Consider the following 144,179-nt stretch of genomic DNA (forward strand, 5'->3'; position numbering starts at 1 on the left):
ATACAGAGCCAGAATGACCATCTATTGCAGCATTTCCTGAACTCTATCCACAGATCTCTCTCTCATTCTACAGGACATTGTTTGGTGTGATTCCCTCAGTAAGGGAACTTTAGTAAGGAAGTTTGGAGTTAGTGGATTCAATCAAGCTGAAGTCCAGAATAAACTAGGCTTGATTTTAGTGATCTCTTTGGGAGAATAACTCGTCTTTTCTGCTGTCTTTTTACTTGCAATATAATTAGCAACTTCGGCAATATGATTAGCCTCAATTATGACGCTAAAAAGTAGCATAATGGAGTCCACAATATAGATAAGTGTCCTAATTCCAAGTCCAGGGCTATTGACAATACATCTTGCTAATTTAATGGTATTACAGAGTTTATCTATAAAAACATAGAAAACACCAGGAAAAAGTTAACACAAAGATTATTACTTTTCCCTACCCCTTATTCTCTCTCCCAAAGACCAAACCAACCACCCCCCTTCCAAAAAAAAAACCTTAGAAATGCAGCTCATAAAGTAGAAAACATCCTTGTTTTATCAAAAATAAAGATTTTAGAGTTAACTCTTCAGCATAAAACACTTACTAAAAACAGGTAACAGCTGGTCCAATATTTCCCCTTCCACATCATATACAAAATAATCTGCTTGTTTTCTAAAAAAGAATGGTTGCCAAAAAATCACACTTCAGCAATGTCTCCAACAAAGATATGAACAGGTCACTCTAAAAATAATTGTCAATATCAAGCTGGCAGAGATGATTCCCAAAGGGTCCAAAGGAAAAAAAAAACAAACCAGTAAGAGCAAGAAAAGGAAATATCTAATAGTATAAAGGAGAGTAATTATTTTAAAAGCCTCTCTAATCCATATATTCTAATTACAAAATGAATAGCATTTCCCAAATTATTTTTTATCAATAAGTGACATTTTCATAATCTTCATTTTAACTTGGTAAGTAAATACTGGCAAAAAGATTATTCTCTCAAATATATCACTAAACTGAACTCTACTTTCTTCTAGTCTTCTTTTTAATCTCTGAAAGTTGCCTTCCAATGCTTGCTCAATGCCCCCTAAGATGAAAGGTAAAAAACACAATCTCTTTTCCCAGGTGTGTGTCTTTTGGGTAGAAATAAGTAGAATGTGAGTCGAATGAATTCAGATTTATTCTGATGCTAAAAACCATGTAGTTGCAGCCACCATCATTTGATCAAAAATGGATGCTGAAAATATAGGGAAAGAAATATAGATATTTCCTTGATTGTTATTTTCTTAAAAAATAATGTTCAAATTCACATTGAGTTCTGTGATATAGTCCTCCAGGTAACTGACTAAAATTTGATTTTTGCTTAATTAAGGCTTCTGTTCTGGTCTTTGAATGACAAAGCAGAGTGTGGCTTCAATCAAATTGCTAGTTGACTCTTCCACGGGCCTAAATCATACCCGGTAATGTAATCAAACCAGTTTGGCTAAATTACACACCATATATCAGTAAATGGCTTTTCTGGGTCACTGGCCTACACACAATCTGGCATTAAATTATAGCAGATAAAAAGAAATGTTTTAATGTTTCCAAGAAACTCACATGCATTACTTAAGGTTTTAACTAATAAGAAACTATTAGAAGAAAAAAAGAGAGACATGAAAGCCTAACGATGTTGTGTCCATCCCAAATGTCATTAGCTGCAATCTTTAATCAGGCACTCATTCCAGTTACTGGGCGGCATCGCCAGCCTCCCAGAGGGAAGTCAGCCACAGACCAAGAATGAGAAAACCAATGTGAAAAAAAAAAAAATGAACCTGAATGATAACTGAGCCCAGATGGGGAAAAGAAAGGTTAATTGTGGAACTGGTCTTACTTAAAGGCCACGGATAAATGTAAGCCACAGAGAAACTTGCCCAAATAGGGAAAATGCTATGTTTCCCCCTACAGTAAAAGGGGAAATGAACACACTCAATTGGCCCCACCAGCAGAGAAATTTCCCAAATTTTATTATGGAACATAAGGTCCATAAGCAGGAGTTATAGGCTAAATGCTGCACTGAGGCAGTATAGGAAAGCAGCAGCTGGTTCTTATTATTTGAGTATATTTTTGTTATGGGTAAAAACGTGAGCAGAGTGCTTTGGTCTATTGATGTGCAGACCTCCACAAACAACAAGGGCAGAGTACTGGCTTTCCTCTGCCACCATCAGCGATGTGGTCAACAGAAGGGTATCCATGCAAGTAACTCCAGCAAAAAGAGGTTCTGCCATGTGGTCACTGGCAAGCAGCTGTGTAGAAGTAAAAATGAATGAAGGATGGATTTTTAAAGGTGCATTTAAACATCTGATTAGATGCTACCAAGAGGGCCTGTATCTAAATATAAGCAAATATTAAATATCATTACGTCTTTGAAAACTTACATTAATTGCTTAGAATTTTAAATGGCATGAGGTATGGCTAAAAGTATAGACAATACCAGAAGCACAAATTGGAAGGAAGGCCAGCAGAGGAGATAGGTATCCAAACCTCTGTCTCTCTCTCATTTACCTCAAATCTCCCGTAACTGTCTTCCACTGCACATACCCGGGCAAGGCAGCTACAGGGATGCCACCATAGGAGTCAGAGTGGGGCAGGGAAGGGAAGAGAATGGATCTGGGACGGCAACTGAAGAATGACCGACACACTCCCACAGAGTCTCTTCTCAACACAGTGGTGATAGTGAGTCTTGTTCAACCTGCGTTAAAGGTGCCAACCTCTCTTTTCCTGCAGATCTCCAGCTGCTTCCCATTATATCAAGAGGCACATAGAATCTTCAGAAAGGTCTACAAGGTCCCACGTGGCATGTTTCATTTTCTTCTCTTAGCTTCTCCCCTCTACCACCTCTCCTACAGCCACCGCAAGTTACCTGTTTCTCAAGCGTGCCAGGCTCACCACTTGCCCTTGCTGTTGTCCGGGTAAGCTCTGCCTGCAGATCCAGAATAACTCAGTCCCTCACCTTTAGCAAGTCTTTGCTCAAACATCCCTTCATTGTGACATACCATGACTGCCTCATTTAATATTTCAACTTTGCCTTTCTCTTGAACATCCTATTCATTTTTCATGACTTTTTTTTTACCACATTTATCCCCATCAGCCCAATTACACATTTAGCTTTTTCGTTTATTGTCTCTTCCCCATCTAGAAGATAAGCCCTGCAAGTACATGCTGTGTGTTTTGTTCTCAGATCTAACTCCTGAACACCTAGAATGATGCCAGGCACATAGTAGGCTCTTAATGTTTGTTGACTGAATACATGAATGAAATAATGTATCAATGAACATTTTAAGATATTTAATCTTAACATGCTTTTTTGTTGTTAAATGTTACGCATTTATGGATAATGATTGATTTATATATCCTATCACACGACTTGGCAAATAAGTCCTTTCAAAGTTTTATTAAATGCAGGCTAAGGGACAAAAAACATCCCCTACCACTACTCATTCTTCACATTATCAAACAGTATTAAAACTGAACAAATTGCTTTAGACAAGGGGAAATGAACTCTTTGATATTAGGAACAAAACAAACATTCCACTGTCTTAATATGGAGTTGCCATGTCGTAATGAATGACCTTCTTATTACCAAATCCCACAAACACTCCTCAGTACTCACTGTTCTTGAATTTTCTGGGCTGACACTCTTGAGCATCCCTTTCTTTAAAAAGTTACTTAGTGATCTGAATTACTATAGCTTAATAAATAAGGAAGATTTTGCTAAATAAATTCATTAGTATTGACGTAACAAAACTTGCAATTCTAAATAAAATGTACAATGTTATTGTTTCACTATATAGGGAATTTACGCTCATTGTTAGAAATAAATCACAAAAATGAAGAAAATCCAAATTCTGTCTTTGGAGATAGGCAATTTAAAAGCTTGATGTATATTTCACATACACTCACACAAGTTTTTTTAAATAGAAATGGGATTGTGTTACAACATACATACATTTTTTGGCTGGGGCCAGGTATGAACCCCCCCATCTCCAGTATATGGGGCCGGTGCCCTACTCCTTTGAGCTACAGGCACCATCTGTATTACAATATTTTCTAAACTTTTTTTCACCTTAAAGCGTGTTACTTACAGTTATTCTACTTAAACTACATGTACACACACTTACATCATATTATAATGACTGTAGACTATCTCATTGTAGGAATGCATCAAATTTATTTGACCAATGCATTATTTAGATATTGAGGTTGTTTTCAATTTTTCTAGTTTAATATATCTTGATTAACTTCAGTTAACCCATTATATCCTCAAGAATAACTCTTAGAAGTAGAATTGTTGGGATACAACATATGTAAAAGCTAATACTTTTATTTTCCAATATTTATTGGTCTTTTTAGTATATTTATGCTTTTATTGATTTATTGGCTAGAATATGCAGAAAAATAGTGGAGTAAGGAGACATGCTTGTCTTCTTTCTAACTCTTAGAAAAATAATTCCTTATATCTGCTATTTTTAACCAGCTATACCAAAAATAAGAACTGTTAGTAAATATGCTGGCACATAACTACTGCATTGAATAGTTTTCAAAACATAAATTGCAAACTATTGACCTCTCCAATGAATTTAGTATACCATCTGAATTTGCTGGCTGCAAGCTTTTTAATTGAGCTAATAGTTAAGTTTAGGATTTTTCAAATTTGAAATCAAATTCAATTTTTATCTTTTGAAACACCAAGACATCAGGCAAGTCCACATCCTTAAGAAATAACAATAGCTGGAAGTGAATAGCTGCTCACCCCTTTAGCTAAGACATAAACGTTCTACAAATCACACTGTATGCATATGTGTTTACACTCAAATTATCCCACTCACATATATTTCCTGCTTGATACACAGTCATTGGGTTTTTGGTCCTTATATAAAAACACAAATTCTAAAGATTCCATCAAATTCTTGTTTGTTCATTTTAGAGATGAGCTCTCTCTGCGTCGCCCAGGCTGGGAGTCAGTAGCTATTCACAGATGCAATCTTAGCACAATACAGCCTCACACTCCTGGGTTCTAACAAACCTCCTGCCTACCCTCCCAAGTAGCTGGAACTACAGGCACACACCTACTATTCCCAGAGTTCATAGAACTCTATTGTATCAATGTGCCATCATTTCTTTAACCAATTAATTATTTCTAAAAATGTAAGTTATTCTCTATTCTTTCAAAAGGTAATCTGTGTATAACTCTGATTATGTACATAGGAGAAAAATCTTTGTAGAATTATTTGGTGTGTCTATTTTGAAAGTTGTACATAAACATGGCTAAATATTCTTCTACAAATGTTGGTTTTACATTAGCACAAGCAGAGCCTATGTCCCATCAGTTACTAAAAGTTTAATATCATTTAAAACAACTTTTTAAAAATATTTTTATGTTTTGGGCCAGGCACGGTGGCTCACATCTATAATCCTAGCAGTCTTGGAGGCTGAGGTGGGTGGAATACCTGAGCTCACGGGTTCAAGAACACCCTGAGCAAGAGCAAGACCCCCATCTCTAAAAATAACCGGGAGTTGTGGCAGGTGCCTGTAGTCCCAGCTACTCGGGAGGTTGAGGCAAGAGAATCACTTGAGCCCAAAAGCTGGAGGTTGCTGTGAGCTGTGATGCCACAGCATTCTACCATGACAAAGAGACTTTTTATCAAAAAATAATAATAATAATTTTTATGTTTTTATTTTAATTTATTTTAGTCATTTATTTAGTTTTATTTATTTATTTTGTGAGTTAAAATGCATTACTTCGCACCCTTTTACTGTGGATAATAGAAAACCACTGTAGCTTGCTGGAGCCTAAAAGGAGACAACTGTGTCTCCCAGAACTAAGGGCATAAACATAGCAGAGGGTCCGGAAAGACTGAAACCAAACCTGGGCAGGAAGGCGACAGTAACCCTGAATGTGTTATTTGCAGCCTGTCAGCTCTGGAAGTGTCTATGAATCTCCTTGTTCTTCTCTTTTCCTCACTATCTAGATTTTTTTTACATCCCAATCTACTTGGCAACCCATGGTCACTTAAGTTTTCTGAATTTTTGTAACAAGACCATACGTGTGATTATACTGACTCTCAACTTGTGCACATGGAATTTTGGTGGGTTTGGCCTGAGTTAGATGCCCACTCATCACTGGGCCAATTGATTATACGTTGTTTAAAGATTGCTGCATGAGCGTGGTTTGGCCCTTTTAGGGGAGTGCAATGAGAGGTATGAAGACAACCAAGACAATTTCCACCATGGGAGGCTGAGCTTGTTTCTGTGCAATCATCTGTCATAAAAATTCTGCTTTTTAAAATTGTCATTCTATATTCTTTGCCCATTTTACTAGTGGTGGGTTCATCAATTTCTTTTTTTTTTTTTTTTTTGTAGAGACAGAGTCTCACTTCATTGCCCTCGGGAGAGTGCCATGGCATCACACAGCTCACAGCAACCTCCAACTCCCGGGCTTAAGCTATTCTCTTGCCTCAGCCTCCCGTGTAGCTGGGACTACAGGCGCCCGCCACAACACTCAGCTATTTTTTTTGGTTGCAGTTCAGCTGGGGCCGGGTTTGAACCCGTCACCCTCAGTATATGGGGCTGGCGCCTTACCGACTGAGCCACAGGCGCCGCCCGGGTTCATCAATTTCTTAATAGCGTAAAAGTACTATATATTTTTATAGATATTACAACCTTTCCACATATTCTGCAAATTATCTATCAGCCATCCTATAATTTTTCATTTTGTATATTGTGCTTTTCAGTCTCATGGTCTCAGAGGTATGTAAATATATCAACCTCAGGATAAGATCTCTTTAGTTCTCCTAATGGTTCTGTCACCACTGGCTGAATGTCCACAAACAAGTTTAATTTTTCTATATTTTGGTTCTTTTTCTGAAAAAAGAATCTAATCCACTACTAATCTCTATTTTCTTATGAGCATTGACTAGAATTTTACATATAAACAACTTGAAAGAAAATTGCTCAATGAAAAATAGCTGTTTTCTTTGTTTTTATATTCAACAGGTTCATCTAACTTCAATATTTAATTTTTTTTTTACTTGGACTGTCTCTTTATCCTTTTATTGCTTTCTACTTTATATTAAACTCTAAATTCATGTTCAATTATATTGGTGCATGGTATGAGATTATTTCTGTTCCAATAATTTGGAACACCATCCTTTTAACATCATAACTTATTAAATATATCTGAATCTGTTTTGGAGAGCATTTTACTATAGTCCTTTTTTGGGGGCGGGGGCAAGTACTACCCTATTTTAAAGCAACAAATAAAAGGATTCCCTAAGTATTCTTTGTCAACTTATCCAACAAATTTGTCTCATTTCATGTTTTTTCTAATGTTTTACTGGCTACTCTTACCAATACATTTTTCCACTTTATCAAATTATCTTTTTTCCAACCTCAAATATGCCTAATAAATTTTATTGCATAAATTCTGCTCTGAAGATTTTATGTCCTTATGATACTGTCTTTTTATCTTAAAACAGTTCATTTGTTGACATTTTCTCTTTTCCTATGCCTATGACTCTAATTTCCTCTGAGGAAAAGAGTCTCTTCTTCCTTTCCACCATCTAAATCTCATTTGAGAGCTTCTTATTTGTAGACTTCAAACCAGACCCATGTGGGGAAGAGGATTCTAGAATGTATAGCTCCTGACTTCTCTTTGGTACTATGAAAAGGAGACAGATCTCAGAACATGGTGGAGATCACTGACATGTTATTGTCAGATAATTCAGCACATGAGGTTCTCAATTTAAGGAAATAACTCAAGTACTTCCTTGAGTATGAAAATGTTTATTGTAGATTTGCTATAATCTTTACTAGAGAGAAGCCTCCACCTACTCTTTTCTTCCATGATGCCAAGAAATTTTTTACTGGGCATGAATGTGGAATTATAAAAGATTTCACTGTTCTTTACATTCTCTCCTGGTTACTATGACCCCAACTATAACCCTATTCTCTCCTATTTCTTTCTTAGTTCTTAATCACCTTTTTCTTATTTCTCATTTTCCATTTTTCTTTTCAATGTCGATGTTTTCAAAGATTTCATCTTTGGTTTGGCTTTCACTTTATTTGCTCACAATTTTTACAGTTTCTGTATCTCCAGCCCAGATTTACTGAATTCTAAACATACGTTTCTAATATTAGGTGAAGTGGTTTGTTTCTCTCTTTCTCACACTTCCAACTGTCTACTGAAGTTCTTGGTACAAGTGAACACAGGTATATAAAACTCTGTGACAAAAATCAAGCCTTGTTTTCCCCTACAAACCAATTACTTCTTTCATATTTCCTGACTCTGCTAACACAATCAATTCATCCCTTTCTATAGCTCTGTTAAGGACGAAACCATTTACCTAGTGGCTCGAAATATAATAATCTTCAACATCTTCTATATCCAATAAATCACAATTTTGCCTTAGATATATAGTCCGCACATGCTTTTTCCCTAATAGCTTTATGTTTAAAATCTCATCTTCTCTACCTAAGGTGGTACTTCAGCAATCTCCTTAAAGTTCTCTCCTTGTACCTTGTATTTTCTGTGCATCAATCTCATCTACCCAACATTTACTTCATACCAGAGTTATTTTATACCTATGCAAAATGAATTCTTTCTTTTCCTTATTCAAAAACTTTGTTGGCTTGTTCTTAGTATCAGGACAAGGCCCTGAAGAATTTGAATCCTTTCTTATTTGAAAATAGTAGAAATCACCTATTTCTCATCAAGCCAATATTCAAAAATCAACTCCTGAGTCCTGCATAAGACCCACTTGGAAACATCATGACTGCTATTGCTTTCCACAGGTGGCTTTGAGTCCAAGCCTCCTTGAAGCATGAACTTTATCATGCATTAATATTATATTTTAAGATAAAAATATTTGGACAAGGAGATGGCTGATCAGATACACCAGCTGTCAGATCATATCCAAAAGAATGAAAAGTTTTAGATGAGAAGGAACAAATAATCACAGATCGGTTGTAATTTCAACAAAAAAGTGTTAGAACCTACAAGAGATTTCATGGGAAGAAACTGCAGAGAAGAATAAAAAGGAACAAGATATTGGCAGAGGTCAACCTTGAGAGGTTTGGAGTCCAGTGAAAAGTGTAGGTGAAGTGATTTATTTCTCTTTCTCTCTCACACACACACATCTCTGGCAGTCAGTAGGCTCCTGTGTTGCCACTGCTAGTGAACTGGGAGCTCACTGAGGGCAAAGTACCATGCTATCAGCCCCAAGAGGGGCTTCCCATCATCACAGATCTAAGCCAATAGGGCAAGACGTCTTGCTAGATTAACCAGAAATACAAAAAAAGGACCCCAATGAGCTCAATTAACAATTAAGAAGGAGATATTATAACTGATACCGCAAAAGAACAAAATATCATCCATGAATACTATGAAAATCTCTGTGTACATAAAACTCAAAAATGTAGAGGAAAAGGACAAATTTCTGGAAACACACAAACTCCTGAGACTCACTAAGGAAGAAATAGAACTTCTAAGCAGACTTGTAACGAGCAAGAAGATTGAAGCAATAATAAAAAAAACTTCCATTAAAAAAAGCCCTAGACTAGGCGGCGCCTGTGGCTCAGTGAGTAGGGTGCCAGCCCCATAGGCCGAGGGTGGCGGGTTGGGACCCAGCTCGGCCAAACTGCAACAGAAAAATTGCCGGGCATTGTGGCGCACACCTGTAGTCCCAGCTGCTCGGGAGGCTGAGGCAAGAGAATGGAGTAAGCCCAAGAGTTAGAGGTTGCTGTGAGCCGTGTGACGCCACGGCACTCTACCTGAGGGCTGTACAGTGAGACTCTGTATCTACAAAAAAAAAAAAAAAAAAAAAAAAAAGCCCTAGAGATGAAAATTCAAGCCCTAGAGATAAAATTCATGACTGAATTTTAATCAGACCTACAAAGATGAAATGGTACCCATACTACAGAAATTATTCTAGTATTGAGGAAGGAATTTTCTTCAACTCACCGAAGGTGCCATTATCACCTTGATACCAAAGCCAGGAAAGGACACAACAAAAAAGAATCCTACAGATCAATATCCCTTATGAATATAGATACAAAAATCATTAATAAAATACTAGCAAATTGAATTCAATAGCACATCAAAAAATATCCACCGTTACCATGTGGGCTTCATCCCAGGGATGCAAGGATGGTACAACATGCTTAAGTCAAGAAATGAAATTCACCGCATAAGCAGAACCAAAAGCAAAAACCATATGATCATCTAAATAGATGTAGAAAAAACATTTAACAAAATTCAGCACACTCTACTAAAAAAAAAATAAGTTAACAAACTAAGCATATAAGGAACACATATCAAAATTATAAGAGCCATAAATTACAGCGCCACAGCCAACATCCCATTCAGAACTGGAACAAGGCAAAGATGTCACTGTCACTACTTCTACTCAATATTATGCTGGAAGTCCTAGCCAGAGCAATTAGCTAGGAGAAAGAAAGCATATTCAAATGGGGAAAGAGGAGGTCAAACTATCACTCTTTGCTGATGATATGATCTTATACCAAGAGAATCCTGGAACTATTGAATTCAGCAAAGTCTCTGGTTTCAAAGTCAATGTACATGTATCAGTAACATTCCTATAAACCAACAATAGTCTAAAGCTGAGAATTAAAGAAAACACTCAATACCTTTCACAATAGTGGAAAGAAAATAAAATACCTAGAAAATATTTAACCAAAGAGGTGAAATATCTCTGCAAAAAGAATTATGAATCACTGAGGAAGGAAATTGAAGATGATGGAAACAAGTGGAAAAACATATCATGCTCATTGAATTAAAAAACTTCTGCACAGCCAAAGAAACATAAATAGATTGAATAGACAACCTAAAGAAAGGGAGAAAATATTTGCATCAAATATTTGAAAATACATCAAATAAACAGCTAACAACCAGATTCTATAAAGAACTCAGGTAAATCAGGAAGAAAAAAAAAACAACCTCATTAAAAAAATGAGCAAAAGACATAAAACAGAAGCTTTTCAAAAGAAAACAGACTAATGGCCAATAAACATATGAAAAGTGCTCTACATCTCTAATCATCAGGAATAGGCAAATCAAAACCACAATGAGATATCACCTAATTCCCGTGAGAATGGCTTTTATCAAACAGTCACAAATTAACAGTTACTAGCATGAAAGCAGAGAGAAAGGAACACTTAAACATTGTTGGTGAGACTGCCAACTAGCACCACCTCTATGGAAATTAGTGTGGAGATACCACAAAGAAATAAAAGTATACCTACCATTTGATCCCACAATATAACTATTGGGTCTTTACGCAAAGAACAAAAAATTATTTTACCAATAAAACCCAACTTGGACTTTAATGTTTATTACAGCAAAATTGACAATTGCAAAGATGTGCAGTCAACTTAAGTGCTCATCAATACATAAGTGGATCAATAAAATGTGCTGTATATACATGATGGAGTACTACTTGGCCATAAAAAATGGTGAACTAATCTCTTTTGTAGCAACCCAGATGGAATTAGAGACCATTCTTCTAAGTGAAGTATTACAAGATAGAAAAACAGATGCCACATGTACTCACTCTTAAATTGGAACTAATTGATCAACACCCATGTGCCATATGGCAGTAAAACTCAAATCTAGTAGGTAGGAAGAGGAAGGGTAACTGAGCAAGTTCACACCTAATGGGTACAATGCCCACTATCCAGATGATGAGCACACTTATGAATTTGTCTCAAACTGTACAAAAGGAATTGATGTAACCAAAATGTTTGTACCCCTTAATATTCTGAAATTTAAAAATATATTGTTCTGGGATATACTGCCAATTCAATAACCCACTAGTCACAAAGGACTTGAAAATATTTTTAAAAATATATTTATCACTATCTGAAACTGATAAATTTGTATTCCTAAAAAAACCAAGAAAATCAGATCAAAATCAATTACGATTAATAAAAGAATTCAACTAAGAGCTAGGTATACACCTTGAAAATGAATACAGCAAAATAAATGTCAGCTATGCAATACATAATATATGGGAAAAGACTTATTTTATACTTTATACCAAAGTTATAAAATACTTAGAAATATACATAATTAGAAATAAGTGAGAACTGGCTTGGCGCCTGTGGCTCAAGAGGCTAAGGCACCAGCCACATACACCTGAGCTGGAGGGTTCGAATCCAGCCCAGGCCCGCCAAACAGCAATGATGGCTGCAACCAAAAAAATAGCTGGGCTTGTGGCAGGCGCCTGTAGTCCCAGCTACGTGGGAGGCCGAGGCAAGAGAATCACTTAAGCCCAAGAGTTGGAGGTTGCTCTGAGCTGTGATGCCACAGCACTCTACCCAGGGTGACAGCTTGAGGCTCTGTCTCAAAAAAAAAAAAAAAAAAAGAAAGAAAGAAGTGACAACTATAAAACTTTTAGATAGAGAAATATACCATGTTATTAGATGGGGCATTGAATAAAAGAGGTGCTGTTTTTCTACTTCAAAATATTAAAGGAGTAAAGATTTTTTTTTTTACAGAGATATCTTTCATAATGCTTAAGTCAGAGCTTTTAGTGTGCACTATCATCCAAATAATGTTCATTACAACAGATAGGTAGGTTTTTACTCCTCATCCCACCCCATGTTCCCTTCTTGATTTTGAATGCACTTTGTAACTCTTTGTGCCCATGTGGGCCCATCAATCAGCTTCTACTTATTGATGTACAGAGTACATGTATTGTGTTTCCATACCTGAAATATTTTACTTAGGATAATGGTCTCCTGTTTGATCTAAGTTGTTGCAAAGGACATTATTTCATTTCTTTTATGGCTGTACTCCATGGGGTGTGTGGATAGATGGATGGATAGATAGATAGATAGATAGATAGATAGATAGATAGATAGATAGATAGATAGATAGATAGAAAGAAAGATAGATAGATAGATACAAGATCATATAGGCAGCAAAAAGTGACAGTTTGATCACCTCTTTCCCAATTTGAGTTTCCTTTCCCTTTATTTCTTTCTCTTGCCTGATTGCTATGGCTAGGACTTCAGTACTTTGTTGAATAGAAGTGGTGATGTTGGACACCCTTGTCTTATTCCAGTTGTTAGGGGGAATGCATAACCTTTTCCCCATATAGTACGATGCTGGCTATGGGTTTGTCACATATGGATTTTATAATTTTGACATACAACCCATTCCAAATCAAACCTCAGTGGAAGTTTTTTGAGAAGTGAGAGAAGCAAAATTTGGTAAAATGATTCTAAAACTCTGAATGAATAATAAACAAGGCTCAGTATGATTCTTTTATTTTAAAAACAAATGTGATGAAATAAATTTGCCTTACATGGTAAACACAGTAAACTATATTATAAAGAAAGCTACAGTTAATAAAGGAGAATGGTACTGGAATAAGAATAGGCTGATCTTAGTTGAGAACAGTGGAGGGAAAATGTCACATAGATAATTGCCTAAATAACCTCTTCTCTATGAAACTTTTGTCAATGTCCACAACAAATTTTTCTTATCGTATTCTGTGTTTTTCCATCACCTTGTATTTAGCTGTATAAAATTATCAATATTCCATAATGTAACCACAAAAAATGATAATTTTATTTTTCTATTATAGCCTTTACACTGGATATTGCAAATAGGATTTTATATGTCCATCCCAGACTGTAATTTCCTCAAAATGAGAATACTAATTATTTATTCATATATCTCTAGCACCTATGCAATATCTAGCCCCTAATATGTGCATAAAAATTTGGTTAAGTATATATAGATTATATGTACTTACAAATATTAAAATATTTAATGTATATTGTTTTAGCATGTGAGTATACCATTTCTCTATACGTGCAATCATATCTAAGATATCAAGATTGACACTGACCCAAATTTGTTTTGAGTATATTTATTTAAAACAACAATGGTGAAAAATCAGATAATCAAACCAATAAAAAAAAAGGGGGGGGTTAAAATCTAAGCTTTTCATCTCTTAAAGGTTTAGCAATAGCAGTATATCTGGAAACTAAAGCCTTTTTCATGTGACAAATATTTTATATGTAAACTTCATATTTTCAACTAAAATATAGGTTTACCATTAAAGATATTTGGGTTTTTAATAAAATCTATAGTGAATTTTGATATTTTAAAAGGTGTATCATCACCAAAGCTATATATTTTATTTGGAAAAAATAAACACCATAGAGTTTCTATTAAAGAAAGGAATTTAAACCTCAAAACCTAATTGCTTTTAAGCAACATTAAGGAAAGGAATTTTGACTTAACAAACATGAAGATAATAAAATCTAATTTTATAGAGCTATGTTTGACCTTGAATCTTAATATGTCAAAGAAAATGAAAAACTAACATGCCATTGCAATAAAGTCTACATGGTTATAGACGAACATTTTGGCAAAAACAATCACGTATGTTTGCTTAGATAAACCAACATAATAACACAATTACATTCCTATGACCACCATTACCAATTAAATATTTCATTATATTAATGGATATTCTCCTGACCAAAATTTTCATTTGGCTTTGTATATACACCCAAAGCAGTTAGCCAAAAGGTATTTCAAAACTGCCAAAAGGTATTTCAATAACCTAAGGGAAAGATTTAAGGGAATTTTCAATAATCCTACAAATAAGATTAACTGTCATACACATTGGTTACTTTGGCTTTTGATAATAGAAACCTAAGAAATAATTTCCTATGGATGTAACACTGGCGGTAATACTAACACAGAAAATTGCAAATTATATTAAATGAATTAGGTAAAGGCACATCCATTAAGGAAGTTTAATTTTTTTTTCTTATTATTTATTGTTGGGGATTCATTGAGGGTACAAGAAACCAGGTTACACTGATTGCATTTGCTAGGTAAAGACCCTCTTACAATTGTGTCTTGCCCCCAAAAGGTGTGGCACACACCAAGACCCCGCCCCCTTGCTCCTTCCTTCTCTCTGCTCTTTTTAAAGCCTAAACTTCCATCACAGACTCCTGCAAATGTACTTGGATACATCACACAACAAAATATGCATGATTTTTTATCCTTAATCTTAGGTTTAAGAAAAATAAAGAGAGGATCTCAACTAAAATAAATGGTGTCTGTGAAAGTACCAGTCTGTTGATAATAGGAACTGCCTCATGCAGAGAAGACAGCATGGTGCTTAAAGCACCGTCTTTCTGGCCACTCCCTCTGTTCTACAAAGATCTAATGTTAGACTTGGTAAACGGTCTGTGAAGCTAGTGAATGATGCCCTATGATCATATCAATGTACACAGCTATGATTTAATAAAAAAAAAAAAAAAGATCTAATGTTAGTTACAGGCTCTGATAAAAAGAGAAAAGACTCCCTGGGATGATGAGTCACAGAGCTTGCCGAGATCCCTATCTACAAAACCAAAGTCTTTTGTTAGAAACCAACTGTACTGCTTCAGCTTTCTTTATACTGTGCCTTATCCAATGCAGTGGACATGCATGAAAATTATGACTTTTCATGAGGTTCATAGTGTTTTCCAAGGTGACAATGAGTAAAATTAAGTTGTAAAATGTTCCCTATCTTCTTTAGGTCAATTTCTGTGAACAATTTTCAAAAGGAATTTTTAAACATTACAAATGTTGTGTCTCCACTTATTTTTTGCTGTACACAGTAAATATATGATGATCTTTTGTAGTAAAAATGACACGTTCTATAATAAGTGCCGTGTTTGCATGTAAAAGGTTTATATTCATTCTGTGAGCCTTTGGAGGCCTTGAATGAGGCAGATTCTAGCTCCAGACTTACTCCCAATTGTGTTGATATTAAAAGCTCTTTTCAGAGTCCAAAAGTCAACCTTATAACCCCAAACTCTTAGGTCTTCCTCCCTATTGTAACTAATATTTTAGATTCTCACAGTACCTCTGTCTTCTAGAAGGTGAAATAAAATTGTTGGAGAGGAAATTCTTAAATTTAACAACCTCCAAACTCTAGACCTTGAGCCTACGACTATGAAAGAATGTGGTTGCCAAATTGACACCAATCACAAAAGACTTTGAAAATTAATTCAAAAAGAGTTTGCACATGTTGTCAAATCCCTGAATAATATTACCCTGGTCCAAATGAGCTGTTAGGGAGGAGTTCCCAATCTCCTAGAACAAGCAAATAATTATGAGTGGAATGAGCTGAACTGATTAGAGCAGACATTTGACATCTGGGCATATTTCCCCAGTACCTTGAGTAAAAAGAAGGTTTATGTTTTCAGAAAATTCAACTACTATTTCCAGCAAAAACTTTCCTCCAGCAGACTTACTATAGAACCTGCATAGCCCAAGCTATCTTGAGTGGGAAAGATACATGATAAAAGTCAAACTGTGGATAGTCCACATCAACATTTTTTAAAATATACATAGAGTAATATACAATGATAATCTGAAGATTAGAGAATAATTATATTCCTGCTTCTTCATTGTCTAAAGATAATAGCAGTAGCTGACACACTTAAATACCTATCCGCAAAACTCAGATCTCTTCTTAGCATCTGCTGGTCTATCCAACTCTATTTCCTTCCCAACTACTCCCAGAACATAGAAACTCAAGTGAATTTTGTCAGAGGCCATACCCTAGGTTTATTTCTTCAAACAAATATACAATGTTACAGAGAACTATCTGCATCACTGTTGAAAAATGGAACAAAAGAATAGATAAAACCTGGGCGGCGCCTGTGGCTCAAAGGGGTAGGGTGCCGGCCCCATATGGTGGAGGAGGTGGGTTCAAACCCAGCCCCGGCCAAAAACTGAAAAAAAAAAAAAAAGAAAGAAAGAAAGAAAACAAAGAATAGATAAAACCTTCCTAAAATATTTGGCAAGCCCACAGCGGACACCTTGCAGGCCTCACCTATGATCCTTGCATGGAAGTGAAGCCTACTGCAGTCAATAAGGCCAAGTAGGGGGAGGGAAGAAAAGCAGGTCCCAGTTTTGAAATTTCGATAAGGTGGTTTCATGGTTTAAATTACATTGTAATAAGTACAAAGCAGTAAACATACTCTCCCTGTTTTAAGTTAGGTGAACATCTGTCATAAATAACTCCCATGTTCTTGGTTTTGTAAACTAATTACACAATAGACCCTATAAATTCATGGAGTGTTAGAATGCTGAATTTAATTATATAATTCACTTAACCAAAGTTTTGCTCTTCAGTGTAGTTCACAGTTCTCTATTTTCACAAGACATGTAGTAGGAATGTTACACAATGCTGCACATGAACTTCAACTCAAAGAAGAAGATAAAGAAAGGCTTCCTGACTGTACCTCTCTTTACTTCCTTTTTTTTCATTAGGGTGAATGAATGCCATTTATTTTGAAGAGAAGCTTAAGTAATTGCTCTTAATTTTAAAATACAGGGACACTCTTTTAAAGTCACTTAACTTGTAACTGATGTGCTTTTCCGAGTTCTGTGAGAAGGAAAGTGAAAATTCATTTATTTTCTTGTCCATCATTCATAAATTAGTACTCAGTCATCACCTACTAAATGCCTGACAATGGATTAAGTGCTGGAATTATAAAGAAAGATAAAAACTGTCATGGTGTTGCAGCATTTAATATAGATTACTGGAATATGTTCTGTAAAAGATTTATATACAAAATATTCTGGGATCCTAAAAAATCTGTTCATGGGTGGAGTAAGGAAAGACTTCTGATAGGTAACTTGTGAGGCAAATCTTCAAGTTAATTTCAAGGAGAAGAAGCTCAATATGTGCTGGCCCTGAGAGGTTATATTTGTTTGTACAGATGTACATTTACTGGAATTAGAGCTAGGAAATTACCTGAAACCAAAAATGCCCCCAGGTACTACCCACCTTCTCTGCCTTTTTTCAAGGGACACCTGGTCTCTCTTGTCATGAAGATTGGCTTTGCTTTAGATTTCTGCTCCATGGCCACTCCATGGCACTTCCCTTACTGTATTTTGAACATTTGCTTCTAGTGGTCAATCCTATCCATATTTTCTCATCCAGGTCCCAGAGAGGACCTCAGTATTGGACAGAACATTTTATACAAATTCACTTCATGGCCACCAGCCAATCTAAAGAGGGACTGTTTGGGAGTTTAGTCTACTCCTGATCTAGTCACTGGTATCCTCTATATGAGGGACAACCCATACTGGATTACTCAGCAGGGGGCTAAGGAGCAAAGCAGTTTCTCCCAAAAGGGCAAGTTGAAGGTGTTAAGTATTGTGACTTGTGTAGTTCTGAAGTGTGACCATAAATTTTCTGTGTAGCAAAGGTCAGAAATGTCATTCCTAAGCAACACTGCTTGTATATATATATAAAGATATAACAATAATGATGAGAATAATAACTACCATTTATGAAAACTCAACTCTACTCATTACCATGATAAGTGATTTATGTGTACCAAGCCTAACAGGTAAAATAATCACGTGAATCATGGCTGTTATTCTCACTGAACAGAGGAAGAAATAGATGTCAGAAAGTTTAAGTAACTTGCTCCAAGTCAAAGGGTTCGTAATTGTCAAATCTAGGATTTGAGTCTGAGTATACTTGATTCTAAATCATTGCCTTTCTACTCTTCCATGATGTTTCTTCGAGGCCATGAGAGAATTGGGTGCATTTATGTGAATATACACCGGACTTTTATGAGACTAACAGGAATTAGACTAAAATAATAAAAGTTGGCTACTTCATTAACATCATTGACTACTATACTAAGTAGCTTTCATGTGTCCTGTGCAAAAAGCACAGTGGCTAAAAAAGTACAGACAATCAAAGAAGAGGACCCAAGAAGGCAAGTGAATTGTGGTTCCAGCAAGCAACTTGAATGTCCGAGGTGAGGCAGTCACCCTAAACAACTGAGAAGGAAAACGATTTGAAAGAAATTTTGGAAGAAAAGGGAAGCAAAAGCAATCAGGTGAAATGCCAACATTGATGAGGCAGGAAGAGGAAGAGAAGCAAATGGAAAAAAAAAAAAAAAAAAAAAAAAAAACTTGAGGAGTAGCCAGCCAAAGAGAAAAGAGTATTATCCTGGAAGCCAGAAGGAGATAATATTCCAAGACAGTGTGAGTGGTCAACAGTGATAAACTACACAGAATTCTTAACATACATAGAGTGGACCAGGAATAAGGATCTAAATATACAGCTGGTAAAACAAACAAAATAACCCACTTCCCATTAGAAAACATCAAGTGAAGAAACTTCTGTACTGGAAATATCTAGGTATATATGTTTATATTTATGAATATAAGAAAATACAATACAGTAGGTATTGTTAAATTTTTAATAAATTTACAATATATAAATAAATGTTAATTCTATTAAATAAATATTTAATTGTAATATTTAAGCATGATAGATTACAATAACCAAAAACAATGCTTGGTATGTGGTGACACTCAATAAATACTTGTTGAATATGTAGCTGACTGAGTAAGTTAAGAAACTTCAAATCCATGAATTAATTCGTATCTATGAAAAAGTAAGCCTTCATTTCAAGTATACATTTGAAGGTGCTTAAAAGATAAACCTTTTGTTGTCTATGAGGCATCGTTAAAACAGTAGGGAAGGGCAACATTTATGCTATAGCAAGCGAGGAATTTTCCTTTTAATTTTAAAGAACTTATAGTTACAGTCAGACATTCAAAATAAAGATCTTTTTTTTAAAAAAAAAAAAAAGCTATGTGATTTGAATAGATTTTAAGTACCTGAACTTGACCTAACATCAACTTAAATATATATATTATGAATAATTAAATTAATGAATCAGAAATGCCAATAAACTATTATATCCAATTCTGAGTAGTTGAGTATATTTAAAATAACTCAGATCAATTCAAAGTTTTACTCTTATCACTGTTGTTGTTGCAGAATACCCTATGCTGCTACTTAATTTCATCACCAGATCAGCTTTTGGATTTTCTTCTGAAAGCAGCACTGAGCTAACAGAGACCATAGCAAATGCTCTTGGACTGTGTTCTGAAAAATCCCTTTAATTATAAAATCATCAGTTGTGCATGAGAAATGACATGATGGATGTGCTTTTGCCCTGCTTCTAGAAAAGTGCGTTTTCTATTATTAACACAGAGTAGAGGCCATCAATGAGGATGCTTTGTAATTATGTTTCATTTTTTAATTAACTTCATAGTAAAGGCAAACAACTTTCAGCTTTGCTGAACATATTTTCAAACAACAATAATTGCGCAGAATATTAGAAATGAAATAGCTTTTGCAATTATCTAGTTTTGCCAAATTCAAATATTGGTACTGTTATAACAAGGTAATGAATAATATGAAGTAAAAAGAAAATAGAGAAATATTTCGAGGATAAAGTAATTGGATATATTATCTAAAAACAAATTTCAAAAGCGTTCTTAATATAGCAGTCTCTTGATCTGATAAATTAATAAATTTCTTCATAGTGTAAGACATACTTAAGAAATCAAACTGGTTTTAAATAAGATGACATATCATGCAGCAAATAAACGTTATTCCACTCAAAAACCTGAAAGTGATTCATTATTCCTTACTTTCTTTTTTATTATTATTATTAAATCATAGCTATGTGCAATAATGCATTTATGAGGTACAGTGTGATGGTTTTATATACAATTTGAAATACTTACAACAAATTGGTTAACATAGCCTTCACCACACTTTCTTAATTATTGTGTTAAGACATTTATATTCTACACTTAGTAGATTTGACATGTACCTTATAAAATGTACCATAGGTGTGGCCCAACCAATTATCCTCCCTCCACACATCCTCCCTCCCACCTCCTCTTTCCCCTTCATCTTGGTCTGTACTTGGGTTATAGCTTTCATATGGAAGTGTGGATGATTATATATTGGTGTCATAGTAGAACAGAGTACATTGGATACTTTTTCCTCCATTCTTGAGATACTTTACTGAGAAGAATATGTTCCAGCTCCATCCATGTAAACATAAAAGAGGGAAAGTCTCGCATCTTTTTTAAGGCTGCTAATATTCCATGGTGTACATATTTATACATACACAATTTATTTATCCATTCATGGGTTGATGGGCACTTGGGCTTCTTTCATGACTTAGCAATTATGAATTGGGTTTCTTACTTTCTTACCCCAAACATCACTAAGAGCCAATTACTTTATCCTCTAAATATTTCTCTATTTTCATCACCAGTGACTAAATACACCTTCTCTGACACCTCCCATCCCTGCTTTCCGAACTAGGCAACCTAGTGGTTTAACTATATTTACTCTTGCCCACCAGAGTGATCTATAAAATTTGACAATTACATTGTCATTCACCCATGCATGACTCTACCTACCCTTGCTTAAATTATTTTAATGGCTCTCCATTGCATTTATAATAAGAATAAACATTCTTATCGTGTCCTATGAGGATGATGATATCTAAAGCTTCATTTTTTCTTCTTTTCTCTATTCCAGCTGCACTGGAATAGTATATTTAAGTCTCATTTGTGTGTTGTATGGACTTTCACACTAAGGGCCTTGCACACATAGTATCCCTGATGAAATTCCATTTCTACCTCTATTCATCTAACTAACTCCTAACTAAGTGGTCATTTGTTGGCTCAGTCATCACCCCTTTGTTCTCCTCAGCTCCCTAACTAGGTCAAATCCTTCTATCATGCACTCAAAGCATCATCGTATATGTATTTGGCATTCACGGCACTCCTCACAGTTGTAATTGTGTGATTGTTTTGTTAATATCTCTTTCACTATTAGAATAAATTCCAGTAGAGGAAGAAACATGTTTGGTTTCTTCATCATTTTCATCTGTGACTTATTACACACTAAATATTCAATTACTGTTTGTTGAAGAAATAAAAAAAAAAAGAATGAAAAATCTCCATTTGGACACAGATTCTAGTGATGCTTCAGTTGTTTAAACATTTTTAATACTCTTCCTTTGGAATTATCTACAGAATAAGCACAACCACATGATTTTTCGAGGTTATTTACCTATTCTAACTCAAGAAGAGAGCAAATTATGCTGTTATTAAAACAAAAATACATATATACACACATATATATTAATTGCATCTATCAAAATTAAGATTTAAATACTAATGTTTTAATGTGAAAAAATCTAATGTTTTAAAAGAAGGTTTATCTCATGAGTAGATTTTTGTTTTGCTTAAATAAAAGAAGAGAAAAGATGAACTTTATTGAATCCTTACTAAGTGCCAGATACTGTGCCAGATTCTACATATTTTCTGATACTTAATTATGCCAAGTAGATAGAATTTTCCCACTTTTGTTGATAAGGAATTTAGGTATCTTGTTCAAAGTTACATTTGCTTACAGAATTTAGGTATCTTGTTCAAAGTTACATGAACAATAATTTAAACTGCTGATTATGAGAGGAACAGTAGGTCTACTTTTAGTTCTTTGAAAAATCTTGATACTGTTTTTCATACAAGTTGTACAAGTTTACATTCCCACCAACAGTGCATAAGATTCTCTTCTTACAGTGTATGTGCCAACATCTATTGGTTTTCTACTTTTTAATAATGGCCATTCTGACAGGGAGGAGGTGATTGGTATCTCATGATGGTTTTATTTTGTATTTCCCCGATGATTAATGATGTTAAGCAATTTTTCATATGTTTGTTTGCCATTTGTATATATTCTTTTGAAAGTAATCTGTTCATATCTTTTGCCCACCTTTTGAGGGGGTTATTTGTTTTCTTCTTGGTAATTTGTTTGAGTTCTTTGTAGATTCTGCATATTACTCCTGAATAGGAATATAATTTTTGAATATTTTCTCTCATTCTGTAGATTGTGTATTTGTTGATTATTTCCTTTACTTTGCATGAACTTTTTAGTTTAATTAAGTCACATTTATTGATTTTTGTAGTTGCTAAATTTGCTTTGGGGGTCTTAGTCATAAATTCTTGTGTAAGCCAATGTCTGGAAGAGTTTTTCCTATATTTTCTTCTAGAATTTTTATAGTTTCATTCATGTTATACCTTAAAGTATTTAATCCATCTTGAGTTAGTTTTTATATATGGAGAGAGATAGGGACCTAGTTTCATTCTTTTGGATATGGGTCTTTAATTTTCACAACACTATGTATTGAGCAGGGTGTCTTTTCCCCAGTGTGTTTTTGTCTACTTTATTGAAAATCTGTTGGTTGTAACTATACAATTCTTTTAATTTTTTATTTTTTATTTATTTATTATTATTATTTTGGTTATTTTTTCTCTTTTTTTTATTGTTGGGGATTCATTGAGGGTACAATAAGCCAGGTTACACTGATTGCATTTGTTAGGTAAAGTCCCTCTTGCAATCGTGTCTTGCCCCCAGAAGGTGTGGCACACACCAAGGCCCCACCTCTCTCCCTCCTTCCCTCTCTCTGCTTTTCCTCCCCCCCCATGATCTTAACTTGTCATTAATTGTCCGCATATCAAAATTGAATACATAAGATTCATGCTTCTCCATTCTTGTGATGCTTTACTAAGAATATTTCTGGGTTTTCTTTCTTTTTCCATTGATCTATGTGTCTATATTTATCATGCTGTTTGGGGTAGTATAGCCTTATAATATAATTTGAAATCACATAATGTGTTTCCTTCACATTTGTTCTTTTTGCTTATGAATGCTTTGGCTATTTAAGCTCCTTTTTGATATCATATGAAATTTAGAATTCTTTTTTTCTAGTTCTGTGAAAAATAATATTGGCATTTTGATAGGAATTGCCCTGAATCTGTAAATCACTTGGAGCAGTATACACATGTTAAAAATATTGATTTTTCCAACCCAGTAGCATGGGACATTTTTCCATTTGTGTTACATGTGACTTCTTTCATCAGTATTTTGTGGTTCTCCTTGTAGAGTTATTTTACCTCTTGGTTATCTACATTCCTAGATATTCTATTTGTTTTTTGCAGCTATTTTAAATGGTACTGAGTCCTGGATTTGACTCTTAACTTACTATTATCGGTACATAGAAATGCTACTGATTTGTGTACATTAACTTTGTTTTTTTTTTTTTTTTTTTTTTTTTTTTATTGTTGGGGATTCATTGAGGGTACAATAAGCCAGGTTACACTGATTGCAATTGTTAGGTAAAGTCCCTCTTGCGATCATGTCTTGCCCCCATAAAGTATGACACACACCAAGGCCCCACCCACCTCCCTCCTTCCCTCTTTCTGTTTCCCCCCCCATAACCATAATTGTCATTAACTGTCCTCATATCAAAATTGAGTACATAGGATTCATGCTTCTCCATTCTTGTGATGCTTTACTAAGAATAATATCTTCCACGTCCATCCAGGTTAATACGAAGGATGTAAAGTCTCCATTTTTTTTAATGGCTGAATAGTATTCCATGGTATACATATACCACAGCTTGTTAATCCATTCCTGGGTTGGTGGGCATTTAGGCTGTTTCCACATTTTGGCGACTGTAAATTGAGCTGCAATAAACAGTCTAGTACAAGTGTCCTTATGATAAAAGGATTTCTTTCCTTCTGTGTAGATGCCCAGTAATGGGATTGCAGGATCAAATGGGAGGTCTAGCTTGAGTGCTTTGAGGATTCTCCATACTTCCTTCCAGAAAGGTTGTACTAGTTTGCAGTCCCACCAGCAGTGTAAAAGTGTTCCCTTCTCTCCACATCCACGCCAGCATCTGCAGTTTTGAGATTTTGTGATGTGGGCCATTCTCACTGGGGTTAGATGATATCTCAGGGTTGTTTTGATTTGCATTTCTCTAAAATATAGAGATGATGAACATTTTTTCATGTGTTTGTTAGCCATTCGTCTGTCGTCTTTAGAGAAAGTTCTATTCATGTCTCTTGCCCATTGATATATGGGATTGTTGGCTTTTTTCATGTGGATTAATTTGAGTTCTCTATAGATCCTAGTTATCAAGCTTTTGTCTGATTGAAAATATGCAAATATCCTTTCCCATTGTGTAGGTTGTCTCTTTGCTTTGGTTATTGTCTCCTTAGCTGTACAGAAGCTTTTCAGTTTAATGAAGTCCCATTTGTTTATTTTTGTTGTTGTTGCAATTGCCATGGCAGTCTTCTTCATGAAGTCTTTCCCCAGGCCAATATCTTCCAGTGTTTTTCCTATGCTTTCTTGGAGGATTTTTATTGTTTCATGCCTTAAGTTTAAGTCCTTTATCCATCTTGAATCAATTTTTGTGAGTGGGGAAAGGTGTGGGTCCAGTTTCAGTCTTTTACATGTAGACATCCAGTTCTCCCAACACCATTTATTGAATAGGGAGTCTTTCCCCCAAGGTATGTTCTTGTTTGGTTTATCAAAGATTAGGTGGTTGTAAAATGTTAGTTTCATTTCTTGGTTTTCCATTCGATTCCAAGTGTCTATGTCTCTGTTTTTGTGCCAGTACCATGCTGTCTTGACCACTATGGCTTTGTAGTACAGACTAAAATCTGGTATGCTCATGCCCCCAGCTTTATTTTTATTACAGAGAACTGCCTTAGCTATACGGGGTTTTTTCCGGTTCCATACAAAACGCAGAATCATTTTTTCCAAATCTTGAAAGTACGATGTTGGTATTTTGATAGGAATGGCATTGAATAGGTAGATTGCTTTGGGAAGTATGGACATTTTAACAATGTTGATTCTTCCCATCCATGAGCATGGTATGTTCTTCCATTTGTTAATATCCTCTGCTATTTCCTTTCTGAGGATTTCATAGTTTTCTTTATAGAGGTCCTTCACCTCCTTCGTTAGGTATATTCCTAGGTATTTCATTTTCTTTGAGACTATGGTGAAGGGAGTTGTGTCCTTAATTAGCTTCTCATCTTGACTGTTATTGGTGTACACAAAGGCTACTGACTTGTGGACATTGATTTTATATCCTGAAACATTACTGTATTTTTTGATGACTTCTAGGAGTCTTGTGGTTGAGTCTTTGGGGTTCTCTAAGTATAAGATCATGTCGTCAGCAAAGAGGGAGAGTTTGACCTCCTCTGCTCCCATTTGGATTCCCCTTATTTCCTTGTCTTGCCTAATTGTATTAGCTAGAACTTCCAGCACTATGTTGAATAGTAAAGGTGACAGAGGACAACCTTGTCTGGTTCCAGTTCTAAGAGGAAAAGCTTTCAGTTTTACTCCATTCAGTAAAATCTTGGCTGTGGGTTTGTCATAGATAGCTTCAATCAGTTTTAGAAATGTGCCACCTATGCCTATACTCTTCAGTGTTCTAATTAGAAAAGGATGCTGGATTTTATCAAATGCTTTTTCTGCATCTATTGAGAGGATCATGTGATCTTTATTTTTGCCTCTGTTAATATGGTGGATAACGTTTATAGACTTGCGTATGTTAAACCAGCCTTGCATCCTTTGTGTACATTAACTTTGTAAACTGAGACCTTACTAAATTTACATATCAATTCCGAGAGTCTTCTAGAGGTATGTTTAGGACTTTCTAGATATACAATCATATCGTCTGTGAATTTTTTGATCTCCTCTTTTCCAATTTGGATGCTCTTATTTCTTTCTGTTGCCTGATTGTTCTGGTTAGGACTTCCCATGCTGTGTTGACTAGACGTGGTAACAGTAATTAGAATTATATAATTTTAAGTCTGAAAAAATTTTTAGGATTTCCCCACAAGACACAAACAACTCTGAAACAACAAGAACTACAGGTCTAGAATCATCACATAGTTCAGAAAACATATTTTTCCCGTGGGTCATTTCATCTAACAAAATGCATTAAGCAATTAGATCAAATTTGGAGTCATAAGACCTATTTAGCAAACAAGTGGAAAGAAGGCATAAATACAGCCAACAAGTTTTGATTTATGAGCAATATCTGCCCTGTGATCTTTATTTCTATTCATTAACATGTGGTTTAAATTTTGGCTTTTCAGTGAGTTGTAGTCAAAGTACATTCGAACACATTTTAAATGAAAATATGTGCCCTTAATGTTCAAATGCTTCAACAGGGAGAAAGTGTTTTGATGAGATCCAACAGAAGCAAACTGACTGAACTTTCTATTTTCAGAAAGTGTGGCACTTTTACAGATGTGTATGCTTAGACCTATGGTGGGTTCCAGGAAAACTGTCATTTTCTTACTGATATTTTTCATAACTTCATAATGTTTTTGGTGAAAATGAGTTATGCAAGAAATATATTAAATAACAAAATTCTCTTGGCTATCTGAACCTCTCACATAGTTATTACTAACAATATTTAATAATTCATATAACAACTTCAGAAAATTATGTGGTTACCTAAATTTTATCAAAAGCAAAATAATAGTTTATTATTAGATTTACTTTGACACGTGTGACAAATGTAGTCTTCCACCACCTAGAAAATATATAGAGAAAAAAATCTTTCTTTTACTGATGATTCTCAATACCAAAGGCTTGTCCACTACTAAGGGGAAAAGTTATTCACCAAGTCATAAAACAACATATGTAAAACTTATTGCAAAATAGCTAACATATTTCAACATATGAGCTAAAATTATAAAACTCTCAGAAGAGAACATAGGAGTAAATAATTATGACCTTGAGTTAGAAAATATCTTCAGAGCTATAACAACAAAAGCACAAGTAACAGAAAAAAAATAAACTAGGTTTAATCAAAATTGAAAACTCTGGACAGGTGGACGCTTTCTCAGATGGGTATTGCACCTGACGGTGTCCTTGCCTAATGATACTTTGTCTTTTCTTTTCACAGGTCAATCATTATCTTCCCATCTCTAACTCAATGACAGAGTCTTCTCCCTGGAGAAACCAAACTATGACAACTGGTACCAAGAATAATTCAAAACATCATATAGAAATATGGAATTTGTGGACTAGACTGTTTACTGCAGACAATAGTGAAAATATCATCTGTAATGATAGGTCTTGCTCAATTGACCCCCGGCACAAGATGGCCATGCACTAGTTACAATTTGATATTAAAGTGGCATGGCCTGCCTGTGGCAGGGAATTCATTATTAAAATACCATAAGCCAGGATTTGGAAATATAAGAGGCAAATAATACATACAATTATATTAGAATTCAGTGTTGTTATTAAGTTATAAGCGTGATATTTTTTTAAAAAACTGAGAGCAATAAACAGACAATAGAGAATTTTGCATTACTTGCAAAGTCTTCTTCTCATGAAGTATGCAAGCTAAAAAAACCCTGAAAATTAAATACAGGATTTGAAAATCACAGTGGCTGAGCACCAAAGATGGCTGAATGCTTAATTAAGACAGGTCTGTGGAACCTGGAAATATGACACTTGGGAAAGTTTGGGTGGTTGTCCCCAAATATTTGGCTGCAAAGACTTCTCTGCACCTTCACAACCTGCATAATTGGACTACCAATTCCCAGTAAGAGCTAAGTTTTGCTCCATGTAAGAAGATAATTCAGAAGACTTTCTCTCACATGGAAAAATGAGCTCCTCTAAAGGCTGCCTACCTCTTCTTGCTACCAGGCTCATAATCAGAGCTAAGTAAGAATATAATACACACAGGCAAGTGCCAGGGTTTGATAAAGGAGGAAATGACTGTCCCAAACCAGCTGCAAGTCCTATAAAGAATATTCCGTGGGACTGGATTTTGAAAATTAAAGCAGCCATAATATTAAACTACATAAGGAACAATTTAAGAACTCAGTGCTTATCCCTTGGATTAAAGGATGTAGCTCCCCAGTAAGAACCACAGAGGATGGGGCAAACTCTCTGCTAGGGTGTATTCGAGTCTATTAAAAGCAATAGCTCAGGCTACAGATGGTTAAATTCCAGACTTAATGAGGTAGACTGAAGGGGTTAAGAGGCTCAGAGAAGTGAGCATTCCAGAGTGAACATATTACATAAGGCCAAAGACCCACCACATGATCACGCTCTAAAAGAAGGACCAAAATTCAGATGTCACACTACTCACCAAGACCTCCAGGAATTCGCTGGTGAGAAGGGAACCAGCATCACTAAGAAGTCCAGTGATGATTCTTCTCTACAGGCTGGGACTAACATTAATTAGGCAATTGTTTCTGGAATTTAGCTCACTAAATTAGCCAGTAGGCTAATAGAATCATGAAATAATAGTAGTTAGGTGATGTCTTTAATCCCCAGACTTTCTCCAAGATCCCATTTATTACCTAGCTCTCAAATGCCCCCACTACCGGAGGCATTTTAGTGATATTTTTGGTCTTTTGGTATCAGTGTCACCTTGAACTCTTTTTTAAACTCTTCTAAATATCAGGAAGTGGATTTTCATTATGGCAAGGATCAAAACATCTTAGTGGCAGCTAAGTAAGCCATGCCAAGAGAAAGGAATAGGAGATTATTAATAGAACTAAGTATTCAAGGGCAAAATAGATGAAAAGCCAACAAAGGAACTACATACATAGTTCAAAGAAATAAAAAATGAGAGTATGAGAAGTTGCCCCAATAAAAATTTATACTCTCTTGTCCCATATCTATACTTGGGATAGTTTTTGAATCTAGGATCTGTTGACTAAAAATGTCCAGATCCCCAGGGTGAAGGACCCTGTAATACCAGGGCAAGTAAACATAAACTCTAATAATTTGCCCAGTTCTTCCTTAGGGGAATTTCAGCCATTATTTGTGTGATTGTTCACTGAGTCAAAGGGAATATCCTGATATTTAGTAGAGTTTTAAAAGGAGTTCAAGGTTACATTGATACCAAAAGGCCAAAAATATCACTAATGTGGATTCAATGGACTCACTACATATTGGACTTTCTCCAAGATCTCATTTATTACCTAGCTCTCAAATGCCCCTACTACCAGAAGCATTTTAGTGATATTATTATGTAGAAGATTAAGTAGAAGCCTTTGAAAGTGTCACACACTTGAACCTAAAGAGTAAATCAAAAGTAATACCACATGCTGGGACGATGGCAGAGATTTGTGTTACCTTTGAAAATCTAAAGGATGCAAAGTATCAGTCACATTCCCACTTAGTTTACATGTCTGCCCCTGCCAAAACCACCCTTCTGAAACCAGATGGATAATGGAATGTGACTTTGCACTACCTATCACAAGCTCAATCAAATAGAAGTTATCCCTAATTGCAACTGAGAAGCACACACAGTAGCATTGCTATAGCAGATTAAGATGGCCTCGGGCACATAGCATGTGACCCCTGATACACGTATACTGAATGCATTCCTTCCATCAAAATCAGAAAGAATTAGAAATAGTTTGTATGCATAGGGAATAAACAAGACTTTTAATTTACAGCTAGGCCTATCTTATCCTTTGTCATAATTCTATCTAAAGATACCCAGATCCTATAGACATCTCAGAAAATAATCATATTGATCCATTATATCAATGGTATCATACTGATCAATCAAGATGAACCAAAGGTCACTAGCATGCTAGAGACCTGGGTAAGACACAAGTATTACAGACTTTAGTGGTGAGAATCCTATGAAGATTTAGGTCTCCGTCACTTCAATAAAATTTTTAGGGGTCTACTGGTCAGTAGTAACACAATATCCCCTCCAAAAGGAGAGTTAACACAACACCAATGCCTCTGTCTTAGTACAAATGTTGGGTAAATGAGGAATTCTCTACAGTCACCTTAAGAATCTTGAAAATGAGTTTGGATTTTGGATGCACATGGCCAGTAAAGGGACAAAAATCAAAAACTGTTAGAAGCCGTATCACAACCCCACTCTCAGAAGTGGTCTCAAAAGACAGTGGCACGGGTGGTGAACCTGGCCACCTATTTTGTACAACAGATCTGTCCAAAAAAAAGTCACATGACCCACAAATGCAAGCCCTCCATCTAAGTTTTAATTTTCTAGTAGTTGTATTTAAAAAGTATTTATTTAACCCAATATACCAAAAAAATTATCACTTACCATACAATGAATATTTTAAAATTAGTGAGATATTTTACATTTTTCATGCTAAGTTTTCTATACCTTGTTTGTAATTTGCATTTACAATACATCTCAACTTGGATAGTCACATTTCAAATGTTCAATCATCTATGTAATTAGAGGATACCATATTGGCCAGTGCTGGTCAGAATACACATAAACACATGGAAAACAGCAAATGACCTGGCCATGTAGTTGGGGGCCTTGAAAGAAAATGATTAGAAGATGAGAGGCCAGAAGGTATGACATAAAGATATGTGGCTGAACATCAGGGGAGGGGTTCCTGGGGAAAGATCTTTGTAACATACATCAATGCCAAATAGAAACTACTCCCTGTGGTATAGGCACTGAACACCCAGGTAGACAAAATGTTGACAGCAACTTCAGGGCCGACACAATGAGCACATGGACCAGCTGGTCACAGTAACATTGTGGAAGGCTATTTATGTGCCCCAATACTCTGCCTCACACTTACCAGGGTTGATGTAGCTTCTGCCCCCTGTAAATATCCAACTGTCTAGCAACAGAGATCAATGCACACCTTTTCTATGTAACTATTCCTTCAGGACCTCTAGCAGCCATGTGGTAACAAATAAACTTCATTTGGTCTTTTCTTAGAAGAGCTTGGATGGTGTTTGAGGTTTAACCTCTAAGTAGCCCTTTATCTAGTCATTCATTTGGGAGGATTTCAATTGAGCTAATTCTTACTGTCAGGGCAGCAGATTCCTTCTGAAATGTTGTATATTCTTAAAGTGATCTTTTATTCAACACTGAAAATATTCTATAAAGAGCTTGAGAAATAATAGAAAACTGAAACTTCATGAAGCTTATAAAACACAATGTCTAAATTATTTTTTGCTTGCTTACTAATAAATGTTAGTTTAATAAATGTACGCATTAAAGATTTTTGTCTAAAACTTACTTTCATTATACATGGAGGGAGCAATAGAGTAGCACTAACCTTCATCCTTTCAGGATTTTAAGACTGCCATTATATACCCCACCATAAAAGTAAGAGTAATTATGAAAAAATTAGTTATTAGTAATATAAGTCTTTAAACATCTACTTATACAAATCTAAAATGACTAGAGAGGAAAGAAAACCTTGAAACAGTTGATTTAAATAGTACAACACAGAGATCAATAAGAGATTCCAAAATTGCACTGGTATACCTTAACAGGCTCAGAGTTTTCTCTTTGTATTTGGAGAATAGGAAATGCTTTAAACAAAAATCTACTGAAATCCGTATAGCCATATAATATATGCAGTGAACTGATTTTAGAGAAATTTGCCATAAGTAAATAGGTCATTTTTAACCAAATTGATACAAATTGGATTAGTCTTTTGTTACACTGTTTATTGACCTTAAAAGTGAGTACAGTCGACTGTGGGTGCAGACACAAGTATGGTAAGCATACTTTTAGAATAATTTCGATATCTTATTGCTAATTACAAAGCTGATCTTTAAAAATAAGTAAAATTTCTTTTAACTCAGGAAAGAAATATGGGAAAGCACACCTGTAAACTGTCATAAATTTACAGCAAAATTAATTCCTATAATCTTCAGTGTCTCACAAATTGGACGTGGTTAACCTACGGAGTTATAAATACTAAAATTAGGAGGAGACCTGACAGATCCTAAATCACAGTAGTCTATGGAGGAAATAGTGTAATGATGAAACCATCTTCAATTTCTAAGGCTGTGAATAATTAAAATATTAACAGACTTGAATGAAAACTATAAATTTAAGGCACAATTAGAGCACAATTAGATTTTGACACAGAAGCATGTCTTCCATCATTCCATTGAGAAGGTTCCCAAGGGATAGATTTTGAACAACTTTATTGCAAGTTGTGAAAATAAACAGTTAGTAAACATGTCAGTAAAATAACACCAAATATATTTTTTAATAATATCACTTTGGTGACTATTTTACATTATAATAAACATCTGGAGAATATATAATTTGAAATTAATACATACTTAGTTTTACTGTATCTAAAAGATATTGTGAGGTGTGTGCATATATGTGTGTGTTTAATTAAATCCAGTGATTAAACTTAAGAAATTAAGATGTACTCTGAGAAATTGAAACTAAGCATTAAAAATGTCCTCAAAGTTATGTTATTGCTTTTAGCCTTTGGGCATGAAAATGTTTTCTAGGATCAGTAGACCTCTATAAGAATTGTAAGTTTTTCCAGAATACCAGAAGACAATTTAGTGTTCTACTAACTTAGTGTATAATAAGCAACATAATAAAATTATTATTCAGAACGGTTTAGAACCAGACTAGGCTCTAGTCTAGCTCTGAAATTTACTAAACAGGTGATCTGCAGCAAACTCGTGAACTTTTTGATGCCTCCATTTTTCACCTCTAACATACAGATAAGATTATTTCTAACTTTATAAGGTTCTTATGGAGATAATATTAATAAAGTACTTATTAGAGTGACTGACAAAACATTAACTTCTTAATAAATATGATATTAATATTATTACATTTAACCAACGGAGAACTTGCTCTGCAGAGCACAAAATAATTCAGAAAAGAAGTAGATCAGGCTCATGCTTTCAACGTGCTTTAAAAATCCAGTCAATAAAGTTTGGCTCTGGCAACATTTTTATTAAAGTGAAACAATAGAGAAGGAAGTGATATGGCCTGGAATAAAGATGCCAAAAAATCTCATGAAGCATGGTATACATGTCAGAAACCTACTAAGTTCAACAGCAAACATGAAACAGAAACTGGAAATTGTATTTTTTGCCTTAAAAACCAGAACATCAGGCACTACAAAAGAAAACTGAGGCAATTTAAAATCCATGTACAACAGTGGCTAGACAAATCCTAGAAAAAAGTCCCCAAATGTTAACTCTTCCTCTGAGATCACAGATTCATAAAGGGCTATTGACCGGCTTTGGGTTAGATGGAAGTTTTCTAACAAGGGTATAGTGCTGAAAAAATACAAATCTTTGCTGCCTGACAAATACCAAAACATGTTGATGATGCAGCTTAAAAATATATTTTAATGTAAATACTCATGACTTTGAAGCTAGTTTAATGGTTTTGGCTAAACTTCAGTTTTGTTGTCCAATGATTACACAGAAAATCCTAGTGCAATTTGAATTTTAGATCAGGAATGTTTAGATCAGATATAGTTAAGTTTAGATAAGCATGTTTAGATTTTGACACAGGAGATGCATTTCTTCCATCATTGAATAAAAAACACAGAACACAAACAAAAATTAATGAAGACATTATAGCTGCCCAGGCAATTATTGCTGATCCAAAGACAGACTACAGACTGGAAAAAGTTGGAACATGTACATAGAACGATTTTAGCTCCTCGTCTACTTACTACAGTTAGAGCCTAGGCTCAATTCTGGAATGTGTAGGGAAATCAAATGATAATTTTTCAGAGAACAAAACCCTATAAATGTGATCAGATATTGGCCATATTTGGGATTTCTTTTTCCTCTAGTAACTATTGGGAAAAAGTGATGGATTATAATGAGAAAATGAAAATAGCTATATATACAAAGATCTTCGTTTTAACTTTATTACATTTATTAAAGTTGGGAGAAATTCAAGGCCAAACAGAGTGAAATAATTTAACTGTGGGACAGTAACAACTCAGTAAACTCTCTATGACTGCATAAGCTTAGAACATGGCAATAATCAATTGGAAACTCCCGATTGAACTGTTTAATATCCCTCTGCACTTCAAACCCAAAAATCCTGATTACTTTTACATATTCTAAATCAGAATTCTCAGAACAATTCTTTGCCACATATACTGTAATATCACTTTAACATACGAGGAAAGTAACTTCAGAAAAGCTTGGTTGAATAGTGTATTCAGAGTCATCCAGTTGATCAGTGAAGAAGTTAGAATTCAAGCCACTCTGTCAAGTCCAAATACTGTCTCCAGCACAATTCTAAACTAATTGTTCTCACCCTAAACATTCCTGTTTTCCCAGTCTTCTTTTATCTGCTACCTGAACCATCACCTTCAAGTCCTTGGTGTGATTTATTTACCCCTACTTCAGTAATCTTCTGTAATAATTCTGTATCTTTCCTCCTCATTTTTCTCCCATTTCAGCAGTCCTTAGTACTTGTCTGCTGGGAAATTGCCATCTTTCTGTTTCCTGTCTCCCTGACTCCAGGCTCTGCAACTCATCTTTCATTCAAATTCTTCCATTAGTTTGGTGCCCTTAATCCCATGATGTAAAGGCTGGAATCCCTTGCTTGTTGCCCAAACCCCTCCCTATTCTGTCCCTTTTTTCATGTGTACATTATAATCTTTAAGTGAATTTTGAAGAATGATATTTTACGTACATTCTAACTTTTTGTTCTTATATGCTTATACCATTTCTTAGTTCTGGAATTCTTCCCCCATTTTACCCATCTTTTTGTCTTCTAGGGTAAATGTAAATACCTTACAAAATAAATACTTAAAGAATTGCAAATAAACAGTCATGATGGTTACCTCCAGATAGTGGATGGAACTACGTTTATTTTTAATTTTCTCTTTTTTGTTTTCCCAGTCGTATATGATGAGCATTCATTGTTTCATCTTTTATTTTTTTTTTTTTTGAGACAAAGTCTCACTATGTCACTCTTGGCAGAGTGCCGTGCTGTCACAGCTCACAGCAACCTCAAACTCTTGGGCTTAAGTGATTCTCTTACCTCAGCCTCCCAAGTAGCTGGGACTACAGGCTTCTCTACAATGTCTGCCTATTCTTTTGTTGCAGTTGTTTAGCTGGCCCAGGGAAGGTTTGAACCTGCCACATTCAGTGTATGTGGCTGGCATCGTAACCACTATGCTATGGGCAACAACCCTGTTTCATCATTTTTTGATTGTGTTATTTTAAGAAAATATTACATGCATGAAAAAAATTATTAATGGCATGCAGACAGGTTATCAGGCTATCTACTAACTTATTGACATTTGAACATAGTGCATAGAAGCAAATAATGACTGCCAATATACAGTGATCTGAATAGAAATTAAAGTGTAAGCTTGACTTAAGCCATCCTTGTATTGTGTAAAGACCTAAATTAAACTTAAGGCATGCCTAAGGGTGTATGCCAGTTAAGAAAGACTTGTTCTTGATATAGCAATAAGATTACCCTGTTGGAAAACTCTGGAATGTGAGTAATTGGTTTGCTTGCTTGTTATTTGGAAGAATATAGCATTGGTTACCTATTGTAGTTAGATGACAAGTCTCAGAAGAGAATACAATTTGTTCTGGGGATAGTGAATTTGTATATAGACTTGAGAGCAATCCAAATGGAATAGATTTGATTGTTCAAATGTAGGCACAGAGAATAATGGTCCAATTCAATTTTCACTTTATAAAGTCAATGAAAAGATGTTAGACAACATCAGAAAAGAGAGAAAGAAGACATCTGAGGCTGTTCCACTGCTGTGCAGATCGCAGAAATTTGTCTAAGTGATAATAGGGTAAACTAACAATTGCAAATATTAAATGAGAAACACTGAATCAAGCCATGAAAAACAAATACTAGCAATTAAATGTCTCAAATGAGTTAGAGGAATATATTCAAATAAAGGTCTGAAAATGACAAATAAAAAAAAAGACTATTTAAGCTTTACTATCAAAGTACAGAGTATTAGAAATTTTGAGACTAAGGACTGCCACATTCATTATATGCAATGGAGAAAAGAAAATATTAGCCAAGAGGATAATAGATCTAGCTCACTGGTTATTTATTTATTTGAAAGAGATAGAATGAAAATAAAACTTCTGTATAGATACAAATATAATATTTTAGAGGACAAATATCAAATAAATGTATTATATTTATAATAAAATAAATGTATTATATTTTCACTAGGTCATACTCCTAATTTTTTATTTTGTTCCTTCCACTGATCATGGCCCCAGAAGTGGCAGTATCTAAGTCTACTTAGATATCGAGTCAAGAATAAAACATAAAAGCTAAAGTTATACAACATAAAATGAAATATAGAAGGAAAAAACTTTATGACCTTTGAGTTGAGAAAAATGCCTTAGACAGGACACAAATAACTAACTTTAAAAGGGAAAGAAAAGATAATAGACTTTTATCAAACTTTAAAACCTCTCATAAAACTTCACATTAATTTTCATTAGTAAAATGAAAAGGTAAGCTAGCCTAGGAAAAATATGTGTAGTGAAAATATCTGTCAAAGAAGTCATATAAAATAATAACAAACCCAATTTTTAAACAATGGGCAAAAATTTGAACAGGCATTTCATAAAAGAACATGAATGAATGACCAATAAGTATATTAAAAACTTCTTGATATAATTAATCATGAGGAAAATGCAAATCAAAAACCACATGAGGGGCGGCGCCTGTGGCTCAGTCGGTAAGTCGCCGGCCCCATATACCGAGGGTGGCGGGTTCAAACCCGGCCCCGGCCAAACTGCAACCAAAAAATAGCCAGGCATTGTGGTGGGCACCTGTAGTCCCAGCTACTCGGGAGGCTGAGGCAAGAGAATCGCTTAAGCCCAGGAGCTGGAGGTTGCTGTGAGCTGTCTGATGCCATGGCACTCTACCAAGGGCGATAAAGTGAAACTCTGTCTCTACAAAAAAAAAAACCACATGAGATTTCACTACATACCAAAGGGAATGTCTAAAATTAATACTGACAATGATATGTTTGGGTAAAAATGCAGAGCAGTTGAAATGTTTCTGTATTGTTGGTGCGAGTGTGAGAGGGCACAACCACTTTGGAAAACTGTGGCAATGTCTGAAAAGGTTAAACATCACCTACTTCATGATTTAGAAATTTCACTTTTGGTGTAGTTCCAAGATCAGTAGTAGATGAATGTGCCAATAATAATCTTTGTACAAGAATGTTCTCAGAAGCTTTATTCATCATAATTCAAAAGTGGAAACAACACAAATGCTTATCAGCAAGAAAATGGATTTTAAAAATGGTGGTCGAAATATTGCACAGCAATAAAAAGGAACAAACTACTGGTACAGCTACAGCTCGAAGAATCTGAAAAACATTTTGGTGAGTGGAAGCCAGCCATAGAGGAGTACATGCTGTATGGTTTTATTTATGTGAAGTCTGAAACAAGAAAAAACAATCTATGAAGATAGAACACAGAATGGTAATTTCCTCTAGTGGGCATAAGGTGTGAAGATCAACCACAAAAAGACACAGGGGGACTTTCTGCAGTGACGGATATGGTCCATATTTTGATTGGGCTGATGGATTCATGAGCATATACCTTATAAAAATTTCAGACTCTATACTTGCAATCGGTGCATTTTACTATATGAAAATTATACCTTTGTAAAAAAAAAATCAATCAGAACAATAATAAAGAGTAGATTGTAAGTGAACCAAAGCTTGTAAAAGAATGCTAAATCGACAATTAATGCTTTTAAAGCTACATACTGAGTAACAATAAAGAATAGATAAGTTTCGCTGCTTGGCCTAGTCCCACCTGCTCACCATTTCTTTTGCTCTCACCTGTTTGGCAAAGTTGAATGACTTTCACACTGTGGAGTAAACATTAGTAAGAAAGAGCTGGGGCCCAACGGAAGTGATCAGGAGGCCCTGTCTTTGCCACTTACTTGTTTTGTGATCTTGGGCAATTTTCTTCATTCAACTGTATCCCTATTCCTCATCAGTAATGTGAGCACTATCTGAGATAATGTTGAAAGCCTCTTCCAGCTCTAGCCATCTCTGTGTGATTCCACATATGAATTCTGCAGCTTCATACAAAGTACGGCACCCAGAGTTCTATAGTGACCTAATGAAAACATTTGGCGCTGCCGATAGACCTGAAATCTGGCAGCTATTTCAGAAAGTTAGGCTGCCAAGAAAAGTTTACCAAGGTCATATAGTCTATTCCACATGATATATTGGTCATGCCAGTGTTGACGGCATCTCATATGATCCCCTCTCAATTGCTGGTAAAGTAAAGCAAGGCTATGAATAGGATCCAGGGATACCTAATTCTTTGTATGCAAAAATGTTAAAAGATTTGAGAAAAGTCTTGGAAACTGATATTAAGATTTGTTCCCAGTCCTTTGGAAAACCTTTTCAACTCATCAGACCAAAGAAACAAACAACGAATGCTCTAAATAAAAGCATTCCTGTGGGTTGAAGAAGTTGCAATGCCATTAAATAAACTCCTGTTTTTTTAGGGTAACAATGTTTAATTTCTAATAATATTAATGGAACTTGAGTATACTAAATGACTAAAGATGTTGCTTCATTTTTCCTTTACCAGATGCTAGCATATTCTACATATTGAAAAAGGGGTAGTCTGCCCACCTCCCAAAGCTGTATGAGACCAATACCAAAGGACATTGAATTCTGTAGAAAAGACACTAATTTATTCAGTCCTCAAGGGCGTTATTTAGCACAGTCAATAATAATCGACTATCCTTGGATAGCCTACATGATTTATCACTCATCTCCCAGAGCCCTTTTAGCCAGGGAAGAACAAGAAGTTTTCTTTTGTAAGGCATTCATGGTTCATGCCTAATGGATACAAAACATTTTTAAAGGAAATCCAAAAGCGATTTCATAAAGGGCAAAGAATTGAATTTCACATTTTCCTGTAAACATATAGTAATCCTAGAGGAATCCTAAATGTAATAAATAAATACATATATCACTCTGCAAGGGTTTTTGTTCATTTGTCTTTGAGGAGAAAATAGCTTTCAATTTCTGAAGAATACCTTAACTTCCCACTAATAAAAACAGATCCCGATGTATGAGAAAGAATTGGAGAATGGAAAAACTTAAGACAAACATTTAATCCTATTTCACTCTTGTGGTATAGGAAGTGATGGAGAGGCATAAACTAAATCAAAGCCGGTCAAGCAGATCTGTTGGTTCCTGAAGCAGTGTGTACCTCAAATTAATTTATATGCTATTGCTAAACAATAGAAATAACGAATGAAAAGAAGATCTTTGGGAGTCTTTTTATCATTAACATCAAAGAAAAGTGTATTCTCACCAAATAAAATATTCCAGTTATACATATTTCAATTTGGAATCTATATTTAAAAGCCACCTTAGGAAAATAAATTTATTTAGTACATCCCACTTTGTCATTGTTGTGTCTTATGGGGGGTTTCTTGCATAACTAATTTCAAAGTCTTTATGAAATATATGTGGCTTTATTCAGAAAACACTAAAAGTCTTCCTCAAGTAGAAACTCACTCAAAGGCAAAGTTATTTTAAGAACTATTTTATTGTTCTTTCCCCATTCCGAAGGTGGTAAACAGTGGAAGGATAATCTATGTTACTTCAGCATTTAAGTGAGTTTCAAAAACATTTTGACACTATCTTCTAATTGTATGCATGGGTAGAAGGAACAGTTTAACTCCCAATCTTTAATCATAAAGTCCTGAAAAAGTTTTACAATTTTCAGTAGAGTTAGGGTTAGTAAGAGGATGGAGACGATGAATTCTGGAAAACAGTCACTAAAGGAATGACATGAACAACTCTCTTTAGGATTCAAGTGAGAGCAATAAGATCATAACTTGCTAGTAGATGAAGCCATCAAAAGAACCCGAAAAACAGGGCATGTCATGGAATGTTCATAGTACAGTTGATGCTCATGGTTTTTAAACTCCACCAACTGGCTAAAATGTACTTGTAACCTCAACATCAGTATTCATAGCACGTTTAGTCATTCATGGACATGCACGGATCAGCAAAAATATTAAGGTGCCAAGCGTTTGCATTCCCCATTGAGGTCCAACAAGGCCATGCTCTGCTTTCTTATTTTAGCTTTCAAAAGACAAACAAGTGTCTTTTACATGATGTATGTAGTGCAATTTTTTTGTGCTTTTTTGATTTTGCTGTTTAAAATGTCCCCCAGCATAATGCTGAAGTGCTGTCTAGTGTTCCTAAGAACAAGAAGACAGGCTTTACAGACAAAACTCATTTTACATAAGCTCTGTTCAGATATGAGGGACAGTACTATTCTTGGTGAGTTCAATGATAATAAATCTACAATATACTTTAAATAGCTGTCTTTACATAAAAACACAAAATGAAGATATGTACTAAGTGCTTGAGGAAAACTTTGCAACCAGAGGCTTGCAGAAACCTATTCCTGAATTTTCCATATGAAGATATAATTCAGTCCTTACTAATTCAGTGTTCACAGATTACATAAAACATAACTATTACAAATGGTAAGAATCAACTACAGGCATATTCGTTGCAATAAAAACAATAGCAAGAAAGCATAGGAATTATTTTCTTGTCTAGAAGTGTTAACCAACTGCTAATGTGCCTTGATGGAAATTAGAATTCTTCATAATGCCACCAGATAGAGAAAACAATTGCTAACATTTTGACATTTCGATTTATAGAAGAGTATACATACATATATGTGTGTATATGTATACATATATACAAACCATTTTTAAGTTGACATATTCAATCAAAATGTGATGTATTTTACTCTATCAATAAATGTTTATTGCCTGCAATAATTTATATATATTAACATAGTTACTAATCTTCATATTGTAATGTTTAAGAGTTCAAGTGAAATTTTTTGTTTTGTTATAAATAATGCTACAATAAATACACTTGGTAATACCACTTGTTAATGTGTACAATTTTTTCCTTGGAGAAAAAATTTAGGAGCAGACTTGTCAAGTTGTTTTAAAGGTTTTGATACTTGGCTCGGCGCCCGTAGCTCAGTGGTTAGGGTGCCTGTCACATACACCGAGGCTGGCAGGTTCGTACTCAGCCTGGACCAGCGAAACAAAAATGACAACTACAACAAAAAAATAGCTGGGCATTGTGGTGGGCACCTGTCATCCCAGCTACTTGGGAGGGTGAGGCAAGAGAATAGCTTAAAGCCCAAGAGTTTGAGGTTGCTGTGAGGTGTGACACTACAGTCCTCTACCAAGGGCAACATAGATTCTGTCTCAAAATAAATAAATAAATAAAAGTTTTGATACTTGTCAAAATGTACTCAAAAATTTGCATCAGATCACAGTCCTCTTGGGTACATGAAAATGGCTTCCCTATCATCTTGCTAATGTTGTCCAGTGAAAAATTTTAATGTTATCTGATATATTCTGATGGATAAAAAATGATTTATTATTGTAGCTCTAATTTGAAGATTAATTCTAATAATTTGAGCACATTTCATATCTATTGGAACATTGTACCTCCAACTTATGAAATGTATTTTCATGAATTTTACCTATTCAAGAATGCTATTAAAGAATTAATCTTTTGCTCATGAGCTTATAAGAAATAATTTTGTGTTAATAGAATATGGCTATAATATATGTTGCAAATATTTTTTTCCAATGTGGTATTTATCTTTTACTTTGTTCATATAGATACTTCATTTATTTACATTTGCCCATTCTCACCACTTCTGTTCAATATATTATTAAAAGTCCTTGTTAGAGCAGTGAGGTGAAAGACACAAAAGGCATCAAAGTATAGTGAAAAAAAGTAGAATTATCACTGTTTGCTAATAACAGGATATTATGTATAGAAAATCCTAAATATTTCACAAAAAAAGTTAGAACTAATAGAAGAATACAACAAAATTTCAAGAAATAAAATCAATGTACATAATCAGTAGCATGTATATATACTAACAACGAACTATTTTAAAAAAGAAATCATCAGAAAAATCCCATTTACAATAGCTACAAAAAAATATTTAGGAATAAATTTTATCAAGGAGATAAAATATTTGTACACTATAAACTATAAAAATATTAAATAAATTAAAAATACAAATAAAAAGATAACCTATGTTTATGGATTGGAAGAATTAATATTGTTAAAATGTCCATACTAGCCAAACTTGTCTACAGATTCAATGCTATCTCTACTAAAATTCCAATGCGTTTTTCATAGATAAACAAAAGACAATCCTAAAATTCATATGGAATCACAATAAAGCCTAAATAGCTAAGGAATTCATGAGCAAAAAGAACAAAGCTGGAAACATCACATTGTCTGATTTCAAATTAGAGCATGGCACTGGGGAGAAATTGAGCACATCAACTACTGGAAAAGAATAAAGGGCCCAGAAATGAACCCAAATGTATATGATCAATCGTTCTTCAACAAAGATGTAAAGAACACACAAAGGGAAAAGAAGAGTCTCTTAAGTCAATGGTATTGGAAAAACTGGACGTCCATATGCAAAAGAATAAAACTATACCCTTATTTCACACCATACTAAAAAAAAATCAATTCTAAATGGATTAAAGACTTAAACATAAGACAAAAATCTCTGAAACTACTACAAGATAACATAAGAGAAAAACAACACTATGTTTGAGTCTGGGCAATGATTTGGGGGCATAGATCCCATTAAATGTAGGCAATATAAACAAAAATAAACAAACAACGTTGTAGCAAACTCAAAAGCTTTTGCACAGTAAAGGAAACAATAGCTGTGCAGAAACGGCCAACATATTGAGAGAAAATATTTGCAAGCTACATATATGATCAGATGTTAATATCAAAATAAGTAAGAAACATAAACAACTGAGTAGCCAAAACCAAACAAGCCAACTGAAAAATGGGCAAGGAATCTAAGTAGACATTTCTCAAAAGACGATTTACAAATGGCTAACAGATATATGAACAAATGCAAATTAAAACTGCAGTGAGATGTCATCTCATACTTGTCAGGAGGCTATTGTCTAAAAGATGAAAGATAAGTGTTGGCAAGGATTTAAAGAAATGCATACACTTGTACAATATTGGTAGAAACGTAAATTGAACAGCCATTACAAAAATGTCTATGTATCTGATATCATATGCAAATGTTACTAAAAAGTATTAATGTTTACATTTTTCCTTCCTCTATTCTTTGTTTTATAGTTTGGAGGGAAAATAAATATTTTAAATGATACAAGGTAATTTTAGTTTGTGTGCTAGAACATAGGAGTAGATTAAAAGATATTTCTCTCAGCCTGCTGATTTTTATCTTTGATTTTAAATTTTATTATTTTTAAAATTAAAAATGATTATCAAATTCTTTTTTCCCACAAAATGCTATATGAAAGAAATTTAGCCTAGCTTTTTTATTTTTGTGTGATTTTTATTTTATTTTTTATTTTTTTTTTTTATTAAATCATAGCTGTGTACATTGATATAATCATGGGGCATCATTCACTAGCTTCACAGACCATTTATAGCCTAGCGTTTAAGGGTTTTTTTTTTTCTTTAAAATTGCTGTTTTTACTATTTTTTATTTATTTATTTTGGGGGGGGTTATTGTTGGGGATTCATTGAGGGTACAATAAGCCCGTTTAAGGATTTTTTTTTCCCTAAAAGTTTCTGCTGTGGAATCTAGGGCACTCTCTAGCTATCTTACTCTTTCCCTTTCTCTTTCTCTCTCAAAAATAATAATACACTTTCAAAAGTAGTTAAAAATGAGAGATGAATACAATTTAATTTTTGCATAGTAATTTAAAAATCTAAAGAAGAACAGAAACTTGCATTGCAATTATAACCAATTTTGCATTTTTTTCTTTAAATTTTTACATACATTTACTTTTGATTCTCGTGCCATTTGTTACGGAGAATGTTTAATTCATGAAAATCAGATGATCATTTTATTCGAGTTAAATAATGGATGATTTTCAGATTTATGTGACTTACATAGGAAAAAAATAACATTCCTTTATTCCTAGGACTCAGCCAACACAAACCAAAGATTTTGTAAAATCTGAACATATTTTTTAAAATAATAATATTTTAGTCTTACAGCCTGATGGCCTGTGGTTCCAGAAAAAGAATCAGAGGGAAGGTACGAGGACATGTAGGAAGAAGAACAGAACAGAAGAGTTGAATAAATACATTGTTCTCAACTAACCAACAGTGAGCTCCAAGATTTTAGCAGGCATAACACCCTATCTGATAATACACAGGACCTTTCTATCAGGAGGCCATTCTGTATTGGTCTGATTAAACATCCTCGGATTGTCTACCAGGATGTAGAAACAATTCTTCAGGGATGTCTTTCATTTATGCATATCTTGCAAACACAGGCACGGACTGAATTTGTTTCTAAGTTTCTTTTCAAGAACTATATAAAGTCCAAATAGTAGTTGAGCCCTTCACCCAGGAGGTGTGCCATTTGCCCCTACCTTGTGCCCATGAGGTGAGCGTTTAGCAATCCTCCTCGCTCCTCCCTTATTCCCCTTCCTCCTCCCACTCCCTCCTCCTCTCTCTCCCCACCACTTGAGTTTAATTCAATGTATAATGAACAACATTAGAAAATTTTGGTAGTACATGTCCCAAGACTAAAAGGCACTTTTGCCTACAGTCTGGCAAATAGAGATAATGCCTCCCTTTGAGACAGAAAACAGGAATGCTTACTGTAAAAATTCAGGTTTGCTAAACTCAGGATTCCTCCCCTATGACAAAACCCATGTATGTGTAGAAGTCACTCACCTTATACACATTACTCTGTAGGAATTTCAGCTTTAAAAATTGCTATAAAAAGTACTGATACTCTGGCTACTATTATTATTAAAGTCCTTTGTCTCTGACCCAGAATTCTCATTTCTTTTCCCAGCATCATAAAACTGTGACAAGCTTAACTTGCTAGCTTGCAATATCTTAGACTCTACAGAGTTCTCGACACAATCTGTTCTACTTTTCTTTCTCACAAAGACCTAACACACATGTTTAGCAGGTCATGTAAATAAGTGAAGGTCAGAAGAAGATGGTGACGAACTGTAGAGTTCACTCACTGTTTAAAGCGGGTAACTGCCCTTCCAACAGATTATTGTGGGTCCAGCACCATTACACTTGTCTGATTTTTTTTTTTTGAAAAGCCAAACTCTTGTTTTATATAAGTAATGCCTAAAATTTGAATGTTGACAAGACAATTAAATTGCTAAAATGGGTTGTAGTTCCAATCAAAACATGTCTGTGGATCAGTGCTGTCGTGGATACCAATACCTTATTTTATGTGTCACATACCAAAACACAAAAGGGTAGATCTTTCTGCTCATGGATGACATAAACAAATTTACTTATAAACTCTTAAAAATAAGTTTTTCATTTGTAGAGCACATAGAGGGGGTACTTTCACAATTTGTTCTTTAGAATCACCCACACATTTTTTTAGTAACTTGTAAGACAAAACGACAGGACACAAGAGAGAAATTCAGGAACAAGAAATTAAACACTAAAATTCTTAACAGCAGACGTATTTTTTGCCTTTATGATCTGTCTCTGCAGAAAGGAGGCCTGCAGTTTCAGGGAAAATGAAACACTGTATCTTGTTTACTAGTTATTATTCAATCAGCTATGCACTGCTGAGTCTTTAACATTGTGTTTTAGCTGCTCTGCCTCTGTTGGCTAAAGATAAAAAATATATATATTGAAATAAGATGCTGCTGAGAACATCAAAGATCGAGTGAAAATTTGTTTTGCAGTGTAAAAATGCCTAACTAGAATTTTTCACATTTTAAATGTCCTATTTTGTATTGATGCTTTTTATATAATAATTTCCTAAATAACACAACAGAAATATAGCTTGAGAATTTCATAAAACCTACTCTAGACTCAATCTGTGGGATTTACAGGAAGATAGGCTATCATTGTCAATTATTACTTATTTTATTTCCACAGCTTTAAACTCAAAAGTGATGTTTATAAAAAGATAACAAAGATATAAAGTGATGTGGAAAATAGTTTAAAATACACTATGGGAGGCAGACAATTCAAAAACTGGGAAACTCTAAGTTTGATTTTAAAAAGACTCTTCAGATTTGAAAAAATAAATAGAAATAAAATAAAATAATAAACTCAAGGATTTGAGTAAAAGCACAGCTTCAGAACTTCCACACAGGAGAATAGTGTGTTGGAGGTGGGTGGAGGAGAGGAAAATTTCATTGATAAAAAGGTATCCCGGAATTTTTGACAGGAATCTGCTTTCATATAGCATGTGTCATATCTATTTGCATTGTGTATTGAGGGGAAAAAAAAGAAACAATGGTGATGGGACCATGTAGTCCCTCTCAAGCCACCCTATGGTACGGATATTGTAATGGTATCTTAACAGGCAAATGACTGGAACAACTTGAACACGTTGCGGTGAACTTTAAAATAGTTTTATTAAGGTATAATTAGCATAGCACCCAATTCATTCATTTATAAAGTGTACAGTTCAGTGGTTTTCGGTACACTTACAGAACTGTGCCCATCATCACTACAATCTTAAAATATTGTATCACCCGACCTATTTTCTCTGATGTTAATGTAGGCATTCCAGCTGTTTTAGTGTTGCAGTTTGCATGATAAATATGTTACCATCCTTTACTTTTGATTTACTAGTGTTTTTTAATCTAAAGGGTGTCGCCAGTGGACACTGTATTGTTGGATCTTGATCTAGCTACTGTGGGGCTCCTTTAAAAAGGTGGTTTTGGGGGAATCCGTATTTGATTTTTTGTTTTTTTTCCTGATCCAAAGAGAGCTCTTCTCAGCTGCATATTTCCCGGGTTTTCTCTAGTAAATTTTCTGTTCAATGTCTCTGGCAAAGCTACCTGTCTCTTAATGCTTTCCCCATAACCTCCATTATTTTTGAGTGTTTTTGAACTTTTTTGCAAATAAAGTCAGTTACTTTGGGACAACTTAAGAGTTCTTTGTTTTATAGGCTGCCTTTCCGTCTTTGCAAACACGTGTGCACTTCAAATCGGGAGCCTAGAGTGAGGAAAAATGGTGCCCTTTCCTCGGGGTGATACTCCTGGGTTAGGAGCTGGGCCCTCAGCATTGGGAGGTAGTAGTAACCTCTCCTAACATACAACATCCATTATTAAAACAGGTTGGGCAAGGACCCCTTATTTTTACATATGAGTAGAGGCTGGGTGAGAAAAGTAAGCCCACATCTCTTGGTGGTGTTATCTAAGAACTTAGCCTCTTCCATAGATCATGAGGGGATGGGATGAGAAATGTTGATGGCGAGTCCCTTCTAGGAATATTCTGTACTCCTCCACTGGGAGCTTGGGGGAAAGGGGAATCTTATCTTCTTGGCCACATCCACCTGGAGTGGAGTTTCCCTCCTACTGGGCCCCAAAAGGAGGAGAGAATCGGTTGTGGTTGAAATGCCACAGTATTGCTTTTCTTACTGAGTTTTAGTAAGCATATTAATTTTCTTAATAAGTGTTATTTTATTTGCTGTATACCCTTGGGACCATACCAGGGACTTTAATTGGTTTTACATTTTTATCATTTTCATAAGTTTCACAGGGGAGTAAATGTGTGAACTTTTCATATTGCTACTATAGAAGTAGATCTTGCAGTCAATCTTTTTATGACTCAAAATATTTCTGGCTCTCTGTGTCATCATCCTGTACCCATACTACAGATGATTACAGATAGTAAGAATTTTATTCCTTATTTGTCTATGTATGCGTCAACTGTTGTATAACATCCTAATTTTCCATAAAAATTCCATACTATGAAAATTTGAAAACACACAGCTGCCAGTCATTAAAATTTCAAATAAGCCCTCATTCTTTTTAATCCATCAGATACAAGACTGTATATTTATTCTTAGAGTCCTTTAAGGACTGTGTTATGCTATGTACCAAGCAATCGTAGTAATTACACTTTTATAGTACCTTACACATTTAAAGCATTTATGGCAAGGTCATCAGCTTAAGGTTTAACAGCCTGTCCTGGTAATATATATGACTTACTTTAAATTGTGAAGAAAGGAAAAATATACATTTTCATTGCCATATTTAAATCTTTCACAGAAATTCTTGAACATACTAATCTGTTCAGTTTACAAAATAGAAAGTTGCACAATCTTTCTTTTATGCTGTTCATTTCCAATCGAAATTGTAGTTTTGGACCGAGTGACCTCAGAATTACTTTCAAAATTTTTCTACATAAAATATACCAAAGAATTGACTTTTTTTTTTTTACCTGCCAAAATAAATTCCACACACCAAGTGAAAATTATCTATCATTGGACTGTCCTATCTTTGACTTTTGCATGATGCTTTGTTTTTGAAGGAGTGTGGATCATTTGCATGTTGTTTTGTTAATTTTGTTTTGCTTCTTGTGCTGTTGTTTTCTTATGTTTTGACATGGCAATTTCATTTCTTACCTTGCTGTCCATCTGGTCCATCCTAAATTGAAAAATCAGTTTATCTTGAGCTGATCGATCTTACTACATCTACATTAAATTTTCTTTGAAAATTTCTCTTCTTAATCAGTTGTCCATTTATATTTTTAAAGATATTTTGTCTCACTGAAATAAAATATAATGGACATAACCAAAGACAATCAAATAAAGAATGAGCAAGGGACTTTAAAAGGTACCTTAAAAGAAAACAAATATGAAAGACCAATATGCTCATGTGAAAATACTCAATATTAGCAGAGGAAAAATACAAGTTAAAACTATAATGAGCTATCACTGTACACCCTCAGAAATGTTTAAAATCAAAACATTTATTTGAAGGCATCGAATGTCAGCTAGGATGTGGAATCAGTAAAACCCTCATATACTGCTGGTTGGTGTACAAAATTAATTTTTAGCCATATTTCTTGAATAAATATCCACAGATATTTATTTTGCATAAATTTTATGCCTGCTACCATCCTGTTCACTGAGAATACAGAGTTAAAAGGTTACCTTTAGGGTAATAAATGAGACACACAGAGAAACAGGTAGTAATGTAGATTGATACTCTTCATGATGTGGTGAGTATAGATTATTGAAGCTATTTTCTGGGGGTAAAATGTATAAAATTGGTACTACCTATTCCCTACATGCTTGATAGAATTCCCAAGGAAAGGCATGTTGGGTTTGGAGTTTTCTGTGTGGGAAGGTTTTTAATTACAAAGTTAATGTCTTTAAAACTATAGGCCTATTTATATATTTCTATATTCTATCAGTTTTGATAATTTATATCTTTTAATAAATGTGTTCATTTTATCTAAGTTTTCAAATTTATTGACATAAAATTTATCATACTGTTCCTTACTATCCTTTCATGCTCTGAAGTGAACCTCTGCCAAGGGTTGCTACTACTCAGCCATCTTCCTAGAATTCCCTTTTATTCTTGATATTAGTAATTTATATTTCCCTTTTCTTTTATCTGAATAATATTAGTCTAGCATGGAGTTCTCTTGGTGCTTTCTTCTTTGACCAGTGGCTTATTTCGAAGTGTGCTAGGGCTGGGCATGGTGACAGGGCAGGGCACGGTGGCTCATGCCTGTAATCACAGCACTCTGGGAGGCAGAGGCAGGTGGATCGGGTGGATCACTTGAACTCAGGAATTCGAAACCAGCCTCACCAAGAGCAACACCTCATCTCTAAAACAGTAGCCAGACATTATGGCAGGTGCCTGTAGTTTCAGCTAGTAGTGAAGCTGAGCAATGAGGATGGCTTGAGCCCAGAAGTTTGAGGTTGCTGTGAGTTATGATCCCACAGAATCTACAAGGGCTACAAAGTGAGACTTTGTCTCAAAATAAATAAATTAATTAATTAATTAAACTAAATTTAAAAATAGAGGTATACTGCTTGACTTTCAAACATTACGGATTTTCCATATGTCCTTCGCTAGTCATTTCTAACTTAACACCATTATAGTTAGAGAACATGCTCTGTAAGATTTCAACTATTTCAAATTTATGAAGATATTAGTGCATGTTTCACTTGAAAATACATTTAACTGTACAGTTGTGTGACTGCAGTGATTTATGGTAATTAGGTTGAGTAGGGTGATTATGTTGTTGAAATCTTCTATGTACTTATTCATTTTCTATCCATTTGTTTTATTAATTATGAAAAGAAGAAGTTACCAACATTTGTGAACTGTTCTCTTTTTCTCTTCCATGGTGTCAGTTTTCCCTTTGTGTATTTTACAGAACTGTTATTAAGTGAATTAATTTAGAATTGTTATATATTCTGGATTAATTAGTCAGTTTCTTTTTTTATGATTGGTTTTTGCATAAAAAATGTATTTTTTAAAGCCAAACACTATTAGCTCTGTGCAGCTCAGCGGCTCAGTCTGGGGCCATAGACAACAATCAAAGTTCTCCCAACTCTTGCTCAAGTTCTCCCCAAGGCAGTTCAACTGAGTGCCAAGTCCAAAAACACCAAAACAATTCACAGAGGTTCCCATCCAGAAGGAGAGTTAAAGGACAGAAATTTAGCAAGTAACCTGGTGGATTAGAGCTGCACCAAGAGAGAATGTTAAAGAATGCACATCAACCCTGCTGAGGCAAGCTGCGACCCCAAGGATACAAACAAAAGCACGGGAGTGATGAGAGGATGGTCGGCTGAGAGGGAACCACACTGGAGCGGCGGTGCCCAAAGGTGCAGAGCAGCAGCCGTCTTTTGGCAACAATAGGGCACACTCCTGGATACTCTGAAGCCACACCCCCTGTCTCCCTGGGCAATAAGAGGATTCCAGGCATCTACTCAGTTGGCAACCACCATGGAACAGATTTGGGATGGAAACACAGACCCCCTGAGACTTCAACCCAGAGTAACTGTTTCACTAAGGTTGAACAGAGACCAGCTGAAAACAAGACAGAACCACTTAGCCCCACCACACCAAACAGGTCCCCAGTTTCTCAGGCCATAGCACTGTACGGGTCTGGGACAAAGCTCCGGAAAAAGATCAAACGGTGTAAAACAATCATGGGGCAGAATCAGCGGAAAAACTCTGGTAACATGAATAACCAGAATAGATCAACCCCTCCAAGGAAAGATATGGCAGATGTAACCGAAGATCCCATTCATAAACAGCTGGCCGAGATGTCAGAAATCAAATTCAGAATATGGATTGCGAACAAAATTAATAGAATGGAGGAAAATTTGGAATTAGAAATTCGAGGAGCAATTCAAAAGTCGGCATTAGAAATTCGAGGAGAAATTCAAAAGTTGTCTCAAGAATTTAATGAATTTAAAGACAAAACCACCAAAGATTTTGATGCACTGAAGCAAGAATTTGCAGCCCTCAAAGATCTGAAAAATATAGTAGAATCCTTCAGTAACAGAGTGGAGTAAGCAGAAAAAAGGATTTCTGACATTGAAGACAAAGCCTTTAAATGCTCCCAAACTCTCAAAGAGGAAGAGAAATGGAGAGCAAAATTAGATCATTCTCTCAGAGAGCTCTAGGATAATTAGAAGAAGGCTAATATCCGACTCATTGGAATCCCCAAAAGTGATGAAGTGGCCTCGCAAGGCTCAGAGGCCCTTCTCCATGAAATTACAAAAGAGAATTGTCCAGACTTGCCAAGAGATTCTGAAATTCAGATAGGAGACAGTTTCAGAAACCCAGCACGACTCAATCCGAATAAGACATCCCCCAGGCATATCATAATTAACTTCAATAAGTTAATATGAAGTAGAGAATTCTGAAAGCAGCCAGACATAAGAAATCCATTACCTACAAAGGGAAGAATATTAGAATGACCGCAGATCTCTCTGCTGAAACTTTTCAAGCCAGAAGAGGGTGGTCATCAACTTTTAGTCTCCTAAAGCAAAATAACGTTCAACCCCGGATCCTGTATCCAACTAAACTGAGTTTCATTTATGATGGAGAAATTAAATACTTTAATGACATTCACATGTTGAAGAAATTTGCCATGGCCAAACCAGCTGTTCAGGATATTCTCAGACCTATCCCCCAGAATGACCACCCCAATCCTCTACCACAAAAGCAAACTCACTCAGTAACTTTTGATCAAACTCCAACTTCCACAGTGGCAAAAGGATTAAAAGTGTCCACTGGACTTTGAAAAAACTCAATACCCAAAATTTTACCAGACTTATCAATATTCTTCATTACTGTGAACAGCTTAAACTGTCCTCTAAAGAGGCACAGATAAGCTGACTGGATACAAAAATTCAGGGCAAATATTTGCTGCATAGAAGAGTCACATCTTACCTTAAAGATAAATATAGACTTCAGGGTGAAAGGATGGTTGTCCATATTTCAGGCCAATGGTAATCAGAAAAAAGTAGATGTTGCAATTCTATTTGTAGACACAGGAGGCTTTAAACCAACAAAAGTAAGGAAGGATAAGAATGGTCACTTCATATTTGTTAAGGGTAATGCACAATATGATGAGATTTCAATTATTAATATATATGCACCCAACCAAAATGCACCTCAATTTATAAGAGAAACTCTAACAGACATGAGCAACTTGATTTGCTCCAGCTCCATAATAGTCGGAGATTTCAACACTCCTTTGGCAGTGTTGGATAGATCCTCCAATAAGAAGCTGAGCAAAGAAATTTTAGATTTAAACCTAACCATCCAACAATTGGATTTAGCAAACGTCTACAGAACATTTCATACTAACAAAACTGAATACACATACTTCTGATCAGCCCATGGAACGTACTCCAAAATTGATCACAACTTAGGTCACAAGTCTAACCTCAGTAAATTTAAAGGAATAGAAATTATTCCTTGCATCTTCTCGGACCACCATGGAATAAAAGTTGAACTCAGCAAAAACAGGACTCTGCATACTCGTACAAAACATGGAAGTTAAATAACTTTATGTTTAATGATACCTATTGTCAGAGATGAGATAAGAAGGAAATTGCCAAATTTTTGGAAAAAAACTACAATGAAGACACGAATTATCAGAACCTCTGGGATACAGCAAACGCAGTCCTAAGAGGGCAATTTATAGCACTGCAAGCCTTCCTCAACAGAATGGACACAAGGAAGTTTACAACTTAAAGGGACATCTCAAGCAACTGGAAAACGAAGAATATTCCAACCCCAAACCCTTCTCACCCTTCTGGTCCTGTAACCCTTAGTCCACAGGCACAAGAACTTAAAGAGCAAGAGGAACTGAAAGGAAAATTAGGGCAAGGAAACAGATAAAAGAAATCATTCATGAGGAAGAATCAGCAGAAAACTCCAGGCAACATGAAGAACCAGTCCAGAACAAACCACCAAGGGACCATGAGGTAGCTACTGAAGAGGATTCCACCTATAAAGAAATGTTAGGAATGACAGAAAGGGAATTTAGAATACACATGTTGAAAACAATGAAAGAAATGATGGAAACAATGAAGGAAACTGCAAATAAAGTTGAAAATAACCAAAAGGAAATCCAAAAACAGAATCAAATAAGACATGAATGATATAAGAATATAAAAAGGATATAGCAGAACTGAAGGAACTGAAACAGTCAATTAGGAAACTTAAAGATGCAATGAAAAGTATCAGCAACAGATTAGACCATGCAGAAGAAAGAATTTCAGAGGTAGAAGACAAAGCTCTTCAGATAACTCAGATAGTAAAAGAGGCAGAAAAGAAGAGAGAGAAAGCAGAACGTTCACTGTTAAAATTATGGGACTTTATGGAGCATTCCAACATACGGGTTACAGGAATCGCAGAAGGGGAAGAAGAATGCCCCAGAGGAATGGAAGCCATACTAGAGAATATTATAAAAGAAAATTTTCCAAATATCACGAAAGATTCTGACACACTGCTTTCAGAGGGATATCGGACCCCAGGTCCCCTCAACTCTAACCGAACTTCTCCAAGACACATTGTGATGAACCTGTCCAAAGTCAAGACAAAAGAAAAGATTCTGCAAGCTGCCAAGAGTAAGCGCCAGTTGACCTACAGGGGCAAATCCATCAGAGTGACCGCAGACTTCTCTAATGAAACTTTCCAAACAAGAAGACAATGGTCATCTACCTTTAATCTACTTAAAAAGAACAATTTCCAGCCCAGAATTCTGTACCCTTCTAAGCTAAGCTTCAAAATTGACGGAGAATCCAAATCATTTACGGATATACAAACATTGAGGAAATTCGCCACAACAAGACCAGCTCCACAGGAAATACTTCAACCTGTTCTGCACACTGACCACCACAATGGATCAGCAGCAAAGTAAGAACTCAGAAATTATAGGACAGAACCTAACCTCCACACTGATGCAAAAGATAAAACTAAGCAATGGACTCTCACCAAATAAGACGAATAGAATACTACCACACTTATAATTATCTCCATAAATGTTAATGGCTTGAATTCCCCACGGAAGAGACATAGATTGGCAGACTGGATTAAAAAACACAAGCTATCCATTTGTTGTCTGCAAGAAACACACCTGGCTACAAAAGACAAATTCAAGCTCCAAGTCAAGGGTTGGAAGACAATTTTTCAGGCAAATGGAATTCAGAAGAAAAGAGAAGTTGCAATCTTATTTTCAGATACATGTGTATTTAAAGCAAGAAAAGTAAAAAAAGACAAAGATGGTCACTTTATATTGGTCAAGGGAAAACTACAACAAGAAGACATTTCAATTCTAAATATTTATGCACCCAATTTAAATGCTCCCAGATTCTTGAAACAGACCTTACTCAGTCTGAGCAATATGATATCTGATAATACCATAATAACAGGGGACTTTAACACTCCTCTTACAGAGCTGGACAGATCCTCTAAACAGAAATTAAACAAAGATATAAGAGATTTAAATGAGACCCTGGAACAACCGTCCTTGATAGACGCATATAGAACACTCCACCCCAAAGATAAAGAATATATATTCTTCTCATCACCCCATGGAACATTCTCCAAAATTGATCATATCCTGGGACACAAAACAAATATCAACAGAATCAAAAGAATTGAAATTTTATCTTCTATCTTCTCAGACCATAAGGCACTAAAGGTGGAACTCAACTCTAACAAAAATGCTCGACCCCACCCAAAGACATGGGAATTAAACAATCTTCTGTTGAATAACAGATGGGTGCAGGAAGAAATAAAACAGGAAATCATTAACTTCCTTGGGCATAACAACAAAGAAGACACAAGCTACCAAAACCTGTGGGATACTGCAAAAGCAGTTTTGAGAGGAAAATTCATCACTTTAGATGCCTACATTCGAAAAACAGAAAGAGAGCTCATCAACAATCTCACAAGAGATCTTATGAAATTGAAAAAAGTAGAACAATCTAAGCCTAAACTCAGTAGAGGAAAAGAAATATCCAAAATCAAATCAGAGATCCATGAAATTGAAAACAAAAGAATCATTCAGAAAATTAATGAAACAAGGAGTTGGTATTTTGAAAAAATAAATAAAATAGATAAACCATTGGCCAGACTAACGAGGAATAGAAAAGTAAAATCTCTAGTAACCTCAATCAGAAATGATAAAGGGGAAATAACAACTGATCCCACAGAGATAAAAGAGATCATCTCTGAATAGTACCAGAAACGCTATGCCCAGAAATTTGACAATGTGAAGGAAATGGATCAATATTTGGAATCACACCCTCTCCCTAGACTCAGCCGGGAAGAAATAGAGCTCCTGAACAGACCAATTTCAAGCACTGAGATCAAAGAAACAATAAAAAATCTTCCAACCAAAAAATGTCATGGTCCAGATGGCTTCACTCCAGAATTCTATCAAACCTTCAAGGAAGAGTTTATTCCTGTACTGCAGAAATTATTCCAAAAAATTGAGGAAGAAGGAATCTTCCCCAACACATTCTATGAAGCAAACATCACCCTGATACCAAAACCAGGAAAGACCTAAACAAAAAGGAGAATTTCAGACCAATCTCACTCATGAATATAGATGCAAAAATTCTCAACAAAATCCTAGCCAATAGATTACAGCTTATCATCAAAAAAGTCATTCATCATGATCAAGTAGGCTTCATCCCAGGGATGCAAGGCTGGTTTAACATACGCAAGTCCATAAACGTTATCCACCATATTAACAGAGGCAAAAATAAAGATCACAAGATCCTCTAAATAGATGCAGAAAAAGCATTTGATAAAATCCAGCATCCTTTTCTAATTAGAACACTGAAGAGTATAGGCATAGGTGGCACATTTCTAAAACTGATTGAAGCTATCTCTGTCAAACCCACATCCAATATTTTACTGAATGGAGGAAAACTGAAAGCTTTTCCTCTTAGAACTGGAACCAGACAAGGTTGTCCTCTGTCACCTTTACTATTCAACATAGTGCTGGAAGTTCTAGCCAATACAATTAGGCAAGACAAGAAAATAAAGGGAATCCAAATGGGAGCAGAGGAGGTCAAACTCTCCCTCTTTGCTGACGACATAATCTTATACTTAGAGAACCCCAAAGACTCAACCACAAGACTCCTAGAAGTCATCAAAAAATACAGGATATAAAATCATCAAACATCAAAAAATGTTTCAGGATATAAAATCAATGTCCACAAGTCAGTAGCCTTTGTATACACCAATAACAGTCGAGATGAGAAGCTAATTAAGGACACAACTCCCTTCACCATAGTTTCAAAGAAAATGAAATACCAAGAATATACCTAACGAAGGAGGTGAAGGACCTCTATAAAGAAAACTATGAAATCCTCAGAAAGGAAATAGCAGAGGATATTAACAAATGGAAGAACATACCATGCTCATGGACGGGAAGAATCAACATTGTTAAAATGTCTATACTTCCCAAAGCAATCTACCTATTCAATGCCATTCCTATCAAAATACCAACATCGTACTTTCAAGATGTGGAAAAAATGATTCTGCATTTTGTATGGAACCGGAAAAAACCCTGTATAGCTAAGGCACTTCTTAATAATAAATATAAAGCTGGGGGCATCAGCATACCAGATTTTAGTCTGTACTACAAAGCCATAGTGCTCAAGACAGCATGGTACTGTCACAAAAACATAGACATAGACACTTGGAATCGAATTGAAAACCAAGAAATGAAACTAACATCTTACAAGCACCTAATCTTCGATAAACCAAACAAGAACATACCTTGGGGGAAAGACTCCCTATTCAATAAATGGTGTTGGGAGAACTGGATGTCTACATGTAAAAGACTGAAACTGGACCCACACCTTTCCCCACTCACAAAAATTGATTCAAGATGGATAAAGGACTTAAATTTAAGGCATGAAACAATAAAAATCCTCCAAGAAAGCATAGGAAAAACACTAGAAGATATTGGCCTGGGGAAAGACTTCGTGAAGAAGACTGCCATGGCAATTGCAACAACGACAAAAATAAACAAATGGGACTTCATTAAACTGAAAAGCTTCTGTGCAGCTAAGGAGACAATAACCAAAGCAAAGAGACAACCTACACAATGGGAAAGGATATTTGCATATTTTCAATCAGACAAAAGCTTGATAACCAGGATCTATAGAGAACTCAAATTAATCCACATGAAAAAAGCCAACAATCCCATATATCAATGGGCAAGAGACATGAATAGAACTTTCTGTAAAGATGACAGATGAAAGGCTAACAAACACATGAAAAAATGTTCATCATCTCTATATATTAGAGAAATGCAAATCAAAACAATCCTGAGATATCATCTAACCCCAGTGAGAATGGCCCACATCACAAAATCTCAAAACTGCAGATGCTGGCGTGGATGTGGAGAGAAGGGAACACTTTTACACTGCTGGTGGGACTGCAAACTAGTACAACCTTTCTGAAAGGAAGTATGGAGAAACCTCAAAGCACTCAAGCTAGACCTCCCATTTGATCCTGCAATCCCATTACTGGGCATCTACCCAGAAGGAAAAAAATGCTTTTATCATAAGGTCACTTGTAATAGACTGTTTATTGCATCTCCATTTACAATCGCCAAAATGTGGAAACAGCCTAAATGCCCACCAACCCAGGAATGGATTAACAAGCTGTGGTATATGTATACCATGGAATACTATTCAGCCATTAAAAAAAATGGAGACTTTACATCCTTCGTATTAACCTGGATGGAAGTGGAAGACATTATTCTTAGTAAAGCATCACAACAATGGAGAAGCACGAATCCTATGTACTCAATCTTGATATGAGGACAATTAATGACAATTAAGGTTACGGGGGTGGAGCAGAAAGAGGGACGGAGGGAGGGGGTGGGGCCTTGGTGTGTGTCACACTTTATGGGGGCAAGACATGATTGCAAGAGGGACTTACCTAACAATTGCAATCAGTGTAACCTGGCTTATTGTACCCTCAATGAATCCCCAACAAGAAAAAAAGAAAACAAAAGAAATTAGTAACTTTGAAAAATTTTTATTTCCTGCATATTGACTATTTCTGGAATTCTTTATTCCTTCATATTTTACAAGTTTCCATCTGCTATCATTTTTCTTCTAGTAGAAGAACTTCCTTTAACATTTCTTTTAGGGCAGCCCTAGAGGAAACAAATCTTTGGTGTGTTTTACTATGTCATTATTTCTTTATCATCTTTGAAGAGTACTTTTATAGAATGTACAATTCTAGGCTGGCATTTTTCTTTCCTTAGGACTTCCAAAAGTTATTTTTTTTTTCTAGTTTACTTAGTTCTTGATGAAAATTCTTATTCACTGCCTATAAGTGCCATTTCTGTGGTTGTTTTTAGGACTTTTTTTCTTTGTCACTAATTTTCAGTAATTTGATTATAATGTGCCTTTGTGTAGTTTGCTTTGTGTTTATGGTGCTTAGAGTTTGTTGAGATTCTTGAATAGAGTGAGTTTATAATTTTTACCAAATTTATAAAACTTTTCGTCATTATTTCTTAAAAAAATTTCCAGCACAATCTCCTGACTTTTTGTTATTGCAATTACACTTATAATAGATGGATTGATATTGTTCTATGGGTCGCTTTGCTGTGTGTTTTCAGCCTTTTTTCTCTGTGTCATTAAATTTGAATAGTTGCTGTTGCTCAGCGGCAAGTTCAATGTTCTTTTCTTCTGCAGTGTTTAAACCAGTGAAAATTTCAATTCAGATATTGTGTTTTTCCCATTCAAGAATTCCCACTTAGCTCTTTTGTTATATATGAATTCCAATTCTTTACTGAGAGTTACTGTGTACTTGGTGTTATTTTCATGTTTTCCCTTAGATCTTTTAACACATTTATAACACGTGTAACTGTTTTAAAGCCTTGTTGTGTGATCTCTCTCTCCCTATCATCTATTTCTCATTATTCTCTAAATCCATCTTACTGACTGATTTAATCTTGATTAGGATTTATAATTTTCTGCCTCTGTCTAAAATTTAGTAGTTGATACATTAAAAAAAAAATTTAAAGGTTGTTGTATGTTTTGGATGCAACATTGTTGAGTGTGTAAATTTTTTGTGTGATTTTTAATAGAGTATTGTTTTGAAACAGTGTTGTTCCAGCAGGCTATTAAAATACATACAAGACTTGTTTAACTTTGTTAATGTAAGTCTAGTGTAGACGTTAATCTAGGGCTATGTTAGCCTTACTTTTTAGGTATGGTCTTTATAGTACTCTACTAAATGCCCAAGATTTTCAATGATGATTCTTCACTCTGATTGGTCTGAATGTGATCACTATCCAGCCTTGTGTGAGCTCTATAAATTGTTCTTTCACCACTCCTTGCTCATTTTTCCCCAAGCATTGACTCTTTCCCTGGCCTCATGGTATCTCACCCTGTGCATGAACAGCTTAATATTCAGCCAAAGATCCTGTGAACTCTCCTATGCAGATAACTGGAGTTTCTTCTTATCAAAGCTCCTTTATCCTCACTACCTTACACTGCAAATTCTAACTGCCTCTGTGGCCTGGAAGTCTGAGCTGTCTTTATCTCAATGAGATTATTATGCTCAGTTGGCCTCCCACTTGCAGAAATTTCCTCCAAGTAAAAATACAGATAATCATGATGTTTAGATCATTCATTTTCTTCCTCTCAGAAATTTCAGTCTTTTACTGCCTATTGCTCAACAACTGATAACATCTATATCATAGTTTTTTTTGAGGGGAGGGTCTAATTTTCTAGTCACTTACAATGTGGGCAAAATTTGATAGTAGTTACCCTCTCAGTCCCAAGGCAGAAGTCCCTTGAGTTGTGTTTTAAGAATAACATAGGACTTTGAAAACAGGTAAGAAGTCTGGATTTTACTCTGTGAGCAATGGGGACCCTCCAAAGAGCTCCAGGCAGGGAAGAGACATGAGATGATCTACATTCTACAATATCACTGTTTCATTAAGGATGGATTGAGAATGAGAAAAATGGAAGAAAAATACACCAGTTAGGAGGCCATTTCAATATTCCAGACAAGATACTGTGGTGGCCTAGACCTTCTAATAATGGTGATCATGAAGAGCATTGATAATAATTGAGGAACACTTGGTGATCGTTTGAAGATGGGGAGGAAGGGATAGGGAAAAATCATGAATGACTCCCAGGTTTTTGTTTGACTAAATGGAAGGCGGTGCCATATCCTGAAAGACTTTTTTATGTATTTCTATATAAAATAAGGACTGTGTTTTATGAACATACTTCTATTAGTTTGCTAGGACAACAATAAAGTGTCACAGACTAGGTGGCTTAAACATCAGAAATCTATTGTCTCCCATCCCAGAGACATTTCTTCTCAGAAATGTGAGAGAATAATCTGTTCCAGGCCTCTCTCTGTGGCTTTTTCCTTCATTGTCCCTTCACATCATCTTCTCTATGTTTGTCTCTGTGTCCAAATTACTCCTTCTTTACAAGGATGCCAGACATATAATATTAGGGTCTATCCTAATGACCTCATTATAACTTGGTTACTTCTATAGAACCCTATCTTTAAAAAACATCATAATCTGCAGTAGTGGTGGTTATAACCAATGAATTTTGGGGATACAATTCAACTCATAACAATAAGTCTGAAAAGACCCAATGTTTTTAATTACTGACATGTTATAAGATATTCAAAGACATACACACAGATGTCAATACAAGCTTCATTGCAAGATCTGCAGGGTACAAAATACAATACATACATTAATATTCACCATGATAAAATTTTGTATATGATTTTATATGTGTGTATTTCTAAATTATAGTGTGTGGTGGTATATATATGTGGATTAGTAATTGACTCAAATATCTCTTGATAACATTTATGATGATCCTTGCTAATACTAGATTTCCAAAAGCCTATTTTAAAAATATTCTTAGTAAGAAGTTTGTGTTGAGGAGCCTAGAGAACTGACATGCATAAGTGAGGTGAAGATAAGAAAAAGAAGGCCTTCAATACAAAAGGAAAAAACTAATGTAAAATTATATATGATGGCAAATGAAGAATTAGTGTAGTTTCATGAACAGAGTCTCGACATAATGAAAGTAGCTGTAGAAACTCAAACAATAAAAAAAATCTTTCATGCTTAGTAATATTAATAAAATACATGGGAATAGAGAACACTTAGAAAAAGAGACCACACAAGTAAAAACGTCACTAGATGAAAATATGTCTCCCAATATTCAATGAGGTGGTGGTAGGTCTTTGAACTGATACAAAAAAGTGACGATTAGCTCTATAAATTTTTCTTATACACTGAGGCTACAATATAAATATCTTGAGAGCAGACAATGCCCTAATATGTTTTACATATGTTCTATTTTTTAGTTATTACAAATAATAACTTTATATAGTAAAACTCCTCACAATCATCAGTTAGTTATTCATTGTTCCAAAAATATTATGAGATCTCCTAATTTAGAGAAAGAGAAGCAAGAAAGGTAAAGATAAATCCATCCCAAAATCAAATGCAAGAATCACATCTCTAAAATATCAATATGGAGCCATATGTTTGAGATTTTTATTCCAGGATTTAGGCCACCCATGCATTCTACCCTATTGTATATTTTCAAGCATGGTATATTAAGCATGATTTTAAAAAAACATGCTATTATGACACAAAATAGTGAATTCTATATGCTTCCAAGTCTATTTACTCATTATAAGAACATGTTTCTTAATCAAAATCTAGTTCTTTGGGAAAAAGAAAGAAGATTCAGCTTATGTTATTATATTTATTCCATGAGTAAAAGTTCTCATGGAATAAACTCGATTAAGTTCTTTCTTCCCAGACTCTTTAACATTACATACATCATTTCACTTGATTTTTGCAACTACTTTTGAACATAAGTATCATTATTCTTATTTTATAGTTGAGCAAGTTCAGAGAGATTAAGTAACTTGCCCCCCAAACCCAGTTCTAATTAGTAGAATTTGAATTAAAGCAATGTATTAATTAGGATAAAAGCAATGCTGCTAAAATACACTTTCCTTTTTTCCCTTTTCCTTTCCCCAGAAAACCCCCAAGGCTTAAAGAATATCAAATCTACTTCTTTCATATAACAATCTAGGGGTGGATGGCTCAGGGCTAGCGAGATGGCTTGATCCTCTAAACCTACCTTTCTACTCTTGGTTCAAGACTCCAGTTGCCTCTATTTCCCAGTTATCAGGAAGGGGAAGACGGGAGGTACTGGTAAGTGTTTTGTCTGTAATTGCTTTCTTTTTAATAGGACACACTCCTGTTCATTGTCAAAGGACCAGAGCACAGACATACCTGTCTATAAGGAGAAAAAAATCTAGTTAGAAGGCCCTGTACTGGGATGGATTATAATCAACATTGATTAGTAGATGCAGGACCTGTTGAGTGAAGGAATTCAGAAAAACTCATGGAGGTCAGCCAGCTAATGTACAAAAGGAAACACGGTATAGGAGGATACTAAATATTACCTACTCTCTTACAAAATTAGAGTAACATGGGCCAAGAATTCAGTTGAGAGTCTATCAAGTAAAGATGGGTTTACTTCACATGCACCTTTCCGAGTTACCAGGTAACATATCCCCATTCTTGTGATAATGGTACTCTATTTAGAATATTTTTATACACACATTTTAATACAATAAGAAGAGGGTTAGGTCTACTGAACTCCTGCTTGGAGGAAGATTTGGCAAGGGTATTGAGAATGGCTTTAGAATCAGGTAAAAAATATGACAGATAACAAGAGACTTGAATGATAAATAAAAAGCACTTTCTTGAGTTCTGCAGCACTATTAAAACTTCCTTTGACTGGGTCGTGCTCAAAGTAAATGTAGATTTGCACTGCCTTCAAGAGTGCCAATGGTTCTAGTGGGAGTGTGTTCAGGAGAGTCACATGAGCCCTTTTGTTCCAAAAATAATGAAAAAAAAATACTCTGCCAGATAAATCATTATAGAGCACTTACGTATTTCAGATTCTTAAATATAAATTAATAATTTGATGTTGAACATGGGCTAATGGAATCATCAATTTGGATTTGACTCACAAAGCCTTGCCAGAACTAATTATTAATAGTTTCATTCAGATCTAAAACTACCTGCCTGAAGTAGATGATACAAAGAAAATAAAGCTACAAGAGGCATTCAATTTCAGAAACAAAGAACATACACATTGGAAGTGACAATATACAAGCAAAGACATTACCTTAATTGTGGTCAAGGAATATATTCAGAAGCAATAAAGATGAAAAGGATGAAAGCTCTTTGGTGAAAGAAATACTAGCTGTAGACTTGAGATTCCTTAGGTAACAAGGGATCTCGACAGGTTTCGATGGAAGTATTGCTTGAAGCTGGTGATTTTGGTAGCTGTATGAGATGTGACTTAAATAAAAATAAATTTATCATTTATAACTATAATTCAAGTAACAAAAGGCCCTTTTCCTTCCTATTTATGCTTCTTTAAAACTCTCCTTTTCATTTTCATGTCTGTGGTATTCACAGAAGTGCTTCTTTGCCTTCACATGTTACCCACATTATCCATCCTGCTGTTGTCATGGCAACACGTCTCATTACACGTTGTTTTTCTTCCTGACCCAAAGTCCCTTTATCCAGTTAAGAGATGCTTCACATCTGAAAGATTCCAAATTCCCAAGCTCTTTCATTTTTTTACTTCCAAGATTTCCAGCTTGATCACTCTCCCATGAGAACAGTTGAGCATTGCCCATTCAGTCACAGGAATTAGGAAGAGAAAGTGCTGCAAAGATGTAAGTGCTAGGACAAAAATCTATGTATTAGCACTTGTGTTAGCACAGTCCTTGCGATCTGTTAAGTGAGGAAAATTTTACAGAGCATTTGAAATTTTATCATGCATTTGAACCAAAAAGATTTTCTTCTCAGGAGTTTAGAACATATGTATCAAGCTACTTACCTATCCAATATCCCGTTTTCACTTTTTTCACCAATAACAGAAACCAAGAATATCCACAGTAGTGATATTCCACCCTTGCTTGTGAATGGCTTTGTGATTAAGTTTGGCCAATGAGATGTAAAGTAAAAGTTTGCTTTTTAAGAATTTAAAAGATATTCTTTTAAGAATTCTTTTAATATTCTTTTAAGAAATATTCTTTGAAAGACAATAGACAATTGTTCCATGCCAATTTTTCTGTACTTTCTTTCTCCTAGACAACTGGCTGGATGGCTGGTGTGAAGGATGGATCTCTAGCAGCATACTTAAACCATTAGGCAACCTTTGGAATGGAAACCACATTAAGGAAGGTAGAATGGAAAGACAAGGACTTTAGGCTGATGAGCTGTCATGCCAATTCTGAACTAGCTTCACGTTTCTCTTACTTGAAGTTGAACTAATTCCCTACTTTGATTAAGCAACTTTCCAAGTAATTATTAAATATAGTGGAACTTAATCCTAACAGATAGAATGGTGATAAGTTATTTTCATTGAATAATAATTATGGAGGAGAAAACTGGGGGAGGGAAAAGGGAAGCCAATAAATTAACAAATATTCTACCATACCAGTGATAATGTTTTGAAAGTTTAACAAGGCCATATTATTATAACTTTTCTAGACCTTACTTGTGTATTTTCTAGACCTTACTTGTATGATATATTGTCAAGGTAGCACAAGCACTAATTTTATCTTCTTAAATTTCCTCCTTATAAAAATAAATATCACTCTTCAGAGGCATAATTATCATATATGCTTTTCAACACCCTTACGCAATTGAAAGATAGAAATGGGCAAGGAAAACGTTCATGAAAGATTTTTTGCATTGAGGAAAAATATTTCAGTTTCCTTGTTTTGTGATTATCATTGAGATGGTTTCTTGCTATTTTCTTTTGGGAATAATTGAGCAACCAACATTATCAGGTTGAAAAAAAATAATGTGAAATTAAAATTTATTAGCAGAGGAGAGACAAAGACAAGACGGAGGACGGAAGCCAGCTTTCAACAGAGGCTCCCGTCCAGAAGGAGAGTTAAGGGACAGGAATTTAGTAAGTATCCTGGTGGATTTGAGCTGCACCAAGAGAGAAGGTTGAAGAACAGACATCAACACCACTGAGGCAAGCTGTGATCACAAGGATGCAAACAAAAGGTACAAAATCCACCACCAAGTGGACGGGAGTCCCCCTCCCCCATGAGACCAGCTCAAGAGCCCCACAATTAAACAAACGGGCAGAAATTAAAGGCCCTCCCACTACACTCCACGGGAGAGACCTTCTAAAAACTGGACCTACCTCCCCTACTAGGGTTCCATGGTGTTCTCCTGCCAGGCATAAAACTGTATAAAACTTTAAAAATCCTTTGCCGACAACCCTGAATCCCCAACACTCCCCTCCCGCTCACTGAGGTCTGGAGGCCTGTCACCCAGGAGTTCGGATTCTTGGGTGATTTCTCAAGGGGAGTAGACAGTCCCCAAGCTGCAACTGGTCAGCGCTGACTCTGAGGCATGCGAGTGTGGAGAGGGTACCAGGCTAAGAGGAAGTCACGCCTCGGCGGAACTTCCCTGCAGTGCGGTGCAGCAGCCCTCCCCGTGCATCAATACGCCCAGGCATAAAACTGAATGAAACTCTAGCTTCCCCCCTCACTCGGGGTCTGGGGGCCTGTCCCTCAGGAGTTTGGATCCTTGGGTGATTTCTCGAGGGGAGTGCACAGTGCCTGAGCCACGACTGGTCAGTGCTGACTCTGAGACACGCGAGTGAGGAGAGGGCACTTGGCTGAGGGAGAGTCATGCCTTGGCGGCACTTCCCTGCAGTGTGGTGCAGCAGCCCTCCCCGGGAAACAATATGGCCAGGCATAAAACTGAATGAAACTCTAGCTTCCCCCCACTCTCACTCGGGGATCTGGGGGCCTGCCCCCCAGGAGTCTGGATTCTTGGGAGATCTCTTGAGGGGTGTGGACAGAGCATAAACTGTGGCCACTCAGAGCTGACTCTGGGGCGCGAGACAGAGGAGAAAAGGGTCGGCTGGGTGCCCACATCAAAGCGGCAGTTCCTGGAGGCAAATCAATAGCCATTTTTTCTTTAACAGCAAAACAGCTCACTTCTGGATATTCTGAAGCCACACCCCCTGTCTCCCTGGGCAACCAGAGGAGGCCACCAGTGAGCAAAGGATTTGCCTGACACTGCTCACAAACCTGGGAAGCTTCCAGGGCAGGGCTGACTCAGAGAGGTAATCGGATACAAACCTCCAGCAGCAAAGACGTTTGAACTCAGAACAGCCCGTCTTCTGTAGGCGATTTTAGAAGAAGCAGAGACAGAACCCCGCAAAGTTGTCTGTTCTGTTCTGTTCTGTTAGCAACATCAATCAGGGACAGGGCTAAGCCTGAGTGAACACCTCCCTCCCACCACCTGCATTAAGCACTCAAAGATGTCAGGCCCCATCTCCTCCTGCTAGATAGCAGCAGACTGCAGGGGCCTGGCAGACTTCCTTGCAATTCAGGCAGGTGCAAACCCCTGGAGTATCACTTCACTACAGGCAACTGGGTTAGCCATCTGCAGAGATACCAGTGACTGGGTCCGATGGAGGGGCAAAGTGGGGAAGGAGACATCAACCTTCCGAGACTGATCTATTTGCTAGGTGGCTCCTCCTGACTCCACGCAGCACTGGAGTAAGCCATATCAGAGGAGTCACCAGACCCCTGTGCTCCAGTTCCCAGAGACCTCTTGAACTCTCCCACCCGAGACAGGTGCCGATTGAGACAATCAGTTTGGACCTTTTGAACTGAACTAATAGACTGAGGACATTTCAGGCGGTGCCCTGGGTATGCGGTTGAAGGAAGGTTTGATTTTCCTTTTCCAACTGGTATCAGAGGTGGGCGGGCGGGGTGACTTAATTGCTGGTTTTTCCACACAGCTGAGACTTCAAGCCAGAGTAAATGTTACAATAGGATCAAACAGAAACCAGCTGAAAACAAGACAGAACCACTTAGCCCCACCACGCAAGACAGGGCCCCAGTTTATCAGGCCACAACACTGTACGGGCCCTCAATAAAGCCCCAGGGGAAAAATCAAAGGAGTAAAATAACCATGGGGCGGAATCAGCGGAAAAACTCTGGTAACATGAATAACCAGAATAGATCAACCCCCCCAAGAAAAGATACGGCAGGTGTGATTGAAGATCCCATTCATAAACAACTGGCTGAGATGTCAGAAATCGAATTCAGAATTTGGATTGCAGACAAGATTAATAAAATGGAATTAGGAATTCGAGGAGAAATCCAAAAGTTGTCTCAAGAATTTAATGAATTTAAAGACAAAACCACCAAAGACTTAGACACACTGAAGCAAGAATTTATAGCCCTCAAAGATATGAAAAATACAGTAGAATCCCTCAGCAACAGAATGGAGCAAGCAAAGAAAGGATTTCTGACATTTAAGATAAAGTCTTTGAATGCTCCCAATCGCTCAAAGAGGAAGAGAAATGGAGAGCAAAAACGGATCCTCACTCAGAGAACTCTCAGATAATTCGAAGAAAAGCAATATACGAATAATTGGGATTTCAGAGAATGATGAAGTGGCGTCGAAGGGCATGAGGCCCTTCTGCATGAAATTATAAAAGAAAATGTTCCAGACATGACTAGAGAATCTGAAATTCAGATAGCAGACAGCTTCAGAACCCCAGCACGATTCAACCCCAATAAGTCATCCCCCAGGCATATCATAATTAGCTTCACTAGAGTTAACATGAAAGAGAAGATTCTCAAAGCAGCCTGGTGGAAGAAAACTATTACATACAAAGGAAAGAATATTAGAATAACTGCAGATCTCTCTGCTGAAACTTTTCAAGCCAGAAGAGGGTGGTCATCAACTTTTAATCTCCTAAAGCAAAATAACTTTCAACCCAGGATCTTGTATCCACCTAAACTGAGTTTCATTTATGATGGAGAAATTGAATACTTCAATGACATTCATATGTTGAAAAAATTTGCCATAAGTAAACCAGCTCTTCAGGATATTCTCAGACCTATCCTCCACAATGACCAACCCAATCCTATACCACAAAAGTAAACTCACTCAGAAACTTCAGATCAAACTCCAAATTCCACACTGGCGAAAGGATTAAAAATGTCCACTGGACCTTTGAAAAACTCGATACCCAAAATTCCACCAGACTTATCAATACTCTCCATTAATGTGAATGCCTTAAACTATCCTCTAAAGAGGCATAGGTTAGCAGACTGGATACAAAAACTCAAGCCAGATATTTGTTGCATACAAGAGTCACATCTTAACTTAAAAGACAAATACAGACTCAAGGTGAAAGGATGGTCATCCATATTTCAGGCAAATGGTAATCAGAAAAAAGCAGGTGTTGCAATTTTATTTGCACATACGGTAGGCTTTAAACCATCAAAAGTAAGGAAAGACAAGAATGGTCACTTCATATTTGTTAAGGGTAATACTCAATATGATGAGATCTCAATTATTAATATCTATGCACCCAACCAGAATGCACCTCAATTTATAAGAGAAATTCTAACAGACATGGGTAACTTGATTTCCTCCAGCTCCATAATCGTCGGAGATTTCAACACTCCTTTGGCAGTGTTGGATTCATCCTCCAGCAAGAAGCTGAGCAAAGAAATCTTAGATTTAAACCTAACCATCCAATATTTAGATTTAGCAGACATCTACAGAACATTTCATCCCAACAAAACTGAATACACATATTTCTCATCAGCCCATGGAACTTACTCCAAAACTGACCACATTTTAGGTCACAAGTCTAACCTCAGTAAATTTAAAGGAATAGAAATTATTCCTTGCATCTTCTCGGACCATCATGGAATAAAACTTGAATTGAGTAACAACAGGAATCTGCATACTCATACAAAAACATGGAAGTTAAATAACCTTATGCTGAATGATAGCTGGGTCAGAGATGAGATTAAGAAAGAAACTGCCAATTTTTTGGAACAAAACGACAATGAAGACACAAACTATCAGAACCTCTGGGACACTGCAAAGGCAGTTCTAAGAGGGAAATTTATAGCACTGCAAGTCTTCCTCAAGAGAACGGAAAGAGAGGAAGTTAACAACTTAATGGGACATCTCAAGCAACTGGAAAAGGAAGAACATTCCAACCCCAAACCCAGTAGAAGAAAAGAAATAACCAAAATTAGAGCAGAATTAAATGAAATTGAAAACAAAAGAATAATACAATAGATCAATAAATCAAAAAGCTGGTTTTTTGAAAAGGTCAATAAAATAGATAAACCTCTGGCCAACCTAATCAGAAAAAAAAGAGCAAAATCTCTAATATCATCAATCAGAAACAACAAAGACAAAATAACAACAGACTTGTCAGAAATCCAAACAATCCTTAATGAATATTACAAGAAACTTTATTCTCAGAAATAGGAAAATCTGAAGGAAATTGACCGATACTTGGAAGCACGCCACCTTCCAAGACTTAACCAGAATCAAGTGGAAATGTTGAACAGACCCATATCAACTTCAGAAATAGCATCAAAACCTCCCTAAAAAGAAAAGCCAGGGACCAGATGGTTTCTCATCAGAATTCTACCAAACCTTTAAAGAGGAATTAGTACCTATATTACTCAACCTGTTCCAAAATGTAGAAAAAGAAAGAAGACTACCCAACACGTTCTATGAAGCAAACATCACCCTGATCCCCAAACCAGGAAAAGACCCAACAAGAAAAGAAAATTATATTATCAATATCACTAAAGAATATAGATGCAAAAATATTCAACAAGATCCTAACAAACAGAATCCAGCAACACGTCAAACAAATTATACATCATGACCAAGTTGGTTTTATCCCAGGGTCTCAAGGCTGGTTCAATATACGTAAATCTATAAATGTAATTCAGCACATAAACAAATTAAAAAACAAAGACCATATGATTCTCTCAATTGATGCAGAAAAAGCTTTTAATAATATCGAGCATCCCTTCATGATCAGAACACTCAAGAAAATTGGTCTAGAAGGGACTTTTCTTAAACTGATAGAGGCCATCAACAGCAAACCCACAGCCAACATCATATTGAATGGAGTTAAATTGGAATCATTTCCACTCAGATCAGGAACCAGACAAGGCTGCCCATTGTCTCCATTGCTTTTCAACATTGTAATGGAAGTTTTAGCCACCGCAATTAGGGAAGAAAAGGCGATCAAGGGTATCCATATAGGGTCAGAAGAGATCAAACTTTCACTCTTTGCAGATGATATGATTGTGTATCTGGAAAACACTAGGGACTCTACTACAAAACTCCTAGAAGTGGTCAAGGAATACAGCAGCATCTCAGGTTACAAAATCAACATCCATAAATCGGTAGCCTTTATATACACGAACAACAGTCAAGCTGAAAAAGCAGTTAAGGACTCTATCCCATTCACAGTAGTGCCAAAGAAGATGAAATATTTGGGAATTTACCTAACAAAAGAGGTGAAAGATCTCTATAAAGAGAACTATGAAACTCTAAGAAAAGAAACAGCTGAAAATATTAACAAATGGAAAAACATAAGATGCTCATGGCTGGGAAGAATCAACATTATCAAAATGTCCATACTACCCAAAGCAATATATAATTTCAACGCACTCCCTATTAAAGCTCCACTGTCATATTTTAAAGATCTTGAAAAAACAATACTTCGTTTTATATGGAATCAGAAAAAAACCTCGAATAGCCAAGACATTACTCAGAAATAAAAACAAAACAGGAGGAATCACACTACTAGACCTCAGACTATATAACAAATCGATAGTGATCAAAACAGCATGGTATTGGCACTAAAACAGAGAAGTAGATATCTGGAACAGAATAGAGAACCAAGAGATGAATCCAGCTACTTACCATTATTTGATCTTTGACAAGCAATTAAAAGCATTCAGTGGGACCTACACAATGGGAAAGGATATTTGCATATTTTGAATCATACAAAACTAGGATCTATAGAGAACTGAAATTAATCCACATGACAAAAAGCCAACAATCCCATATATCAATGGGCAAGAGACATGAATAGAACTTTCTCTAAAGATGACAGACAAATGGCTAACAAACACATGAAAAAATGTTCATCATCTCTATATATTAGAGAAATGCAAATCAAAACAACCCTGAGATATCATCTAACCCCAGTGAGAATGGCCCACATCACAAAATCTCAAAACTGCAGATGCTGGCGTGGATGTGGAGAGAAGGGAACACTTTTACACTGCTGGTGGGACTGCAAACTAGTACAACCTTTCTGGAAGGAAGTATGGAGAAACCTCAAAGCACTCAAGCTAGACCTCCCATTTGATCCTGCAATCCCATTACTGGGCATCTACCCAGAAGGAAAGAAATCCTTTTATCATAAGGTCACTTGTACTGGACTGTTTATTGCAGCTCAATTTACAATCGCCAAAATGTGGAAACAGCCTAAATGCCCACCAACCCAGGAATGGATTAACAAGCTGTGGTATATGTATACCATGGAATACTATTCAGCCATTAAAAAAAATGGAGACTTTACATCCTTCGTATTAACCTGGATGGACGTGGAAGACATTATTCTTAGTAAAGCATCACAAGAATGGAGAAGCATGAATCCTATGTACTCAATTTTGATATGAGGACAATTAATGACAATTATGGTTATGGGGCGGGAAACAGAAAGATGGAAAGAGGGAGGGGGGTGGGGCCTTGGTGTGTGTCACACTTTATGGGGGCAAGACATGATTGCAAGAGGGACTTTACCTAACAATTGCAATCAGTGTAACCTGGCTTATTGTACCCTCAATGAATCCCCAACAATAAAAAAAAAAAAAAAACATTCAGTGGGGAAAAGATTCCCTATTTAATAAATGTTGCTGGGTGAACTGGCTGGTAACCTGCAGAAGACTGAAATTGGACCCACACCTTTCACCATTAACTAAGATAGACTCTCATTGGATTAAAGATTTAAACTTAAGACAGGAAACTATAAAAATACTAGAGGAGAGTGCAGGGAAAACCCTTGTAGAAATCAGTCTGGGTGAGTATTTTATGAGGAGAACCCCCCAGGCAATTGAAGCAGCTTCAAAAATACACTACTGGGACTTGATCAAACTAAAAAGCTTCTGCACAGCCAAGAACACAGTAAGTAAAGCAAACAAACAGCCCTCAGAATGGGAGAAGATATTTGCAGGGTATATCTCTGACAAAGGTTTAATAACCAGAATCCACAGAGAACTCAAATGCATCAGCAAGAAAAAAACAAGGGATCCCATCGCAAGCTGGGCAAGGGATTTGAAGAGAAACTTCTCTGAAGAAGACAGGTGCACAGCCTTCAGACATATGAAGAAATGCTCATCATCTTTAATCATCAGAGAAATGCAAATCAAAACTACTTTGAGATATCATCTAACTCCACTGAGACTAGCCTATATCACAAAATCTCAAGACCAGAGATGTTGGCGTGGATGTGGAGAAAAGGGAACACTTCTGCACTGCTGGTGGGAATGCAAATTAATACATTCCTTTTGGAAAGATATATGGAGAACACTCAGAGATCTAAAAATAGATCTGCCATTCAATCCTGTAATTCCTCTGCTGGGCATATACCCAGAAGACCAAAAATCACAACATAACAAAGATATTTGTACCAGAATGTTTATTGCAGCCCAATTCATAATTGCTAAGTCATGGAAAAAGCCCAAGTGCCCATTGATCCATAAATGGATTAATAAATTGTGGTATATGTACACCATGGAATACTATGCAGCCTTAAAGAAAGATGGAGACTTTACCTCTTTCATGTTTACATGGATGGAGCTGGAACATATTCTTCTTAGTAAAGTATCTCAAGAATGGAAGAAAAAGTACCCAATGTACTCAGCCCTACTATGAAACTAATTTGAGGCTCTCACATGAAAGCTATAACCCAGTTACAACCTAACAATAGGGGGAAGTGGGAAAGGGAGGGGAGGGAGGGGGGTGGTGGGTAGAGGGAGGGGGATCGGTGGGATCATACCTGTGGTACATCTTACAGGGGTATTTGCGAAACTTAGTAAATGTAGAACGTAAATGTTTTGGCACAGTAACTGAGATAATACCAGGAAGGCTATGTTAACCATTGTGATGAAAATGTGTCAAATGGTCTATGAAGCGAGTGTATGATGCCCCATGATCATATCAATGTATACAGTTATGATTTAATTAAAAAAAAAGAAAGAAAATAAATGACGATCAGTGTCTGGGTTAAAAAAATAAATAAAATAAAATTTATTAGCAGAATCATTTTACCAGGAAAGTATAATTCTTAAGGAACTGCACTACGTTCTTTACCAGGATGTATCCAGAATGCCATAATCATGGTTTTAGCCAACACTGGTGGCAAAAAAACTCAACTGGATTCTCCTACCCAAATATGTTACTTTCTAAACATCCTTTGGTCCTTAAAGGGAACACTGAAATACTATGACATTATTATGTCCACAACTACAAAATGCTTGAACCCACTATAAGAGAGGGAAAGAAGCATGCGATCTCTAGGGGCATATGTTTTTAACTGTAGTACATTAATTGAATGTTTGCAAACAATTTTGAATAGGTAAAAAGATCAGGGAATGAAATAATACAGTGTATACTGTAAAAACATACATATCCTCAGGCTGAAGAACTTTTAGTTTCCCTTTCTTGTACCATAGCAGAAATATTTAATGCAGGAGGTGAGTTTTTGCTGTTGGGTTTTTTCCTTGCTAGGTCCTCACAAGTGGTTTATTTTACAGTGTACATCCCCATACCAAAAAAAACACGATTAGCAGCTTAAAGAAATTACCTTCCAGTACTGCATTCAACTGAAATTTCCTTTTATTTCTCTTTCTTATTTAGAGTGATGTGTTAGAAAATTGCAGCAGCTAAGGAAAGATAAGCATCTTGCCCACATTTTTAGGTCTAAAATTTGGTCAAAGTCAAGGAAGGATAAGCATCTTGCCCACCTTTTAGGTCTAAAAATTGGTCAAAGTCATTTGAGTTAAAATTCTTTTCAAATGTCATCATCAGACCCCAACTAGAATCAAATGCAGTAAGTAATAGGCTTCCCTGCCCACTGCTCACAACTTCTCTCCTACACTTGCCTTTTGTTACATATCCATACTCAAAATATTTTCTCCAGTTCTACTTCAAAGACATTTTTAAAAATTACTTTATGCAATAAAAAAATCAAGAAGTACAAAAGTTAAAGTTCTTACAACATCCCTAACGCACACGTAGTGCACAGATTGAATAAATTAAGTTTAAATTTTTGTCACATAACCTGTGATCAAAAATATTATGTGCATTCAGTGTGAGGGAGTTAATGTTTCTCTGACATTCTACGACACCCAGTGCTTCTACCAAAACTTAGCCTTTTATGTTTTTTCAACATTCGAATTAAAAATAAAATTCTAGGATTAGCAGAGTTAAAGTTATCTTCCACTTGCAATGCAAATAAATGGTGGTGAAAAAATAATTTTTTTTCTAAATACTGGTCCAGTGGCATTCCTATTTGCTGAATGAAGAATAGATATTTTGAATTCCACATAAATATATCTTTCCTCCTACCCTCATCTCCAAAACAAAATTGTAAAGATTCAGATTTTTACATTATTGTGTCTCAGCCTCTAATTTAGATTTTTTTTTCAGGTATGCTTCATTTGAAGCATCTACAAGCAACATAAAACATTTTCCAAGTTATGACATCTGAACTTACTATTAAAGATGAAAAAACTGAAGGTGAAATATCCGATTTCCCTTTTCATGTAAATAAAGCCATTTCTCAATTTCTTTCACCCTAACTTTATCTCTTATGAAATATAAATTTAATTTTTATTTTAATGAAAACATTTCTTTAAATAAATAATGGCTTACAACAATACAAAATGCTGTCTTATAGAAATATTTTTAATATTTAAGATTTAAAAGATAAAAATTTGAAAATATCCCTTTCTGTTTGCCTATAAAACTGACAAAGATTTTCAAAACGTATACTAACCTGGGTCTGTGACATGGCAGTAAATTTGATATTCTCAAACACTGCTATTGAGGACATAATTGCTTCCATTTTTCAGAGGGACAATTTGGCAAACTTTATTAAGAGTTTCGAGGGTATCTATATAAATCAATTCAGTCATGTGCACCCAAATCATAAAGGTCATGTGTCATTGTTTATTTAGAAATAGGAAAAAAGAGGTATTTGAGAAATATTCAAAGCAGCCTACCATTTCTAGTAAGGAACTGGATAAGCAAATTATGGTATAACCACATACTTTAAGATTAAGTAAAATTGTACTCCCAAAGAATTTTTTTTTTTTTTTTTTTTGTAGAGACAGAGTCTCACTTTATGGCCCTCGGTAGAGTGCCGTGGCCTCACACAGCTCACAGCAACCTCCAACTCCTGGGCTTAAGCGATTCTCTAGGTAAGTTCTCATGCAGTAATTTTTCTAAGTGAAAAATGCAAAGAACAAAGCTTATAAACATAAAGTATTTAAATTAAGGCCAAATATAGTTTTTGCAAAAATGGCTTTAATAAGAATCTTTTTTATTGACTACCTTTGAATCATATCCTCCCATCTGACCCTTAACTGGGAGTAAGACTTGTTTGGACCATTTAGACATTAGCTCATGGGAAGCCAGCAGGCACTGAACAAGTGCTGGCATGTAAGAGTCTGTCCGCAGACTGTTGTTTTGGTTTTTTTTAACCTTGAGGCCACTATGTAAAGAAGGCTAAGATCATGCACGGAAAAGTGGAAGGTCATAGCAACAGTGATGAGTTACCCCCTGCTGCTGCCCCAAGACCAACCAGCCAGCTAACAGTAGGCATAGGAGTGGGGCCACCAAAGGTCAACTTGCCAACATGCCAGCAGACCCACTGAATTACTAGATAAAGAAAATAACTGGTTTTGGTTTTTAAGCCAGTAGGTTTTGAGTTTGGTTTATAACAAAAAAAAAATCTAACTGATACAGATAGTAAGGTGACCACAGACTTTGATCTTTTCCTTTCAAGCCTTCTAAGTTTTCCAAATGTGATATAGTGTGGCTTTCTTTTATCATCAGAAGATAATCTTGTGATATAATGAGCAAAAAAAAAAAAAATACAAAACAAAAAATAGAAACAGTTGAAGAAAAATCACTTTTCCCCTGTGTCCCCCTCAATTATCAACTTTCTTATAGGAGCAAACACTGCCATTTCTTGAAATGCTTTTCATGAACTGTTTTTAATATCGTTCCTTTAGGGCTGCATTCCAGTGACTCTGGTTTTATCCCACATCATGTCTGTCCTCTAATGTACTGATGTCAGTAACAGACAAGTTTAATGCACTGACTTACACATTAGAAAAAACTTTTATTTTCCTTTGGGTCCACAATGTTTTATTATGAAAATAGAAATAAAAAACTCTGGAAACAAAATGATCCTTTATAATTTAATGAAAAATATGTTATTTTCATTGTTTTCTGTGTGTGAGTTATAAGCAATTCACAAAGCACTAGAATCAACTTTTACACCACCTGCCACGCGCCATGTGAATTATATGTGACTAATGACATGCTGATTGAATTTGTTTCTGAGAATTGAGTCTTTTGTCATTCCACAAGTATTTAGTTGTGTCTGGGGTGGATTGGGGGTGGTCCCCCTAAGCAGGTGCAACAATATCATATCGCTGCATACTATCACATCGATTTGCAAAGAACCACCAGGCAAACATTTGAGGGGAAACATGCAATAGCAAGTTATTTCTGTGGGAAAACACAGCCCAGCAGGTGGGCTGGAGCATGCTAATAGGAGGTAGGGGAGACATGCCGATTGACAGTGAAAACAAACAGCAGAGGTTTCTCATTGTCCCCACATGCTACAGACATCCCTGCCTACTCATCAGTTCTATATGCTTCATGAGGCCTCTGGGCTCAAAACTAGAATGAATTAAATACAACTCATGTGGCAGTTAGTGTGTTAAACTCACCATTTATTTATTTATATTTATTTAAATTTTTTTGCAGTTTTTGGCCAGGGCTGGGTTTGAACCTGCCACGTCCGGCATATGGGGCCAGCACCATACTCCTTTGAGCCACAGGCGCCTCCCTGAACTCACCATTTAAAAGTTTCATTACAGGGGTAGGTGAACATGTCTCAGTTCATGGAGGATGTGTTATCCCTTCCCCCACACCTTGCCCAGGGAGTCTTTTCATCTGTATCCTTTGTAAAAAGCTGATAAAGGTGCACAAAAGGGAATGTGGCCAAGGCCTTTGACACCAAAGGCAGTGCCCAAGAAGGTTGAGGAAGACTTGGCAACCATCCCAGCAATGAGCAAATAAGGTCACACTGAAGAATCCAGAAGAATGGCCAGGACCTCCATAAGAGCTGGACCGCAACCACTGACCCATGACCCACGCCTGCCAGGCCTCCGCATGCCCTGACCAGGAACTGCAGGAGAAGCACAACCCCGCGTCCTCGCTCCTGTACCCTCCCTGCCTCCACACTGGCCTGCTCATCTGGCCAAGGACTCTGGTAGCCGCGTGCCCTCCGAAGCTCACCCTGCCTCTGTGCAGAGCCTTTAACCTGGCCAGAGACTGCTGGAGCCTTGGGCTCTCTGTGCCAAAGTCACTGGGCACCAGGTACTCCCAGAACCTGTGCACCACCCCCCGCCCTGTTGCTGGATACGGGTGTGTCACACTCCTGAGCTGCTTCCACATCCAGAACTCCCTGGATAGGGCAGCCCCAGAGGAACTACACAGGGTCACTCCCTACAAAGATCCAGCAACAATAGAGTAATTCCGCTGGGGTCTAATCTTGGAGAGACACCACCCCAACTCTGAGGACGGCCAGAGGCAATGGTAAAAAACAATCGTGAGGTGAAATCAACAGAAAAACTCTGGCAATATGAATAATCAGAGTAGATCAACTCCCTTAAGGATCAATGGGGCAGACACAGCACAAGATCCCATGCACAAACAAATAGCTGAGATGTCAGAAATCGAATTCAGAATCTGGATAGCAAATAAGATAGAATTAGAATTTCAAGTAGTAACCCAAAAGATCTCTCAAGAATTCAACGAATGACCAAATATTTTGACACATTGAGACAAGAAGTTGCATCCCTCAAAGATCTGAAAAACACAGTAGAATCCCTCAGTAACAGAATGGAGCAAGCAGAAGAAAGGATTTCTGACATTGAAGACAAAGCTTTTGAACGCTCCCAAATTCTCATAGAGGAAGAGAAATGGAGGCCAAAAACAGATCACTCTCTCAGATAGCTCTGGGATAATTCAAAGAAAACCAATATTAATCTTATAGGGATCCCCGAAAGTGACAAAGTGGCTTCACAAGGCACAGAGTCTCTTCTTCATGAAATTAGGAAGGAGAATCTTCCAGACATGCCTAGAGATTCTGAAATTCAGATAGCAGACAGTTTCAGAACTCCAGCATGACTCAACCCAAATAAGACATCCCCCAGACACATCATAATTTCACTAAAGTCAATATGAAGGAGAAAATTCTGAAAGCAGCCAGACGAAAGAAAACCATCACCTACAAGGGCAAGAATATTAGAATAACTGCAGATCTCTCTGCTGAAACCTTTCAAGCTAGAAGAGGATGGTCATCAACTTTTAATCTCCTAAAACAAAAGAACTTTCGACCCAGGATCCTATACCCAACTAAACTGAGTTTCATTTATGACAGAGAAATTAAATACTTTAATGACATTCACATGTTGAAGAAATTTGCCATAACTAAACCAGTTCTCCAGGATATTCTCAGACCTATCCTTCATAAAGACCAGCGTAACCCTCCACCACAAAAGTAAACCCACCCAGAAAATATTGATCAAATTCCAACTTCCACAGTCACAAAAGGATTAAAAATGTCCACCAGACTCTCAAAAGGCTTATAAATACTCTCAATTAATGTGAATGGTTTAAATTGTCCTCTAAAGAGGCACAGGTTGGCTGACTAGATATAAAAACTCAAGCCAGATATCTGTTGCATACAAGAATCTCCTCTTACATTAAGACAAATATAGACTCAAGGTAAAGGGATGGTCATCTATACTTCAGGCAAATAGAAAGCAGAAAAAAGCAGGCATTGCAATCCTATTCGCAGACGCAATAGGCTTTAAACCAACAAAAGTAAGGAAGAATAAGAATGGTCACTTCATATTTGTTAAAGGTAATACTCAATATGATGAGATTTCAATTATTAATATTTATGCACCCAACCAGAATGCACTTAAATTTATAAGAGAAACTCTAACAGACATGAGCAACTTGATTTCCTCCAGCTCCATAGTAGTTGGAGATTTTAACACCCCTTTAGCAGTCCTGGATAGATCCTCCAAAAAAGAAGCTAAGCAAAGAAATTTTAGATTTAAACTCAACCATTCAACATCTGGACTTAACAGACATCTACAGAACATTTCATCTCAACAAAACTGAATACACATTCTTCTCATCAACCCATGGAACATATTCCAAAATTGACCACATCCTAGGCCACAAATCTAACCTCAGAAAATTTAAAAAAATAGATTTTTCCTTGCATCTTCTCAGACCATCATGGAATAAAAGTTGAACTCACTAACAATAGGAATCTGCATACCCATACAAAAACATGGAAGCTAAACAGCCTTAGGCTGAAGGATAGATGGGTTATAGACGAGATAAAGAAGGAAATCACCAAATTTTTGGAACAAAACAACAATGAAGACATGAATTATCAGAACCTCTGGGATACTGCAAAGGCAGTCCTAAGAGGGAAATTTATAGCACTGCAAGCCTTCCTCAAGAAAACAGAAAGAGAAGAAGTTAATAACTTAATGGAACATCTCAAGCAATTGGAGAAGGAAGAACATTCCAACCCCAAACCCAGCAGAAGAAAAGAAATAACCAAAATCAGAGCAGAATTAAATGAAATCGAAAACAAAAGAATTATACAACAGATCAATAAATCCAAAAGTTGGTTTTTTGAAAAGATTGATAAAATAGATAAACCTTTGGCCAACCTAACTAGGAAAAAAAGAGTAAAATCCCTAATTTCATCAAGCAGAAATGGTAACGATGAAATAACAACAGACCCCTCAGAAATTCAAAAAATCCTTAACGAATACTACAAGAAACTCTACTCTCACAAATATGAAAATCTGAAAGAAATTGACCAATACCTGGAAGTACGCCACCTACCAAGACTTAGCACGAATAAAGTGGAAATGTTGAACAGGCCTATATCAAGTTCTGAAATAGCATCAACTATACAAAATCTCCCTAAAAAGAAAAGCCCAGGACCAGATGGCTTTACATCAGAATTCTACCAAATCTTTAAAGAAGAACTAGTACCTATATTACTAAACCTCTTCCAAAATATAGAAAAAGAAGGACTATTACCCAACACATTCTATGAAGCAAAGATCAGCTTGATCCCCAAACCAGGGAAAGACCCAACAAGAAAAGAAAATTATAGACCAATATCACTAATGAATATTGATGCAAAAATACTCAATAAGATCCTAACAAACAGAATCCAACAACACATCAAAAATATTATACACCACGACCAAGTGGGATTTATCCCAGGGTCTTAAGGCTTATATGTAAATAGGGTTTCCTTAGAGATTACTTTAGCTTACTTTCATTTATTTTGTTTTTAGTTAGTGAATTCTCAGTGATACATTTACATGTTACATTTACAAAATGTCCCCACAGTGTGGCACTATCAGGGCTCATCTGTGCTATCAGAATCATAAGCATATTAAAATTTGTTGTCTTCCTTAACCAGAATCCACAGAGAACTCAAACATATTAGCAAGAAAAGAATAAGTGATCCCATCTCAGGATGGGCAAAGGACTTGAAGAGAAACTTCTCTAAAGAAGACAGACGCACAATCTACAAACACATGAAAAAAAGCTCATCATCCTTAATCATCAGAGAAATGCAAATCAAAACTACTTTGAGATATCACCTACCCCCAGTAAGAGAAGCCCACATAACAAAATCCCAAAAACAGAGATGATGGCATGGATGTGGAGAAAAGGGCACTCTTCTACACTGCTGGTGAGAATGCACACTTATACATTCCTTCTGGGAGGATGTTTGGAGAATTCTTAGAGACCTAAAAATAGACCTGCCATTCGATCCTATAATTCCTTTACTAGGTTTATGCCCGGAAGACCAAAAATCACAATATAACAAAGACATCTGTACCAGAATGTTTATTGCAGCCCAATTCATAATTGCTAAGTCATGGAAGAAGCCCAAGTGCCCATCGACCCACAAATGGACTAGCAAATTGTGGTACATGTATACCATGGAATATGATGCAGCCTTAAAGAAATATGGAGACTTTACCTCTTTCATGTTTACATGGATGGAGCTGGAACATATTCTTCTTAGCAAAGTATCTCAGGAATGGAAGGAAAAGTATCCAATATACTCAGCCCTACCATGAAGTTAATTTATAGCTTTCATATGAAGGCTATAGCCCAACTACAGCACAAGAATATGGGGAAAGGGCCAAGGAAGGGGAAGGGAGGAGGGAGGAGAAGGTGTAGGGAGGGTAATAGGTGGGCCACACCTCTGGTACTCTTAGAATGGGTACAGGCGAAACTTACTAAATGTAGAATACAAATGTGTACATACAATAACGAAGAAAATGCCATGAAGGCTACATTGAACAGTTTGAGGAGAATATTTCGGATTGTATATGAAACCAGCACATTGTACCCCTTGATTGCACTAATGTACACAGCTATGATTTAACAATTAAAAAAAGTTTCATTACAATAATCATTAGGTAAAAAAAATGACTAACCTATTATCTCCTTTTGTGAAAAAATTTTTTCATTGTACCAGCATTTAATTACAGAATATTTCAGAAAATTAATTATTGTTCCCAACGTAGATTTAGAGAAGTTGATATTAACTTATAATTATAGACAAATATTCACTAATATAGAGTATGTTCTGTGTAATAGGTATTTCAGAATAAGATCCATTGCCTTTTTATAAGGTAACTGGATGGAAAAAATACATACTTTAATAAATCTTTACTTTTTACTGAGTTAAATATTTATTTGGTAGAAGTAATTGAATAACTCTTCAATAAATCCAGTATTTATTTGGTAGATATAATTTAATAAGATATCAAAAGATTATTGAGAAGCATCCTCCATATGACAGTAGAAGATCAATGCTTGGGAAGAAGGAAAAGGAAGGTGTTGAAACTTTCACGTCCTGTGTAGAGGAGGAAAAAGGAGAAACCTGGAGACGGGGACACGAACAAAGCACCACGTAGATGGTGAATTCTGGGCATTGCTCTGTGACCCTTGCTGTAGCCAACCCCAAATACGCTGCTCACCTCCACTGCCCACACCCTTCCCTCACAAACAAAATGTTGGGAAAATTCTCCTGAAACTAACCAAAACTATGAGAGAAGTTCGCCAATGAAACTCAATGGCATGGCTGCTTTTTGCACCAAGGTGTGCCGGCAGACACAGATGCCAAAGCCCGATGGACAGCGACATCAGCTCGGAACTTCCCTCTGAGGTGCGCCCAGTGAGGTGACGCAGACAGGAACCCAGACAGTGTGACATGCGTCCCCACCCCGGCCCCTTCTCTGCCTCGGAGACGCCATGGAATCCGCTCACCACGGTTGGCCCTTCCATGACTCATTTCTTCAAGCAGGGAAAGGAAAACTAACAGTTAAGAGAAGTCTTTGGAGAAAAGAGACCAAGGGGAAGTTTGGCTCGGATGACATTGGCCTTGGCCCTCTCCTCTCCTTGGGCCTCCTTCAGCGTCACGCTCGCTCCCACCCATGACCCATGTTTCCGCCACTCTGCCAGAGTGAATTTTTTTGACTTAGCTTTCCTCACATATCCATCCACCTCAATCAGATGTCTTGACCCTTTAGCACTCAGTATCTGTAACAAAATAATTTGTGGTAGATTTTGTGCTTTTCTAATTAATCACGCCCTCCCTTCCCCCATCGTTCCTAAACACCCCATCCTTTTTCTCTTTCCCTATAGTCCTGCCTCAGCTACATCCTGATGACAGAAACCTTCCAGATAGGTGTTTTCTTGCTGCATGCTAATTCCAAAAAAGCTGACACCAGTGTCCTTAGACTAATTATGAGCCAAAAAGTAATTCCCTCTTCTCTTTCCTGAGTAATCACCAATGCCTTTTCATGGTGTGAATATCCCTGGAACCATCAGATCTAGTCCTTCACTGTTAGGAACTGCAACATTTAGTCATGGGGTCTCAGTAGTATCCTAATTAGTTCAGTAGGAAGTAAGTCTCATCTTCCTCCTATCCTTCCATAGAAGGGTGTGCTCAGCACTCTGAATAGGAAGGTCATTAGTAAACATTTACACTTAGACTCCACCACAATCTCTTTACAATCCAAGTGGCTGTCTCATCTAGCCTCCCAAATACCTATACAGAGCTGTATCAGTCTACTGTGAACTAACTTTATGGCAGTCACTTATTCTAAGAAGGTCCCAAGCATTCGTTAGCATTCTTAGAACTGTCCATGAAGTACAGACGATTGTAATGGTGGACAAACAGAAAATCTGAGAAGCAAAATCATTCTTCAAAGCTCCCAAACAGATTAAGTGGCAGTGGTAGGACTTGAAACTTAGCTATTTCCCCCAAAGCCAATACTAATCCAATTCCCTCATTTCACACTTAAAAACAAAAGGGCCCTAAATGTATAACAATGTGGGTTTTTATCAAATGGTCATTTTAAATGGGTCGAAATGTGTTTCATATACTGGAAACTATAACATATCTGCATTATGGAAATAAAATCTACATACACATAAAAGCCAAGACTAAAGCCTAGTTCTGTGGTTCTGGTCCACGTTGCTTTTTAAATTAAAATTGGGCTAATTATTCTCATATTTTGCAATTGACGAGTATTTATTTTTTGCCTCATAGAGAGTACTCAGGATAGATGTGCTGAGTACTGAATGAATTATGCTTCAATACTTTGATTTCATGTTATTGCATATACCTTTAGGAGTTGGTAACTTGATCCCATTGGAAGTCTCTGCTCTTTAAGGATGCTCGGTCTGCATAATTGTTGCTCATACAGGATGGCCATTTGGTCAGAACTTTAAAGGTCCTTGGAAACATGACATCAAAAAATGATCCTGGGAATATTGCAACCGTATGGCCATCTGGAGTGGTGATAAATGTAATTCTTAGGTGTATGTTAAAGTCAGCCCTGCCCAGTAAGGAAACTTTGTTCTAGTGCTCATTCTTTTCTCAGTCACACGGCCGTGCTACTTAACAGCTCCCTAAACAGTTTCAGGTACTTAGCTCTATTCTCCCAAACCACAGGGAAGAAACCCATTTTCTGTGGGCAGAAGAACCTTTCACATGTTGTTTACTCTCCAGTCTCACCATAAGTCACGATGGATTATTCCTTTGTCACCCACAGGAACATGTTGCTCACGCACAGCCCTTTCCTGCTCGAGTTTGCATTGCCTTGTAAAGCCCAGTTTTTTCTAATTACATCATGCCATGCGCTATAAATCACATTTGCATCCCATTTAAAGCATAAACCACAATAGACACCGAAGAACAAAAGGAGCCACAAGCCCAGATTTTTTGACAAAACTCCCACACATTGATAATTGGAAGCACATAAATCTCTGCACAGATGAAGTCTGAAACTGTTGCCATGGCTTACAGCGCATGTCTCTAAGCCTCGGCTATCTTCAATTCTGCCACCAAATCCTCTGGCAGAGTGTGTAGGGCAAGAAACAACCAACCAAAACTTCTTGGGGAGTAATAGAAACAAAAACAAACAACATAGATTGCCTGACAAATTTTGCTTCTGGAATCTTCAGCTCGACCATGATCGAGACCTTTTCACATTGCTTGATGACATAGAATTCCCATAGACAGAATTCAAATTTAAATTCTAAAACAACAGCTGGTTACTAATAGGCTAAGGTACATCTTTGTGTATATAAGGCTTATTTAAGAAGTCCAAATTATTTTCAGAACTATAAAAAATATAATTTTGCCCCTAGCTTATATAAACAGTTCCCATGAACAGTGGGGATTTTCTGTATGTGTTTAATTATCCATCAAACTTCCATAGTTCTAAACTAGACCAAATTCCTTTACAATATGGCCTCTAAATTTAATTACCATTTTAAGGTGCAAATCTAATGGAAAGTGAAAGCCCTTTCATTATGTTGCAAAACAGCTGACTCTGATTTGCTGCTGGAACTAATTTTGTCAGTTCTATAGGTATACTGCACACCCAATGGACCTACATTAGGATGATTTAGCCTCTTAATAACTAGAGAAAACTAACATTATCTCCCTTTAAAAATCAATAAGAAGGCAGGCCTAATCCTTACAGATCATCATCCTCCAGGGAACAATCTGAATATTAACACAGGTCAACTTCTATGTCTGAATTGTCAGAAACTGTTTAACTGGATAATAATTTGCTACAAGAGGTTGAATAAGTGTCTGGCTTGAAATAGTCTGGCAACAAAAGCAGGGTTTTAATTAGATTATCAGAGAGCTATTTGTTAAATTTTGGAATGCTGATAAATTTTTAAAAGCTCTTCTAATCTGGAGATAATTACCTTCAATCATTAAACTTGTTCTTGATTCAGAATCTGAAAATGAGCCTGTTAAGCCTTCAGCAAAATAGTAAGCCCAATAAAACACTGAGAATAATGCTGCCAAGCTACCAGGAAACTCAAACAGCTACTAGTCCTAGAATCTGCACAACTGGTGGAAATTAAACTAATGCTCAAAAAGAGACGAATGCATCTTGAATGAATTCTGACCTTGGGTAAGTTTTTGGAACCTGCTTCAGAAAAATCAAAAGCAAGATTTACACTTGGATAAATCTTTGAAAAGTGCCTAGAGAACAGAACTTTGTTATGCTTCAAAGTGACAGAGGAGATGAAGACAAAGGATAATAATGATTTAACTCCTCAGCACATATCCTAGATATTTAAAAAACTACAAAGAAAAAAATAAGATCCAAATATAATATATGTGCAAGACTGATCAATGTCAACAGTATACCTGGATGGTGATTGTAGGACATTCTTCTTTCCTCTGTAAGCTGTGGCCTTAACTAGCTGGGCACTCAAATCAGGTGGACCCTTAAAGACCACATGAATGTCTTCCACTGTTTCAAAACAAAAGATGGCAATCTTGAACATGTTTAAATGGCAATGACCATCTAAGACATTCTTTATAACGTGCAAAATGCATCTCTTTCTAGTATCTTGATGGTAATTATTATTGTTGGCATAAGGGCCACAACCACAGGTAAAAGGCAAGTGTTACTAATTATCTTATTACATAGTAGGAGAAAGCAGGTATAAAGGGAATATCTGGCTTTTCCAAGGTTTAAGTTTAGAGGTAACATTTAATGAAAGCCACATTCTGCCAATATCTAAACTAATCTGTGTTTGGAAGTAGTAGATGCTATTTTAACTCAGACCATCTACAGCCTATTTAGTAAGTTGTTGGTAAAATTACATGCTGCCCAAAATAGTTTACAAAGGGCCATGGAATGGCTTTGGCACACATTTATTCTGTAAATTATTGAGCACCTACCACATGTCATATATTGTACCAAGTTCTACAATACATACAATGAATGACACAAAAAAATTAACACCTACATTCTTGAAATTTTATTTTAGTGTGAGAAAAGGACACATAAAGCAACCAATAAATCAAATAATTCCAAATTGTTTTAGTCTTAGGAACTGAAACTCAACTGGAGTAGTAATGACCTCCCTCAGAGGCATCATGGATTGAGAAATGATTTAAAGGAATAATGACGTTTAGTGTTGGGAAAAAGGATGTTAAAAATCTTGAAAGTGGTGGGGGCAGGGCAGCAAAGGTGGAAGTCTCACAAAATAATTATCTGTCTTATCCAAAGTGCCAACCATACCTCACTGAGAAATAATATGCCTGGCTGAATTATCTAATAGAGCCAGTGCTCCAGTTAAACTTTCTTACTATGCGAAGATGACTGTACTAGGTAGTATAAAGGAAAGAGAAGAAAAACAAGAGATAGTTTCTTGTTTTTCCCCCCATGAACCCGATCTGCAGGCTAAATTATACAAATACACAGTGAGTGGGATAGAAAACAGAGAGACCAAGGCATAACTAAGGCATATTAACAAAGTATGTGCTGGTATAGAAGTTAATAGCTTGAGGACATTTTGGCAAGAGGGAAAAATTGAGTCAAAATTTTTTAAAGGGCATGAATGGTTATATATGGCGGGGGGGCATGTCTAAGCAAAGGAAGAGGCATGCAAAAACAAAAAGGTAAAGTCTAGCCCTATGTGGTTAACCTAACAAGAGTATGAGAGCTATCTACAAATACAAACAAAATTCAAGACTACACATAGTCACTGGGTTTTCCTGGATACACACTCCTTGATTTTGTATCTAAATTTTACAATCTATTAAGGGGAACTCTGCTTTCAAAAGCAACTGTTATTATTTCTGTTCTTACTATTCCATATTTCCTCATTTTTTAATGTTCTCTACTTACCTTTAATAATGTTTGTTTAAGGCCATAAGGGCAGTAAATAGGTTTTATTAACTTTCATATAAATGGTCCCCAGACAGGTTCATAAACATATTCTCTGCAATAGATTTCATCTGCAATGACCCCAGGAGGCAAATTTATCTACGGTCATTAAAATTCTTCTGTAGTTTAGAAACAAAAATCAAGTTGGTTTGGTTTTTTTCCTTTTCTATCAGCTGAGAACAAAATAAAAAATTATTTCATGTGGGCATGTAGTGAAGAGGAGGGGAGAGGAGAGAGAGTGAAGTGGGGAGAAGGAAGGGTGATTGTTGAGTTCTCACCCAATGTGCACAATGGGAGGGTGTTCAGCACGCCCCCCAGGTGAAGGGCTCAACTATGACTTGAATTTTACCTTAGAAATGAAAACGATGTAACCTAAACATGTGTACCCTCATATTAATCTGAAAAAAAAATATTAATTTTGAAAGCGCAATATTCAGATAGAACAAAAATGCATTTTTGTGAAATGTTACAAATATCTCTCCTTTCCTTTCATGATAAAATTCTCAGAGCTTTTGCACTGCGTCTTTCCTGTGGTTACCCTATAAAACCCTCTACTGGATAAGATATGGCCACATTTCAGTTCACAAAATGTGATGTGAAGCATTGTCCAAAAGAATGGGGTTTGGAAGTCCCATATTATGTGGTCGATCAATGGTTTATGGAAAGAAAATTCAAAGTATTTAAATTACATATGACACGGATGCTTTAAACCACTAAGATTGCTTAGCAAGCCACACACACACAAAAGATATGTTTGTTACAAACCAGTTTAGAAGCTGATGTGAAAATAATGATACTATACTAAAATTACCAAGTAAACATTTATTTAAGTTTTACAAGGAACCAAGCCAAAATGTCTGTGCTTATCCATTTAAGGATGGTCAGGTTCTCTAGGACTTGCAGTGATTTGCTAGACTTTTTACTCAGTTTTAAAGATTTCTTTTTTTTTTTTTTTGCCAAGTTTGTAATTAGAGTAACAGAAAAGTGAATGAACTTTAAAGGATGCATTGAACATTTTCTGGGAGCAAGCACTGATGTGAAAAATTAAAAAAGCAGGATGGATTTTTAAAATATAGTCAGGCAGTCACTGGCTTGCTGCCAACCTGAGACCAGGAATGACATCTTGAAACCTTTAAATATCATAATTTTCAGCTGTAAGGAATTCTCTCCATGATATCAATGTGCTGAAAAAAAAGGTATTCTTTTATAGATTTCCAGATCCAAGGTTGAAATCCATTTTAGATGTGTATTTGAAAGGATTTTGCTGCTTTCCTATAGAGTCTGTTTCAAGATGAGGTCAACCAGAGTTCAGATGACATTGTGCCAATAAATTGTATGAATGGAACAAACCTAAAATTTCTCACTCATTCTGACAAGTAATTGTTACACAAGAGGTGTTTTTTCACAAATAGTTTATCAATTTTATGTTACTTGTAACTGTTTATCTCAATTATCCACTAGCCAAATTACAAAACAATTGAATTTCAAAATGCTTTTGATTTAAAGAATTTTAACTCAGCATAGTTTCCACAGCCACGTGGGTTTTTTGGTCCTCTATAAGAGAATAGATGTCATAAAGATTGAAACTTCATTGAATATATTTATTCTGCTGAGACATGTTATTCATCTCAAAGTGATATCAACTTAGAGTCTTATTTAGCCAGGGATTTATAACGTCAAAATTTCCTTACTTTTTAAAAATCTTAAAAAACTCTTTTTTAATTTTCTTTTTTGCTAGCAAATACATTTATATATATTTTTTCCCTTCAACCCCAACTTCTTTTCCCAACTTCTAGTAACCACCAATCTACTTTCTATCTTCATGAGGTCCACTTTCCTAGCTCCCACAGATGAGTGTGAACACACAATATTTATCTTTCTGTGCTTGGCTTATTTCACTTAACAGTTCTATCCATCTTGTTGAAAATGACAAGATTTCATTCTTTTAATGGCTGAATAGTATTCCATTGTGTGTATATACACATTTTCTTTAACTATTGATCCTGTGATGGGCATTTAGGTATATTCAATATTTGGGCTCCTGTGAAGAGTGTTGCAGTAAACGCAGGAGTGCGGCTATCTCTTTTATATAGTCATGTCCTCTAATCAAACTGCGAGATCACATGGCAGTTCTATTTTTTTGTTTTTGGCAGAACCTCTATCATGATTATCCTAATTTACGATCCCACCAACAGCGGTCATGAGTTCTACTTTCTCCACATCCTCGGCAGCATCCGTTTCTGCCTGTCTTTTGACACAGCCATTTTAACTGGAGTGAGATGATATTATTTCATTGGAGTGCTTATTTTCATGACTCTGATGAATAGACAAATGACTCCATTTGTCATCTCCATCCTGGTTCAAGCCTCTATCATATCTGATTTTTAAACTCATCCTCTACAACGTAATCGCAACACAGAACCAAAAGTATTCTTTTAAAATGCAAGTCTGATCAAGTCACTCCTTTGCTCAAAACTCTGCATTGGGACCACAACTCACTCAGAACAAAATCTAAAGTTGTTAGAGCTGATAAGACTCCGTATAACTCTCCCAGCCCTCATTTCCTCCTTTGCTTCCACACCACTCCCATCCCTAAACACTGGTCTCCCATGTTTCCAGCATGTTCCCACATTAGGCTCTTGATCTCACTGTTCCTTCTGTTTGGAATACTCTTTCCTGGCTAACTTCAACTAAGCACCTTACCTCTTTCAAATCTTTACTCAAAACATACTTTCTCAACAAGGCCTTCCACCTAAATTAATACTAAAAATGATCTCCCCTCCTCACCATTCTGCCTCCCATAGGCCCTCATTTCCCCTTACTTGGTCTAAATTTTCTATTGTCCATAGCACTTACCTTTCAGTATACATTAAAACTGGCTTATTTATCAGAAAATGAACTGTTTTTAATTTTCTGTCTCTCCTCAATAAAATGCAAGCACAATCAGGATGGTAATTTTTCTATTTTGTTAACTGTTGTATCTGAAGCACCTCGAACAGTGTCTAGCCCACAGCAAAGCATGACAATTATTTTTTCATAAGCAAAAAGAATAGTTTTTTTCTGGTTTGTTTTTATGTCAAAATTGTATTAATATCACTTGTCAGCTAAATATTTAACAAGGTTTTATAATTATGCATTGTGATAAATGTGTTTACCAATTTAGAATGGGATTCAAGATCCCAGATATAAAAGTGTTTTTGTAAAGAGAACTCCTCTAGCTTCTGAATCTACTCTTCCCTGGCTTGTTTTACTGAGTCATAGTTATCCTTTCGTTAGAAATTCTTATTAAAAATGGTAACAACTAACATTTGTCAAGCAATTTATGGCTTTGTAATACAGTTTTATGCACATAAACTGATGTGATTCAATAAAGAGGAATTACCACTGCCATAAGACTAAATATATATATATATTTAAACCAAAAAACTAAAAACATAATGTCAATATTTGAATTATATTTTAGAGATCATAAACATATAATATTTACTAATCATCAATTCATGGTTATTTAGAGAATGAGACATGGTTCCAGTTGCCTACACTTCACATCTGTTTCTATTTATATTATTTTGTAAAATATTTGTAGGGTTAAGTCACCAGCATAAATAATAGCATAGCTATAAGCATAATGGTTTAATTTTTTTTACTCAAATGAAAACAAGTAATGCTCAGTCTTAGCACTATGAGACCACTGTTTCTAAATTCTACTTTGGATTAAACACCATGTACATGTAGTTGCACATATTCATGAATAATTTAAACATCTCGTCACAAATGATCACCTAATTGAATTTCCATGTCCAAAACCATATACTGGGCAAGAGCTGTAACTGACAGTTTATGTCAATCTATGTAAACCATAAAGAAAATATGAATAAATAAATGAACCTTTAATGAAAAGTACTCTCCTCCCTCTAGGGAAATGTAAACCTTTAAACAACTGCTAAGAAATTATATAGGCAGTAGCAGAAGTTGACAAAGTTATGAGTGAAACTATGCTACGCCTTCTTGTCTATCTTTGGTCAGCTCTCGCTTTTAAACAGCTGGCCAGCCTCAGTCATTTGTTTTCAATAGAATTAGTAAGCTATAACTGTTGCAGACAACCATGAAAGACATCACTATTAAGATATATTTTTTTCCATTTGTGTAACTTAACACATATAAAAGACCTTTAGTGGAAATCATAAAACATTTCATAAATTCTCTAAACTCTGTTATGCTCTGAAGACCATAACTCTTTTTTTATTTCAAAAAAAAATCCTAAGAAAGGAAATACAAAAGGCTGAAAAACATTTGAACAAACTTCCTATCTCACTAGTCAAAGAAATGCAAATCAAAGCAGGGTACTATTTGTCATCAATGAAGTGAAATATAATACCCAAAACTGATTAGACTGGCTTGGGAGAAGTCTAAATTGGTATGATTTTCTAGTGGAATTTGCAATATTTATCAAGGGCTTTATAAATATTTGTATTTTCCAACATAGGGGAACCAATCCTAAGGAAATAATCCGGAATACAATAAAAATATATTTATAAAATGTTCACTAAAATATTAATTGGAATGGACAAAAGTGATCACCAAATTATTATCCAATAACAGGAGTTTACTTAAGTATATTAAGGTAATTAGGGGTTACCTTCAGATTGTTTAAATCTTTCGCCATTTAAGGTAATTAGAATGTTATCTGGCCATTTAGTTTAATGTTTATAGAGTTTTAAAAAATTGATTAAGATAGCACTTCTGGGAAAGATAGTGACAAACTAAGTGGCTATAACACCCGATAACAGAAACTGACAATCCATAATAAGTGACATCATAATAAGTGAAAGAAAAATAACTTTGTCACAAGTGACAGTAAGAAATTATGCCAACCACATATTTTAGCAATTGAGTGATCTTTTCTTTTTACATATCTAGTACAAGTTTAACCAAATTGGCATTCTCAATAAAGTAATGTAGTATTACAGAAAATAATTGAAGGAAAGTGTGTCAAATCTTATTAACATGCTCCAATTTAGAGAGAGAAAGGAAGAAAGTATGGGTGAATAATGGCAGAAACTACAAAGCAGACTTGGAAACAAAGGCAAGGAATGAATTTATAGTGCCCTGGATTTCTCTGACTCACCTTCTGAAGAGCTATTTTGGCTTCTCCTACACTACAGGAAAGAAACTCAACCCCTCGCATTTGAAAATGTGCTCTCTGGAGGCCAGGAAAAGGATCGAGGATATGTGAAACATTCCACTTAGACCTATTAACATTTGATAGCAATAATATTCAAAGTAGCTTCAGGAGGAAAAACAACTGCATCTTGCCACCCAAATCAACAGGAGTATACATTACTGTGACAAATTCACTCCAAAAAGGGGGAATAATCAAATTCCTTTAAATTACTGGAGTTTGTCCACACCAGTGGTTTCAACAACTAAAAAAGAATCAGTTGTGCAGAAACAAAGATCCCAGGGATTTTGCAGGTCATTTACACTGTTGAGGCAGATAAATGACCAAGCTAATCAATGTAAACCTATGCCATCAGCCCTCTAGGCTAGATTCTGAAAGGAGGAATCTGAAGGGCATCACAAATAGAGCCAGGTAAATAATTTGTGGAGCCCAGTGCAAAATGAAAATGTGAGACCATGTCCAAAAATCAGGGGGAAAGTACCATTAAAGGTTCTAAAATACAGACATTTTCTTTTTTTCTATGGTCTCTCTCTTAAAAAATTTTTTTTTAATTTTTTAATATAATATCTTTTTCTTTGGGGTACAAGGACGGTATGTAGATGAGTTCAGATCCTCATAGGCATTGAGGGAGACCTAAGACTTTCTCATGTCCATGCCCAGCCACAAACTAAAGGAAAAGGGAAGCAGTGAGTAGTGATTCCTGAGCAGGAGGAAAGGGGGAATGAGAAAGAAGAGGAATGAATGTCAGGAATGGGGGAGCAGAAGACCAAGACACAGAGGCAGGATTGCATGTGAGCTCAGGCCTCGTGTATTTTAAATTGTCCCATTTGACTTTACTTACAAAATACCAATTCAAAGATAAAATTTTAAGAATTTCAACCCGGCAACTGAAGGGTATTAAGCCCTGAACTTTTTTACTGTACTGGTCATATGCCTATGAAGTCATCCCTACCCATAGGTACAGTCCAGAGAATCAGTGAGAAGAAAATACATGAGTTTTGAGAAAGTAGAAAACCCAGAAATTCTTTCCTTAATTCCAGAACAGAAATAAAAAAATAAAATAAAATATTATACCTAGTAAAAATCTATAGAAAAAGAAATATTAATAGCATTCAAAAGATAGATTTGGTCATATGTCAAAGTATCCTTTCCCCTAGAAAAGAGGAGAAAATTTTAGCTCACAACTGTATAGTACCATTAAAACTAGATAAGAGATGAGAACATGAGCAGATGAAAAATTAAAATTTTTTAACTAAAGCAAAGGCAAGAGAAAATTTTAAAATCTTTATAAAGTAGAAAAATATTGAAGATACATTAATGAGTCACAAATTCAGTGTCAAAGGCTTAATAAAAACAATAAAATGCAAAAAAAGTAACATAGGTCAAAGTGAGAACAGATAATTTATATAAAAATATGCAGTGCAACTGAAACATGTAGCTAGTTTTTATTCCCAAATAGAAGAATAAATAAAATATTCAGAGATATAAAAGAAGAAAACATCACTTAACCTCAAGGGAAACCTAAATGTACAAATTAAAAGGATCTGTAGGATTTCTAGTTCAAGAAGACTAAGAGACTTCACTCAAAAAGAATGCCACCATCAGGCAAGACCATTGAGAACTTTTTGGAAAATATAAAGCAAATAAAACTAGATTGAAGGAAGAACTAAATATAATTCAAAAAATAGTGTAGAATAGTTCTTACAATAGTAAGAACTAAGAGTAAAATTAAGCTGCAAAATTTTGGATTGGCAGAGTTTTTAACCAAAGGACTTTGGAACTGTTGTTTCTTTACACTTCAAAACATCTAATTCCATATTTTCCCCTCAGATTTAAATCTTATAAGAGCTCTAAATAAAATACAAAATAAAAGAGAACTCAATGTGTTTTAAAATTTACACATAAGTAATTTCTAGGCACCTCTCCCATTTACTTGTTTATTCGACAAAAATATATTGAGTATCTAAGCCCTGGACATGTATCTACCAAGAAAACAAGTTATAAACATATATGTGCCAGACAAAGTATCATTGAATTATTTAAAGCAAAACATTAGAAGTGTATTATGCTGCTTCAAGTTGTTTTTGTTTGTTTGTTTTGTTTTTGTTTTCATTTGAACAGCATCTCACTATGTTATTCTGGTTTGTCTTTAACTCCAAGTGATTCTCCTGCCTTGAACTTCCAAAGTGCTGTGACCCACCATGAACAAGCGTGAACCACCATACCCAGTGAGCAGTGTATTGTGTTAGACTTTAGCATATCTTTTTCAGAAATGGTTATATTAAGCAAATAAAATATAATAAAGCTGAGAAATTATTTTAATGACAAAATGAATAGGTTCTTTAAAAATATACATAGAGCTTTATATTCAACCTAGAATCTTATTTCTTAGTTTCTTTTGTATATTTATCATTAGTAATAGTCCTAATTTTTATTACAGATAATTAATGAGGGCATTCTTTTCCAATTTCAGATGAATATAAGGATAGAACATAAAACCTGAAATCTTCCTTTTTTCCGATAACTCCAAAGTTAATTACTGTTAACACATTGCAGTGAATCCTTCTACTTTCATTTTTAAGCATTAACACACATATATGTACTTACTACACATCTATATATTTTTGCCCAGAATGGATCATTAAAAGAAGAAGTGATTAAATATATGAGAGAAATTTCAATGTTTATGTCTAGACATCACCCATTTAATAGAAATTCCCCAACACACAGAATTAAGGGAAGGGATGATCAAATAGCTAATTGATTGAAATATATAATAGCTGAGACTTCCTGTTGGTAATGCCATCAAAAACCATGAAAATAAATGTGACACACATCTAGAAAAAAATTAAAATTATGAAATTGTAAAACACCAAGAGATAAAAACAAAATTCTCCAAAGGTACTGTGATAACTGCTCGCAAACCAAGTCGTCAGCCAGCTTTCCAGCTTCTATGTGAGTAAAGGTGTCTAGTCATTTAGGGGAGTACTCTCAAGGCAGTCTTTTCCATTCTTTGACATGTCAAACCAATGGAAATAACCAATTCTTTAAATGCATTCAAGTTAAACTTCATATAATTGTCATTTTGTTCAAGTTCTATTTTCTGAAGTGACCCTAAGTAGGTATTATGTCTCTCCTACGTAAGAACCATTCAGATAAAGTTAGCAGCAAGTTGCTTCTCTAGACTCATCAAGCCTGTTTCCTCAACTGTTCTCAAGAGAGAAGACTCCATGTTCCTGCCCATCCTGGTTGCTATCTTTTGTACCTACTCCAGTTTGATTTATCTCTCTTTCAAAGAAAATAATTTTTTTGAAGTTGTTTGAGGCAACCATGATTACCTGACTTGTTCTCAATTGTATAAGAAAATATAAAACATCAATAATAACAACAACAATAAAGCCATTATTTCATTTCGGTATAAGTAACTAAGATCCTTGTCCCTTGGAAGAGGAATTTTGTACCTCAGATTAAGAAGTGCATAGCCAGGCGGAGCAAGATGGCAGCCGAGTAACAGCTTCCTTGCATCTGGGCACCGTGAGTCTGGGGAGATAGGACTCCAGGCGTCTCTGGCTGGTGGGAACTGCCTATCATCACTCCTATGAGGATACAGGGAGTCAGCGAGAGACTTCTGGACCCCAAGAGGAGGACTAAATCCGTGGAAAACCGGCAAGTGGTCGCGTGTGTTCAATCCGTCTAAACCCGCCCACAACTGTAAGTTCAGTAGCAGCGAGACTGCAAACCAGAAAGGCCTTACCTGTGAACTGTTTTGATGTCCTTGGACTTGGCACTGAGTTGAACTGCCTTGGGGAAGGCCTGAGCGGGAGTGCGAGAACTTTGGCCGTTGTCTAGGGCCCCAGTCTGAGCCGCTGAGCCAGACGGAGCTAATAGTGTTTGGCGGTGGGTCACACGGATCCATTGTCAGTGATCTGCCCCGGCAAGCTCCGCCCTCAGGGTAGCAGAGCTAGAAACGGGTGGGAGCTGGTAACCCAGCAACCAAGTAGCCTAAGGGTGGGGTCTGAGCCGCCTTGCAGCCCTAACCCTCAGGGGCAGAGTGAGACCGGTTTTGGCACACTGAGTAAGTGGATAGCCACTTCAGCAGCGATTCCAGCAAGAAAGCTGGGAAAGCTTCTGCTCAACAAGTTTACAAGTTCGAAGTGCCTTTTAAGTAGGCTGAAGAGAGATTCAGGGTGTCTACCTGCTGGGGTTTGAGTAATCAGCAGCCTCCAATCATATCTGAACTGTGACTAACATCTCATACCCCAGAAGACCACGTGTTGCCCAGACAATATTCAATAATATACAAACTGCTTTGTTTTTGGTTGTGTATTTTTTTCTTTCTTTTTTTGCTTGGTTGTTTTTTTTGTTTCTTTATTTTGACGTTGCTGATATTCTTTTGTTTTTTTAATTTCAATCTTTTCCACACAGATCCCTTTTTCTTTCTCAATTTTCCTAGTTTAATTATAATTTCCCATTGCTGCTTTTTTTAATAACTTCAACTTCATTTTTGCTAGTGTTTCTACCGATATAATTTGGTTTTTCACCCAATTTTATCCCTGTAAAGTTTTCTGTTTGCTTCTTTTGGTTTGATTTATAGCATTTTTGTCTTTCCTCTCTACTTGGTGGAGGTGGGGTACTGTGTCTGATCAGGTTAGCAAAGAGCTGCTGACCTCAAGGGAACCACGCAACTGGGCACCCCCAGAAGGTGGGGTTTTTTAAGGTTGTGTCAAAGTACCCTACTGTACACCTATATTGCCCTGTCTCCCTCTTTCTGTGCCTCTCTTCTTTTTGTCAATATTCCTAATACCCACCCCCTCTCCTTTCTCTATCTTTCTTTTTTTCTTATCACTCGGTCCTCCTTTCTTTCATCCCCTTTTTTTTTGCTCTTCAACCTTCTCACCCTTCTGGTCCTGTAACCTTTAGTCCACAGGCACAAGAACTTAAAGAGCAAGAGGAAGTGAAAGGAAAATTAGGGCAAGCAAACAGATAAAAGAAATCACTCATGAGGAAGAATCAGCAGAAAACTCCAGGCAACATGAAGAACCAGTCTAGAACAACCCCACAAAGGGACCATGAGGTAGCTACTGCAGATGATTCCACCAGTATAGAAATGTTAGGAATGACAGAAAGGGAATTTAGAATACACATGTTGAAAACAATGAAAGAAATGATGGAAACAATGAAGGAAATTGCTAATAAAGTGGAAAATAACCAAAAGGAAATCCAAAAACAGAATCAAATAAGAGATGAACGATATGAAGAATATAAAAAGGATATAGCAGACCTGAAGGAACTGAAACAGTCAATTAGGGAACTTAAAGATGCAATGGAAAGTATCAGCAACAGGTTAGACCATGCAGAAGAAAGAATTTCAGAGGTAGAAGACAAAGTTCTTGAGATAACTCAGACAGTAAAAGAGGCAGAAAAGAAGAGAGAGAAAGCAGAACGTTCACTGTCAGAATTATGGGACTTTATGAAGCGTTCCAACATACGAGTTATAGGAATTCCAGAAGGGGAAGAAGAATGCCCCAGAGGAATGGAAGCCATACTAGAGAATATTATAAAAGAAAATTTCCCAAACATCACCAAAGATTCTGACACACTGCTTTCAGAGGGATATCGGACCCCGGGTCGCCTCAACTCTAACCGAGCTTCTCCAAGACACATTGTGATGAACCTGTCCAAAGTCAAGACAAAAGAAAAGATTCTGCAAGCTGCCAGGAGTAAGTGCCAGTTGACCTACAGAGGCAAATCCATCAGAGTTACCACAGACTTCTCTAATGAAACTTTCCAAGCAAGAAGACAATGGTCATCTACCTTTAATCTACTTAAACAGAACAATTTTCAGCCCAGAATTCTGTACCCTGCTAAGCTAAGCTTCAAAATTGACGGAGAAATCAAATCATTTACGGATATACAAACATTGAGGAAATTCGCCACAACAAGACCAGCTCTACAGGACATACTTCAACCTGTTCTGCACACTGACCACCACAATGGATCAGCAGCAAAGTAAGAACTCAGAAATCAAAGGACAGAACCTAACCTCCACACTGATGCAAAAGATAAAACTAAGCAATGGACTCTCACCAAATAAGACGAATAGAATACTACCACACTTATCCATTATCTCAATAAATGTTAATGGCTTGAATTCCCCACTGAAGAGACATAGATTGGTTGACTGGATTAAAAAACACAAGCCATCCATTTGCTGTCTGCAAGAAACACACCTGGCTTCAAAAGACAAATTAAAGCTCCGAGTCAAGGGTTGGAAGACAATTTTTCAGGCAAATGGAATTCAGAAGAAAAGAGGAGTTGCAATCTTATTTTCAGATACATGTGGATTTAAAGCAACTAAAGTCAAAAAAGACAAAGATGGTCACTTTATATTGGTCAAGGGAAAACTACAACAAGAAGACATTTCAATTCTAAATATTTATGCACCCAATTTAAATGCTCCCACATTCTTGAAGCAGACCTTACTCAGTCTGAGCAATATGATATCTGATAATACCATCATAACAGGGGACTTTAACACACCTCTTACAGAGCTGGACAGATCCTCTAAACAGAAATTAAACAAAGATGTAAGAGATTTAAATGAGACCTTAGACCAACTATGCTTGATAGACGTATATAGAACACTCCACCCCAAAGATAAAGAATATACATTCTTCTCATCACCCCATGGAACATTCTCCAAAATTGATCATATCCTGGGACACAAAACAAATATCAACAGAATCAAAAGAATTGAAATTTTACCTTGTATCTTCTCAGACCATAAGGCACTAAAGATGGAACTCAACTCTAACAAAAATGCTCAACCCCACCCAAAGGCATGGAAATTAAACAATCTTCTGTTGAATAACAGATGGGTGAAGGAAGAAATAAAACAGGAAATCATTAACTTCCTTGAGCATAACAACAATGAAGACACAAGCTACCAAAACCTGTGGGATACTGCAAAAGCAGTTTTGAGAGGAAAATTCATCGCTTTAGATGCCTACATTCGAAAAACAGAAAGAGAGCACATCAACAATCTCACAAGAGATCTTATGGAATTGGAAAAAGAAGAACAATCTAAGCCTAAACCCAGTAGAAGAAAAGAAATATCCAAAATCAAATCAGAGATCAATGAAATTGAAAACAAAAGAATCATTCAGAAAATTAATGAAACAAGGAGTTGGTTTTTTGAAAAAATAAATAAAATAGATAAACCATTGGCCAAACTAACTAGAAATAGAAAAGTAAAATCTCTAATAACCTCAATCAGAAACGATAAAGGGGAAATAACAACTGATCCCACAGAGATACAAGAGATCATCTCTGAATACTACCAGAAACTCTATGCCCAGAAATTTGACAATGTGAAGGAAATGGATCAATATTTGGAATCACACCCTCTCCCTAGACTTAGCCAGGAAGAAATAGACCTCCTGAACAGACCAATTTCAAGCACTGAGATCAAAGAAACAATAAAAAAGCTTCCAACTAAAAAATGCCCTGGTCCAGATGGCTTCACTCCAGAATTCTATCAAACCTTCGAGGAAGAGCTTATTCCTGTACTGCAGAAATTATTCCAAAAAATTGAGGAAGAAGGAATCTTCCCCAACACATTCTATGAAGCAAACATCACCCTGATACCAAAACCAGGAAAAGACCCAAGCAAAAAGGAGAATTTCAGACCAATCTCACTCATGAATATAGATGGAAAAATTCTCAACAAAATCCTAGCCAATAGATTACAGCTTATCATCAAAAAAGTCATTCATCATGATCAAGTAGGCTTCATCCCAGGGATGCAAGGCTGGTTTAACATACGCAAGTCCATAAACGTTATCCACCATATTAACAGAGGCAAAAATAAAGATCACATGATCCTCTCAATAGATGCAGAAAAAGCATTTGATAAAATCCAGCATCCTTTTCTAATTAGAACACTGAAGAGTATAGGCATAGGTGGCACATTTCTAAAACTGATTGAAGCTATCTATGACAAACCCACAGCCAATATTTTACTGAATGGAGTAAAACTCAAAGCTTTTCCTCTTAGAACTGGAACCAGACAAGGTTGTCCTCTGTCACCTTTACTATTCAACATAGTGCTGGAAGTTCTAGCCAATACAATTAGGCAAGACAAGGAAATAAAGGGAATCCAAATGGGAGCAGAGGAGGTCAAACTCTCCCTCTTTGCTGACGACATGATCTTATACTTAGAGAACCCCAAAGAGTCAACCACGAGACTCCTAGAAGTCATCAGAAAATACAGTAATGTTTCAGGATATAAAATCAATGTCCACAAGTCAGTAGCCTTTGTATACACCAATAACAGTCAAGATGAGAAGCTAATTAAGGACACAACTCCCTTCACCATAGTTTCAAAGAAAATGAAATACCTAGGAATATACCTAACGAAGGAGGTGAAGGACCTCTATAAAGAAAACTATGAAATCCTCAGAAAGGAAATAGCAGAGGATATTAACAAATGGAAGAACATACCATGCTCATGGATGGGAAGAATCAACATTGTTAAAATGTCTATACTTCCCAAAGCAATCTACCTATTCAATGCCACTCCTATCAAAGTACCTACATCGTACCTTCAAGATTTGGAAAAAATGATTCTGCGTTTTGTATGGAACCGGAAAAAACCCCGTATAGCTAAGGCAGTTCTTAGTAACAAAAATAAAGCTGGGGGCATCAGCATACCAGATTTTAGTCTGTACTACAAAGCCATAGTGCTCAAGACAGCATGGTACTGGCACAAAAACAGAGACATAGACACTTGGAATCGAATTGAACACCAAGAAATGAAACTAACATCTTACAACCACCTAATCTTTGATAAACCAAACAAGAACTTACCTTGGGGGAAAGACTCCCTATTCAATAAATGGTGTTGGGAGAACTGGATGTCTACATGTAAAAGACTGAAACTGGACCCACACCTTTCCCCACTCACAAAAATTGATTCAAGATGGATAAAGGACTTAAATTTAAGGCATGAAACAATAAAAATCCTCAAAGAAAGCATAGGAAAAACACTGGAAGATATTGGCCTGGGGGAAGACTTCATGAAGAAGACTGCCATGACAATGGCAACAACAACAAAAATAAACAAATGGGACTTCATTAAACTGAAAAGCTTCTGTACAGCTAAGGAGACAATAACCAAAGCAAAGAGACAACCTACACAATGGGAAAGGATATTTGCATATTTTCAATCAGACAAAAGCTTGATAACCAGGATCTATAGAGAACTCAAATTAATCCACATGAAAAAAGCCAACAATCCCTTATATCAATGGGCAAGAGACATGAATAGAACTTTCTCTAAAGACGACAGACGAATGGCTAACAAACACATGAAAAAATGTTCATCATCTCTATATATTAGAGAAATGCAAATCAAAACAACCCTGAGATATCATCTAACCCCAGTGAGAATGGCCCACATCACAAAATCTCAAAACTGCAGATGCTGGCGTGGATGTGGAGAGAAGGGAACACTTTTACACTGCTGGTGGGACTGCAAACTAGTACAACCTTTCTGGAAGGAAGTATGGAGAAACCTCAAAGCACTCAACCTAGACCTCCCATTCGATCCTGCAATCCCATTACTGGGCATCTACCCAGAAGGAAAAAAATCCTTTTATCATAAGGACACTTGTACTAGACTGTTTATTGCAGCTCAATTTACCATTGCCAAAATGTGGAAACAGCCTAAATGCCCACCAACCCAGGAATGGATTAACAAGCTGTGGTATATGTATACCATGGAATACTATTCAGCCATTAAAAAAAATGGAGACTTTACATCCTTCGTATTAACCTGGATGGAAGTGGAAGACATTATTCTTAGTAAAGCATCACAAAAATGGAGAAGCATTAATCCTATGTACTCAATCTTGATATGAGGACAATTAATGACAATTAAGGTTATGGGGGGGAAGCAGAAAGAGGGATGGAGGGAGGAGGGTGGGGCCTTAGTGTGTGTCACATTTTATGGGGGCAAGACATGATTGCAAGAGGGACTTTACCTAACAATTGCAATCAGTGTAACTGGCTTATTGTACCCTCAATGAATCCCCAACAATAAAAAAAAAAAAAAAAAAAAAAAGAAGTGCATAGCCAGTGAGGTGTGGTGCTAGCACTGAGAGGCCAACGCAAACAGATTGCTTGAGCCCAAGAGTTGGAAACCAGCCTGAGTAAGAGCAACACCCCATCTCTACTCAAAATAGAAAAATTAGCAGGGTGTGGTGGTGGGTACCTGTAGTCCCATCTACTTGGGAGGCTGAGGCAGGAGAATCACTTGAACCTAAGAGTTCAAGATTGCTGTGAGATAGACTGATGCCACAGCACTCTAGCCTGGACAACAAAAATTCTGTCTAAAAGAAAAAGAAAAAAAAAAAACAAGGAAAAGAAAGGAGAGGAGAGGAAAGAAAGGAAAGGAAAGGAGAGGAGAGGAGAAGAGAGGAGAGGAGAGGAGAAGAGAGGAGAGGAGAGGAGAGGAGAGGAGAGGAGAGGAGAGGAGAGGAGAGGAGAGGAGAGAAAAGAGAAGAGAAGAGAAGAGAAGAGAAGAGAAGAGAAGAGAAGAGAAGAGAAGAGAAGAGAAGAGAAGAGAAGAGAAGAGAAGAGAAGAGAAGAGAAGAGAAGAGAAGAGAAGAGAAGAGAAGAGAAGAGAAATTAGGATACATAATGGTAGTCAGTTTGGTCTGTGGACAGAACAAGACCATAAAAATGGTTTTATGGGCCAGGCTCAGTGGCTCACGCCTGTAATCCTCTACTTTGGGAGGCTGAGCCAGGAGGATCCCTTGGGTTCAGGAGTTTGAGTCCAGCCTGAACAAGAATGAGACCCTGTCTATACTAAAAATAATAAAATTAGCCAGGCATGGTGGCACCCACCTGTAGTCACAGCAGCTCAGGAGGGATTATTTTGAGTTACTGTCTTCTAGTTCTACAAAAACTATAATTCAATCCCCAAAACTTATTTTTGGAGTAGTTGGAGTCAGGAAATATACATAAATATGTCAATTCAACATTACATCAATGTCTGAACACTTTTTTCTGGATGTAACATAGGAATTTGATGATAGACTAATTAATAACAAAGAAGTAAATGTCACAGTGTGGATATTTAAAACAGACAGAGAATGGTTGAAATCATCACAGGCTAGGACCCATCTCTGATGATTCATAAAGTATTTGGATTATAGAGAATAATTCATATTCTCTATAATAGTTAATTTAGAGAATAATGAACCTCTTCTTTTTTAAATGGCAGGTGTTTGGCATTGTTACATTAGCCCCTTCAAAATGACCTCATGTGGCTTAGAAAGATGTTTCATCAAATTCGAAGATTTGGCTTCAGTCTCTTATCACCCATGCTACAAATGCGGACAAACCACCACATACAGAAAAGACATAATAGGACAGGAAAATATTCCCAGTGTTGCCTAAAAAGAATAAGAGTGTGGGAATATCATCACATAAGGAAGAGCGAGAACCAAACCAGAGGGCAATCATTTTCTGACAGGCATAGTGTGAGTCATCAGAAAAAGAGCTTCACTTTTCTTTGTAATGATGAAATCTGTAAACAAAGAATCAAAATCTTTAAAATCTCAAACCTATTGCTGTGTATCTATTTATTTTTACTGATCCCAACATTCTGGAACTGGAATAGTGTGTAAGGGAAATAAATGAAGGGTGGACACGAGCTGCTGGAATTCAAAAATGGAAAGTTTAAATTGATTTGAAATGTGTCATTGTTTGACACAGAGTCCTTAGAGATCAAAATATATCAATGCATTAAATACATGAGAGCAAAGAAGTCTTGCTGTTTTGTTCACTGATGTTTTCCAGCACCTAGAACAGTGCCTGGACTATATCAGGCTCGATAACTTTTTGTAAAATGAAGAATAAATCACTGAATGATTAAATGAGAAGAGGCAAAGCCTTACTGAATACAAAAAGGAAATCTGGATGTGGTTCAGCACCTGACGGTCTACACAGTACCACATAGAAAGATCCAAGAAGGGAAAAATGAATGATTTTTCATTTTGAGTGAAAATGATCAATGATTTCCTATCTTGAAAATCATATAAACATTCATCAGTAGAGAATATCATATCAACTCAGTTTTCCCACTGAGTTGGAAACATTTGATTTGGATAGATGTCATTCAATGAGGGGTCAGCACTGAGCAGAATTGTCAGAAAACCTAAGTTCTACCTTCTAGCTGTACCTCTACTCACTCTTGTATAGTTTATTTTTTTTATTTTTTTGGTGCAAATGTTTTTTTTATTATTATTATTAAATCATAGCTGTGTACATTGATAGATTCATGGGGCATCATTCACTAGCTTCACAGACCGTTTACCAAGTTTCACATATACCCTTGTAAGATGCACCACTGGTGTAATCCCACCAATCCCCTTCCCTCTATCCACCTCCCCCCTCCCTCCCCTCCCTTTCCCCCTTGCCCCTATTCTTAGGTTGTAACTGGGTTATAGCTTTTGTGTGAAAACCCTGAATTAGTTTCATAGTAGGGCTGAGTACATTGGGTACTTTTTCTTCCATTCTTGAGATACTTTACTAAGAAGAATATGTTCCAGCTCCATCTCTTGTATAGTTTATATATTTCTACCCTTAACTGAACATGTAGTAGGAGAATCTAAATTAAAATTCCAGCTCTGCCATTTGCTATGTGGTCTTTGGCAAATTAGCCTCTCTTAAGCTATCAATTGTTCCTATTTTCAGTTTTCTCTTTTGCAAAAATCAATTATGAGAATTGAATGAGTTTGCTCATGAATGTGAAAGTGTTAGAGCAGCATGGTGACAGCTTGAGGTAGTCTCCAAAATAATTGAATGAAACAAGTAAGAGTTTAGCAAGGATTTATTTTATTTTAATGACTTGTAAGGCAAGCCAGACCCTGTCCTAGTAACTGCAGGCATCATGGAGAGCACAGTGCTGGATTTTATATACAACTTTTAAGGGGTATCAGTTGCTTTGTAGAAGGTTCCCAGGGTCCTAATCAGGCTGTTCCCAAAACAACCCACATCACTATGATGACATCTATCTGCCCATGTAAGAAGTCCCTGGGACATTGATTAGCCTCTATCTCAAGGCAACCCACCTACAAGATGTTGCACCTGCAAGGCTGTGATTAGCCCCATTCCCATAATAACCCACGTTAGCCTGTCCCAAGCTGATCCAAAATAGCCTAACTACACCCACCAGCCGCCTAGCTCATGTCAAACGAACTGCCTAACTTAACAAAAGCATCTCCTCTGGTCTGCCTGCCTGCCTTCATCCCTGCCTCCTTCATCCTATGTCTTCCTCTTTGCCTGTATCTTGTGTTGTTCTCTGTCACCACAGTGTCCACCATTAAGCCTGTCTTTCCCACTCATTACCCAGTAGTTGCTATATAATAACTTATAGGTTGATAAAAGATGATTATGAATTAATTGGCATTAAAGTGTTTACGAGTGACAACAACACCAGCATTTTGGCTTGCCTCTATACTATAGCCTGAATATGCTATATCCTTTAAAAATGCGTATCTACTCATGTCATTCCCTGCTGAAAGTTCTTCAATAGTTCTCCATTTCCCTCAGCATAGATTCCTGCACAAGGTTTATAAGACCCAGTGATCCTTGGTCTCTGCCTGCCCTGTCAGTCACATCTAAAGCTGAATGACTCTTTGACCTCTATCATTCTGCAATATAGGTTGAGTCCACTGGTTAATACCTCCTCATGTCTCAGGTCTCAGTCTGAATGTTTCTTCCCCGGGAAGCCTTCCTTGATCCCTAAAAGAGATGCAATTGCTCTGCTTATCTGTTCCTATAGAATCCCAAATGTTCTCTTTGTGAGAACAGAAAAGGACACCCTAGAAGCCTATGTGTTTTGGAAGAAGAGCTAAGGCCAGGAGTAGGACAACACTAGGACGATAGGACACCACAAATCGGCAAATGAAAACTCAAGAGACCTGGTCCGTGTAAATGTATTAGGCCAAGGATATCAGACTCAGATCATGAGCCTCGAAAACAAAAAGAAGCACCTACTTATAAAATAGCATGACTATTTCTGAGGGAAGAAAAGAAAGACTGGATGGTAGAACAGTCCCCTATTTCTTCATTTTGTCTAGAATGAGATATACTTAAATCAAGACATATTCACGATCTTCATTAAAGTGTTACTGCTATTTCTAGGGAACAGGTTAACTCCCCCAGTGACCAAGTACTCAAAAAATAAAACCACATTTTCTGTCACATCCTTTATTATTAAGCACAAATTTTGAAATATTTAAAGGAATTTTCAAAAATTTCCAAGGAAACAAAAAAATTATAAAGACGAAAGATCTGGCGATTTTTAAAACATGAATTCAGTGACTAGTTCAAAGAACAGACGAAGTAAGTTTTTATTTAAGTAGCTGACAAGTGATGATGAATAAACTGTCCACTTCAGCTCATGGGGCTTTGACTTCTCCAGTTATTTACAGAAAATGAACTTTGGAAGTGAATATTTAAAAGCTTCTTCCAACAAACGTACAACACTTGCCAGTTCCTAGATGCATAATAAACTTATAAGGAACCATGTTGACAGTTTCATTGCTTTTGGTAAGACCCTACAAATATTTGGACATATTATATCAAACGTTCCAGTTTCTTTTTCTTTATCCTTTTTTGACTGCAACATTCTTGATAGAGGTGGAGAAAGGGTGGTGACACAAATTAAAAAAAAAAAAGGACATTTTCTGTCTTTTTAAATTAAATGACTCTTTAGGGGATAATTCAAAAGAATTATTAATGAGTTCTGCATAACTCTCATTGAATCCACAAAGTTTTTTCTTTGGTTGCTGCCATTTTTATTGCATTGCAGAAATTTCCCTTCTCAAAAGTGTTAAAATTGTTTATCAAATGCATCTGCTGCCTCACATTCTATATCAACAATAACAGACAATGTTTATAGACTATTACACACAGCACACACTGGAAATTTTAGAAACATTGAAAAGATTTAATAAGAGTACAATCAAAAACCCAGAAGGATTTTTATAATTTAGTTTCTTTATCGATGATCTTCGTAACAAGAAGAAAATTATTACATAAACCTAGAAGAGCCACTTGACTGAATCCAATGTGTATATGGCTTCCATGGTACTGTCTCAACCTTCCAATTTCAGAAAAGTGTGCCTAAAATTTCTGGTCTTATGAACTAGACCCTTTCCCTCCTAAGGCTGCCAAGATTTAGAAATAAAGCTGCAGAAAACTCTTTGTCAAACAATGTAAGCACTCCCCCTTTTTTGAAAGATCCATGACTAATATATCCCAGATCTGTTTAACCCACGCTGATTACATTGATGTCTCCTTTTGGCTTCCACTGTAAGGAAAGCTACTTTCACAAGCTTTGTGGCTGCCAGGCTTCCTGGGCTCTGCCTTGAGCACCCCTCCTTGTGACCTGAACCCTGATCAATCTATGTAGCTCTAGAGCTGCTGTTGGTGTTTGGATGATCCTGGATTCTAATGTTTGGTATTCTCTTCACTTTGTTAATTTATAAGCCTACAACATGCCTATAAGTCTTAAAAGGTTGACTTTGGCTGCAAGACAGGAAATGTTGCATCCATGTAGAATCAGATGAAAAGGGAACCTTCTAACAGAGTACTGAACATATATCTAGGGGGAGAAGATCAGAATACTGAATATTAGGGTCTCAGCCAAATGCACTTTATGCTCAAGGCTGATGTTGAAACATTTAGTTATCACTTCACTCAAATTAGTGAAATTTCTGTCCATTGGGTTTGATGGCTGGATTAAAAATCAGGTACAAACAAACAAACATGATCTGCTCCTACAGATATACAAAGGTGTCTTTCTATATAGTGTTCACATCTTCTGTATGAAGTAAATAAAATTTCCTTTATATAACAGATGTGCACCAAATCACCCCCAAACATATGTCTTCTCAAAATGTTTTTAGTGAACCATTACCTAAGAGAGATGAGAAAAAAATTTCTCTCATTTAACAAGGACCTCTGACATTTAATTTTAGGGAACACATAAATGAACAAACTCTAAGTTGTATCTGCAAAATAATAAAAAACAAATAAAACTAAACTATTTTCTATACAGAGAGATTACTGGTGTTCATCTTGTGAATATGTTAGCTGTTTGAGCCTACAGTGACAGATCACCAGATCTCGGAAGCCAAAAAGGAAGTTGGATTCCCATTTTTGCCCATTCTTTATGAGGATATAAGAAAATACTTTCCTGTAGATCGATGGTTCTCCAAGTGTGTTCCCCAAGTCAGTGGCATCAGTCTCACTTGAAAACTTTTTAGAAATGCAAAATCTCTAGCTCTTCCCCAAATTTCCTGAATCAGAAAGTCCAGGAGTAGACTCAGAAATCTGTATTTTAACAACCCCTGATTGCATTGATTCTGATGCATACTCGAGGTTGAGAACCATGCATGTGGAGAGTTGGTACCCAGAGTTCCACTTCTTATCCCTACCTCCATTAAGAATGGAATTTCTCTGTCAAACCAGAGAAATTTGGCATAGTTCACATGCATCAAATTCAATTACAGTTCTCCAAAAGGTTCTATTTTTAAAATCACATACAGTCTAGGAGATCAGTGTCTCTAAATATAAACTAGATCTTCTCTGTCTAGAGCTTCACATCAAATACTCTTAGAGAATATACATACAATAATGCAGCAAGAAGTGTTTGCCATCCATCACAAAGCATTAAGTAAACTAAGTTTAACTGTGTAGCCAAATTTTATTGCTTTTACATAGGACATTATTATATAAGAAGAGCTCTTGCCTCCTTACAAAGAATAGTCAATGGTAATTTTATACTAATTTTTAGCTGTGTCATTTTTCTACCATTCAAAAATATATGCTGATCATTTCTCTGTCCTTAGAATTTAGCACTGCATCTTCCATAGAGTAGGTAGTGAATATTTCTGAGTAAATGATTAAATAAATTATATAGGAGAGAAATATTTAACCATATGGATTAACAGGAAATCATGAATTTTGCCACCAATAGAACTAGGCTTATTTTCTGATTCATTCATCGTAAAAATTTGGATATGAGGAGATATGTACCCTTTCTAGGTTTAATTTTTATTTATAAAATGGGAATTCTAAAATGCATATTCATGGTTTTAAAATAAAGACCCAAAGAGAAAATTTGTGTAAAAAGTCCAAAAAACAATAGATGCTGGCATGAATGCAGAGAGAAAGGAGTGCTAATATGCTGTTGGTGAGACTGCAAATTAGTGCAACCTTTATTCCACAAAGATTGGAATGCCACAAAGAAATAAATGTAGGCCTACCACTTGAACCAACAATCTTTTAGCTGGGTACCTACCCAAAGGAAAAAAAATCATTTTATCAGAAAGATGCCAGTAATCAAAGTATATGAGAGGACAATTCACAATTGCAAGTATGTGGAATCAACCTAAGTGCCCTGCAATTCAAGAGTGGATTTAAAAAGCAAAATAGTACATACTGGGTATGCCAAAAATATGTATACACATTTTAAGAGATGTTATCTATGTTTTAACTTTCTGAAGTTGAATTGACTCATTGTAACAATGTGTAGTATGACCTGCACACAAAATATTGCATCAATCAAATGAATGCCAGTGTCATCATGCAACAGACAGGACAGGCAAAGAAAACAGCAGAACCAAGGTTGTTGTTTGAGGAGTGCAAGATCATTTTGAAGTGGTATTTGGTGCACTCCTGACTAAACACCCTTGACTTCTACCTATGGGACCCTAAAGAATGTGGTTTACTGGTGAAAAATAGCTACGCTGGTGATACTTTGGGAAGAACTCAAGTGTGACTTAATTTTTAATTATTGATTTGTTTCTTTCTTTCTTAAAATTTATACATTTTGGTACCCTCTGTATATAACATGGTGTACAATTCAGCCATAAAAAGTAATGAAATAATATTATTTTTCAGCAAGTTGGATGAAGCAAAGTATCTCAGGAATGGAAAACCAAACACCACATGTTCTCACCAATAGTGGGAGCTAATAGTGGGTACACATGGGCACAAAGCAACATAAAGGATATGAGAAACTAAGAAGGGGGGAAGGTGGGAAGGTGGGTGTTGTGAAATAACATAACCTGTCGGGTACAATGCATGCTATTCTGGTGATGGACACACCGAAGGCCCAAAGACTTAAGCCGTATACCATGATATCCAACTAGTGAAAACACTTGAACCCTTTTAATTAATATTTTACGATATAAAAATTGCTTTTATGTTATTTTGAAGGAGATTTTGGCCAGCCCTTTATAGAGATCCTTCCCCTGTGAAAGAATGTAGGGCGTTATCCTCACGTGACAATACAGAATGTACTCCTTTCTGCCCACCATCCTATAAATATGCAGTAAACCCTCAAAAGCTACAATATTTGCCAGAAAACAGAAGCCAGGGAACTTCTCATGATCTTTTTTAGAATTCAAATAAATTGAACTTCTGAAAGAGAACCAAACCAATAGTAGGTTGGAAGGACAGATACACAGCAAGAAACCAAGGGTCAAGACGTTGCCCGCACACTCAGGGAGGAGAAGTTACACCAAGAAGAAGCATAAAAATTGTTCCAAGCCAGTGTGATACCTGTCGTGGGTAACTGAATTTACATTTGCCCTCTGAGCAGGGCACATATCCACACATAGTCCTCGAGATATAACTTTGACCTCCCCATTCTGGAATGCAAATCCTTACTCCTGTGTTCTAGGCCAGTCCTAGGAAAGGGCTTCAGAGATTACGGCTAGGAATTTCTGGAAGGCTTCACTGGATCAAGAGAATCAAAACACTTACTGATTCTTTAAAAAGCCTCAAGGTCAAGCAGAAGTCAGTGTGGATAGTTCTCACTGAGGCGCTAATAAAGATTCTAATGTAGAATTCATTAGTTTTCTATCACCATTTCTATCTGCATTTTTCCCCTGAGCAACCGCCTTTTTTTTCCCTAATCACTGCCTACTTGGATTTTCCTCCCTCAGGCCATTCTACTTGCTTCAGTGGAAAAGTGAAAAAACATCATTTAAGAAACTTGACCTCTCTATGCCTCTCTAAGTTTTATCATTTGTAGAATGGGGCTTCCATCTCTGGTGGGTTATTGGGGCAATGAGATAAATTATATGAAAAGCAATTTGGCTACTTTCTAGCACATAGCAGACACCAACACATTTAACTGGATCTACTCATTTCTGTGTCTTTTCCTGACTTTATAATATCCTTTAAATGGTAAAAGACAACTCTAGAAATCTAGCAAAAAGAGAAAAAATACATAATCATATTAAATTACTCATTAATTCCTTCTTGGCCCCTTAAATACAAATGTATGTTTGTGTAATCCACAAAATTTAGCCCTGCACAAATTTCTATCAATTGTAAAAGTAAGTAAGATTGGAAATCAGAGTACTGCATAAAAGTACTGTTTCTCATTTAGATTTGAGTCTGTAAATATTATAGGACTAAGGAGAAATAGTTTTCATTTTTCCCTAAATTGTCTATTCATATTCATAAAATCTTAACCATGGTGATATGGAGTGCCCACCAGCAGAGGTAAGTTGAATTCCTCAGAGAAAGTAAGACTGGATCATTTCTCAGATTATAAATACAAACCAACACCACAAAGAACCCTAAATATAATATTTAAGAAGTAACACAGATAGTTATAGTTAGGTCACATAGACATGACCAATATTTAAAAGGTAAATTTATGCAGAGTTCATATATTTGGGGACATTTTTATTTTATGTTTTTATTTTTTTATTTTCACATATACATGTGTTTATTAGGTTTCCATTTTTTTGCCTTCACAAAATTAAAAAGGCTTAAATTTTAATAACAATAACAATGTTTAAAATAAGGACTAGAAACAAAAACCTTGTAAAGAATGAACAAACATAAATACATTCAGAAAAGGAATCAGACAATTGCTACATCGAAATATTAAGCAAAAATAATAATAATAATAATGCAAAGAAAGTAACATTCACATTGTCAGATAAGAGTATGTCTATTATAGAATGCTTTGATTCTGAGATTCAGTATGGAGTCATAGTTAACTTCTTATTTTTTTTTTAAGTCTCAAAAAAATAGACAACTAATATTTATAAATAAAAGTAAAAGATAATTTCAAAAAACAGATCAAACCGTCTGGAAAGAGGGGAGGCGGAGCAAGATGGCAGCCGAGTAACAGCTTCCTTGCATCTGGGCACCGTGAGTCTGGGGAGATAGGACTCCAGGCATCTCTGGCTGGTGGGAACTGCCTATCATCACTCCTCTGAAGATACAGGGAGTCAGCGAGAGACTTTTGGACCCCAAGAGGAGGACTAAAACAGTGGAAAACCGGCAAGTGGTCGCGTGTGTTCAATCCGTCTAAACCCGCCCACAACTGTAAGTTCAGTAGCAGCGAGACTGCAAACCAGAAAGGCCTTACCTGTGAACTGTTTTGATGTCCTTGGACTTGGCACTGAGTTGAACTGCCTTGGGGAAGGCCTGAGCGGGAGTGCGGAGAACTTTGGCCGTTGTCTAGGGCCCCAGTCTGAGCCGCTGAGCCAGACGGAGCTAATAGTGTTTGGCGGTGGGTCACACAGATCCATTGTCAGTGATCTGCCCCGGCAAGCTCGGCTCTCAGGGTCGCAGAGCTAGAAACGGGTGGGAGCTGGTAACCCAGCAACCAAGTAGCCTAAGGGTGGGGTTTGAGCCGCCTTGCAGCCCTAACCCTCAGGGGCAGAGTGAGACCGGTTTTGGCACACTGGGTAAGTGGATAGCCACTTCAGCAGCGATTCCAGCGAGAAAGCTGGGAAAGCTTCTGCTCAGCAAGTTTACAAGTTCAAAGTGCCTTTTAAGTAGGCTGAAGAGAGATTTAGGGTGTCCACCTGCTGGGGTTTGAGAAATCAGCAGCCTCCAGTCGTATCAGAACTGTGACTAACATCTCATACCCCAGAAGACCACGTGTTGCCCAGACAATATTCAATAACATATACAAACTGCTTTGTTTTTGGTTGTGTATCTTTTTCTTTTTTTTTTGTTTGGTTCTTTTCTTTGTTTGTTTATTTTGACGTTGCTGATGTTCTTTTGTTTTTTTAATTCCAATCTTTTCCACACAGATCCCTTTTTCGTTCTCAATTTTCCTAGTTTAATTATAATTTCCGTTGCTGCCTTTTTTAATAACTTCAACTTCATTTTTGCTAGTGTTTCTACCGATATAATTTGGTTTTTCACCCAATTATATCCCCGTAAAGTTTTCTGTTTGCTTCTTTTGGTTTGATTTATAGCATTTTTCTCTTTCCTCTCTACTTGGTGGAGGTGGGGTACTGTGTCTGATCAGGTTAGCAAAGAGCTGCTGACCTCAAGGGAACCACGCACTGGGCACCCCCAGAAGGTGGGGTTTTTTAAGGTTGTGTCAAAGTACCCAACTGTACACCTATATTGCCCTGTCTCCCTCTTTCTGTGCCTCTCTTCTTTTTGTCAATATTCCTTATACCCACCCCCTCTCCTTTCTCTATCTTTCTTTTTTTCTTATCACTCAGTCCTCCTTTCTTTCATCCCCTTTTTTTGCTCTTCAACCTTCTCACCCTTCTGGTCCTGTAACCCTTAGTCCACAGGCACAAGAACTTAAAGAGCAAGAGGAAGTGAAAGGAAAATTAGGGCAAGGAAACAGATAAAAGAAATCACTCATGAGGAAGAATCAGCAGAAAACTCCAGGCAACATGAAGAACCAGTCTAGAACAACCCGACCAAGGGACCATGAGGTAGCTACTGCAGATGATTCCATCAGTATAGAAATGTTAGGAAAGACAGAAAGGGAATTTAGAATACACATGTTGAAAACAATGAAAGAAATGATGGAAACAATGAAAGAAATTGCTAATAAAGTGGAAAATAACCAAAAGGAAATCCAAAAACAGAATCAAATAAGAGATGAACGATATGAAGAATATAAAAAGGATATAGCAGACCTGAAGGAACTGAAACAGTCAATTAGGGAACTTAAAGATACAATGGAAAGTATCAGCAACAGGTTAGACCAGGCAGAAGAAAGAATTTCAGAGGTAGAAGACAAAGTTCTTGAGATAACTCAGACAGTAAAAGAGGCAGAAAAGAAGAGAGAGAAAGCAGAACGTTCACTGTCAGAATTATGGGACTTTATGAAGCGTTCCAACATACGAGTTATAGGAATTCCAGAAGGGGAAGAAGAATGCCCCAGAGGAATGGAAGCCATACTAGAGAATATTATAAAAGAAAATTTCCCAAACATCACCAAAGAGTCTGACACACTGCTTTCAGAGGAATATCGGACCCCAGATTGCCTCAACTCTAACCGAGCTTCTCCAAGACACATTGTGATGAACCTGTCCAAAGTCAAGACAAAAGAACAGATTCTGCAAGCTGCCAGGAGTAAGCGCCAGTTGACCTACAGGGGCAAATCCATCAGAGTGACCGCAGACTTCTCTAATGAAACTTTCCAAGCAAGAAGACAATGGTCATCTACCTTTAATCTACTTAAACAGAACAATTTTCAGCCCAGAATTCTGTACCCTGCTAAGCTAAGCTTCAAAATTGACGGAGAAATCAAATCATTTACGGATATACAAACATTGAGGAAATTCGCCACAACAAGACCAGCTCTACAGGAAATACTTCAACCTGTTCTGCACACTGACCACCACAATGGATCAGCAGCAAAGTAAGAACTCAGAAATCAAAGGACAGAACCTAACCTCCACACTGATGCAAAACATAAAACTAAGCAATGGACTCTCACCAAATAAGACGAATAGAATACTACCACACTTATCAATTATCTCAATAAATGTTAATGGCTTGAATTCCCCACTGAAGAGACATAGATTGGCTGACTGGATTAAAAAACACAAGCCATCCATTTGCTGTCTGCAAGAAACACACCTGGCTTCAAAAGACAAATTAAAGCTCCGAGTCAAGGGTTGGAAGACAATTTTTCAGGCAAATGGAATTCAGAAGAAAAGAGGAGTTGCAATCTTATTTTCAGATACATGTGGATTTAAAGCAACTAAAGTCAAAAAAGACAAAGATGGTCACTTTATATTGGTCAAGGGAAAACTACAACAAGAAGACATTTCAATTCTAAATATTTATGCACCCAATTTAAATGCTCCCAGATTCTTGAAGCAGACCTTACTCAGTCTGAGCAATATGATATCTGATAATACCATCATAACAGGGGACTTTAACACACCTCTTACAGAGCTGGACAGATCCTCTAAACAGAAATTAAACAAAGATGTAAGAGATTTAAATGAGACCCTAGAACAACTATGCTTGATAGATGCATATAGAACACTCCACCCCAAAGATAAAGAATATACATTCTTCTCATCACCCCATGGAACATTCTCCAAAATTGATCATATCCTGGGACACAAAACAAATATTAACAGAATCAAAAGAATTGAAATTTTACCTTGTATCTTTTCAAACCATAAGGCACTAAAGGTGGAACTCAACTCTAACAAAAATGCTCAAGCCCGCCCAAAGGCATGGAAATTAAACAATCTTCTGTTGAATAACAGATGGGTGAAGGAAGAAATAAAACAGGAAATCATTAACTTCCTTGAGCGTAACAACAATGAAGACACAAGCTACCAAAACCTGTGGGATACTGCAAAAGCAGTTTTGAGAGGAAAATTCATCGCTTTAGATGCCTACATTCGAAAAACAGAAAGAGAGTGCATCAACAATCTCACAAGTGATCTTATGAAATTGGAAAAGAAGAAGAATCTAAGCCTAAACTCAGTAGAAGAAAAGAAATATCCAAAATCAAATCAGAGATCCATGAAATTGAAAACAAAAGAATCATTCAGAAAATTAATGAAACAAGGAGTTGGTTTTTTGAAAAAATAAATAAAATAGATAAACCATTGGCCAGACTAACGAGGAACAGAAAAGTAAAATCTCTAGTAACCTCAATCAGAAATGATAAAGGGGAAATAACAACTGATCCCACAGAGATACAAGAGATCATCTCTGAATACTACCAGAAACTCTATGCCCAGAAATTTGACAATGTGAAGGAAATGGATCAATATTTGGAATCACACCCTCTCCCTAGACTTAGCCAGGAAGAAATAGAGCTCCTGAACAGACCAATTTCAAGCACTGAGATCAAAAAAACAATAAAAAAATCTTCCAACCAAAAAATGCCCTGGTCCACATGGCTTCACTCCAGAATTCTATCAAACCTTCAAGGAAGAGCTTATTCCTATACTGCAGAAATTATTCCAAAAAATTGAGAAAGAAGGAATCTTCCCCAACACATTCTATGAAGCAAACATCACCCTGATACCAAAACCAGGAAAAGACCCAAACAAAAAGGAGAATTTCAGACCAATCTCACTCATGAATATAGATGCAAAAATTCTCAACAAAATCCTAGCCAATAGATTACAGCTTATCATCAAAAAAGTCATTCATCATGATCAAGTAGGCTTCATCCCAGGGATGCAAGGCTGGTTGAACATACGCAAGTCCATAAACGTTATCCACCATATTAACAGAGGCAAAAATAAAGATCACATGATCCTCTCAATAGATGCAGAAAAGCATTTGATAAAATCCAGCATCCTTTTCTAATTAGAACACTGAAGAGTATAGGCATAGGTGGCACATTTCTAAAACTGATTGAAGCTATCTATGACAAACCCACAGCCAATATTTTACTGAATGGAGTAAAACTGAAAGCTTTTCCTCTTAGAACTGGAACCAGACAAGGTTGTCCTCTGTCACCTTTACTATTCAACATAGTTCTGGAAGTTCTAGCCAATACAATTAGGCAAGACAAGGAAATAAAGGGAATCCAAATGGGAGCAGAGGAGGTCAAACTCTCCCTCTTTGCTGATGACATGATCTTATACTTAGAGAACCCCAAGACTCAACCACAAGACTCCTAGAAGTCATGGAAAAATACAGTAATGTTTCAGGATATAAAATCAATGTCCACAAGTCAGTAGCCTTTGTATACGCCAATAACAGTCAAGATGAGAAGCTAATTAAGGACACAACTCCCTTCACCATAGTTTCAAAGAAAATGAAATACCTAGGAATATACCTAACGAAGGAGGTGAAGGACCTCTATAAAGAAAAGTATGAACTCCTCAGAAAGGAAATAGCAGAGGATATTAACAAATGGAAGAACATACCATGCTCATGGATGGGAAGAATCAACATTGTTAAAATGTCTATACTTCCCAAAGCTATCTACCTATTCAATGCCATTCCTATCAAAGTACCTACATCATACTTTCAAGATTTGGAAAAAATGATTCTGCATTTTGTATGGAACCGGAAAAAACCCCGTGTAGCTAAGGCAGTTCTTAGTAACAAAAATAAAGCTGGGGGCATCAGCATACCAGATTTTAGTCTGTACTACAAAGCCATAGTGCTCAAGACAGCATGGTACTGGCACAAAAACAGAGACATAGACACTTGGAATCGAATTGAACACCAAGAAATGAAACTAACATCTTACAACCACCTAATCTTTGATAAACCAAACAAGAACTTACCTTGGGGGAAAGACTCCCTATTCAATAAATGGTGTTGGGAGAACTGGATGTCTACATGTAAAAGACTGAAACTGGACCCACACCTTTCCCCACTCACAAAAATTGATTCAAGATGGATAAAGGACTTAAATTTAAGGCATGAAACAATAAAAATCCTCAAAGAAAGCATGGGAAAAACACTGGAAGATATTGGCCTAGGGGAAGACTTCATGAAGAAGACTGCCATGGCAATTGCAACAACAACAAAAATAAACAAATGGGACTTCATTAAACTGAAAAGCTTCTGTACAGCTAAGGACACAATAACCAAAGCAAAGAGACAACCTACACAATGGGAAAGGATATTTGCATACTTTCAATCAGACAAAAGCTTGATAACCAGGATCTATAGAGAACTCAAATTAATCCACATGAAAAAAAGCCAACAATCCCTTATATCAATGGGCAAGAGACATGAATAGAACTTTCTCTAAAGATGACAGACGAATGGCTAACAAACACATGAAAAAATGTTCATCATCTCTATATATTAGAGAAATGCAAATCAAAACAACCCTGAGATATCATCTAACCCCAGTGAGAATGGCCCACATCACAAAATCTCAAAACTGCAGATTTCCCTTCTCTCCACATCCGCTGGCGTGGATGTGGAGAGAAGGGAACACTTTTACACTGCTGGTGGGACTGCAAACTAGTACAACCTTTCTGGAAGGAAGTATGGAGAAACCTCAAAGCACTCAACCTAGACCTCCCATTCGATCCTGCAATCCCATTACTGGGCATCTACCCAGAAGGAAAAAAATCCTTTTATCATAAGGACACTTGTACTAGACTGTTTATTGCAGCTCAATTTACCATTGCCAAAATGTGGAAACAGCCTAAATGCCCACCAACCCAGGAATGGATTAACAAGCTGTGGTATATGTATACCATGGAATACTATTCAACTATTAAAAAAAAATGGAGACTTTACATCCTTCGTATTAACCTGGATGGAAGTGGAAGACATTATTCTTAGTAAAGCATCACAAAAATGGAGAAGCATGAATCCTATGTACTCAATCTTGATATGAGGACAATTAATGACAATTAAGTTTATGGGGGGGGAAGCAGAAAGAGGGATGGAGGGAGGAGGGTGGGGCCTTGGTGTGTGTCACACTTTATGGGGGCAAGACATGATTGCAAGAGGGACTTTACCTAACAATTGCAATCAGTGTAACTGGCTTATTGTACCCTCAGTGAATCCCCAACAATAAAAAAAAAAAAAACAGATCAAACCAAATCTTATAGACAATAGAAAAAGAAGAAATACTTCAAAATCATTCTACTTGATCTGGGTACACATGATATTAAAATTGGAGAAAATATATCATTATAAAGGGGAAATTACACACATATGTCACTTATTAATGAGGATGCAATATCCTAAACAACATATTAACAAGTTGAATTAAAAATTAATGTTTAAATAATGTACTTCGGTCAAAATTAAATCCCATTTATGTGAGAATTAGTCACTATTTTCTTTTCTTTTCTTGTTTTTTTTTTGGTGTGTTTTTTGTTTTTTTTTTCTTTTCTTTTCCCTCACCCCTTCCCTCCTTCTCTGCCTGGTCTCCCTTTCCCACATGCCTCACCATGTCATTAATTGCCATTAATTGTCTTCATATCAAAATTGAATGCATAGGATTCATACTTCTCAGGGGGCGGGGGACATTTTTATAAATAGAGGATTCTCAACCTTTTCTTTAAAAACAACATGAAATATAAAGCAATCAATCAATCAATCTCAATAAATTAAGCAATGAAAAATAGTTTGTGCAGTAAAGAATTAAAAGTTTTTCTTAGAACATTTGAGTTAGTATTAACCTATGCTTCAATTAGAGATTTATGATTTTTCTTCAATATTTTTCAAATTATAAAAAAGCAAGAGAATCCACAAAAGGAAATACACAAAATAATTGTAAAATATAAAATAATCACTATAAAATCACATTTTGGAAAACTGTATTTGTTTTTCACACAAAGAAATCAAAGTCATTTTCAAAAGCTTATTAAAATATACAGCTCTATGGAGTGCAAAATTAAAACCCTGAAGAATAATCAAGTTTAATTTCAAAATCTATAACAACAACTTATTGTGTCCAGTAAATTTGACTGTGCAACATTACTGAATCTGCCCCACTATCCAATAGGAGAGGCCAAGTATGCAGATTGTTTTTATTTATTAACTGTGATGTAAACGGAGACCACAGTCATAGTCAAGAATTTGTACCCACCACAGAACACATGCAAAGCAGGTGCCTTCCTATTCATTAAAATCATATTGGGAGGGCTAATTTTTATCTCATGTTATTATGTATCCAAGAAACCACACACAATAGGGAAATTATGTGCCAAACACCACAGGTACCACAGAAGCAAATACTTTGCAACCAGAGGGAATTACATAGCACCAAGCTTCCGAATGGCTTTCTTAAAGCAAAGACAAATTTTTCTTAATTTTTCTACAAATTCCAAGGAGGAATTAAGTTCCATGCAAAAATTCTAATGTATAAGCACAAGCTTTTTGAGTTTCTCAGGGTTCAAAGGGATATTTTGTACAAAAGAGAAAAGGAATTCCCGAGCCCGTGGCACTGTCCTTGCATAGGCCTCCACAGCTCTTTCATCAGTTCCACAGACAGCAGCCACCTCACCAAGTGTCATCAACATGAGCCCACAGCATGGCACAAGGGTACATCATCACACATTCTGTTTTGCTATAAGTTCTGCAAGGCCAACCTGAGGTTGGCTAATTTCAGAATGACAAATGAAAAGAAGTAGGTTAAGAGAATTGTTATGAGCCAAAGAGAGCATGTATGGTCAGCCTCAACACATGTTAAGTGGATGTCATCTCCTGCCTTCAACAAATGAGAATAGACTCCACTGTGTGTCCTCAATCTTTAACAGCAAGTATTCATTAACTCACACTTGATGTGGGTTCAATATTTCAGAAAGCTAGAAGGCAAGCGATCTCAATGAGTATTTAAGCAGTGGTTGTTAATGACTAAATCCTACCAGACTAATAAAAATGCTTTACAAAGTTACATAATGCAAGTAACTTTGCATCAGGTGGCCTGATGTACACCTTCCTTTATTTGAGGCAATATGGAAATGGGAGTGGTGCTGCTAATCTTCTTCAACAAATTTATTTTTATCCTTGTTCCCATTAAATAAAATTCCTCTTGTGATATCTTTTTTCCTTTCATCTTACCTACTTGTACCTCTCTTCTGACTGTTAGAAGGCAAAAAAATTGAAAGATGTTATAGAGGATTTGGAGGAATGAGGGGGGTGAATTCTAATTTCTTTTTCCTGATCTTAAATTTTCATTGTTGGTGCATAATTAGGAAACCTGGGTGGTGTTCAAATAGTGATTGAAAAAATATAAAACAATATTATTCTATTTTATCATGTAAAAATTTAAAACTACCTTTGAAAACATTCATTATGAATTTGTTTTTTTGTTGTTTTGGTTGGGTTTGGTTTTTTCTGCCTTATACAGTATTCTTAAAAAGTCAAAGGAAAGAGCAAAGATAAAAGTTTTGAGCTGGCTCAGCACCTGTGGCTCAAGAGGTTAGGGTGCCAGCCACATATACTAGAGCTGGCGGGTTCAAATCCAGCCTGGGCCTGCCAAACAACAATGACAGCTACAACCAAAAAAAAAAAAAAAAAAAAACAGGGCTTGTGGAGGGCACCTGTAGTCCCAGCTTCTTGGGAGGCTAAGGCAAAAGACTCCCTTAAGCCCCAGAGTCTGCGGTTGCTGTGAGCTGTGACACAACGGCACTCTACCTAGGGTGACATAGTAAGACTCTGTCTCAAAAAAAAAAAAAGTTTTGAGCTACCACCATGTACAAGCTTCCTGCTAAGCACTGGTTTCTTCACACAAATTAACTCATATGATGTTTATAATTAAGTATACAAAATGGAGATCATTATTATCTCCATTTGTTTAGATTAGAAGCTAAACTTGAGGAAAGTTATGTGATTCTCAAGACCACACACCCAGGAAGAAATCTTGCCTCAAATAGTATTTTTTATCCACTTTTTAAAATTTTAAAGCATTTTGGGGATTCAAATATTCTTGGTTACATGGATTGCTTCTGCAATTCCTCAATCAGGCTATAACAAAAACTGTACCCATTAGAAGGTTTTCATCAATCTTTTACCACCCTTTCCCAGTGGCTTGATTTCCACTGTCTCTCTTCCCTCTGTGCACATGGGTGCTCCTCAGTTAGTTCCACTTAAATAACAAGTAAGTGCAGTGTTTTTTCATTGAGAATGTCTCTGAGGATAAGGGACTCCTGTTCAATCCAAATTGTTGAAAAAGGCATGAATTCATCCTTTTTATGGCTGAGTAGTACTTCATGTTACACCTTTACCATATTTTGTTAATCCCTTCACGAATTGATGGGCACTTGGGTAGATTCTACATCTTTGCAATTGCGAACTGTGCTACAATAAATATTTGTGTGTAGGTGGCTTTTTTATTAAACAACTTTTTTTCCTTTTTGCTGGATCGAATGGTCAGTCTACTTTTGATTCTCTTTCCCAAGCTAGAATGGGTTTTATTAAAAAGTTCAGAAATAATAGATACTAGCATGGATGTGGAGATAAAGGAATGCTTATATCCTGTTTATGGATATTTCTAATTTGAGAAAAGTACATGAATCTGATGGCCTGATGACTATTGTTGTTATTTATATCTCCAGGAATTAGCACAGTGACTAAACCATGGCAGGCATTTGCAATAAATAGGGGAGTGAATGAATGAACAAGTGAATGAGTGAACATTCTAGAGTCAGAACTGTTGAAACAAACAAGGCTTTCTAGAATTCCCAGCTCCTTCTGGTTCAAACTGAGTGCCAAACATATGGACCCTGCATCTGGTTCTGTCTGCTCTTCCTACTTCCATCTTGCCTGAATGACTTACTTTTCTGAAGGGAATGGTTTTAGATAAATACCAGGTGAAATATAGTGCCTAAATAAAATTCTAGATGTGATTTTTTTTTCAGGTGACAGAAGCTCTCACATATTGAGGGATCTCCCACAGGCAATTCTTTGGCAGCAGATTTCAAATAAAAAGGATTGGTGAAGACTACTTCCTGGAATGCCATCTGGTCACCCATCACCCATCTTAATCTAGTGTTATCTTAAGGAGTTTGCTAGAACAGCTTTTTTTTTCCCCAAAAGAGGAAGAAAGGGGACAATTCTGAACAGAATATCTCTTATAATCTCTATGAGAAAATAATGTAGAAGCCAGAAGATGACACTCTTCTCTGTCAGGAATACAGTGTAATTATAAACATTTGTACCAAGTTGATAGAGCCTTAAGTCAAAAAAACTTAAAAGAGCAATAAAAATGATGGGAGAGAAAGACAAATCAGTGAGTGACTATGAGAAAGATACTGTGCTTATTCTGACATGGAAATCCATTTTCAGAAGATAAAATTTACGCTTTAGAGGTTTTTGATTAATAGAATTTTTATTTGACATTTATCTATTCACAGATGAAATATCCCAAGACTTGGACAACACACATATTTCTAATCAATTTTCTCAAAGAATAGCCATATTTGTCCAAGATATGAAATTTGTTGTTTGGCAAAAGTAGAGTACAGAAATGTTAGTAGTCCAGTGTTTACTTTGGAAATTAACTCCTCCAAAAAATGGCTTTCTTACATTTAGAAGACTGAATTGATATAATAGAGTTATAAAGCATTTTTTGGCCAAAGGGCTAACATTGGGTTTTGTTGTTAGTTGTCCAATTTGGAAAAATTGTTTCTTCATCCTTCAATCTTCACTTTCTCGCTCTGTATTCTGTCTTTTTTTTTTTAAATCAAAGCTGTGTACATTAATGCAATCATGGGGTACAATGTGCTGGTTTTATATACAAGTTGAAATATTTTCATCAAACATAGCCTTCATGGCATTTATATTCTGTATTTAGTAAGTTTCACCTGTGCCCTTTTAAGATGCACCATAGATGTAGTCCCATCATCAGTTACCCTCCCTCCACCCAGCCTCCTCCCTCCCCTTCCCTCCCTTGCCCCTTGCCCCATATTGTGCTGTAATAGGGAAAGCTATAAATTAGTTTCATAGTAGGGCTGAGTACATTGGATACTTTTTCTTCCATTCTTGAGATACTTTGCTAAGAAGAATATTTTCCAGCTCCATCCATGTAAACATAAAATTTGCCATAACTAAACCAGATCTCCAGGATATTCTCAGACCTATCCTCCATAATGACCAGCACAATCCTCCACCACAAAAGTAAACTCACTCTGAAACTTTTGATCAAATTCCAACTTCCACAGTGGCGAAAGGATTAAAAATGTCCACTAGTCTTTCGACAAACAGGATACCCAAAATTCTACCAGGCCTATCAATATTCTCAATTAATGCGCATGGCTTAAATTGTCCTCTAAAGAGGCACAGGCTGGCTGACTGGATACAAAAACTCAGGCCAGATATCTGCTGCATACAAGAATCTCATATTACCTTAAAAGATAAATATAGACTCAGGGTGAAGGGATGGTTATCTATATTCCAGGCAAATGAAAAGCAGAAAAAAAGCAGGTGTTGCAATTTTATTTTCAGACACAATAGGCTTTAAACCAACAAAAGTAAGGAAGGATAAGAATGGTCACTTCATATTTGTTAAAGGTAATACTCACTATGATGAGATTTCAATTAATATTTATGCACCCAACCAAAATGCACCTCAATTTATAAGAGAAACTCTAAAAGACATGAGCAACTTGATTTCCTCAGCTCCATGTACTCAGAGATTTTAACACCCCTTTAGCTGTGTTGGATAGATCCTCCAATAAGAAGCTAAGCAAAGAAATTTTAGATTTAAACCTAACCATTCAACATTTGGATTTAACAGACATCTGCAGAACATTTCATCCTAACAAAACTGAATACACATACTTCTCATCAGCCCACAGAACATACTCCAAAATCGATCACATCTTAGGTCACAAATCTAACCTCAGTAAATTTAAAAGAATAGAAATTATTCCATGCATCTTCTCCTACCATCATGGAATAAAAGTGGAACTCAGTAACAGGAATCCACATACTCATACAAAAACATGGAAGTTAAATAAACTTATGCTGAATGATAGCTGGGTCATAGATGAGATTAAGAAGGAAATTACCAAACTTGGGGGACAAAACAATAACAAAGACATGAATTATCAGAACCCCTGGATACTGCAAAGGAGGTCCTAAGAGGGAAATTTATAGCACTGCAAGCCTTCCTCAAGAGAACAGAAAAAGAGGAAGTTAACAACTTAATGGGACATCTCAAACAACTGAAAAAGGAAGAACACTCCAATCCCAAACCCATCAGAAGAAAAGAAATAACCAAAATTAGAGCAGAATTAACTGAAATTGAAAACAAAAGGATTATACAATAGATTAATAAATCAAAAAGTTGGTTTTTGGAAAAGGTCAATAAAATAGATAAACCTTTGGCTAACCTAACCAGGAAAAAAGGAGTAAAATCTCTAATTTCATCAATCAGAAATGACAAAGATGAAATAACAACAGACTCCTCAGAAATTCAAAAAATCCTTAACGAATATTATAAGAAACTTGATTCTCAGAAATATGAAAATCTGAAGGAAATTGACCAATACTTGGAAGCATGTCACCTTCCAAGACTTAACCAGAATCAAGTGGAAATGTTGAACATGCCTACATCAAGTTCTGAAATAGCATCAGCCATACAAAATCTCCCTAAAAAGAAAAGCCCAGGACCAGATGGCTTCACATCAGAATTCTACCAAACCTTTAATGAGGAACTAGTACCTATATTACTCAACCTTTTCCAAAATATAGAAAAAGAAGGAATACTACCCAACACATTCTATGAAGCAAACATCACCTTGATCCCCAAACCAGGAAAAGACCCAACAAGAAAAGAAAATTATAGACCAATATCACTAATGAATATTGATGCAAAAATATTCAACAAAATCCTAGCAAACAGAATCCAGCAGCACATCAAACAAATGTATTCTGTTTTAAAGGAGAGAAGAAACCAGTTAGAAGGACATACAATACTCCAGTTAATTTTAAAATAAGAAAATAAAAATAATAAGGTTTAAAATAGGCAGTAATTCTGATCTCCAGCATCTTCAGGCAAAGAGATGCAGATGCTGGTAGATAAAATTCAACCTGAGCAAACCAAAGCAAGTACAACCTGAGGTACATGGATAGGCACCCAATATGTAGGTGCAGTTTTAAAAATGACTCATGTTGTGATTTGCAGCACCAATAGCCAAATGTCCAGGTGAAGTAGAATTCAGGACCAAGAGAGAAAACAGTGGCATTGTAACTAGTGTGTTCCTGCAAATATATCAGCTATGATATCTGCTGCCTCACCTCCCCATTTCCCAAAGCTGATTCTCCTACCTTGCTCTTGATTCTGTGAGTCATCCAATATATTTGATAGCATGTCCTAGAGCAGTGATTTTTTTCTTTTTTGTGGTTTTTGGCCAGGGCTGGGTTTGAACCCGCCACCTCCGGCATATGGGACCGGCGCCCTACTCCTTGAGCCACAGGCATCACCCCGAGCAGTGATTTTTTCAGCTGATGTGCCACAGCATGGTGTGCTATGAGAGGATCTTAGATATGCCACAAAAATTTTTTAAAGATTAATTAAATTATTTTCAAAAGAAGTTCAAAGCACAGCACTGTAAGCACATTCTTTTCTTTTTTCTTTTTTTACTCTTTTTTTTTTTAATCAACATAACTCAAGTGTGCCATGGAAGTTTAACTATACTTTCAAGTGTGCTGTGAGATATAAAAAGGTTGAAAAACACTATCATAGAATATAATCTTCATGTTCACAGCCAAAGTTGGCTTAACTTCACGCCCACAGGCCCACCAGTGGAAAGTGGCAAAGAGAGAAAGTCTAGGACAATATTTTTCTTGAAAAGAAATACAAAACATTACTTCTACCCATGTTCCATTAGGAGGAACACTTGGCCATATTAGTTACAAAGGAGTCTGAGAAATATATTTTCTCGCTGAAGTAGCCATGTGCTCAGTAAATGCTATTAATGTGGAAAAATGGAAAGAATGGATTTTTGAAGTCTTCCACATGCAGTGTTTTCTATCTAGCTACAAAATCAGGCAAGTACAGGAACTTTCCATCATCAAATAAATGTGCATCAGATAGATGTAGGTCTATCCCTGCAACGCTGCCACCCATCATTCAATTCACAGTTCAGCCATCTGCAGTGAACTCTATGACCAGTTAAACATGCTATAAATCTAATTTCCAAATATCTGCAACAGTAGCTGAAAGTGGCTTTGTGTGGAAACAAGCACCACCAAAAATTGACTCTGAAAAAGGCATAAAATAGAGAAGCACAATTTCAAGAATAATCTACATGGATTTCTGGCTGGCAACTGAGGGTTTTATGTGAATGGTCAAGGATCTGAAAGGAACAATATTAGAGAACTGTTGAAAAAATGGTTTCTGGATGGTCTATGGGAGTGAATTTCTTGAAATAAGCATTGAAATTTTGTGCACTAAGTGAATATCACCTGGAAAGTCTCTTGATGTACAAATTCTTAATAATTATGGGGACAAAATGCTCTGTGGAGTTAAATTTGCCTCCTTCCCGAACCTTGGAAGTCCATTCAATAGGCTCGTGAAGATGTGTTGCCAAGGAAGGAGGCCACACATAAGCTCAATTTGGATGTTCTATATATTCAAGTAGCCTATTTTCCAGTGGCAATGACAAACACTAGGCCTCCAACATGGTGCCACACAATAAGTGAAAGGTGAAACACCTGCTGGCCAGTGAGTGGATCCCTTCTTTCATGAAAAAGTCAACATTTGGGGGCAGCACCTATGGCTCAAAGGAGTGGGACGCCAGCCCCATATGCCAGAGGTGACAGGTTCAAACCCAGCCTCGGCCAGAAACTGCAAAAATAAAAATAAAAATAAAAGTCAACATTTTGAACTCACTAAAATATATACTTAATACTAGGCTTATATATTTTTTGCAACTCCCTTTGCTTATGGAGTCCCCAGATTCTACATACTTATTATATGCCTTATATACTAACATGGAATCCCTAAACACTGTTTCTACTGAAAAAATAAATATATAGTGAAGGTCAAGGGGCTACTTCATTAGAAGTACATTGTATAGAAGTATTTCTTTTAATGGCAGAATGTATCATTGAAGAACGAAAACTGAATTATGGTTCCAGCTTGGAAATAAGGCCTTGCAAGGGGTCATGTAGGATAAGATATATGTTCTACACAATGACCAATATATTTTTATCATAATAAATATGTTGAGTCTGGGAACCAAGATAGAGCAATGAACTTTATACTTTTCAATTTCAAGTGACACATTTACAATGTTTCCCCATTTTTTAGATTCTAGAATTTACTAGTGAAAAAAATGTTGATGTTAAAAGAGCAATACTTCTGACAGGGTGTGCTACAACGGTTCCATTGAATTGGAAGCTGAGAGTATCATCTAACCAAAACTGGTTACTATAGAAGTGGGAAAAATTGAGATAGAGTGTGGTTTATAAAGATTGCCCCTGATTCTCCAGGGAAAAACATACAACTACATGCCCCTTTTGCTAATGCCACTGTAGACTACTCACAACTACCCAAGCTGGCTGTTTTTTTTTTTCATGCCTCTGAGTCTTTAGAATAGTTCACCCTTCTGCCTTCAGTGCCCTCCATCACTTCTGAGCCTTCAAAGCCTAGATTTAAAAATCACCCTCTGTGCAGTCTTCCCCCATGGCCTCAGATAGAGCTATTGACCATATCTTTCATATATACATTTACAATAGACATGTAAACAAATGGTTACAATGTAACTACTTCCACTTCATACATATGCACTGTATGCCATTACACTGCAAATGTCATTTCAGCCACAATTTCAAGAACTGCAACCTGCACACTTAAAAAAAGAACTGCACATTTTGGACAAAAGTAGTTAACTAATTTTGACAAGTTACATTCTATTGGCCAAGAATTGTAACACCCACTGTGATACTTGGCATACAGAAAGCTCTGAATAAATCTTGTTCAAGTTAACTTAATTAATAAGCTTTTGCAAAATAAATATAGAAATTAATAGTGTGAGAAATGTTGAGCTAAGGAGTGATATCAGAGTCAAGACCTGTATTGGGAATCAATTGCAAAGAGGCTATTTTCTTGATCATGTTGGTCAGGGTTCCTGGCTCCCCTAGTTTCAAACAGGCTCTCTCTGTTACATACTTGACCCTCTTTCTTTCATGGGTATTTAACATCCCCAGAACTAGCTCTTTCTTGGAAACAAAGCGTATACTCATAAAATGTTTGCATAATTAATTATATAATAGTTTATATTATTTACTTTAATTATATAATCAGTTTTAATTAATGAATGAACAAATATATAAAACAATGGATCCTATCACAGCATAGTCTCTAGCTATGTTATATACATTTGAATACTGTTCATATAAAATATACTTTCTAGGCCTAATACTCTAGGAGGCTAAGGTGGGAGGATCATCTTAGCTCAGGAGCTCGAGACCAGACTGAGCAAGAGTGAGACCCTGGCTCTACTAAAAATAGAAAAAATTCATAGGTGTTGTGGCGAGTGTCTATAGTCCCAGCTACTCAGGGGACTGAGGCAGAAGGATGGCTTGAGCCCCCAAGTTTGAGGCTGCTGTGAGCTAGGCACTACAGCCAGGGGCAACAGAGTGACACTCTGTCTCAAAAATAATAAAATAAAATAAATATATTTACTTAGATAGTGAAATTCTGCTTAAAATCATAGCAACATTAAAATCGTTTACCAGAATGCAACTCACATTCACACCTTCTAACCTTTTATAATAAAAAGAAATTATCTCTGCAACAGAGTGCCTAATCATCAAGAGACTGATTATTAACTGCATTTAATTAACTACTATAATAGACCATATTAAAAATCCATTCATAGTCAAAGCAACTTTATATATATTTAGTTCATTGCACACAGAGTGAAAAGGTGAACAACTATTTAATCCCCAGGCAAGACTTTTTAAGGTACATCTATTCCTTGGGCTTCTACCTTTATTATTTTGGATGTTTTTCATAAGGCAAAAAGCTATTTTTCTCCATCCAAGAAATTCTTTCAATATGGAAATCATTAGCATACTGGAATATGGAATTTAGAAATGAGAAAACGCAGTCATAAACCAAACAGGCTATTTGACAATGACATTAACAACCTGAAGCCCAGAAACAACTTGATTTTGTTCCTTATAAAGTTTTATATGCAAACATGAACAACACTTATTAGTTCTCATGGCTATGTAGTATTTAGGGTTAACATGGCCAGTCACTCACCACTTTTTAGCAGAGAGAGATTTTCTGAGGTTCTGGTAACAAAGGAGTTAATGGAATGAAATTGCTATTGAAAGATTTATGTTAACCAGGTGTTTGAGTTGCTAGAAAAGTCAACTATTTAACATACAACCTTTCTGTTATAAATACTGTACCAAGAGAAGAAAAATTAAACAGTTTTGTATAAAACTATGATTTAAAAAAATAAGGATAATGAAAAAAATATTGTGTCCAACTTTTTTTTTGTAAATCGCCAAACATGTGACCCTCAGAATGCCACAGTATCCTTGTACAGCAATTCACGTTGTCTCATGCAGAGACAAAGGCAGTACTTGGACTCTTAAAATATAAATAAAATATCTCCATACCAGAAATAGGTAATTGACTCTTCTGATCATATATGTATGAAAAAAAACTCATTCAAAGGAATTGAATGCTATAATGCCCTATAACATATATTTAGATGACACTTTCAGTTTCTCTGAGTTATGAGGTTAACCTGTTAACCCTGCTATCTTCACACTGTATCACTAGAAATCCTGCCTGTTTGGGAAAATTGTAGCTTTCAGACCTGCAGCTTTGAGCTTGCCTTACACAAACTAACTATGAAAAATGGGGGTTGGGGAAGACTTTTCATGAAATGAGCATTATAGAAAGTAACCCTAGGGGTAAATGCTACAATTATTCACGGGTGGAATTTCCTGGGGTTTTGTAACTTTCCATGAAGGGATTTACATATATACCCAAAGAAGCCACTGTTGAAACAGGGTTGTTGGGTTTGTTTTTTCATTGTTTGTTTTTTCCTCTTAGGTGGGGGGAGAGGTGCAGTTTTAACTAATCAGTGAAGTAACTGTATCTGGTCATAGTTACCAAGCTGTTGTCCCTTTTGTTTAGTAGGTCAACATATTGTTGCCTCTTAATTTGTGTCTGGACTTATCACGCAATCGCTATTGCCTCACAGAAGGTTTTAATCAAAGCAGCCAAACCAACAAAATTGGCCATCCTCGTCAGAGTGACTCTGTCAACCTCATTTTGAACTGTTGCTCTTTCAGAGGTTTGGCAAATTTCATGATAAGCCACTCACCAACATGTTCACATTTAATGAGAGGCAATTTTTGCATAAGGAAAAATAATCTTTGGTCACCCAGTCCTCTAAAATGTCAAATATCCATAATTAAATAAACAGCACAGTTACACTTTCAACCAATCTGTCATGAAAACTCAAAGTACAGAGTCTAAAATTGTGCTGTTCCCTAAAAATGATTTCTCTACTCATATCTCTGTGACCAGGATATCAATCTATTAAAAAAAATTTTTTCTTTATTTTCTTAACTTTCCGTAAACATAAGAAACATAAATATGTAAAATGAAACTTTTGAGTGTCTGTAGCATCTTTCTGCTTTCCCTGTGTTGCCTGGATCCTGCAAACAAAACAACTTGTAGGTTACTACCACAGCCCGCTACTGTGAAAGAAAACAGAAAAATAACACATTGTCATCGAGAATTACTAGATTCCCATCTGGCTGTCCCATGGATCACAGAGTTAAAGGTACAGCCTCTGCCCAGAAATATCAGGGTTCATAACAGCCCCTAGATCAACCCTGATGCACATCCAACTGCATATCTAATAGAATTACAATTGAAGACCATCCTCTCTTTATTCGTATATTTATGAGATCATCTTTATTTTTTCCAATACTTTGTTGAGGTCAGGGGTTCTTTCTTAAAAACAAACCAAATGTAATTGGTGGGACCACACCTACGGTGGATCTTAAAAGGGTACAAGTGAAACTTACTAAATGTAGAATATAAATGTCTTAACACAATAACTAAGAAAATACCAGGAAGGCTATGTTAACCAGTGTGATGAAAATATGTCAAATTGTATATAAAACCAGTGCATGGTGCCCCATGATTGCATTAATGGACACCGCTATGATTTAATAAAGTAAAAAAATAAAGTAAAATCTTCAACTATAAAAAAAAACCAAATGTAAAGTTTCATTTCTCTCAAAGATAGATACGAGGTTAATGTCAGTTTTAAAAGCCCAATTTGGAGGCATTTTCTAAGCCATACACACACACACACACACACACACACACACATAGAGAATGTGTGTGTGTGTATACATGCATATGTATATACATTTGTCGACACTTTCTCTTTTTTAATCTCTCTCTTTTTCTTCTCAATTGAAATCTGTATAAAAATAGATTCTACAGTGTATTTAGGCGCTTTGCTGAATGGGTAGAGTTTATTTCTCTCTTTAAAAGACTAAAATTAGTCAAAGCGTTAGACAATTTTGATTAGTCAAAAGATTTTGTGGAGTGAGGTAATTTTAACTATGCCATAAAGCAACACACTTTTTATATCATTCTATGGTAGTTCACATTTTGTGAACGTTTCTCCAACCTTATACTGCCCTCACATAGCTAAACAATTAATTCATTTAGTTACTGAAGAGAATTTTATTGAGAACTTTCTAGGTATTTGTTAGGTCCTGGAAATAAAGCAGAGGAGAAAATAAATGTCATCCTTACCCTTATGTACATGAGTTGGAAGTGGCAAAAATAGGTCCTTCCAGACACAGCATTTCAACGTTATCTCTGTTTACAAAATGGTATCCTAATAAACTGAAAGAATGAATACAACTACTCAGCAAAAGGCCTTTGTTGCTGTTAATAGTATTCCAAAATTCCTTCTGTTGTGTGTTGGTTGTGTTTCCCCAAAATTTGTTATACTGGAGTCCTAACCCCCAGTACCTCAGAATGTGACCTTAATGGGAAATAAGGTGATCAAGTTAAAATGAGGTCATTAAAGTGGGACCTCATCCAGTATGACTGGTATACGGAGTGATGGTCCTAAATGCTAAGAAATATCAACAGACTATCAGAAACTGGAAGAGTAGCAAGGAACAGATTCCTTCTGATAACCCTCAGAAGGAAACAAACCTACCCACACCCTGATCTCAGACTCGTGGCCTACAGAACAAATGAATTTCTATCTTTAGGACACCCTGTTTGTGGTACTTCATTACTGGTACTAGCAAATTACTATATCTTCTAAACCCACAATTTTTTATTTCTTATTTTAAATATAATAAATCAGACAAAGAACAAAATGATGTGTTGGAAGACAGAATTCTAACAGGGAAATTTTTAATTTGCAAGTCCTAAAAATTTCTTTAACAGCATATATAAAAACATTTGCTCATTTAATCTCAATTCAAACATGCTTTAAAAAAGATATAAAGGACTTTATTTTTGTTTCTCATGTGAAATAAATTTTGACACACTGGTGATACATTTCAAATATAATTCACCAGCATTATTGTAATACATAAGAAAATAAATATAGTAGAGAAGTAGAGAAAATATCCTCAACCCTGTTGAGAACATGCTCTTTAAACACACAAATCTGTGCATCCCCAAACAAATTAAGTGAGGAAAGACACTGTTTTTAGTTAGTGTAAAAATTTAGTATTATGACCATATTATGTTTCAGAAAATAGATTAATTCCAATTTTTCCAAAAAAATATTTATCTCTGTAACTTTATTGAAGGGTCTCTATAAAGTGACAGAAGTTTTTTAGGTGGCAGAAGAATCACAAACTAAACACGAAACCAAATTTGGTTTGAATCAGTCATCTTCCATAAAGCTATGATGGAAAAATATAAAGATAAAATAGTAAACATGGAGTTGGTAATTGTTTTGAGTCAGTAAAAAGTTCCAAGTTTAATCTCTCTTATTCTTCATTCTTGAATAATTACTCCATCCCCAGTAATCTCATTGATCCTTATGTTTAGAAATGTTCCCACATTTTTCCATATTTTCCTTTATTTATGATGATTAATGGAAGAATTGCATAGACGCAGGTTTTATGACTCAGTATTTAAAGCAATATATACTTTGAGAAGACAGTTGTAGCTAACTTAGCATGTCTTCTGTCGGTTTTATTTTGCTCACCTAAGTAAAGATAGGTAGTCTTGCTGGACATAGCAAATGGCTATGATCTTCCCTCAACTGTCATTTTAAAATGGACAAAAAAAAAAGAAACCAATTCTTTCTATTTTTTTCATTAACTACTTATATATTCGCAGATTTTTATAAATATCAGCAATTACATTTCATCAGGTAGTCTGGGTTATTTTTAATGCTCATTTACACAAGTGTTAATGTTAATATGGAATTCTATGACTATGATAAATGTAAAACAATTCATTAAATATTACTATAAAAAATTGATCCCAATAGGAGTATAATTTGTAACATGAATTCCAACCTAACATTTATTTTCTCTTCATATCTGAGCAAGGATCACAACAAGATATGACAGGAGAGGTGAGAGTTCAAAATGAGACTGTGACTGGATAAGATTCAGTTGGTGTCTAACACAAAAAGATCTAGCAGCTAGGAAATCCAGTAGACAACAGGAAGCTAATAACTTAATTATAGCCAGTAATATCCAGCAGATTAATAAGAAGTAATAGTAGGAAATAGAATTCAAAGCTGGTTATGGTCAAAAGTTTAGGAGAACACAAGTAAGCCTTATACTAAGGCAATAGAGGCTCTTTGTCAGGCAATCAGTTTATACCTCTTACATCCAAATAGTGTAGCCTCAGGAGCTGGACCTATCGATGTGAAGAAAGCATTTATAGCTGGTTTAGAAAGGTTAATAGAAAAGGAAAACTGATTAGGTCTTAATCATTGGAATAGAAGAACAAAGGTGTTTAGAATGTAAGAGATGGTACAAAGAGAAATAAGAAGAAATAACATAGGCATGTTCCAGTTTCATCCATGAAGGAGCAGCTATGATTGGTCTTAAATTCTTGGTATAAACAAATATAAAATCTAGACAAAACATATATAGCAACTCTTTGCAGACATTGGAAAGCAGCCAATGCAGAGCTATGGTCCTTAAGTAGGAAAAGGCAAACAAGATAAACATCACACAAACCCAAGATTTTTCTTTGAGGGCATTTTCCAAACCACAGGTAAGGGAAATAGAGCCTAAGTAAAGACAGGTAGTTTTGCTAGATGGGCAAAATGGTGATAAGAGTGCAGGGCAGCCAAGAGAACTGGAATTGGAGTAGTGGGGTCCCAGAGAGGAAAAAAACTACAGAGAAGGAGCCACAATAATTTGTGTAACATAGTTGAGAACAGCTATCAAGACAGATGCTGGAGAGCAAAGATGTCCAAGGCCACAGAGTTCAGGTGAGCCAGGTTTAGAGACCTAAAGCATCTATATTAGAGCTCCCAAAAGTCAGATCCTGGGATGTGGAGTGAGCCCTTTTCCCTACTATGCCCAGAAAGTAAAAGCAAAACTGACCTTGGCATCATAAGACTTCAAACTATGTTTGGAATAATAAAGATGATCAGCAAGTACTTTCACTCCTGCTCAAAACTTTTTAGAAGACAACATGAGTCAGTGCATATATAACGTACACACAATGTCAATTATACAATCAAAAATTACTAGATATGTTAAGAATTAATAAAAAAATGTTCAACAGTGGAGAGATAAAATAATACATAGAATAAGAAACAGAAATGATTCAAATAATGCAGTTAAAAGACAAAGAATTAAAAATAGCTATAATGCACATATTTAAGAAAAGAAAGAAAAACATGGCCAGAGTGGACAAATACAGAATTTTAACAATGGATTAAAATCTATGAAAAGAATAAAATGAACATTCTAGAAAAAAAAAACTGTCTAAACTTAAGAATGCATTACATTCTGAACAACAAAAGAAGATTGGATTAGTAAATTTAAAGACAAACAATAGAAAAATATCTCAAATTGCTGAAAGAAAAAGAAATCATGCAAAGAATAATTCTGATCTCAGAATGGGGCCAAATTAACCCACAGCTAAAGGCTACTGTAGACATGCTCTGGAAAACATATTTATATAAACAAATGAATCTTGAAAGCATCAAAGTGATTGTGAGTAATTCAATGACTTTTTACAATGAAGCCCCAAAATATTTAGACAAATACAAAGAAATTTAGCACCCAATACCAACAACAGCAAAAACAAATTCATAGGGCATGTACTGTGCTTAAGTTCTCTTATTCTATGTGCAATGTTCTATTATTTAAAGGTAGACATAATGAGTTAAGGATATTTATTGTAAATTTTTGAATAAGCACTTGAAACAATAGCTAACAATGAAGCTAAAATAAGATCATTAAAATTAATGAACCTAAATACAAATAAGAAAATAATAACAAAAGTACACACTCAGAGAGGACAGATAGAAAGCAAAGAGCAAGACAGTGCATTTAAATATAACTATATCTATGATAGCCAGAATCCTAAAAAATGACTCCCCAAGAGCTTACACCCTAATCTCTGGAACCTAAGCATATGTCCAGATAGTAAATAGAGTTTTACAATCCGTATGTTGCCACTGAAGCTTGAATGTTAAAAAGTTAGACAATGGGTAAAGCAAGGGGCATGACTGTGTCCAATAAAACTTTACTTACAAAAATAGATGGTGAACTATATTTGACTTGTGGCCCGTACTTGGATGATTCCTGACATAGAACCTCTTAAGGAACCTAAAAAGAGACATTAGGCCTAAAAAAGTGAAATTTAGCAAGGTAATGGGATAAATGGTCAATATACCAAAATCAATTATACAATTGTTCCCATACTCCAGCAACAAACGATAGAAATTTTGAAATTCAGAATTATTAATTAGTATTATTTCCAATAACATCAAAAATGTGACATGTCTAGGGATAAATTTTAACAAAGGGTATGTAAAATCTGTAGACTAAAAACGCACACTGCTGAGATAAATTAAAGAAGGCCCCGATACATGGAATGATATATTCTGCCCAGTGCTTAGAAGACTGAATATCACTAAGATTATGGTTATCTAGTATTTAATTGACAATTTAAAGTCAATCTCAAACACAACATCCAGAGCCTTTTTGTAGAAATTTCATGATGAATCAAAACTTACATGAGAACATCAAAAGTAGAAGAGCCGAAACAATTTTGAAAAAGAACGAACATGGAATACTTAAACTACCTGATTCACAGTATTATTATACAGCTCTAATAATCACAGAAGTGTGATATTTACATAAAAAGTGATATACTGATTAATAAAACATTTCAGAGACAAAAAGACTTACAAATATGGCCACTGGTTTTTGACAAAGTTGCCAAGAAACTACAATGGATAAAAGACAATTATTTCAAAAAATGATGCTGGAAGATGTGAATAACCATAAGAAGGAATGAAGGAAGAGATGGGGGAAGAAGGGAGGAAAGAAAGAGAGTAGAAAGAGAAAGGGATGGAGGGAAGAACATAGAGAAAGAAGAAAAGGCAGAACAGAGGAAGAAATGGAGGAAAGGAAGAAGGAAGGAAGGAAAGAAAAAGAGAAGGAAGGAAAGGAAAGAGGACGCATAGACCTTATCTCAAAACATATTAAAAAATCAACTAAAAATGGACTATATACTTGAAAGTAAGCATTTACAATCTGGAAGAAAATACAGGACAAAATCTTTGTGACCTTGAAGTAGGCTAAGATTCTTAAATAGGACCCAACCGAAACTGTAAAAGAAAATTGATAAACTTTATCAAAATTAAAAACTATTTGCTCTTTGAAGACACTGTTTCAAAATGAAAAGAATGCCACAGACTAGAAGAAAATATTTGCAAGATATATAGCTGAATATAGACTTCTATCCAGAGTAAATAAAGAATTCTTTCAACAAAAGACCTAAAAACTAATTTAAAATAAAGTCAAAAAAATTAAGATAATTCATTCACCGGAAATATATACTAATAAGAAATAAACACAGGAAAAAATGCTTAACATCATTTGCTACTAGGAAAATGAAAACCAAAATCACAAGGAGATGCTCTACACCCATTGAAATAGCCAAAATTAATAAGATAGATAATACGCAATGTCATTCAAAGATGGAGAAAGTAACTGACAGAAACTCTGACACATTGTTGGTGATACTGAAGAGTACTATAGCCACATCGGAAAAAGTTTGGCATTTTTTATACATACTTACAGTTATGCGTTCACTTGCCATGTAACTGAACAATTCCACTTTTGTGTACTGACCCAAGAGGAATAAAAACCTGTGTCACACAACAGTTGTATGGGATCACTCATGGAAGCTTTATTTACAATAGCCAAAAACTGGAACGCATCAGCCCAAGTGTCCTCAACTAGTGAAGGAATAACCAAATGTGGGATATCACTATTAGTACATGCAAGAAAATGGATAAATCTCAGAAGCATTGTGCTAAATATTAATGATGATAAATGAAAGTAGATAAATATATAACTCTGCATAAGTTTAATTATACATGAAATTCTAGAAAAGGCCAAAATACAGTAATAAGAATCAGATCAGCAGTTTCAGGGACCAGTAGTGGAGAATGGGGATTGACTGCTAGGAAGCACAAAGGAATTTTTGGAAGGATGGAAAATGTTCTATGTCATTGTGGTGGTGGTGGTGATGAGATGACTGTATACATTTGTCAAATCTCATGTACTTAAAATTAATAAATTTGATGTGTACAAATTATGTCTAACGACTAAAGCTGACCCCGTACACACTAAAAAAAATCATTATGGCTTAATCCAAATGATTATTACAACAGTGAGTTCAGTTTGTGAAAGATCATCAAGTTCCACACATAGGATATGTTCTCTTTTCTGTATATAGTATAGTTAAATGAAAAGTTTAAAAATGTTTAAATTAAAAAAATTATGTAGGATAAAATGCGTTGATTTGTACATTGAAATGGATGAGTTCTCTTGAATGCAGATTACACATCAATAAAGGGATATTTATTTTCAGCCATTATGGTAATAATAAAAAAGAAAAACACATTCAGTATGAATTAAGCTTACATACACACTGTACATAACCAGGACTAAAGAAAGTGGAAGGTAGGAAAATCATGCAGATGGTAGTGAAGCTAATGAGTTTGCTCCAGTGCTTATTTCTCCTTTGTTTTGGCTATCTATAATCAGTGCTTGCTGAAACCCTATTGCAAAAACAGATTCCTCTAGTGTAGCAAGCAGCATAATGGCTCTCCAATGTAGTCCTTGTCTGGAAGCTGTGAATGTTACCTTGTCTGGCAAAAGGGATGCTACAGATGTGATTAAGTTAAGAACCTTGGAATGGAGAGATTATTTTAGATTATCTGGGTGGTCTCAACCTAATTACATGGGTTCTTAAAAGCAGAGAACATTTTCTAGGCTGCGGTCGGAGACACACGTGACTATAAAATAAATGGTCAGAGAGATGCAACATTGCTAGTTTTGAAGATGGAGGAAAGGAACCATGTGGCCTCTGGGAACTAGAAAGGTCAAGGACATGAATTCTGTCTAGAGCCTGCAGAAAGAGATGAAGATGTGCTGACACCTTTGTCTTAGCCCGTAAGACCTGTGTTGGACATCGAAGATAATAAATGTGTGTTGTTCAAGCCACTAACTTGGTGGTAAGTTTCCATAGCAGCAATAGAGATCTAATACACATAAGTCTCAATCTAGTCGTGTGGACATAAATTTAAAAATAAAATCATGAGACTAGAAGAAGGGAAATAGTAGCTTCACTAGTTAAAACAAAAAAAGTTTAAGTCTCTAGAATCAGGAAACATTTGATTTCTAGCTCTTTCACTTAATAGCTCAGGCACTTATCCCTCAGAGCCTCAGTTGTTTCTTCTATATAATAAGATGTTTATAGCAACTACTTCATAGGGAAATTGCAAGAATTTTAAAAAATTGCTTGTAAGACATCTATCTTAATTATGGCGCATCATAAGATAAGCAGTCAATAAACATTAGGCTTATCATTTATTAAGTATAAAATTTATTAAGTATAAAATTTTCAGTTTCCTTAAGTACTAAGATTGACAGTTGAAGTCTCAACATTTCACTTTGACACTTCTTTTTTTATGGTGAAAGAACATCCTCATTCTTTCAAACATTTGTTTTGGTTTGTGATTATCATTCCAATTTTCTTACAGCAATTTTTATGAAACCATGGATAAATTCAAAATTCATGTTATTTTCAAATATGTTCAGTTGTAGAAAAATGCAGCTCAGACAGCTCAAAATATCAATGAACTATTTCAGACAGAAGTCACTAACGAATGCACGGTACACTCACGGTTTGAGAAGTTCCATTCTGGGTATTTTATTTTATTTCATTTTACTTTTTATTGTGGGGGATTTATTGAGGGCACAAAGAACTGGGTTGCATTGATTGCATTTATTAGGTAAAGTCCCTCTTATATTTGTGTCCTGCCCCCAAAAGGTGTGACACACACCATGACCCCCACTCCCCTCCCTCCTTCCCTCTCTCTGCTTTCACCTGTCCCCACCCTCACCATGTACTAGGTCATTAATTGTCCTCATATCAGAATTGAGTACATAGGATTCATGCTTCTCCATTCTTGTGATGCTTTACTAAGAATAATGTGTTCCACTTCCATCCAGGTTAATACAAGAAATGCAAAGTCTCTTTTTTAATGGCTGAATAGTATTCCATGGTATAAATATACCACAGATTGTTTCCATTCCTGGGTGGGTGGGCATTTAGACTGTTTCCACATTTTGGTGATTGTAAATTGAGCTGCAATAAACAGTCTAGTGCAAGTGTCCTTATGGTAAAAAGATTTTTTTTTCTTCTGGGTAGATGCCCAGTAATGGGATTGCAGGATCAAATGGGAGGTCTACTTTGAGTTCTTTGAGGGTTCTCAGACTTCCTTCCAAGAAGCTTGTATTAGTTTTTATTACCACAAGCAGTGTAAAAGTGTTCCCTTCTGAGGATTTTAATCTTGAAAATTAGCCATGTGGACAACGTAAGATCAAAGTGGATAATGATGAGCCAAAAGCTGTAGTGGAAGCGAATCTGCTATGCATGAATTAACAGTAAGCTTTGACATTACTATTCCAACAATATTGAACCATTTGAAACAAATCAGCAAATTAAAGAATAAGCTGGATAGATGGATTCTATATGAATTAAATGAGCATCAGAAGAGAAATTATCTTGAAGCTTGCCTTTCTTTGCTGTCACAACATAAAGGCGAACCATTTCTACAGATTGTTTGTTGCATGTGATGAAAAATAGATTTTTTCTGACAATTGCAAGTGTTCAGCACAATAGTTGGATAAAGATGAAGTGCCAAAACACTATTTGGTGGTCCAGTGCTGGTATTATCCACTATAAATTCTTGAAACCTGGTCAGTCAATTAGAGAGGATGTCTACGCAACCAAAATGATGAAGATACTTGCAGCTGAGACTGGTTAACAGAGACAGGCCAGTCCTCTTAAAAGACAATGCTCAATACACGTCACACAAACAACAGTCTTCAAACTACAGAAGCCAGACAAAGAAACTCTCTGTCATCCACTGTATTTACCAGACCTTGCACCAACTGACAACCACTTCTTCCAGGCTTTGGACCACTCCTTGCAAGGAAAAGTATTCAATTCTCAACAATCTAAAGAAAACACCTTTCATGATTTCATCTCCACTTGCTTTCCAGGCTTCTTTGCCGCTGGCATAAACAAGCTATCATTAAGATGGCAAAACTGTGTTGACCATTTAGGTGCGTACTTGCTGCTTCTTGTTTGAGATATAATTAATTAAATGTTTGATTTGAAATCAGACATTTCATATTTAATGACCTAATGGTAGGAGTTACATCATTTTTACTAGGGGAGATTCTAGAAAACTGTTCAGTTCCAGGGAGATTCTGTTTCAAATTATTTTGATTTTAATATTTGGATTAATATTACCCTGTTTAAGTTAAAAAGATCTAGCTTATTGATCTAATGAGAACTCAGTCATTTTAAATAAAAGGCATAGATAAACAAATAATTCTTTGGTGTTTCACCTGAAATGAATTCTTCACTAACCTTCCAAAAGCATGGATAAAGGAGTCCAAGGTAAGATTTTACCCATAACTAAGCACATGTTTTGATCTCATCATTGACCCTCTGATAAAAAAATCATTTTTTGCTCAAATGGAATTAGGAAGATTGCAAAGACAGAGATGCATGTTGAATGACTGAGAGTATTGGTAAATTTAAAGGTGTTTAAATGAATAACAGGGCCGTGGAATACATTTTTAAGTTCTAAAAAACACATCACTTGACTCTGCTCTCTTAGTTATGGTAAAAACTTCAAAACTGAAGAACTTCCTTTCTCACATCCTCCAGATTATTTTTTAACTTTCATCCAAGAGCAAAGTTAAACATTGGGGAAATATTTTTTTTTTTTTTTGTGGTTTTTGGCCGGGGCTGGGTTTGAACCCGCCACCTCCGGCATATGGGACTGGCGCCCTACTCCTTGAGCCACAGGCGCCACCCTGGGGAAATATTTTTATAACAAAAATCAGTTGAGTAAATCTTTTAGAATAGATAAAAAAATAGAATAACATAAAATTTGGATAAAAAATAGAGAAAAATCTCATAGAAAAGCCTATGCCTTGACCTTTCTAAAGAATAAGAAAAAAATCCAGTCACATATCATAAATGCTTGGACAACGAAAATTAAAAATGTGTAGATG

The sequence above is a fragment of the Nycticebus coucang genome, chromosome 1 (assembly GCF_027406575.1).
Source record: "Nycticebus coucang isolate mNycCou1 chromosome 1, mNycCou1.pri, whole genome shotgun sequence".
NCBI lineage: Eukaryota > Metazoa > Chordata > Mammalia > Primates > Lorisidae > Nycticebus > Nycticebus coucang.